The sequence below is a fragment of the Stomoxys calcitrans genome, chromosome 2 (assembly GCF_963082655.1).
Source record: "Stomoxys calcitrans chromosome 2, idStoCalc2.1, whole genome shotgun sequence".
Classification (NCBI taxonomy): Eukaryota; Metazoa; Arthropoda; class Insecta; order Diptera; family Muscidae; genus Stomoxys; species Stomoxys calcitrans.
The window spans coordinates 9411892-9523929 of NC_081553.1; the positions used below are offsets into that span (position 1 = coordinate 9411892).

At 37.7% G+C, this 112038-nt stretch overlaps 2 protein-coding genes across 2 annotated transcripts; one reads left to right on the forward strand and one right to left on the reverse strand.

The window, feature by feature from the left end:
* Positions 1-246: 246 nt before the first annotated feature.
* On the forward strand, positions 247-59479 carry LOC106083963 (allatostatin-A). Its single transcript, XM_013247305.2, has 3 exons — positions 247-619; positions 55312-55781; positions 58034-59479. Exons 2-3 carry the CDS (start codon positions 55370-55372, stop codon positions 58123-58125), a joined length of 504 nt encoding a protein of 167 aa, XP_013102759.2. The 5' UTR covers positions 247-619; positions 55312-55369; the 3' UTR covers positions 58126-59479.
* Positions 59480-67181: 7702 nt separating this feature from the next.
* LOC106083915 (dorsal-ventral patterning protein tolloid) lies at positions 67182-93206 on the reverse strand. Its single transcript, XM_013247233.2, has 12 exons — positions 93105-93206; positions 92684-93030; positions 87281-87448; positions 86213-86491; positions 85515-86148; positions 83866-84070; positions 72977-73238; positions 72680-72885; positions 72253-72615; positions 68048-68515; positions 67739-67992; positions 67182-67675 (listed from the first exon to the last, which is right to left on the reverse strand). Exons 1-12 carry the CDS (start codon positions 93204-93206, stop codon positions 67373-67375), a joined length of 3591 nt encoding a protein of 1196 aa, XP_013102687.2. The 3' UTR covers positions 67182-67372.
* Positions 93207-112038: the final 18832 nt, after the last annotated feature.

Consider the following 112038-nt stretch of genomic DNA (forward strand, 5'->3'; position numbering starts at 1 on the left):
AAATACTAATGCATGAAAAACCTAACCTCAAAAAAATCACTCTTTATATGGCATGTCTTCCGCCCATTAATGAGGCTTTTGAAAGGTAGCTTTCATTCCTGATGTTTCCCGTTGGGTACAAGCACACACATACACACACACACACACTTTCTGGTGTTTACACGCACAGTCTTTGGCACTAAACAAGGCAAGCGAAGCATTTCGATAGGATGGTGCTTAACGCCATCGTCCACATATAAGAGCCAAGGATGTCAGCGAATATTCTGCAAAAGTTAAACGACATTTGACCTGTGAACAACAGAAAGCCAAAAAAAGAATTGAAAATAAGAATCGCAATAGTAACACCAGCAACAGCATAAGCAACCATTCCGACAGCAACCACATTGGCTAGAAACGCTGTTCACAGCAAATCTACATCCTTGTGCTACCAAAAAACTGTTACATTTTCGGTTGGTTCAAATTGAAAGATAAGTGCTTGTTAAAATCAAATTGTTCGATTTGAAGTTTGATAGTTTGTGACAAAAGGAAACTTCTCAAAGATTATTCTTTTTGTGTGTGTGCGTGTGGTAAAAGCAGCAGCTAGTTTTTTTGCAATTCGCAATTTTCAATTGCAACAAATGTAAGTGGAATTTTATTAGTTAAGTTGAGTTGAGAAATTTAGTTACGCCGACGGTCACTTGGATGTTTTTTGAAAAAGTCCTCGCAGCATCAAAATTGAAAAGTGAAAAAGAATAATGGGAGACTATCAATGTAACTTTTAACTCTGGAAATTAAGATCAAAATTTTTAATAATTTTAGTTTGAGAAGTAATCAGAGTTGATTTAGATTTAGAGCGTATAGGCGCTAAGTGGAATGTTCCTTAGTGGAATGTTCATGGGCAAAATTTCTAATTTGCAATAGGCGCAGTTAAGAACATGCATAGATTTTTTGATGTTTTTTGTTTTTGGTCTTTTTTATATAAGCATATATATACATAGGATTTTGTTTAAATTTTATAGGAAACATTTAAGTTTAAATTAATTCTGATATTATTTTTTAAGAAATTTAAAAGAGTCACTTCAACTAACCTAGAGAAATTTGCCAAGTAGAAACAGCAAAAAAGTTTGCTGGTTCAATAGAAAATCTGCTGAAAATGGGACAGCAGTAATATATGCTATATAATATACAGCCAAAATTTTTTCTGTTTTCAGATGGTCATAAGTTGAAAGTGGGCAAAAGCTTTCACAAATGCACCACAAATTTATATATTTCATTTTATTTTCTAATTTTTAAGGCTTATAGCATAACAGTTTTCGTTTTTTGTTTTTTTATAGTTGTTTTTTTATACCTACCACCAAAAGTTGGAGGAATATTTATTTTGTCAATCCGTTTGCAACACATCGAAATACCCATTTCCGAACCTATAAAGTATATATATTCTTGATCGGCGTAAAAATTTAAGACGATGTAGCCATGTCCGTCCGTCTGTCTGTTGAAATCATGCTATAGTCTTTACATGTAGAGATATTGAACTGAAACTATGCACAAATTCTTTTTTTTTGTCCGTAAGTAGGTTAAGTTCGAAGATGGGCTATATCAGACTATATCTTGACCATATTTAGGGTCTTAGGCTTATAAAAGCCACATTTATTATCTGATTTTGCTGAAATTTGGGACAGTGAGTTGTGTAAGTCCCTCGACATCCTTCTTCAATTTGGCCTAGAACTGTTCCGATTTGGATATAGCTGCCATATAGACCGTTCTGGGCCCATAAAAGGCGCACTTATTATCCGATTTCAAAATTTGGGACGGTGTGTTAAAATAAGCCCTTCGACATATTTCTGCATCGGTCCACATTTTGATGTAGCTGCCATATAGACCGATTTCTCTATATAATCTTTTGGGCCCATTAAAGGCGCATATATTGTCCGATTTAACCGAAATTTGGGACCATGAGTTGTGTTCAGCTCTTCGACATTTTTCTGCAACATGACCCATATCGGTCCAGAGTTGGATATAGCTGCCATAAAGACCGATATCTCGATTTAAGGTCTTGCGGCCATAAAAGGCGCACTTATTGTCCGATGCCGCCGAAATTTGGGACAATGAGTTGTGTTAAGCTCTTCTACATATTTCTGCAATTTGGCCTAGATTGAACAAGATTTGCATATAGCTGCCATATAGACCGATCTCTTCATTTAAGGTTTTGGGCCTATAAAAGGTGCTTTTATTGTCCGATTTAACCGAAATTTGGGATAATGAGTTGTGTTAAGCTCTTCGATATTTTTCTGCAACATAACCCATATCGGTTCAGATTTGGATATAGATCTCGATTTAAAGTCTTGGCCCCATAAAATTCCCATTTATAATCCGATTTCACTGAAATTTAACATGGTGTCTTATGTTAGGCTTTTCGACATCCGTGTTGTATATGGTTCAGATCGGTTTATTTTTATATATTGCTACTAAAAATACCAATATTTTGTTATCCACAATTGAACAATGACTTGTACTTATTAGTATTTGATCTAAATCGGAACATATTTCCATATAGCTGCTATGGTGCATAAGGTATGCATTTTTTATCGGATTTTGACGAAAGGTGGTTTAGATATATACCCGAGGTAGGGGGTATCCAAAGTTCAGTCCGGCCGAACTTGACGCCTTTTTACATGTTTTTGCCAAGTCTGGTATATCCATGCCATTGTTCTTATATGATAGAGCCTTACAGCTGATTACAGGGACAGATGTCAAAAGAGGCCAGTTAAATACGTCCTCATTTGTATTTTCTCTGCTGCTCTGCTGCGCGCATAATTCTTCCTAAAGTTTTTAAAATTTTCTTTCCCTAAAGCTTTGCTTCTTCTGAATTGTACACCGAACATTCGTTGGATTCATTAAAAATTTCATACTGTTCGTTAATATGGGCGTAACGATGACACAAGATCATGTTGTGCCTTACGGGCCACTTGGCTTGTTGAAACATGTGAGAAGTTATGAAATATCTGATTCGGGTTATTTGTATCATTTTTCGTAACGTCCCGAAATATTCTTGATTATCCAAATATTCTAAGTCAAGCTAGCCATGGGACTCGGTCAGTGGAAATCGAATATCAAAATGCTCAAATCAGTTCATCGGTCTAAATGGAGATAAGACACAATGGATGGTTTAAACTCCCAGTCAGTCAGCAACTATATCTACCTCGGCACCGCCGTAACCGAAACGAATGACACCAGTTTTGAGATTAAGCGAAGAATAATACTGGCAAACAGATGCTAATTTGGACTAAGTAAGCAGTTTAGAAACAAGGCCACCTCTCGGCAGACGAAGATTACACTATACAAGACACTGATACTACCCGTGCTGTTATATGGTTCTGAAGCATGGGTACTTGTGATAGCAGATGAGGCAGTGCTTGAAGTATTTGAGAGGAAGATTCTTCGTAAAATATATATGGACCAGTTTGCGTTCACGGAGGATATAGGCGACATATGAACCACGAGCTGCATGAGCGGTATGACGACGAAAATACAACGGCTGCGTTGGCTGGGTCTTGTTGTCAGAATGGATGAAGAAGCTCCAGCAAAGAAGTCTTTTAAAGGCAAACACGGTGGTACACGCAAACCGGGAAGACCAAAAGCCCGATGAAAAGATCAAGTTGTGAGAGACACCTCGAAACTTGGTTTTGCGCTCATTCGGGGATTTTAGAATGAGCGCAGAAGATCGGGGCACTTGGAACGCTATTCTGCGTTCGGCTAGTGGAACAAATATTCTGTCATAGCCAATTAAAGTAAAGTAAGTAAGTAATCAGTTCATACTTGGGATTTGAAATATGTTTATGCCCCACAACACACACACATACTCATAGTCTCGCCAGATATGTCTCATTATATATATACATATATATATAACCCTCAAATAAACCAAATATGCGGTTTGTTTTCTCAATGCTTTAAAAGCTAAAATCATATTGTGATCTGATGATAAAATCATAATACGATAACCAATTTTTCATATTCTTCAGTCTTAAGATGCATATGCTATCAGCCATTCAAAGAGTTAATAAACACATATCTTATCTTTAGTTTGAAATCACCTTTATTGGGAACATGTCTTACCATGAGTGTTATGGCATAGGAAATCTCAAATCTAATCTTAAGAGTAGTTTATTCCAAATTTCCTCTTAAAACACAAATAACAAGTAAAAAGGCGTTAAGTTCAGCCGGGCCGAACTTTGGATACCCACCACCTCGGGTTTATATGTGAACCACCTTTCATCAAAATTCGGTGAAAATTTCATACCTTATACTCATATACCTCATACGGATCTGAACTATATACGACACGATGTCGAAAAGCCGAACATAAGTCAAATTTCAGTGAAATCGGATTATAAATGCGCCTTTTATGGGGCCAAGACTTTAAATCGAGATATCGGTGTACATGGCAGCCATATCCAAATCTGAACCGATTTGGGCCAAGTTGCATAAACATGTCGAAAAGCCTAACACAAGGCACTGTCCAAAATTTCGGCGTAATCGGACAATAAATGCCTCTTTTATGGGCCCTAAACTAAACCTCTTTTATGGGCCCTAAACCTATGGCAGCTATATGCAAATCTGGACTGATCTGGGCAAAAATTTAAGAGGGACGTCGAATAGCCTAACCAAGCTCACTGTGTCAAATTTCAGCGACATCGGACAATAAATGTGTGTTTTATGGCCCCTAAACCTAAAACCTTAATATCGGTCTATATGGCAGCTATATCCAAATCAGGACCGATCTGTGCGATATTGCAGAAGTATGTCAAGGGGTTTAACTTAACTCACTGTTCCAAATTTCGGCGACATCGGACAATAAATGAGCATTTTATGGGCCCAAAAGCATAAATCAAGAAATCGGTATATATGGCAGCTATATCTAAATCTGAACCGATCTGGACCAAATTAAAAAAATATTTCAAAGGGCCTAACACAACTCTCTGTCCCAAATTTCAGCAAAATCGGATAATGAATGTGGCTTTTATGGGCCTTACACCATAAATCGGAGGATCGATCTATATGGCAGCTATATCCAAATCTGGACCGATCTGAGCCAAATTAACGAAGGATGTCGATGGGCCTTACACAATTCACTGTCCCGAATTTCATCAAAATCGGATAGTAAATGTGGTTTTTGTGGGCCTAACACCCTTAACCGGAGGATCGGTCTATATGGCAGCTATATCCAAATCTGAACCGATCTGGGCCAATTTAACGAAGGAAGTCGAGGGGCCTAAGACAACTCACTGTCCCAAATTTTAGCAAAATCGGATAATAAATGTGGCTTTTATGGGCCTTAGACCCTAAATCGGAGGATCGGTCTATATGGCAGCTATATCCAAATCTGAACCGATCTGAGCCAAATTGACGAAGGATGTCGAAGGGCCTAACACAACTCTCTGCCCCAAATTTCAACAAAATCGGATAATAAATATGGCTTTTATGGGCCTAAGACCCTAAATCGGGGGATCGGTCTATATGGGCGCTATATCAAGATATAGTCCGATATAGCCCATCTTTGAACTTAACCTGCTTATGGACAAAAAAAGAATCTGTGCAAAATTTCAGTTCAATATCTCTATTTTTAAAGACTGTAGCGTGATTTCAACAGACAGACGGACAGACGGACGGACATGTCTAGATCGTCTTAGATTTTTACGCTGATCAAGAATATATATACTTTATAGGTTCGGAAATGGATATTTCGATGTGTTGCAAACGGAATGACAAAATGAATATAGCCCCATCCTTCGGTGGTGGGTATAAAAATAGACTGTGGTGCGTTTCGATTCAAAGAAGTTCGAGTGTTCTGAGCATATTTTGCCACGATGCACAGTGGAATAGAATCGAAAAAACTATTAAATTAATCCGATTGAAGCCTATAATAGGCACAATATTAGTCCCATTTTTACAAAATATAGCACGAATAACTTTTTTTTTGATGTTCCGATATGTTAACAAAGGTTTATCAAAATTGATGTTGATTTACAAATAACATATTAGTATGCTTGTGGAAAAAATTTTTATTTTTGATACACAGCCCCGCAAAAAAAGTCTAAAAGTCGAGCAAATTGTTTGCGAATATATAAAACGTGCCGAAAGATGAAATTACCTTTTAATGCGCGTATTCCTTAATCGTTTTTATACCCTCCACCATAGGATGAGGGTATACTAATTTTGTCATTCTGTTTGTAACACATCGCAATATGCATCTGAGAACGCATAAAGTATATATTGTATTGTATATTCTTGATCGTCATATCATATTAAGTCGATCTAGCCATGTCCGTCCGTCTGTCCGTCCCTCCGTCCGACTGCCTGTCGAAAGCACACTAACTTTCGAAGGAGTAAAGCTATCCGCTTGAAATTTTGCAAAAATACTCCTCATTAGTGTAGGTCGGTTGGGATTGTAAATGGGCCAAATCGGTTCATAACCTGGTATAGCTGCCATATAAACCGATCTTGGATCTTGACTTCTTAAGTCGGTGGAAGGTGCAATTCTCATCCGATTTGGCTGCAATTTCGCACGAGATGTTTTGTTATGATATCCAACAACTGTGCCAAGTATGGTTCAAATCGGTTTATAACCTGATATAGCTGTCATATAAGCCGATCTTGGGTCTTGATTCCTTGAGGCTCTAGAGGACGCAATTCTCGTCACAAATTTAATACAACGGCGCCTCCAATGGCCTTCAACATACGTGTGCAATATGGTCAGAATCGATCTATAGCTTGATATAGCTCCCATATAAACCGATCTCCCGATTTTGCGTCTTGAGCCCCGAATCGGACTATAACTTGATATAGCTGCTCCTCCGTCCTTATCCGTCCTCGACAGATGCGACCATGGTGGAGAGTATATAAGACTCGGCCCGGCCGAACAAAGAACAAAGCTGAATTTATTTCGTTTTTTTTTATCAACCAACACGCAGGGGTTATGCCCAGTGAATGCAGTGCATTGCGTTGCCGAATGGAAATTAGGAATTGAAGGGAGGAAAAAGGATGTAGTGTTTATTGACATTTGTCTTAAATCTCTGGATGCCATAGTGGATGGGAAAAACATTAGCTGCAAGTCGATTCCACATACGAATGATTCGGGCGATATAAGAATTCTCTTTATAATGCATTGTCCGGCCCGCTGGCCAAACTGGTGTGAGTTCCTGGAATGTCTATAATTTCTAACAAACACCCTTATATCAGAAACAAGTAAAAGCGTGCTAAGTTCGGCCGGGCCGAATCTTATATACCCTCCACCATGGATCGCATTTGTCGAGTTCTTTTCCCGGCATATCTTCTTAGGCAAAAAAGATATAAGAGAAGATTTGCTCTGCTATTAGAGCGATATTAAGATATGGTCCGGTTTGGACCACAATTAAATTATATGTTGGAGACCTGTGTAAAATGTCAGCCAATTCGAATAAGAATTGCGCCGTTTGGGGGCTCAAGAAGTAAAATAGAGAAATGGATTTATATGGGTGATGTATCGGGCTATAGACCGATTCAGACCATAATAAACACGTATGTTGATGGTCATGGGAGAATCCGTCGTACAAAATTTCAGGCAAATCGGATAAGAATTGCGCACTCTAGAGGCTCAAGAAGTTCGGTTTATATGGCAGCTATATCAGGTTATGGACCGATTTGAACCATACTTGGTACAGTTGTTGGATATCATAACGAAATACTTCGTGCAAAAATTCATTCAAATCGGATAAGAATTGTTCCCTCTAGAGGCTCAAGAAGTCAAGTCCCAAGATCGGTTTATATGGCAGCTATATCAGGTTATGAACCGATTTGAGCCATACTTGGCGCAAGTGTTGGATATCATAACAAAACACGTCGTGCAAAATTTCATTCTGATCGGATAAGATGTGCGCGCTCTAGAGGCTCAAGAAGTCAAGACCCTAGATCGGTTTATATGGCAGCTATATCAAAACATGGACCGATATGGCCCATTTACAATACCAACCGACCTACACTAATAAGAAGTATTTGTGCAAAATTTCAAGCGGCTAGCTTTACTCCTTCGGAAGTTAGCGTGCTTTCGACAGACAGACGGACGGACGGACGGACGGACGGACAGACGGACGGACATGGCTAGATCGACATAAAATGTCGCGACGATCAAGAATATATATACTTTATGGGGTCTCAGACGAATATTTCGAGTAGTTACAAACAGAATAACGAAATTAGTATACCCCCCATCTTATGGTGGAGGGTATAAAAAGAAGACGAATATCAGATGAGCATACACCATGGAACTGCCGATAGAGCAGCGCCAAACAATCCACATTACGACGATGTGTAAGGGAGGCAATAGAGTTGGATACCCTACTGTCCCCAATCAACGCCATCGCTCTCCACTGTACACGGTCCAATAGCTACAGGGATGATTTTTTACTCCATTTTCGACCTTATCAAAGTGGTATAGATGTTAAGAAGATCAGAAGGAGTGAAGTAATTCTTACACCGTTTAAGGAAGCCTAAGCACTTGAATTCCTCTTTCGACACTTCGCTCAATATTTATGCCGTTGATGGCAAAATCCGCATAGTTTGGGTGCCGGGCCATAACTGAGTAAGGGGAAATGAAAAGGCAGCCGATTTTGCGGTGAAGCCCAGAGGACTGCCGTCAATAAACTTGGTTAACCCGGAGCTTTTCGGGCCGACGCAGTCCGAGTTAAGGAAGTGGGCGAGCTATTGGTATCATAACTGGACACATAGGACTACGAGCTTACTTATGTAAAATCGGTGCGGCAAGTGATAGCTTGTGCAGGGCATGCGGGAAAGATGATGGAAAGACGTTGGAGCATTTCTTTTGTCGTTGCCCGGCTTTCGCGTCCAACAGATACCGGTACTTAAGTGGAGACACAATACCAGACATGAACCAATTTAGGGGAGTGGTATTGAAAACAATTAAGGATTTTGTAAGTAGCGAGGAATTCCTAACTTAAAATTTTCTTTTTTAGAGGTTACTTTATAGTTTTCAGAGCGCACAACAAGCCGATTACTGGCTTAGGTGTATGCCCATAGTGGCATGGGGCGGATTAATATCTGCACCCTCTTTTCCACCTAATCTATCCTAACCTACCGTTGATAGACAGAGATGATCGTAATGGGTCTGCGAATAGTTTGTGGGACAACAAACAGCATTAAGATTCATCGACCTCACTAAAAAATGGCCAGCAATTCCCGGCAATGAGTTTCGTCCATAATCTGCCCCTTGTCTTCAGTCACTCGAAGACTCAGCATATCTATATATTCACAGAAAAATATATAGATATATAAAATTGAATTTGTGTTTGTTTGTGGGTTTGTTACTCAGAACAGTCGAATTTCTTTGAATCGAAACTCACCGCAATCTATTTTTATTTGCGTTTTTAAAAGGAAATTGGAATAAATTACTTATTGATTTCAAACAAAAGATAATATATGTTTTTATTTTTTTTTGCAGATATAAGCTTGCCGAAACTTTTGTAATGGCTGATAAATGAGTTATCGCAAAAATTAAATGAAAAATGAGTTATCGCATTATGATTTCATTATCAAATCGAAATACGATTTTAGTTTTTAAAGCATTGATAAATCAAAACGCAAGTTCTTTAAATATTAACCCTGCAAACATTTTCTATCGTACGAGTCAGTAAATCTGCACACAAGGAACTATCCCGGGCGATATCATTTTTTACTCTAATTAGTGTCTCGGTACGAGAGAAATCGTGCCACTTGGCGATATATACCAATGAGTGACTAAATCGTATATATATTGGGTGCGATTTTATAGCCTCATCATTGCCGAAAGTTTTGGTATTTAAGGAGTTCTGCAAAGATCGAAATAAATGGTAGTCTGATGGTGCAAGGTCAGGGCTATATGGTGGATTCATCAAAAGTTCCCAGCCAAGCTCACTCAGTTTTTGGCGAGTGACCAAAGATGTGTGCGGTCTGGCGTTGTCCTGGTGGAATATGACATCTTTACGATTGACCAATTCTGGTCGCTTCTCCTTGATGGCTGTATTCAATTTGTCCAATTGTTGACAGTAAACATCCGAATAAATCGTTTGGTTCCTTGGAAGCAGCTCAAAATATACCACACCCTTCCAATACCATCAAACAGACAGCATAACCTTCTTTTGGTGGATATCAGCCTTTGAAGTGGTTTGAGCTGGTTCACCATGCTTGGACCATGATCGTTTTCGACTAACGTTGTTGTAAACAATCCACTTTCATCTCCAGTTATGATTCGTTTTAAAAACGGATCGAATTCATTGCGTTTAAGGTGCATATCACAAGCGTTGATTCGGTTTGTTAAATGAATTTCTTTCAATACATGTGGTACCCATATTAAATTTGACGCCAAACAAACAAATGTAAACAAAATTTCGCGCACTTTTTTTCGAAAGCAAGCTAAAAGTAACAGCTGATTACTGACAGAAGAAAGAATGCAATTACAGAGTCACAAGCCGTTGAAAAAATTTGTTAACGCCGACTATATTACTACTATATAACCGACAATTACTTTTTGGGCAATCCAATAACATATAAAAGCGAGCTAAGTTCGGCCGGGCCGAATCTTATATACCCTCCACCATAGATCGCATTTGTCGAGTTCTTTTACCGATATCTCTTTTTAGGAAAACAAAGGATAAAAGAAAAGAATTGATTTAATATTGGAGCTATATCAAGTTATGGTCCGATTGGAACAATAATTAAAGTGAATGTTGGAGACCATAGTAGAAGTCGTTGGGTAAAATTTCAGCTAATTAGAGTAAGATTTGCGCCCTATAGCGTCTCAAGAAGTAATATAGAGAGATCGGTTCATATGGAAGCTGTATTGGATAATAATTACGCCCCCTGGAGGCTCAAGAAGTCAATATTCCAGATCAGTTTAAATGGCAGCTATATCAAGTTATGGATCGATATAAACCATATTTAGCATAGTTATTAGAAGTCATAACAGAACACGTCATGCAAAATTTCAGCCAAATCGGATATGAATTGCGCCCTCTAGAGGTTCAAGAAATCAAGATTCGAGATCGATTTATATGGCAGCTATATCAGGTTATAGACCGATTTGAAACACACTCTGCACAATTGTTGAAAGTCATAACTTAACACCTCGTGCAAAATTTCAGCCAATTTGGATATGAATTGCGCCCTCTAGACGCTCAAGAAGTCAAGATCCCCGATTGGTTTATATGACGGCTATATCAGGTTATAGCTCGATTTCAACCATCCTCAGCACAGTTGTTGGAAGCCATAATAAAATACCTCGTGCAAAATTTCAGTCAAATCGGATAAGAATTACGCCCTCTAGTGGTTCAAGAAGTCAAGATCCAAGACCGGTTTGTATGGCAGCTGTATCAAAACATGGACCGATTCGGCCCATTTACAATCTCAACCGACCTATACTACTAAAAAGTATTTGTTCAAATTTCCAGCTAGCTTTACTCCTTCGGCTAGCTTTACTCCTTCGGCTAGCTTTACTCCTTCGAAAGTTTGTGTGCTTTCGACAGATAGACGGACGGACGGACATGGCTAGATCGACTTAAAATGTCATGACGATCAAGAATATATATAGTTTATGGGGTCTCAGACGAGTATTTCGAGGAGTCACAAACAGAATGACGAAATTAGTTTACCCCCATCCTATGGTGTAGGGTATAAAAACGACGAAATTTGTTAGAGACAAAATTTCAATAAAATTTTTCTAAAAACAGAATTTCAAAACAAATTTCAATAAAATATTTTCAAAAGACAAAATTTCAATGAAATTCTTTCAAGGCAAAATTGGTCCTCGAGTTTAAAGACAACATTTTAATCATCTTTTTAAAAAGAAAATTTAAATGGAGTTTTTTAAAGATACAATTTCAGGGAGTTTTTGTTAAAGACAAATTTTCAATAGAAGCAAAACTTCAATAAAATCTTTCTAAAGACAAAATCTTAATAAAGTTTCTCTAAAGAGAAAATTATAAATGAAGAAGAAAGATAAAATTTAGCACATCCCATTTCAAAATAATATTTTTAAGGGAAAATTTCATAAAATTTTTTTCTAAATGTCAATGAAATGTTTTCGATGACAATGACAAAAATTAAATGAAATTGCCTCAACTTTGCCTAGAATTGGGCCTTTCAAACTACAACATTTTAATATTTTTTTAAGGTTAAAAAACCAAAAACAAAATACATATCAAATTTTTCATAAGATAAAATTTTAATCAAATGTTTTCTCAATCAAAATTTCTGTAAAATTTCTTTTTTAAAAACTAAATTTTAAAAAATGCTTTTAAAAACTCCATTTCCATGAAGTTCATCTAATTTTTTCTTACAAAATTTTAATGAAATTCTTTCTGAAACAAAATTTTAATAAAAATTTTTCTAAAGACGAAATATTAATGAAATTTTCTTTAAAGACCACATTGCAAAATAATTTTATTTTATGAAAAAATTTATGAAATTGTTTACAAACTCAGAAAAAAGCAAGATAAAGTTAACATTTTTATAGAATTTTCTCAAAATGTGATTAAAAATGTATCGAAAGACTTACGGCTTAAGAATTAACGAATAATGGTCTTACGGTATTCGAATGATTTCTTGTTTGAAAATGCAGCCTCTAGTTATTCGATGAATCCAAAGGTTCAAAAAATCAAGCATTCTATTCAAGAGTAATAAAATTTACTTCTTAATTAAGCTACGGAAATTTGAAGCTGAGCTTTTGAAAGTCGTTCCTTTGCTGGGGAGATTCTTATACATACTAAATCGCGCAATCAAAGAGCTAACCCCTGTGATATTATCTTTGATATGATGCAAACATGTACTTCCTGCTGTTGCGCTGAATGACAAAGTCAATTGTCAAACCTAATCTCACAACCTTGATCACAAGTTAAGATTTAATAATAATATTAGGCTCATATCTGAATTCGATGTCTATGGAATAGGACCCAATGAAGGATAAACATCTATATTATTAAAAGATAAGATTTCAGTAGTGTTAATACTATGTATAGACTTTATTTGATTGAAGTTCCCAGGCAGTCTGAGCTTTGCATTCAATTCTGCCTGCTGTCTGAAATTAGCCAATCCTGGTGTATTAGTATTTACATAATCTCCATTACGATGTGTTCACCTACCATGAAGAGAGTAACTCAAGCTGTTTCCTTTGGGGATTTAGCCAAACGGAGGTGTTCTTTGTTATTTAATGGTCTTTGCCAAAAATAGCAGGACACAAATGGCATTCCAAAGCTTTTCGAGTGGGTGAAAATTCTATGTTGAATTCCTTGCATAGATTTATCTGTTACATCAGTAAATGCCCCAATACCAAATTTGGTTAGATGTGGGTGTGTGGGTATTTATTGTTCATATGTGTTGTTGCTTCCTCTCCGTTATCATGGTCATGATTGCTTAAGACCATCAGGTAATTGGTCCATTTAACTATTATCCATATGTTGTAGACCTTTTCGGAGAAAATTTTATGAGTGGTCTGTTATAGAATTTAATAAAAAAAAGTTGCCTGTGAAGTCTTTATAAATTAAATGAGCAGTGTTATGTTAAAGGGCAAATCTTGAGCAAAAAAATAAATAAGGCATATTAAATTGGAGCTTATAGAAGCGCAATGGGATTGTTGGATTGCAACAACAAAGAACAAATTGTAAAAAATTAGATTTAATTTTACACTTGTTAAGTGTTGCTCAAATGGTTACATTGAAGTAAAGGTCTTAGTATGTACTTGTTTGCTAAAATACAACGGCATTAGTATATAATATCAATCAATAACAATCAGGAAGTTGGGCATTACGGGAAAATTCGGAAGTTATGAGGTTTATCGTCCAAAATTTTATTTACAACTAGCTGGACCGGGTCAGCTCCGCTGCGCCTTCGTTAACTTTATATGGAACAAAATTTTCCTGGGAATATTTATTTTTGACAATTAAAAATCTTTTAGTGAAATGCCATGCTACGAAAATAGTGTATCGCTTGACAAACAGTTTGACAATATACATAAGTGTCTTTATCTGAATCCCATACAATCTCCATGAACTCCATTCTTAAAATACTTTATTTCAGCCCATTATTGTCATGATGTCTGATTTAGGGGTGTTTTCAGGGGTGAGGTGGCCGCCAGACATTTGGCCCATAGACGCTTTTCCCCAACATTGATAACAGATTCGTGTTTTACTTCCAAAGACCTTTCATTTTAGCCCAATATTGCAATGGTCGTAAATTTGTCTTCTTTGAGGGATGTTCTCGGGGCCGCCACTCAATCACTTGGTCCCACATCTGGATAGAAATACAAATTTTGCCCATGAACATTCCACTAAGGAACAGGGGCAAACTTCTCACATATCAGTGAGTGCAGTCCGATTTAAGGTTAAGCTCAATGATGCGGGGCCTCCTTTTTATAGCCGAGTCCGAACGGCGTGCCGCAGTGCGACACCTCTTTGGAGAGAAGATTTACGTAGCATATACCTCACAAATGTTGCCAGCATTAGGAGGGGGAAACCACCGCTGAAAATTTTTCTTCTGGTCTCGCCAGGATTCGAACCCAAGCGTTCAGCGTCATAGGCGGACATGCTAACCTCTGCGCTACGGTGGTCTCTCCACATCTGGATATCAGATTCGAATTCTACACTCAAATACCTTTTATTTAAGCCCCATATTGCCATGGTCAGTAAATAAGTCCTATTTGGGGGGTGTTTTGAGGAGGGGGTGAACCCCCAGAAAGTTGGTCCAAATTTGAATCTCAGATTTGTATATTACTCGCAAATAACTTTTATTTGAGTCCCATATTGCCATGGTCGGTAAATATGTCCGATTTAGGGGTGTTTTGGGGGTTGGTGTGGTCCCCCAAACACTTGGTCCGACAATTGGAAACCAGATACGTTTTCTAATATAAAATACCTTTCATTTGAGTCCCATATTGTCGTGACTGGTGTATATATATATTTGTTAAGTTTTGGGGGTGGGACGGCCTCCTTAGGTTCCCCATCCAAAATTTGGATATCAAATTTTTGTTTGTAGGTTACCATAAGAGAGCACACAAAATTTTGCTTAAATCGCACCACCCATCTCAGAAATCTGGCGTTTCTGAAAATTAGGGTTAGGGGGAGGGTCCGCTCCCCCTTCAGATATCTACAAATTTAGTACCTTATTTTCGCCACGGGATCATTATGCACCATCAGTGAAAATTTCAAGAGAATCAGTTCAGCCGTTTCCGAGTCTATAGGGAACACACAAACAAACAAACAAGCAAACCTACCAACAACCACAAACTGATTTTTATATAGAAGAAGATATATTTTAATTTAAAAAGATCAAAAAATATATTTTAATTTTTATACTCTCCGCCATAGAATGGGGGTATAATAATTTCGTCATTCTGTTTGTAACTCCTCGAAATATTCGTTTCAGACCCCATAAAGTATATATATTCTTGATCGTCATGACATTTTATGCCGTCCCGTCCGTCCGTCTGTCTGTCGAAACCACGCTTTCGAAGTAGTAAAGCTAGCCACTTGAAATTTTGCACAAATATTTCTTATATGTGTAGGTTGGTTGAGTTTGTAAATGGATCATATCGGTCCATGTTTTGACAAAGCTGCCATATAAACCCATCTTGGATTTTGACTTCTTGAGCCTCTAGAGGGCGCAATTTTTATCCGATTTGGTTGAGATTTTGCATGAGGTGCTTTGTTATGATTTCCAAGAACTGAGTATGGCTGAAATAGGTCCATAACCCGATATAGCCGTCATATAAACCGAACTGGGGTCTTGACTTCTTGAGCCTCTAGAGAGCGCAATTCCTATTTGACTGAAGTTTTGCACGACGTATTTTGTCGCAACTTCCCACAACTGTGCCAAGTATGGTTCAAATCGGTCCATAACCCTATATAGCAGCCATATAAACCGATCTTGGATCTTGACTTGAGCCACTACAGGGCGCAATTTTTATCCGATTTGGCTGAAATTTTGCACGAGGTGTTTTTTTATGACTTTCAATAAGTGTGCCAAATATGTTTGAAATGGATGCATAACCTGATATAGCTGTCATATAAACCGATCTGGGATCTTGACTTCTTGAGCCTTTAGAGGGAGCAAAACCTATCCGATTTCGCTGAAATGTTTCGTTATGATTTTCAACAACTGTGCCAAGCATGGATCAAATCGGTCCATAACCCTATATAGCAGCCATATAAACCGATCTTGGATCTTGACTTGAGCCACTACAGGGCGCAATTTTTATCCGATTTGGCTGAAATTTTGCAAGAGGTGTTTTTTTATGACTTTCAATAACTGTACTGAGTATGGCTGAAATCGATGCATAACCTGGTAAAGCTGTCATATAAACCGATCTTGATTTCTTGAGCCTTTAGAGAGAGCAAAACCTATCCGATTTCGCTGAAATTTAGCACGCCAAGTTTCGTTATGATTTTCAACAACTGTGCAAATTATGTATCTTAAGCCACTAGAGGACACAATTCTTATCCGATTTGGCTGAAATTTTGTAAGAGGTGTTTTGTTATGATTTTTAACAACTGTGCCAAGTACGGGTGACATCGAGGCATAACCTGATATAGCTGTCATATAAACCGATCTAGAATCTTGACTTCTTGAGCTTTTAGAGGGAGCAGAACCTATCCGATTTCGATGAAATTTAGCACGACATGTTTCGTTATGATTTTCAACAACTGTGCAAAGTATGGTCCAAATCAAGCCATAACCTGATATAGCTGTCACATAAACCGAACTGGGATCTTGACTTCTTGAGCCTCTGTAGGGCGCAATTGTTATCTAATTTACGTGAAATCTTGTAAAACGGCTTCTCCCATAACCTTCAACATACGTATCAAATATGGTTTGAAACGATCTATAACCTAATACAGCTCACCTATAAAACGATCTCCCTATTTTACTTTTTAGTCCCCTAAATGGCTAAATCCTTATTCGATTTGGCTGAAATTTTACACAATGACTTCTACTGTGATCTGCAGTTATTAATCCATTATGGTCCGAATCGGATCATAGCAGTTCTTTTCTTGTATACTTTCCTTTGTTTGTCTAAAAAGAGTCACCGAGAAAAGAACTCGACAAATGCGACCCATGGAGGAGGGTACATAAGATTCGGCCCGGCCGCCTTTACTTTTTTTTTTGTTTTTTTGGAACAAACATTTTCATTAGGAACTTTCTTCAATTTTTGGAATTTAAAATTTTATTGGATATTTTCACACAGAATTTGTTTTTACAAATACATATATCCCCTAGAATGACAAAATTGCGAATAATTTGCAAATAGATTACCACAATGTCTATAAGAAAATTAAAAAATAATAAAACCATCTCAAAAGGGCCAAGACGCAAATTGAAATATGCTACCATAAAAGGATTTAATTGGATCTAGCGTCAGTAAATAATTGATTTCGTATTGTCCTTAAGCTAGGACACATAATTTGTTTTAACCCCTGCCAACAATTCTTATAGGCATCAGAAAAATTATTTTCAAACAAAAGCAACACACAAGATGATGTCCCGCCACACAAAACTTTAAGGTCGTCACAAAAAGCCACAGGGAAAAATACTAGCCACAGAGAAGAAAAAAATCTCTATGAAAATGAAAAAATATGCGAAAACGCGCAACATATGAAAATGACCTAAGGTTATAAACAAAATAGAACAATAACACCATGCAAGCGCTCCATAAGAGACCTGACCATCATCTAAGCAAACATACTCTGTGTCCCGATGCCCGGGAGTTGTATGGGAATGGGGAACGAAATAATATGCCCGTCCAACATCCTGGAAGAGAAATATGAAATAATAACACCCAATGACCATACCAAGGGCTAAACAAAAACGGATGACAACTTTAATAATTCCAAATTGCATGTAAGCCGGCTTGCTTTGTTGCTGGCTGCCCACATTTTTTGAATACAATTTGAAGCAGGGTATCCTTTGAGGGACATCTACTTAACAACATCGTGTTGTTGTAGAGAAACTTAAGTGATTTTCCTATGAATTTCTCCCATGTTTACATATACGTTGCTAAATGACAAGCAATTCACATATGGGCCGGTGAAGACAATTTTAATAGGAATTCATGGAAAACGTGAGCGTGATATAATGAGTAGCACAAACATTAAGGATAAATTTGACAAGTGGAGTCTATCTTTCTCGTTTACATTGAATTATTAAAAATGAAGAAAATAAGCTAAAATACAATAATAAGGAAATTTAGAAAAATATGGAATGACATACGAGGTCAAGGCTTTGGGGGTAGAAGAATACGTTGAGGAGAAATAAGACATTTGGTCCACAACTACTTATTTGAGTTGGTATTGGATCTTAAATGGAAATAGAAATTAGATTTAGGATATGTGATCATGGACATACGTGGTCGGTCCCAAAAGTAGTCAATGGTGGAAATAGTGTAAATATAACTATTTTCGTGAAAAGTGACAACCTTCTAAATCATATGTTTTAATTTCAAGGGGCCACGGTGTTTATTTTTTGTTTATTGGCACACGCAAAAGTAAAAGATCTCAGTGAATTTTTAAATATGGAAAATATTGGCCAACGATATGGAGTACAAAAATGCAAAATGCAAATTTTGCCCATGAACATTCCACTAAGAAACAGGGTCAATTTTTTCACATCAATGAGTGCATCCGATTCAAGATTAAGCTCAATGATAAGGGGCCTCCTTTTTATAGTCGAGTCCGAACGGCGTGCCGCACTGCGACACCTCTTTTTTTACATGGCACAGTACCTCACAAATGTTGCCAGCATTAGGAGAGGAAAACCACCGCTGAAAATTTTATTCTGATGGTTTCGCCAGGATTCGACCCCAGACGTTCAGCGTCATAGGCGGACATGCTAACCTCTGCGCTACGGTGGCGTCCTCCCATATTGATATGAACTTCGAATATATCCGTTTAGAAGAGTTTTAAGGTTGGGGAGGTCCGCTGGGTACTTGGACTCAAATTTTATTCGTTTTCTGGTCTCCAATTATTTCCATTGGATTGCTGTGCCCATCGGACCTCTTTCGGATAGGGTTGGCGGTTTTGGGGTAAGGGTGAGGGTCCGCCTCTACCTGATATCTAAAAATTATAAAGCCTATGTTTCCTTCCAGACAAACGTACACAATCTATGAAAATTTTAAGAAAATCGGTTCAGCCAAGTATCATATAGTCATAATAGGTCAAATGGCGTTTTTGAGGGTTGGCATGACCCCCTTTACTTCGATCTGATTTTGTATGTCAGATTCGAAATCTACTCCCGAATACCTTTCATTTAAGCCCCATATTGAAATTAACGTCCAATATGTCTGTTTGAGGGAGTTTTGGGGTTGTGTCGACCCGATGGGTACTTAGACTCATATTTTAATGTCATATTCGTATTCTAATCTCCAATAACATTCATTTGATACCTATATTGTTCCGATCGGTCCACTTTTGATTTTGGGTTGCGTTTTTGGCATAAGGTGGAGGGTCCGTCCCCCGTCCGATATTGAAAAAATATATAACCTATGTTTCCTTCCAGACCAAACTTCACAATATGCGAAAATATCGGGAAAATCTGTTCTGCCTTTTTCAGTCTATACGGAACAAACAAACCAAATCCCATATATCCGTGATTGGCTAATGTGCCCATTTTAGGCGTTTTTTTTAGGGTGGGGTGATCCCCTACTTCGACATGAGTTTGTATGAGAGATTCGTTATCCACTCCCGCATACTTTTCATTTGATACCTATATTGTTCTTATCGGTCCACTTTTGATTTTGGGTGGTGTTTTTGGGGTAATGGTGGAGGGTTCGCTCCCTTCCGTTATCAACAAATTATAAAGCTTATTCATAATCTACTCCGGAATACCTTTCAATTGGGTCCCATATTATCATGATCGTCAAATAAACCTATTTTAAGTGGTTTTGGGGCTGGGGCGGTCCCCCAGGTGCTTGGACCCAACTTTTATTATGAAATTCGTACTCTACTCTTCAATATCTTTTATTTGAATCATATATTGTCCCAATCGGTCCACTTTTATTTTTTGGGTAGTACTTTTGGGGTAAAGGGGAGGGTCCGCCCCCCTCCCGTTATCAAAAAAGTAAATAGCCTATGTTTCCTTCCAGACCAACCTACACAACCTGTGAAAATTTCAAGATAATCAGTTCAGCCGTGTTTTAGTCAATACGGAACAAACCGATAAACAAACACAAATTGAATTTTATATACAATATAAGGTATTTATTTCAAGGTGTTACAAAACGAAATACAAAATAATACAATCTATGTTAGAGTGTATGATTATAATTATTTTGAATGCATTCTTTAAAAAGAAATTTGCACCACAATCATTCTAATAAATTTAAGAATAAAATGGTTTCTCTTTTGTTCCTTAAAATTTTCTCTTTGATGATTTTAAATCATCGGATGAGAATTGTCATCTTATCTCGCATACTTCCATGCTTCATTGGCTATTGTTGACACAATGAAAATTAAAGAATAACCGACTGACAATGAAGAAAATGTGCGAAAAAGAAATTGTAATTAGTGTAAACACATTATATGGTTTTTTTTCTTATTGGGTCTTAGTATAAGCGGTTAATTGGGTAAAATAGTGAGTTTGCAATTGTTACCAACATGGTGTCGGCTAGCCTGCCTCCCTTAAGTAGATTGAGCAATTTTCTTTTCCTCTGTGACACTTTTTCCCTTTTGTTCTGTATTTTTTTTTAAGATTTTCATTATACTGTTAGGACTAGTTTAACCACAAGTTTGCCAGTGAGTTTAGTTGCTGGTTACAATTTTTCGCTTAGTGATAACAAGTCCCGGCTATTAACGACGTCTTAGCATTTGTTGTATGCTTTTATACATGGACTATATTAAGTTGGAAATAATGGTCTTTAACTTTAGTTAACTCGATATATGTTTGTCGGCCATTCCAGCTTTTCTTGTTACCCTATTTTATCTATGATTGTTTAACAATGGCTACAAGTTTTGAAACTATAACCGAAAGTTGCCACTTTGAAGTTCAGTTGTTCTAGAGCCAAAATCCAAAATTTCCTTTACTTATCTTGAAGCTGGCTACTATACATGACAAACATATGCTATTTCTCTGGAATAGTGCGGAGCCATACAGATTGATTTCCCGATTTGAATCTTAATCCCATGTAAAAAACCATGTATAACCTTTTTTTCCCAAAATTTTAAGTAAAGCATTGTGTTGTACATTTTGTTATCCGTGCCGAATATGGTCCAGATCGGAAAAATTTTTTAAAATATTTTCTTCTACCACTGTGACTAGGTTTGGATAAAATTAGATCAGAATAAATAAATTATATTATACTATGTAAGTGTGCAATTTTGATGTAAGCGACACAATGCGATCACCCAAAAATGTAATAAAATCGATATTTGAGGAGGAGACGTAATTCGATGTCCTCTGTCGATATCCGTAATTTTCGTGGGAAGGGCTCGATATATTCTTGAAATTCTAAGTCAATCAAGCCATATCATCCATCTGTCTGTCAGCCGAAATCATAATAGTCTTCGAACGAATCCGCTTGAAATTTTGCACAGCCACTTCTTCTTGATGGTAGTCGTTGGGGATTGCAAATGGGCAACATTGGTTCAGATTTGGGCACTATTCCCATATAAAAACGCCTTTACTTGACTTCGTGTGTGCCTAAAAGCCACAATTATTGTCCGATGAGACTAAAATTTGGCCTGTAGTGTATTTTCACGGTTTATAATATCAATATGGCCCAGATCGGTCTATAACCTGATATTGCAAATTTGACCATGAACATTCCACTAAGGAACAGGGGCAAATAACCTGAAATAGCTGACATATAGATCGATCTCGCTATTTGAGATTTTGGGCCCCTGGAAGTTGAAATTTTTATCCGATTTGGCTGAAATTCTCTCTCTTCATCATCTCGTTGGTTCATCTTTTAGTGACTGACATTTAGATTATCTTCAAAGTATTTTCAGGCATCTGGATTGTATAAAAAACTATTTCATTAAAGTTTTCATTCCAACCGACATACATCGTTTTTATATTCTTGGGGCAGTACTTAGATTAGGTTAGGTTAGGTTGAAAAGAGGGTGGATATATTAATTCGCTGCCTGACACTATGGACATACACCTATGTCAGTAGTCGGCCAATTTGTGTTTGTTTGTTTGTCGGTTTGTTTGTTTGTTCCGTATAGACTCAAACACGGCTGAACCAATTACCTTGAATTTTTCACAGATTGTAATGGTTGGTCTGGAAGGAAACAAAGGCTATATAATTTTTGAATGTCGGGAGGGGGCAGATCCTCCCCCTTACCACAAAAGTACTACCCAAAAATGACGATTCTGCCAAAAAAACGGCGGAATCGATTTTCTCGAAATTTTCACATATTGTGTACGTTGGGCAGGAAAGAAACATGGGCTATATAATTTTTCGGTATCGGAATGGGGATATAATTTTTGGTAACGGAAAGTGGACCGATCGGGACAATATAGTTATCAATTGAAAGGTATTGGAGAGTAGAAGACATATGCATTAAAATTTGAGTCTAAGTACCCATCGGGCCGCCTCAACCCCAAAACTCCTCTAATCAGGCATATTGGTTGTTCATTTCAATATGAGGCTCAAATGAAAGGTATTCGGGAGTAGATTTCGAATCTGACATACAAAATCAGATCGAAGTAAAACGCCATTAGACCTATTATGACTATATGATACTTGGCTGAACCGATTTTCTTAAAATTTTCATAGATTGTGTACGTTTGTCTGGAAGGAAACATAGGCTACATAATTTTTAGATATCGTTTGGAGGCGGACCCTCCCCCTAATCCCAAAAACGCCACCCATATCCGAAAGTGGTCCGATGGGTATCAAATGAAAGGTATTAGAGACCAGAAAACGAATATGGTATTAAAATTTGGGTCCAAGTACCCAGCGGGCCCCCCAACCCCAAAACTCCTCTAGACAAATGTACTCGAAGTTAGCGTTAGGCAGTAGATTACAAATATGGTATAAAACATTAGGTCCAAGCAATGGGAGGTCGCCCACCCCAAATAGCCCCAAATGGTCATATTAGCCGACCATGGCTTTATGGGACTCAAATGATAGGTATTAGGGAGTAGATTATGAATATGACATTAAAATTAGCTTTCAAGTTTAGATGGCACTTTTCCTCCTAAAGATACGTCCAATGGGTTATTTGACCCATTATGACAATATGAGACTCGAATGAAAGGTATTTGAGATTAGAAAGCGAATTTGATATCCAATTTTGGAGCCAAGTGTTTTGGGATACACCCTAAAGCACCCCTAAACTGAACTTCATTTCCTTTGGGAATAAAAAACGAATTTTATATCCATATTTGAGTCGAAATGTCAGAGGTGCCATCTCTCCCCTAATGCGAACATTACTCTAAGGAAAAACATTACCACCAGGATCCGAGAAAGGCCAAATTCTCACACAGCAATCAGTGCTTTCCGATTCAATTTTAAACTCAATGTTAAGGGACCTTTTTTTATAGCCGAGTCCGAACGGCGTCCCGCAGTGCGACACCTCTTTGGGGAACTTTGCAAATGTCGCCAACATTAAGAGGGGATAAGCATCGCTTCGTCCGATGCCAAGATTCGAATGCGTTCAGCTTCATAGGCCACAATGGCACGAATTCGATATCCGCATTGTGGACGAAGTGTCCCCACCCTAGAAGATATAAGAGAGTTAAAGAAGGCGCAGCGGAGCGGGACCGGTTTGGCTAGTGCTTAATAAAATAGGTTTTACTATTCTCAGCAAAAAGATCTTGCTATCCTTATCATTTTCCCACATTAACTTTCACCAAACATCGTTGGTATTTCGTTTCTTCAAGCCTTCAAATGGCCAAAAGCATTTGAAAGGCCATTGGGTAAATGAAATGGCAACGTAAAGACAAAACATTAAAAAAGTCATTGCTTAAGCGGATATGAGAAATTAGAAACAAGAAATAAGCATTTTCACCATCCTTCGAAGTTGAACTATTTACAAGCAAAAGTAGCTTCAACAATGAGAGGCAAGTAGGTTTTTGGCAAATGGTTTTCCACTAGACAACGTAACGGACATTGATAAGCTCAGGGCAAAAGTGGTTTAAAACAGGAACTAAACACTAACTAAATAACTTCATCATCATCATCATTGGTAGCTTCGTCGCATTGTTTAAGATCTTCTTTACTACGATTTTTCTTCACAATGCCTTGGTCATTTGGTCTTGGACGAGCTGTGCTTTGTTTTACACCTCAGTCTCTTCTCTCTCTCATACCGGCTTCTTGACTTTCTTTGCTAATTGTATTGTATTTCAATCCTTTTCTTCTACCACCGCGCCAAGACACACGTAATTATGTTTATGATATTTTATGCCCAGGATTTATTGTTATGTTGTATAGTGTCCGTGGCTTCACAGAGCAAAGTCAAGACAAGTCATTCCTTAAGTATGGCACCAAGAGCAAAAGTTCACATTTGTTGTGTTCAGTAAGTGACAGTGTCAGGATAATAGAGATTTCTTGAAAGTGTTTAAGGTGAACAATCGAAAAGTAGCGTAAGCTTTTAAAGCACATATAAGTCATAATACACACCTTTGCAGTTTTAGATCATTAATAGTGGGCCGCCTATATAATGGTGAATGTAAAGGACGCACAGAGTATATTGTGGCTGACAATGCAAATAAATAGTCTGGCCCATAATTTACAAGAGCAATATTAGTCACACATTTAAAATGAAAACTTAAAGAAGCTCAAACTAATTATATTCTTGAGGTAAAACTTGGAACTTAGCATAAAAAAATCAGAGTTAACTATAGGCAAATTTTTGATTTTGCATAATAATTTTCTGTATACGCTCAGAATACGCCCAAGAACTGATGAGGAGTTCTTGGTCGGCATGTCTCCCAGCTTTTTTAAGACGTGTTTCAGTATATGCTAATGTTAGTTTTTAAACCGACTAGGGTTTAAAGCTATATTGGTAGCGAGCTCGGCCGAGCGAACCGGGGTCATGGATTCAACTTTCAGTTGGTCTGCCGCTACTCCAGTATCTCATATAAAACAAAATATCTATGTGAGTGAGTGTTTAGACTGCTACTATTGTCTGCGGCTTCGTGGTTTAAATTGCATTCTGATTAATTTTTATACCCTCCACCATAGGATGGGGGTATACTAATTTCGTCATTCGGTTTGTAACACCTCGAAATATGCGTCTAAGAAGATAAAGTATATATTTATATTCTTCATCGTCATTTTAAGTCGATCTAACCATGTCCGTCCGTCTATCGAGAGCACTCCGTCTATCAGTCCGTCTGTTTATCGAAAGCACTCTAACTTTCGAAGGAGTAAAGCAAGTCGCTTGAAATTTTGCACAAAAACTTTTTATTAGTGTAGGTTGGTTGGAATTGTAAATGGGCTAAATCGGTCCATGTTTTGATATAGCTGTCTTGACTTCTTAAGCCTCTATAGGGCGCAATTCTTATCCGATTTGACTGAAATTTTGAACGTGGTGTTTTGGTATCACTTCAAAATAACTGTGCTAAGTACGATTCAAATCGGTTCATAACCTGGTATAGCTGCCAAATAAACCGATCTTGGGTCTTGACTTCTTGACTGAAATTTTGAACGTGTTCTTTTGGTATCACTTCAAACAATTGTGCTTTGTATGGTTTAAATCGGTTTATAACCTGGTATAGCTGCCATATAAACCGTTTTTGGATCTTGATTTCTTGAGCCGCTGGAGGGCGTAATTCTCATCTGATTTTGCTGAAATTTTGCATGAGGTGTTTTGTTATGACTGTGCTAATTATGACGCAAATCTGTATATAACTTGATAAAAAATATCTTCATGAGCCTCCAGAGGGCGCAATTCTCATCTGATTTTGCTGAAATTTTGCATGAGGTGTTTTGTTATGACTTTCAATAACTGTGGTATGTGTGGCGCAAATCGGTACATAACCTGATATAATAGATGCCATATAAACCGATCTTGAATCTTGATTTCTTGAGGCTCTAGTGGGCGCAAATCTTGTCCGAATTGACTGAAATTTTGATCGTAGTGTTTTGGTATCACTTCAAACAACTGTGCTATGTATGGCGCAAATCGGTTCATAACCTGATATAGCTGCCATATGAACCGATCTTGGGTCTTGACTTCTTGAGCCTCTAGAGGGCGCAATTCTCGTTTGATTTGACCGAAATTTTGAACGTGGTGTTTTGGTATCACTTTAAAGCACTGAGCTATGTATGGTTTAAATCGTTTTATAACCTGGTATAGCTGCCATATAAATCGGTTTTTGGATCTTGACTTCTTGAGCCGCTGAAGGGCGCAATTCTCATCTGATTTTGCTGAAATGCATGAGGTGTTTTATTATGACTTCCAATAACTGTGCTATGTATGGCGCAAATCGGTACATAACCTGATACAGCTGCCTTATAAACTTATCTGGGACCGCAGTACAACGGCTTCTCCCATGATCTTCAACATATTTGTCCAGTATGGTCTGAACCGATCTATAGCTTGATACAGCTCACATATAAACCGATCTCCCGATTTTACTTCTTGCGCCCCTACAAGGCGCAATCATCCGAATGAACTGAAATATTATACAATGACTTTTACAAAGTTTTGCATTCACTAATTTATGGTCCGAATCGGACTATAACTTGTTCGTATTAACAAAATGAAGTTTAGTACATAAAGTATGTAGATTCGCCACATATCATATCCTTATTTAAGTTAAAACACCTTAAATATTAAAGAAAAAAATCTCTTCTTATATTCCTTTCCTACCAAATCACATGCAAATTTTGATTTACTTTTTGTTTCGTTTAAACGCCGTTTGGGTTTTCTGCCCGATATTTTCTGTTGTTAGCACAAAAAAAAATATTGGTTATAAAATCCAGTCATGCAACAGGTCACAAATCATACAACCCAAAAGATAACGGGTTGGTGCTCATATGGCATGTAAGTTTCAGTTTTTGTATTGAGGCTGGAACATCATCATCACCACCATAGCTATCGCCAAAGCGATGTGGTTGAAAAGCAGCCATGCAGCCACAGTAACCATTGTAGACATTGCACATTGGGTTAAGGTGCTAAAATACTTAACCAAAAAATTCAACTTTTGGAAATCGTCGTTAACAGAGTCTATGGCAATAGGTTAGGTTCGGTTTAAGTGGCAGTCTGCCATCAGACTCACTTAGACGTTTTCGTTCATAGTGATACCACAGGAACAGAAGAAGGAAGATGCCTTCTAGTTCCTACCGTTGAACCATCCAGATCGCTTTAAAAATCCCAAGAACTTGCGAATGTTCTTATCTGCTAAATCAGACAGATTCTCAAAGAAATGAGTGTGGGACACACAAACAGGTGTTCTATAGTCTGTTCCTCGTCGATGTCCTCACAGCTTCTGCAAAAGTCGTTCACAATGACTGAGACGTCTGTTCTAGCCAGTGACAACAAAGCAGTAGAACTCTTCAAGTCTAGATGAGGCCACATAGTTTTGGAATGCGCACAGCCCCCTCTTTGTGACTATCTATTATTTGTTGCCCTTCGGGCCTGGGCCTGAAAACTTAGCTTAAATGTCGCAAGACGAATACCCACAGATTCCAGTTTCCCTGGAATGTATAAGGTACCTCCTAGTTAAGCTCGTACGCTTTACAATTCCCTGGGATATCTCTATGACCCGGCACCCAGAACAGATGAATTTTGGACTGTTTAGTCATCTCGTTGAGAGATCTGCGACATTCGAGGGCGGTTTTTGTGTTCAGAAATACGTTCTCCAGGGATTTAATGGCTACCTGGCTGTCTAAGAAGATATTTGTGCCAATCGTCGTTATGACATTATATCTTAGCCATTCCACCACTTTCTTAATTGCAAGGCTCTTCGCTTGAAACACACTGCAGGGATCGGGTAACCTTTCCGATATGACCAGTAAAGGATCTTTAGAGTACACTCCAAAGTCCACTTGGTCGTCTAGTGTGAAGCCATCCGAATAGAAGTCCTTGTAACTTCTATTACTAGGGATATCGTAGTTCCAATCGGTTCTATCAGGAATAGTAGCACAGTACTTTTTTTTATCAAAAAGCGGCACAGGTAGGCTGTAATCCATACTGCCAGGAACATCGGATATTGTATTAAAGTTAACACAATGTCCCTAGCCGCCATATGAACAAAGAGAAATTTCCTTAGCCTCACGGCAGTTCATTAGATTCAGTGCATCAGATAGTGTCATTATGTACAAACAAGCCATCCTTTCGATCCGGTTGGCTAGTGAACAGTAGGTGGACTTTTGAGGCGCCGTCCACCAGACTACAACACCATATAGCATTAAAGGTCTGACAATTGCAGTGTATAACTAGTCCTTGGTAATGCAAAACTCACAAATGTGTGAATAAAAACAGCAACAAAATTTGCAGAAAGAACAAATATTTTGCGGGAAATGGGACAGAAATAATTTTTTGCTAAGACAGCAAGCATATTCTGCTGGTTTCAGAGTGCTTTGAAAACTTGTTTTTGCATACTACCTTCTAGTGCCGAAGAGTTTTAGAAAAAAATTTTACCAAACTTCCTACTGTTTAATAATTTCCAATAACAACAGAAGAAGTATTTAGTAAAATCATATTTATGTTTTTTTAACAAAAATTTTAAATAAATTTTATCAAAAAATAGCCAAAATTGTACATTAATATAAAGGAAATGCCGTAACGATCGGTTAGATGTTTAAAAATTTGCAAATTTATACTTAAAAAAAGGGCTGCTGATTATAGCAAACACTGTCTGCTGACTGTTAGTAGTCAAATATATTGCTATTACAGTATACGTTCTGCTATTATAGCAAAATGATTGCAATTTCGGAACAGCAAGCTGACTGCTGAAAAGTCTGTTGTTTGCTGAAAATGACTTCTGCTCAATTTATGATGTTGTAACAAACAGAAATGAATTAATATAAAACAAGTGAAAACGCAATACCCAAACGGATACCCATCACCTCGATTAAATATATCCACTATGTCAAGTCCGTTGGAAAATATTTAATATATGAAACTTTAGCAGCTATATCGAAATATTTTCCGATCTGGAGCATACTCGCCAGGAATGTTGAGCGGTCTGGTATAGTCCAATCTACACCACCTAGAGGAGGCCACCGTAGCGCAGAGGTTAGAATGTCCGTCTATGACGCTGAACGCCTGGGTTCGAATCCTAGCGAGACCATCAGAAAAAATTTTCAGTGATGGTTTTCCCCTCCCAATGCTGGCAACATTTGTGAGGTACTATGCCATGTAAAACTTCTCTCCAAAGAGTGTCGGTCTGCGGGACGCCGTTCGGACTCGGCTATAAATAGGAGGCCCCTTATAATTGAGCTTAAACTTGAATCGGACTGCACTCATTGGTATGTGAGAAGTTTGCCCCTGTTCTTGGTGGAATGTTCATGGGCAAAATTTGCATTTACACCACCTATAGGATGTTTAGGGGTCTATTATAACTGATTGTACTAAAGAAATAAAGGTAAAGGTAATAAATCTGCCTTTTATGGCCTCTAGAATTTAAATCGGGAGATTGGTATATATGACAGATTTATCCAAGTATATACCGATTTGAACCATATAAGACCTTAATGGCAAAGAGTCTAACACAACACAACGATTATGATGAAATTCTGCACACATATTGGGACGTCACAAAAAGCACTTCGTGCCAAATTTGGTAGAGATCGCACCAAAATTGTGGCTCCTACAACTTTAAAAGGTCATATCGGTTGAAAAATATATATGGGAGCTATATCTAAATCTGGACCGATTTCAATAAAATTTTGCAAACATTTTAGGTCTTAAAAAAAAACACTTCGTGCCAAATTTTGTAAAGATCGGACCAATATTGTCCCTTCTAAAGCCTTAATAGGTCAAATCGGACTAAAGTTATATATGGGAGCTATATTTAAATCTGAACCGATTAAGATGAATTTTGCACACATATTGTGACTTCACAAAAAGCACTTCGTGCCAAGTTTGGTAGAGATCGCACCAAAATTGTGGCTCCTATAACTCTAAAAGGGCATATCGGATGAAAGATATATATGGGAGCTATATCTAAATCCTTCGTGCCAAATTTTGTAAAGATCGGACCAATATTGTGCCTTCTAAAGCCTAAATAGGTCAAATCGGACGAAAGTTATATATGGGATCTTTATCTAAATCTAAACCGATTTAGATGAAATTTGGGACACATATTGTGACTTAACAAAACGCACTTCGTGCCAAGTTTGGTAGAGATCGCACCAATATTGAGGCTCCTACAGCTTTAAAAGGGCACATCGGATGAAAGATATATATGGGAGCTATATTTAAATCTGGACCGATTTTAAAATTTTGTAAGGATAGAACCAAAGTTGTGGCTTCTACAGCTTAAAAGGATACATACAATGGATACATACATGGATATATATGGGAGCTATATCTAAATCTGGACCGATTTTTTTTTTCAAAATCAATAGCGTTTATCCTTGGACCAAAAGAGACACTTATGCAAAATTTAATGAAACCGGACAACATATGCGACTTATACCTTGATTACAAGAATACATGGACAGACAGACAGACGGACATAGCTAAATCGAATCAGGAAGTGATTCTACGCCAATCCGTCTACTTATCGATGGGTCTAGCTCTTCTCCTTCTTAGCGTTGCAAACAAATGCACAAATCTGTACCACAGTGGTGGTGTAGCGTATAAAAAAACATTGGTCTAAGCTGGTTAATCCAACAACAAAATTTTTGTGACCAAACTTTAGACGAGCAAACACAAACAAAAAATTAACCTCTAAAATTTCAAAAAAGACTCTAATATGCACAAAATGCCTTAATTACCTTTTGGATGAATAACAAGTAAAAGCGTGCTAAGTTCGGCCGGGCCGAATCTTATATACCCTCCACCATGGAACGCATTTGTCGAGTTCTTTTCCCGACATCTCTTATTAGGCAAAAAAGGATGTAAGAAAATATTTGCTCTGCTATTAGAGCGATATCAAGATATGGTCCGGTTTGGACCACAATTAAATGATATATTGGAGACCTGTGTAAAATGTCAGCCAATCCGAATAAGAATTGCGCCCTTTGGGGGCTCAAGAAGTAAAAGAGATCGATTTATATGATTTATATCAGGCTATAGACCGATTCAGACCATAATAAACATGTATGTTGATGGTCATGAGAGGATCCGTCGTACAAAATTTCAGGCAACTCGGATAATTATTGCGCCCTCTAGAAGCTCAAGAAGTCAAGTCCCCAGATCTGTTTATATGACAGCTATATCAGGTTATGAACCGATTTGAACCATACTTGGCACAATTGTTGGATATCATAACAAAATACTTCGTGCAAAAATTCATTGAAATCGAATGAGAATTGCGACCTCTAGAGGCTCAAGAAGTCAAGACCCAAGATAGGTTTATATGGCAGCTATATCAGGTTATGGATCGATTTAACCCATACTTGGCACAATTGTTGCATATCATAACAAAACACGTCGTGCGAAATATTATTCCAATCGGATAAGAATTACGCCCTCTAGATGCTTAAGAAGTCAAGACCCAAGATCGGTTTATATGGCAGCTATATCAAAACATGGACCGATATGACCCATTTACAATGCCAACCGACCTACACTAATAGGACGTATTCGTGCAAAATTTCAAGAGGCTAGCTTTACTCCTTCGGAAGTTAACGTTCCTTCGACAGACAGACGGACGGACAGACGAACGGACATGGCTAGATCGACATAAAATGTCGCGACGATCAAGAATATATATACTTTATGGGGTCTCAGACGAATATTTCGAGTAGTTACAAACTGAATGACGAAATTAGTGTACCCCCCATCCTATGGTGGAGGGTATACAAATTTAAAATTTTTTCCTTTAAAGGCTACACATTTTTAGTTTTGATTCAACATACACTGTTTGCTGAAATCAACAAACTTATTATTCTGGGTGTACCCATTTCATAGATATAGTAACAGGTCCTTATATTGCTAAAACCAGCCATGCCTTTCTATCTCATTGTGCAGCAAAAGTAACGAAAAGCCATTCATATCAAACATATGACCCCATAGTATAGGAACACCACCTCTATCAGGTGGTGAATAGTACCGTTGTGCTTGCTCTTCAGTGCATCTCATGCAAGAGGCGTTTGACGCTCCAAAACATCATTCGCTTATGTGCATGTTGACACTATAAAATTTATTGTCGTACACAGTTTATGGTGAACTGAATGAAGTTTATGACTTGTAAACATCTGAGCACTCTCACTTGCACCTTCATGCGTAGCCAAGCCATTTGGCTACCAGAAAACTGTTCAGCTGTTAACTTCAGGTGCAACATTTCACGCGGCTTTTCATGGCTTAATTGTCACCCAATAATATGCAGAAAATTGTTTTGTTAATCATACTTCGCCCCTATCCGCAAAAGATAACAAAATCAAGAGAAAAAATGATTTTATTTCGCTGTGATAAGATGAGAATATGTTGGGGTCGATAATCTGTGTTCATCGTGTGTGCAATGGAGCAACACTACGACGGCAGTAAATTATTAGAATTATTACCTTTTTTATTACATCACGTGACAAAAAAGGGAAGGGGGAAAAACGTACAACCATGGTTTTTTAATACACAAAAGCTTTTTGGAAGGTCATTTAGAATTGTGGACTAGAAGGAATTTGCTGCCATGGTGTATTCTATCCCCATAACATTTATGTATATTTGCACTTCGGGGAAAGATTTACATAATGCATGCTACTTGTGTAAGATACGCCCGGGTATAGGTAGAGATGGGCATCTCACAAATAATAGCCACACATTGGGTATTTTCTGTATAAATGTTAATATAAACAGGATTGAATCGTCTATACCCTCCAAAAAGGATCGCATATGCCAAGTTCTTTTTGTAAGATTTTTCTTTGCTATGCTATTCTTTGAATAGAAAGCATTGTATATGACCTAGAGCTGGTAGATGTTCGAAAAATTACGAAAAGATTTTATAGATGAAAATAAAAGAGCACAAACAGACAGACTTCTAGAAAAAACTAAACCTTCATCCATATCGGATAAGATCTGCAACCTCCTGGCTCTCGAATTTTCCAGAAGTCAAATGAGAAAACGGTTTAAACATAGTTTTAGCTTATTTGAATAATACTTTACATCTATATTTGAAGTTGTTGTAGCAGTAATAGTAAAAGTAAATTTTCACAACATCATCGGATACATTTTGCGTCTTCTAGGGGATCAAGAGCTCAACACGGTAGATAAGTAAATAATGAAAATGGACCGATCTGGTTCATTTACAAATTTCACCGACCCACACCAAAAAAAAGTATTTCTAGCCGACAACTCTTCGTTCGAAAGTTTATGTGATTTCGACAGACTGGCAGGCTGGGCTAAAATTTTCAAGAAAATTTTGAATTTATAGGGTCGAATAGTAATTCTTCGAATTGTTAGAAACAGACTGACGATATACGAGTACGCCCATTGTATGTTAGAGGGTTCAAAATAAGTGCCTTCATATTTTGGAAGAGGAAAGGTAAAACAACTAAACCTCTCAATTGTAAAATGACAATTTGCAAATAGCACGAACATTCCCTTAAGGAACGGCGGGGTGACTTCTTTCATTAGTGTTGAATGCTATTTGATTTGAAAAGAATTGAATTATTTCTTTATAACTAAAATGTATTCCGCTCTAAATTAACTATCTGGCAACTCATTATCCAGAAACTACTTACTTAAAACATAGATGTACAAAATGATCGCTAAATCAGATAAAGAAGTTGATATTTCTTAGCAGATTTTTAAAACTTGTTTAACTTTCTCGGCCACTCAAGTGTTACGGAGCGATCTTCAAAAATAAGAATATCTAAAATCTGACCGATTGCCTTTTATTATTCTCTCCCGGACTTACGGAAACTATCTATATCCATATAGTCCAGATTGAAGCTAAAAGACACTGAATTATTTTATAGCAGATCTCAGATGACTTTAAAAATGTGTCGCAAGTTAGTGAAAGAATGACCACCACCAATAATCTTATTTTCTTATCTGGATACGAAGGGACTCACGGAGATACAGGAATCTTGGAGTAATGACGTTGATCGAAGGTTTAAAATAATAGAATTTATGGTGAATGAAGCCTTGAGGAGCTTCAAACCATTTAAGTCACCCGGACCTGATGGAATATTTCCGGCGTTACTACAGAAAGAAAGGCAGACTATCTGGCGCCTCGTCTGGCCAACACTTTCACAGCGTGCCTAGGGCTTGCATATACCCCGAAAGCCTGACAGGAGGCAAGGATGGTGTTTATACCCAGGCCCGGCAAGGCAAGTTATGCGACACCAAAGGCCTATAAACCCATAAGCCTTACGTCTTTTCTACTCAAAACCGTGGAACGTATTGTGGACACCATGATAAAGAGTAGGACATCCAGCGAACTGCTCAAGCAGCATGCCTATGTCAGAGGAGGGTCGGTGGAGACTGCCCTGCACGGGGTTGTGTATAAATAGAAGAATCCTTCGATGCGAAAACGTACACACTGGCGTTATGCATTGACATCGAGGGGGCTTTTAACAATGTGCGGACCGACACACTGATCCAATCCTTAGACCAGTACCGGGTGGACCCGCTCCTTAGAGACTGGATAAACCATATGCTAAGAAACAGGTGGATAAATTGTGTGTTAGGGGAGAAAGTGGCACAGGACACGCCACAGGCGGCATTTTATCGCCACTCCTATGGGTTGACCATAATATATGACCTATTACGGATGCTGACTGAGGAGGGATTTGAACCCGTCTGATGATGTTATAATAGTTCTGAGGGGTAAGGATCCGAACGAGCTATGCAGAAGGGCCGAAAGGGAAGAGAAGAAAGAGAAGACTGAAATATGCCTGTTCCCGAGGAAGGTGGGCCAATTTAACGCACCACGTTTCCTCAATAAGACGATTTCGATATCTTGTATGTAGCACGGAACTCCAAACTTAAAATTTTCTTTTTAGAGGTTACTTTATAGTGATAATGATATTGAAAGTCAGAACAGAAGTCCTTGTCCAAATTTCAGCCAAATCGGATGGAAACTGAGGCTTCTAGGGGCTCAAGGAGTCAAATCCGGGTATCGGTTTGTATGAGGGCTATATCAGTTTATAGAGGTGGATGCGGATCACAATTGGCACTGATGGTGGATGTCAGTATCAAGTCTTTGTGTCAAATTTCAACCAAATCAGGTGCTATATGACTTTATTGACCGATGCGGTTTATACTTGACACGGATACTGGAAGTCATGGCACAAGTCTTTGTGGCAAATTTCAACCAAATTAGGAGCTCAAGAAGTCAAATCCGGGAATCGGTTTATATGGAGGATATAACAGTGTATACACCGATTTTGGTCATACTCGGTAATAATATTGGAAAATAGAACAGAAGTCCTTTTGCAACAGTTCAGGCAAATCGCTTGAAAATTGAGGCTTTTAGGGGTTCAAGAATCAAATCCGAGCATCGGTTTGTATGGAGGCTGTATCAGTTTATAGACCGATTCGGAACATACTCGGCTCTGAATTTGGAAGTGAGAAACGAAATCCTTCTGCTAAGTTTCAAACCAAAACGAATGAAAACAAAGTCTTCTAGGGGCTCAAGAAGTCAAATTCGGGGATTGGTTTATATGGAGAATATATCAGTATATAAAGCGATACTCGGCAATGATTGGAAGTCCGAACAGAAGTCTTTGTGCTAAATGCCAGCCAAATGGATGAACATTGAGTTCTCTAGGAGCTCAAAAAGTCAAAACTGGGGATCGGTTTGTATGGGGGGTATGTCCGTCCATCCATACGTCTGCCAATCTGTTGGTCAAAAGCTCGCTAACTTTCGAAGGAATTAAGCTAGGTGATTGAAATTTTGCACAAATAATTCCCATTAGTGTAGGTCCGTTGAGATTGTAAATAGGCCATATCGGTCATGTTTTGATATATCTGCTAGATAACCAAGCTGATATAACCAAGCCCATATAAACCGATCTCCCATTTTACTTGGTGAGCCCCTATAGGACGCAATTCCTATCCGATTTTGCTGAAATCACTTCTACTATGATTTCAAACAGCCAAGTATGACTAGAATCATTCTATAGTATAATATAACTCCAATAGCATGGTAATTCTTAACCATTATCCTGTGTTTGTCTATAGAAGAATACTATGCAAAGAACTTGACAAATGCGCTTCAGGGTGGAGGCTAGGTGCTTGAAATTTTGCACACATACTTCCTATTAGTGTAGGCTGGTTGAGATTATAAATTGGCCACTTCTGTCCATCTTTTGGTATAGCTGTCATATAAACTGATCTTTCGATTATAGTTTTTTGAGTTTATAGTGAGTGCAATTTTGAAAGTGTGGACTATGGAATTTTCTCAGATTTGGCACGGCCGAAATAAGGACGCTTTTACTTGTTATTAATTATTTTATTACACTTTCGATTAAACACTTCTGCTGGTTTGAATTTAACAGTAAATGCTTCTTCAAATTTCATAACTAATATACTTTAACAACTAAACCTTCTCTCAGTTGTAACACTCTGCGTTTAAAACTTAACTTAAAGCTAATGAGTTTTCTTTAAGAAATGTCAACCATGAACTAAGAGTGCTGAGATTTGCATTTTTCTCACCCGAACATCGTAAACTTAATGAGGTGAATGGTCATAAAACTTGAGCAACTAAATCACCATCATCATCACAGCCATCTCCATCAGGCAGGGTGATGAGGAGCAACAGTTCCCAACAGCCAAGGTCCTGCGAAGCCAGACAAAATAACACTCCCCAACGTTGGTAGGTGTTTCTTGGTGATGGTGCATGCGAATAAAGAAATCTTTGTAAACACAGATTAGCCATTTGAGACAGCCAATTCTTCTTCTTTTTTGTTAATTTAAAATTATAATACCTAGAGATGACTTAATTTGGCATACCAGTAAGTTCCATGCCACATGGTGGCCTGATATTCGTACTATGCAAAGTTAAATTGCACTTCGTTGCAGACATTTTTGGCACCTGCGCTTAGATGTTGTCTTCATAAACTATGAACAGTCGGGGGAATACGCGTATTAAATAAATAAACAAGTTTTTTATAACTAAAATATTTTAACTTTTTTTTCAATCGTTGTCTTATATGAAAAAATTTACTAGAGTTTGCAACTATTTGTTTTAGTTTTTGTAATTCGTTGTTCTGTTTGTTGTAATAGATGGATGTTTTTATTTGGTAGAAGTATATGAGGTGGAATAATTATACCCTGCACCACCGCTGTGGTACAGGGTATTATAGATTTGTGCATTTGTTTGCAACGCTAAGAAGGAGAAGAGCTAGACCCATTGATAAGCCTACCGATCGACTCAGAATCACTTTCTGATTCGATTTAGCCATGTCCGCCTGTGAGTCCATGTATTTTTGTAATCAAAATGCAGGTAGTATTTGTTGTCCGATTGTCACGAAATTTAGCACATGCCACTTTTTTGGCCCAAGGACAAACGCTATTGATTTTGGTTCAGATTAAGATATAGCTCCCATATATATCTTTCATCCGATATGGGTTTTTAAGGCTGTAGAAGTCACAATTTTCGTCCGATCTTCACAAAATTTGGCATTGGGTAATTTAAGTTGAGGCCTACATATGTGTGCAAAATTTCATAAAAATCGGTTCAGATTAAAATATAGCTCCCATATATATCTTTCATCCGATAAGGCCGTTTAAGGCTGTAGAAGCCAAAATTTTTCCCCGATCTTTACAAAATTTGCCATGGGGTATTTTATTTGACGTCTCCATATGTGTGCAAATTTTTTTAAAAATCGGTCCAGATTAAGATATAGCTCCCATATATATGTATCGCCCGATTTGCACTTAAATGGCCGTAGTAGCTACAATTTTCAACCAATCTGCACAAAATTTGGCTCGGACTGTTTTGATACTTCACTTAATATATCTTTATTGCTGCGCTACAAAAAGAAAATACTCCTAAACGCCTGGTTATGCTCTCGTAACCATACAGTAAATGTAGGAAAACGTGTCAGCTGTTTTTTTTTTACTTTTTGCAAACACATGCAAGCGATTATCGAACGTCTGTCGACCGCAAACGGAAAGTAGAATTCAGTAAAAACAAAATTTTACGTTCCGTTTTCGTGTCAGCTGATAATATTTGAAGTTTGAAGAAATGTCAAAACCAAAAATGTATGTTAAGAAACTGCTATTCTCCTATTCTATGATTTCTCTAGGAAAAGGCGATCTATTGGCGTCTTTAAATAATCAATGACCGTAGCGTTCCCGCGTCTATCGGTCCTATGAACGGAAACGAGCTTGTTCACTTTTGAAGCTTGACGAGGATCGCTACCTCCATATATAAATGTGGCTACAACAACAGCAACAACTACTGACTTAGCAAAACTTTCAATTCCTTCCCAGAATTTCTTTTGCATGAAGCGTTATGTCACATAGCTCTACGTGAAATGTTGTGTGTGTCGTAGTATAACCCTAATCCAGTCCCTGTCTCCCGAAACTCTCGTCAGTCTACCCACCGCATCCACAGTGTCCAGAAGCGAACCTTGGCCGTATTTTGTTTCTCCGTGTGGCTCAGTGCGGTGGCTGTCGACCAATCTCCTCGTTGTTAAATGCCATTTCAAGGAAGGCCGCCATAGCGCACTCTTTCAGTTGGAGAAACATCTCAACATCTTGCATCACTGCATGGAGGGCGATCTTTTTCTACCTACACTTATGCCTTAAGTTCTCTGACGTCAGACCCTCCCCCAACTTCGAGTCTTTTTTTATTAAAACAAATAAAAGCGTTCGGCCGGGCCGAATATTTTTTACCCTCCACCATGCATGGCATTTGTCAAGTTCTTTAAATGACTTTTTCGAATAGAAAAAACACCAGTCATATAAAAACACCACCTCCAAAATTTCCGGCAAATCAAATACAATAATAATTGCGCCCTCCAGAAGGTAGATCGGTTTATATGGCAGCTATATCAGGTCATATACCGATTTAGACCATACTTAGAACAGTTGTTGGAAGCCATACCAAAACGATATACGCAACATTTCAACCACATTGGTTTAGAATTGCGCCCTCTAGATGATCAAGAAGTCTATTCGGGAGATCGTTTTATATGGCGGCTAGATTAGGTTACGGAATGATATAGACTATACTTGACACAAATGTTGAAAGTCATACCAGAACATTTCATGCAAAATTTCAGCCAAATCGGATAAGATAATTGCGCCCTCTAGAAGCTCTAGAAGTCAAGACCCAAGGTCGGTTTATATGGCAGCTATATCAGGTTATAAACCGATTTAGACCATATTTGACACAGTTGTTGGATGAGATACCAAAATATCACGTCCAAAATTTCAGCCAAATCGGATAAGAATTGCGTCCTCTAGTTCAAGATGTCAAGGCCCAAGATTGGTTTATATGGAAGCTACATCAAAACATGGACCGATTTCTCCCATTTACAATCCCAACAGACCTACACAAATAAGAAGTATTTGTGCAAAATTTCAGGCGGCTAGCTTTACTCCTTCGAAAGTTAGCGTGTTCTCGACAGACAGACGGACGGACGGACATGGCTAGATCGACTTAAAATGTCATAACAATCAAGAATGTGTATACTTTATTGTAAGCATAATTGTTGGCATAATTACCTCTTTAGATTTACGATACATGTGTTCTAAATTTATACTACATTTACGAGAGCATAACCAGGCCTTAAGAGCATAGTTTCAACGTAGAAGATAATATCCGATTGCATGAATTACTTCAAGACCGAATAAATTTAGCGCATAACGTGTATTTGTTTCAATTTTAAGAAAGGGGAGAATTAAACGCCACAGTACATTCCCTTCCGATTGGTACGTGCCATTCCTTTAATCCCAAGCCGCTCTATCACCTCATTAAAGGATACTTTTCGCTGTTGATTAATTAAATAACGAGCCAATATCCGCCCTGGCAGTGCTTTGTTTGGCAACGATTTGTTTAATGTCATAGTGCAGACGTTAGCGCCATGAACTTTATTTATATAAAAGTGACCTTGGGGGTTTGATTTTCTTAATCCAATAACGCGAAAAAAATCAATCAATTAATTTAAGAAGAATACAATTGCTATTACAGGTGAATTAGAGGTTAATTATTACAAAACAAAAATTAGTGAATGCTGTTAAATTTCTCACCAATAGTTTTCTTGCAAGAGAGAGAGAGAATATAAGTTTCATTTTGAATATTTCGAAAACATTTTCTTTACGAAGAGTTTGGTGAAAGAGTGGTAATGGGGTCAGAAAGAAGTTCAAAAATTCTACCAAAGAATTAACTAACCAATCCGATGGCCTTGGTACAGGCACAATCACAGGCTTTCTGCAGGGGAAACCAGTAAGAAAAGGCAAAAGTCGGGCGGTGCCGACTTTATAATACCCTACATCTAATCTATAGGTACAAAGTGCGAGCTATGTCTAATTCTTAAACAATTTTTAATGGACCTCGCAGGATGCTTTCAGATGGGTTGTTAAACAATCCGTATCACACTACAAAATGAACGAACATATACAGGGTGATTTTTTTGAGGTTAGGATTTTCATGCATTAGTATTTGACAGATCACGTGGGATTTCAGACATGGTGTCAAAGAGAAAGATGCTCAGTATGCTTTGACATTTCATCATGAATAGACTTACTAACGAGCAACGCTTGCAAATCATTGAATTTTATTACCAAAATCAGTGTTCGGTTCGAAATGTGTTTCGCGCTTTACGTCCGATTTATGGTCTACATAATCGACCAAGTGAGCAAACAATTAATGCGATTGTGACCAAGTTTCGCACTCAGTTTACTTTATTGGACATTAAACCTACCACACGAATGCGTACAGTGCGTACAGAAGAGAATATTGCGTCTGTTTCTGAGAGTGTTGCTGAAGACCGTGAAATGTCGGTTCGTCGCCGTTCGCAGCAATTGGGTTTGTGTTATTCGACCACATGGAAGATTTTACGCAAAGATCTTGGTGTAAAACCGTATAAAATACAGCTCGTGCAAGAACTGAAGCCGAACGATCTGCCACAACGTCGAATTTTCAGTGAATGGGCCCTAGAAAAGTTGGCAGAAAATCCGCTTTTTTATCGACAAATTTTGTTCAGCGATGAGGCTCATTTCTGGTTGAATGGCTACGTAAATAAGCAAAATTGCCGCATTTGGAGTGAAGAGCAACCAGAAGCCGTTCAAGAACTGCCCATGCATCCCGAAAACTGCACTGTTTGGTGTGGTTTGTACGCTGGTGGAATCATTGGACCGTATTTTTTCAAAGATGCTGTTGGACGCAACGTTACGGTGAATGGCGATCGCTATCGTTCGATGCTAACAAACTTTTTGTTGCCAAAAATGGAAGAACTGAACTTGGTTGACATGTGGTTTCAACAAGATGGCGCTACATGCCACACAGCTCGCGATTCTATGGCCATTTTGAGGGAAAACTTCGGAGAACAATTCATCTCAAGAAATGGACCGGTAAGTTGGCCACCAAGATCATGCGATTTGACGCCTTTAGACTATTTTTTGTGGGGCTACGTCAAGTCTAAAGTCTACAGAAATAAGCCAGCAACTATTCCAGCTTTGGAAGACAACATTTCCGAAGAAATTCGGGCTATTCCGGCCGTAATGCTCGAAAAAGTTGCCCAAAATTGGACTTTCCGAATGGACCACCTAAGACGCAGCCGCGGTCAACATTTAAATGAAATTATCTTCAAAAAGTAAATGTCATGGACCAATCTAACGTTTCAAATAAAGAACCGATGAGATTTTGCAAATTTTATGCGTTTTTTTAAAAAAAAAAAGTTATCAAGCTCTTAACAAATCACTCTTTATATAGGAGCTACAATATGTCTAAATCTGAACCGATTTTGAGCAAACTTAATACACATTGTGGATGTCGTCGAGAAAAGCGTTGTACAAAATTGTGGGTGGATTGGTCAATAAATGCGCTTGCAGTGGCTCTAGGAGTGAAAATCGGGCAATACATATATATAGATATGAGAGCTGTATATAAATCTGAACCGATTTTCATGAAATTCACCAGGAATATCGGGAGTCAACCGATTCAAGAGAATCGGTTAAAAAATTTTATTGCATTATTACTGCAAATCAGACGAACATATATATGGGAGCTATATCCAAATCTGAACCGATTTCTATGAAATTCGCTGGTAATGTCGTGAGTCATAAAAAAATTCTTTCTGCCAAATTTCGAGAGATTCGATTTATAAATGACCATTTTATTGCAGTATTACTCCGAATCGGGCAAACATATATATGGGAGCTATATCCAAATCTGAACCGATTTTTTCCAATTCCAATAGGCTTTGTATCTAGGCCGAAAAACTTGCCCGTACCAAATTTGAAGACGATCGGATGAAAATTGCGAGCTGAAGTTTGTATATGTAATTTAACATGGACAGACGGACAAACAGACAGACAGACGGACATAGCTTAATTGAAGCAGAAAGTGATTCTGAGTCGAGCGGTATACTTATCAATCTATCTCTCGTCCTTTTGGGTGTTACAAACTAATTCACTAAGTTATAAAACCCTGTACCAGAGTAGAGGTGTAGGGTATACAAATCTGGTTACATACACAGATAGTGTTCAACGGATATAGAAAGAATCTTCTTCCAGCTGCTGGTATCGAAAATTGTGGGGACGAGGAAACCGTGGAATCAATCCCTGAAGACAGTATAAAATGTATACCCCATAGCCAGAATGACACAAACCTGGCTGAAGAACAACAAAGCAGCAGGTGACGACGGTTTAATATTTAAGACCAAAGGCGATTAGCTAATAAGATATATGTATGCTCTGCCTGTGATTGCAAACTCAGCACACTTTCTCCCGTGCACCAGAAAGGAGACATGAGAATATGTTCTAATTATAGACGATTAAGTTTTTTCCCTTAGCTTATTTGTTCTTTTCTTGCTTGCTCCATCCCCCTCTCCTTCGGGTTTTTCTCTGTCGGTGATCTAGGGGAGTTTTGAACTCCTGATGTCATGTTTGGTAGACATTCACCCATCCTCTAGCCTACCGATATCGTTTTTATACCCTACACCACCACTGTGGTATAGGTTATTTTAAGTTTTTGCATTTTTGTGCAACGCTAAGAAGGAGAAGAGGTAGACCCATTGTTAAGTATACCGATCGACTTAGATTCACTTCGTGATTCGATTTAGCTATGTCCGTCTGTCTGTCTGTCTGTACATGATTTTTGTGATCAAGGTACAGGTCGCATTTATACTCCGATTGTCGTGAAATTTTGCACATGTCAATTCTTTGGCCCAAGGACCAACGCTGTTGATTAAAAAAAAATCGGTTCAGATTCAGATATAGCTCCCATATATATCTTTCATCCGATATGGAATTGTAAGGCTTTAGCAGCCACAATTTTGGTCCGACCTTTACAAAATTTGGCCATATATATCTTTCATTCGATATGGAATTTTAAGGCGTAAGCAGCCACAATTTTGGTCCAATCTTTATCAAATTTAGCACGAAGTGTTTCATTTGCCGACTACATATGTGTACATCAGTTTCATCGAAATCGATTCAGATTTAGATATAGATCCCATATATATCTTTCATCCGATATGGCCTTTTAAGGTTGTAGAAGCCACACTTTTGGTCCGATCTTTACATATGTGTGCAAAATTTCGTCGAAATCGGTCTAGATTAAGATATAGCTCCCATATATATCATTCATCCATTATCGCCTTTTTGTTAATCGATTCTCAGGAAATTTGGCACAAGGGTTTCTCTTATGAATCTCGGCTTTACTGGTGAATTTGATAGAAATCGGTTCAGACTTAAATATAACTTCCATATATGTGTGTTGCCCTATTATCACTTCCATAGTCCCTTGCAAGCGCATATATCAACCGATCTTCTCAAAACTTAGCACTACGTTTTCTTCTACGCCTACCACAAAACAAGTTTTGGTCAAAATAGGTTTAGATTTGGATATGGCTCTCATACATTTGTTTGTCACTAATGATTTGGACTAATATCGCTATGATGTGATTATTTGTAAAACGAGTTGGTACTAAGGATTCTCTTATGGCTCTTCTGATCACAAAAAATTAACGCCTGAAATCACCAACAATTTTTATAACCTACAACTCTACTGTGCTACAGGGTATTCCAGAGGGAAGAGAGATAGACCCATTGATAGATCAATTTCTGATTCGATTTAGCGATGTCCGTCTGTCTGTTTGTCTATCTGTGTCCGTCTATCTGTCTATTGGAGCTATATCATGTTATAATCCGATTCGGACCATAAATGAATGCCGAACATTGCAGAAGTCATGGTGTAATATTGGGTTGCCTAAAAAGTAATTGCGAATTTTTTAAAAGAAAGTAAATGCATTTTTAATAAAACTTAGAATGAACTTTAATCAAATATATAATTGCCATTTTGTTCGATAACCTTTTGCCATCTTCCTGGCAAATTTTGTATTCCACGCTCATAGAACTTCTGCAAAAAACTGAACCAAGTGCGATTTTATAGCCTCATCATAGCCGAAAGTTTTACCATTTAAGGAGTTGATTCGGTTTGTTAAATGAATTTCTTTCAATACATGTGGTACCCATATTAAAATTGACGCCAAACAAACAAATGTAAACAAAATTTCGCGCACTTTTTTTCTAAAGCAAGCTAAAAGTAACAGATGATAACTGACTGAAGAAAGAATGCAATTCCAGAGTCACAAGCCGTTGAAAAAATTTGTCAACGCCGACTATTATACTATATTACCGACAATTACTTTTTGGGCAACCCAATATTTCAGTTCATTCAAATAAGAATTACGCCTTATAGGGGCTCAAGAAGCTAAATCGGGAGATAAGTTTATATTGGGGCTGAATCAAGCTATTGATCGATTCAGACCATATGAGACACGTATGTTGAGGGTCATGAGAGAAGCCGTTAAACAAAATTTTTGCCAAATCGGACGAGAATTGCGTCCTCTAGAGGCTCAACAATTCTAGATCCCAGATCGGTTTATATGGCAGCTATATCAGGTTATATATCGATTTGTGTAATTATTGCAGTTATTGGAAGTCATAAAAACACTTCAAACAAAAAACTCCTTCGAAAGCTAGCGTGCTTTCGACAGACAGACGGACGGACATGGCTAGATCGACTTAAAATGACATAATGATCAAGAATATATATACTTTATGGGGTCTCAGACGCATATTTCGAGGTGTTACAAATAGAATGACGATTTTAGTATACCCCCATCCTATAGTGGAGGGTAAAAAATAATGATAATTTGTTAACCGATTCTCTCTAAATTTGGAATGAAGGAGTTTTTTTTGACTCTCGACATTACTGCTGAATTTCATGGAAATCGGTTCAGATTTAGATATAGCTCTCATATATATAAATATCGACTGATTTGAACTTCTAGAGTCATAGCAAGCGCATTTATTGATCCATCTTGCCAAATTTTAGCACAACTCTTTCCTCTACGACTACCACAATACCTGAGAAGTTTGCTCGAAATAGATTTACCAATACCAATGAGTGCAGTCCCATTCAATGAAAAAGGACCTCCTTTTTATAGCCGAGTACGAAAGACATGTCGCATTAATGATAAGGGACCTCCTTTTTATAGCCGAGTCCGAACGGCGAACCGCAGTGCGACACCTCTTTGGAGAGAAGATTTACATGGCATAGTACCTCACAAATGTTGCCAGCATAGGAGGGGAAAACCACCGCTGAAAATTTTTTTCTGATGGTCTAGCCAAGATTTGAACCCAGGCGTTCAGCGTCATTGGCGGACATGCTAACTTCTGCGCTACGGTGTAAGAAATTTGGCAAACCTTTAACTGTTGATGAATATTCAACCTAGTGGTTTATAAACGGAGTCCATAAACATAGCACAGAGGTTACCATGTCTGCCTATGATGCTGAACGCCTGGGTTCGAGTCCTGGCGAGAATATCAAAAAAAAAATTATTTTTTAAGCGGTGGTTATCCCCTCCTAATAATAGCGACATTTGCAAGGAACTACGCCTTGTAAGAACTTCTCCCCAAAGAGGTGTCGCACTGCGGCTCGACTGTATAAGGAGGTAGGTTATTATTGAAGTTAAACTTAAATCGGATAGCACCCAATGATATAGGAAAGGTTTGTTGCTTGCATTGCATAGAGCAAAGATCCAAACTTCCATACAGCTTACATGATATTAGTTGGTTGGGAAACCAAGAACCTTTTCCAACTTCTCCCCTCACTTGTGGCTAATTTTTACAAATTTGTTTTCATATTGTTTTTACTCAAAATACCAGTAGTAAAATACCAGTAGTATTTAGGATGTGTCAATGTGGTAGCATTTTTAAAGACTTGATGACATTTTGCAAAAAGCAAAAAAAAAAAAAGAATTCAGCGTAGAATATCGAGCGTTGTCTTATTTTTTGACAAGGATAAGCGAAAGGAGCTTTTTTTGCACTGCAATTCCTGCATGTTTCAACTGGTGGCACATAAATTAGACAAGCCAAAAGAAGGCAACTGGTGGTTGGGGTAATGCCTTTGGTGTTGGTAATATATGCAATGGAAATAGCATAAATTCCAATGTGCTCGCAAATACTTTAACTTGTCAGCGCGTCAGCTTAGAGCATATTATCCCTGCTTGAAAGTAGCAAGACAAAAACCTCTTTGGAAAAACAAAGAAACAACTTTTGTTTCCCCTAGTTAAAGGGAACATTGCAAAAACAAAATACAACACACAAATGAAAAATGTAGAAGAAAGTAACCATCTTGGGGGTAGCCAACAAAAGAAGACAATAGCAAAAAGCAACAGACAGACTTACAAACGGGCGTTCCTAGAAATTTGTTAATAGTGACACTTTACTGGTATCTGTAGCAGCGTTAAAATATGTCACAGCATTCAAGGAATGGGTATTTTTAAGATATTTTTTTACGCTTTTTCCTTCTGTTTGAGTCTGGCGGTAGCATCAATGAACAGCGCATCATATCTTTTGCAAAAACAATACAAGGTGTTGATAACTTTTTGACAATGGATGGAAAACCCCACCAAGCTTTAGCAAAGATGATAAGAGTTGCTTAAAGAGCTAATACGTCTTTTAGCCTTGCACAATGGGACGGTGACCAAAATATTAAATTCATGTTTCACAATGCATTTGTTATGTTAATAAAAGTTTCGCTAGAGCTGCGTACCGGGCTTAATCCCGGAGTCAAGTAAAAGTAGCTTGACTTAAAATTTGTACAAATGTGATAAACTCGGCTGGGGCGAACCTTGTGAATCGACCAACTTGAAGACGTACACTAATCGGGAGATCGGTTCAGATGTGAGCTATATCGAGTTATAGACCGATTTGGATATTACTTACCATGTGTATTGGAAGTCGTAAAAAAAAACACAAAGTACAAAATTTTAAGCAAATCGGCCAACAATTGCATCATCTAGGGGCTACAGATGCCAAATCGGGAGATCAGTTTATAAGTGAGCAGCCTTCGTCTTTGGAACAATTTATCCTTTAATATACAAACTATAAGCAATGCTACTTAAAAACAAATAAAAGAGTACTAAGTTCGGCCGGGCCGAATTTTATATCGCATTTTTCGAGTTTTTTTCCCGGCATCTATTATTAGGCAAAACAAGTAAAAACGTGCCAAGTTCGGCTGGACCGAATCTTATATCAGGTCATGAACCGATTTGAACCATACTTGGCACAGTTGTTGGATATCATAACAAAATACTACGTGCAAAATTTCAAAAATTTCCAATCGGATAAGAATTGCGCACTTCAGAAGCTCAAGAAGTCAAGACGCAAGATCGGTTTATATGGCAGCTATATCAAAACATGGACCGATATGGCCCATTTACAATACCAACCGACCTACACTAATAAGAAGTATTTGTGCAAAATTTCAAGCGGCTAGCTTTACTCCTTCGGAGGTTAGCGTGCTTTCGACAGACAGACGGACGGACAGACGGACGGACATGGCTAGATCGACATAAAATGTCACGACGATCAAGAATATATATAAAGGGTGATTTGATCTGTCAAATACTAATGCATGAAAATCCTAACCTCAAAAAAATCACCCTTTACTTTATAGGGTCTCAGACGAATATTTCGAGCAGTTACAAACAGAATGACGAAATTAGTATACCCCCCATCCTATGGTGGAGGGTATAAAAATTTTAAACACTTTAGTTAAAACAAGTAAAAAGACATTAACTTCGATCGGATCGAACTTTGGATACCCATGTAAGCCACCTTTCTTCAAAATCCGGTGAAAAATGCATACCTTATGCCCAATAGCAGCTATATCGAAATATGTTCCGATTTGCACCAAATACTAATATGTACAACTCATTGTTCAATAAACCGATCTGAACCATATACGACACGGATGTCGAAAAGCCTAACATAAGTCACAGTATCAAATTTCAGTGAAATCGGATTATAAATGCGCCTTTAATGGAGCCAAGACTTTATATCGAGGTATCGGTCTATACGGCGGCTACATCCAAATCTGGACCGCTTTGGGCAAAGTTGCAGAAAAATGTCGAGGAGCCTTACACAACTCACTGTCCCAAATTTCAGTGTAATTGGATTATAACTGCGCCTTTTATGGTCCCAAAACCTTAACTGGAGAGATCGGTCTATATGGCAGTTATATCCAAATCTGGAGCGATCTAAGCCAAATTGAAGAAGGATGTCGTAGAACCCAACACAGCTCATTGTCCCACATGTCGGCGACATCGGACAATAAATGCGTCTTTTATGGGCTCAAAACTTAAAATCGAGAGATCGGTCTATATGGCAGCTATATCCGAATCTGGACCTATCTGGGCCAAAGTGACCAAGGATGTCGAAGGGCATAACACAACTCCCTGTCCCAAATTTTGGCAAATCGGACAATAAATGCGCCTTTTATTGGTCCAAAACCTTAAATCGAGAGATCCTGGCCAAATTAAAGAAGTATGTCGAGGGGCTTAACCTAGTTCACTGTCCCAAATTTCGACGATATCGGACAATAAATGCGCTTTTTATGGGCCCCAAGCCTTAAATCGAGAGATCGGTCTATATGGCAGCTATATCCAAATCTGGACCGATCTGGGCCAAATTGCGGAAGGATATCGAAGGTCCTAACACAACTCACTGTCCCGAATTTCATCGAAATCGGATAATAAATGTGGTTTAATGGGCCTAAGACCCCAAATCGGCGGATCGGTCTAAATGGGGGCTTTATCAAGATATAGTCCGATATAGCCCATCTTCGAACTAAACCTGCTTATAGACAAAAAAAAAAGAATCTGTGCAAAGTTTCAGCCCCATATCTCTATTTTTAAAGACTGTAGCGTGATTTTAATAGACAGACGGACGGACATGGCTGGATCGTCTTAAATTTTTACGCTGATTAAGTATATACATACTTTATAGGGTCGGAAATGGATATTTCGATGTGTTGCAAACGGAACGACAAAATGAATATACCCCCATCCTTCGGTGTTTATAAAGACCAAACTTTAATGAAATTTTGCGAAAAAGAGAATGTTTAGTAAAATTTCCACAAAATTTCACAGAATTTTCTCTTAAGATAAAATTTTTTTACAACTCTCTCCGTAGACGACATCTCCATTAAATGTTGCCCAAACCAAGTTTCAGTGAAACATTTCTCCAAAAATGAAATGAAATGTTTAGTAAAGACTTCAGTGATATTTTCCAGATTTTCAACCATGAAAATAGAGTTTTATAAATCAAAATTTTAACCACACGCAGCCCACTATTGAGACATCATAAGGCTTATTTTATTTTTAACAACCTAAATCTATAATAAAACAAAAGAAAACTGAACACACACAAAAAAACTGGAACACAAAAACTCCCCAAGGCAAACATCAACACGTTCTGCTTTTGTCCTTATCGATTGTTTTTTGCTTGGCCAAAAGAAGAGCTTAAGATGTTATCTTAACAAAAAGCTTAAATACTTGAGAAAACTTTCAACCATCTTAAGTGGAGCATTCATTCAATCCCTCGACATGACTGCAATTCATTCTCCATATCCCACCACGTCTGGCCACCATTAAAAGGGGAGATATTTCTACATTCTTTTTTAAATTGTCAATTAATTTATAGACCGTAGCTTTCCAGAGCAGATCTTCGGCAATAGGGCAATGTTGTTTGAGGATGTAATCTATCAGCCAAAGGACATTATAAACAAGATTAGGAACTTCTATTTCTTTATTGTCTTTAAATTTGTGCGGTGGATAGAGGAAGAATGAATGAATGACCTTTTTTGCTCTTCTGTATGGCATTAAATTTTGATATATTTATAAGAGCTGGAACACTCACGCACTTACCATGATTTGAGGGATGGTTCCGGCTGTTGGCGATTCTTAGCCTTTTGTATTTGTTTTGGATGTATTTGTGCCAATGTTGACATAAAGATTGATTTGCCAGTGTTTTCATTAAATATTTGCTAAAATGTTATATTAACGTCCTATAAGGGAACGTTCACAGACACATGTACATGTGTTCAGTGCTAGTATTTAGGATTATAGGTCGAAATGTAACATGGTCTGTTGACATATCCCTACTACATGACATAGACTTTATAATTTTTTGTTTTGGGTTAACTTTTAAGATTGTTATGGTTGTGTTCTAATTACATTTTTGTCAAATCACAATTCGATTAACTTTGATATCAAACAAAATACATTTGTCGATTTGTTGCGCTATTTTGGCAATTATGTGCCACGTATCTCAAGAAATTCGTTAACAAAAAATCTGTGCTACGACCTAAATGTTTCTTTTCTTTTACTGTTTGGCTTTTTCGTTATGTTCACTTGAAATGAATATTTAAGAATATTAAGTAAACGGGTGTCATATGGGTGCATGGGGACGTATACTTTCACTAATTGGATTTTTACACAGTACGTATACGCCACAATATGAATAATGAAAAATAAAATAAAATTTAATTTCAAATTAACAAAATTTGTCTCGCACCCATTACTTTTTTCCATTATGTAGAACAATGTGATGTAGAAAAAGCTCCACGCCTAATATTCAAAAAATTAAAACTATCGACTATTCCCAAATAGGGTCCAAGTCCATCCATAATCTGATAAAGCTTCCATATAAACCTATCTCCAATTTATCATCTTGAACCCCTGGAAGCCGTAATTGTTATACGATTTGGCTTAAATTTTGCATGCAGTGGGTTTTTGGGACTTTCAACTTCCATAGTAGGTATTGTCCAATAGGGAAATGAAAATATGACAAATATGTGCTTTATGGTCTCCAGACCCAAAATCGAAAGATCGGTCAGCACGATAGCTATATCCGAATATGGTCCGATTTTGATCATATTATGTACCGGCTTTGAAAAGTTTAATATAACTCACCGATCCCAATTTCAGCACAATCGGTTGAAAAATAGTTTTTTTAAGTTCAAAACCATTAATCGGGAGATCGGTCTATATGACAGCTATATAAGATAACTATCCGATTTGGCCCATTTCATGGGTGGGGAGAGGCTCAAAACAAGTTTTCGTTTTAAATTTAAGGGAAATCGGATAGAAAATGAACATTATGTAGTCTCGGGAAATAAAATCCGAAGTTCGATCTATATGAGACCTATTCAAAAACGTGGACCTATATAGTCCTAAGTCTTATATATTGAAAGCAAATGTCTGTGCCAAGTTTCATCTACCTAGGTTAAAATCTTCTATTTATCGCGAACTTTACTATGTACTCACAACACTGTGTGACACACCCCAAAATGCCCCCAATCGACATATTTATCGACCATAGCAATATGGAGCTCATATAAAATCTATTTGGAAGTAGAGGACCAACTTCCGAAACCAAGTATCTTAGGTTCACCCCGCCATGGAAATATGGGACTGAAGTAAAAGGTATTTGATAGTAGAGCATGAATCTTATATCATCTTTTAGTGTCAAATGTTTGGGTGTCCACCTCACCCCCAAAATACCCATAAAAACCACGATTTAAACCGACTATGGCAAAATAAAGCTCAAAAGAGAGGTATTTGGAATTTAATTTTCGCATTTGGGTTGATATTATGAGGGGTAATTCAACCTCTAAAACATCCTCAAACAGGACTTATTTACTGACCATGGCAATATTGGTTTCAAACAAAAGGCATAAGAAAGATGGTGTAGTGGAGCGGATCCAGTTCAGCCAGTTCCCTATCAAACAAGATTTGAAAGAAATTTCACCAAAGGATTAACTCAACAGGCAACATTTCATGAGATGAACGAATTGGTGAAATTTGATTTTTAAATAAAACTTCCAAATATTAAATTTTAAAGATTATTTTGAATGAAACTTTTTTCTAAAATCAAAATTTTATTTTATTTTCCCACAAGAACTTCTAAAGAACTTAGTTCTAACAAGTAAAAGAAAAGAATCCTATATACCCTCCACCATGGAACGCATCTGTCTAGTTCTTTTCCCCGTATCTCTTTTTAAGCAAACATGCTATGATATTGGAGCTCAATCAATTTATGGTCAGGACCATAATTAAACTGAATGTGGAAGTCGTTTTGTAAAATTTCAGCCCATTCGAATAAAAATTGCGCCCTTTAGGGGCTCAGGAAGTAAACAAAGGATGATCGGTTTATATGGGAGCTGTATCAGGCTAAAGACCGATTCAGACCATATTTGACACGTATGTTGAAGGTCTTGGGAGAAGCCATTGTACAAAATTTCAGCCCAATCGGATTATAATTGCAACCTCTAGAGTCTCAAAAAGTCAAGATCCCAGATCGGTTTATATGGCAGCTATATCAGGTTATGTACCAATTAAAACCATATTTGGCAGAACTGTTGGAAGTCATAACAAAACACTTAAGAATTGAGCTCTGTAGTGGCTCAAGAAGTCAAGATGCTAGATCGGTTTATATGGCAGCTATATCAGATTATGGATTGGAGGCCACCGTAGCGCAGAGGTAAGCATGTCCGCCTATGACGCTGAACGCCTGGGTTCGAATCCTGGCGAGACCACCAGAAAAAAATTTCAGCGGTGGTTTTCCCCTCCCAATGCTGGCAACATTTGTGAAGTATGCCATGTAAAACTTTTCTCCAAAGAGGTGTCGTACTGCGGCACGCCATTCGGACTCGGCTGTAAAAAGGAGGCCCCTTATCATTGAGATTAAAACTTGAATCGGACTGCACTCTTTGCTATGGTTTCAGTCAAATCGGATAGGAATTGCGCCCTCTAGAGACTCAAGAAGTCAAAACCCCAGATCGGTTTATATGACAGCTATATGAGGTTATGGACTGATATGAACCACACTTAGCACAGTCATTGGAAATGATAACAAAACACTTCATGCTAAATTTCAGCCAATTCGGGTGAGAATTGCGTCCTCTAACGGCTCAGGTCGTCAAGACCCAAAATCGGTTTATAAGGCAGCTATATCAAAACCTGAACCGATATGCCCCATTTACAATCCCAACCGACCTACACTAATAAGATGTACTTGTGAAAAATTTCAAGCGGCTAGCTTTACTCCTTCGGAAGTTAGCGTGTTTTCGATAGACAGACGGACGGAGAGATGGACGGACGGACGGGTGGAACGACGGACATACCTATATCGACTTAAAATGTCATGATGATCAAGAATATATATACTTTATGGGGTCTCAGAGGAATATTTCGAGGAGTTACAAACAGGATGACGAAATTAGTATTCCGCCATCCTATGGTGGAGGGTATACTTGTTTTTTGAACAGAATATTTTTTTTGAAGCTGTTATTTCAATGCAATTTCCCCTTGTTTCATGATTTTAATAAAATTTTGCTTAAAATAAAACTTTAATAAAATTGTTTCATTGAAATCAACTTCCACAAAAACGAGCCTTTAATGAAATTTTCTATAAAGCCATGTTTTTAAAAGGATTACACCTAAAGTAAAGAGTATCAAGAAAAGTTTCTTAAAGACTAAGTTTCTAAAAAAAAAAAATTTCCATCGAGATCTTTTAAATTCCTGTATGTTAAAATTGGTTTTGATTCGTGATTAGCTCTACAGTTTTTCAGCGTTTCATTGAAAGATTATTTAGTGTTACATATATGTGGAATGTTGGGTCAATTTTGTAATCGACAAAACAGTTATCGAAATCTTAAACTTCGAAGAATTCTTTGAAAATTTGGGTCTGAAATCAAAATCGAGCTTCCAGTTGTCAACGATAAAGTCCGTCCGTCGGGTGGTATCATTATATGGGAGATATAAATAAATATGAATCGATTTTGACGAAATTTAGCAGAGGCTTTCAGTTGAGTAATGGCATATTCCATACCAAATTTCATGCAAAATAATGTCCTTAATGTGTGTAAATCGGGATATATATAAATATGGGAGATCTTTATAAATCTGCATCAATTTTTAGTAAAGTTCATTGCATTTTCCTTTAGGCTAAAAAGCTGATGTGTGCATAATGTTCTGATGATTGGATAACAAATACGACATCCACCTTGATTACAAAATAGGACAGACAGACAAATGATACGAAAAGTAAATTTGAAACGAAGCCAAGGATCCTACAAACGTACGAGCGTAAAAGATAAATTAATAACGTACGGACTATATCATAAAAAACCGGAAGCTCGATTGTGACTTTTGATCAAGGCTGTGAAGTCGGAATCGTTTAGTATTGCTGCAGTCAAAGTCGAAAACATTTGCTCGACTCTGATTTCGCCCAACAAACCGGTTTTTAGACAAAAAAAAAAATATTTTTAAATATGTATCACCACCATATAATAGGGCGTATTTCGTTTGCAACAAATCGAATTATCCATTTCCAACACTACAAAGTAAATAAATTCGTGAGGGTCTTATTCGATTTCACCCAAATTTAAAAAATGAGTTGTACTAATTGCCGCAACCCTGCTTTAGACCCATGATTTCTCTTTTTTGGACAAGCTTCTCAGAATTCGTCGCAGAATTCTATTTTGATAACCGCTTGGAGGGGTTTTTCTGGTCCACCCTCATATATGTATTTGAGATCTTACAAGTGTTAAATTCCTCATTCCCATCAGAAATCAATTTTGGTATAGATTGTTCAAGTGTGAATGTGAAATAACAAAATGTCGAGGAAGAAAGTTCAACACCTTTAAGTGACCGTCAAGCATCATTAAACACATTTATCTCAAAAACATTTTTCCTCTCACCTCTGTGGGTTTTCGTTTCAGATTGTGCATAGAACATCCTCATCGCAAGGGCAATACCTATCCCCCAAAACAAAACAAAATGAACAAATTTTTCGTTAGCCTTTTGATGTTGGCCTGTTGCCTGAGTGTGGCCTACAGTGAGCACAGCTACAACGATGACTCATCTGATGCAGCAGCTTCCGACAATGTGAATTCGCTCTTCAATACGAATGTGGATACGGCCAATGGCGAGGGTGATGCGGCCAAGGACAACTTGGACAAACGAGTGGAACGTTATGCCTTTGGCCTGGGAAGACGGGCCTATACCTACACAAATGGCGGCAATGGCATCAAACGCTTGCCGGTCTATAATTTCGGTTTGGGCAAAAGAGCACGTCCCTATTCATTCGGTTTGGGTAAACGTTTCGATTATGACGATTATGAGCAAATGGCCGATAATTCCAACCTAATGGCGGCCCGAGGCATGTTGGCCGGTTATGGAAGTATGAGTGGTAAGTGAAGACTATCATCTTGAGATAACAATAATCAGCCAAAGTTCCTTTATCTTTTGGCGCAAGGTTTCCATTAGAAATTATGCTTTATTTATTACAATTTTTATACCCTACACCTCTACTGTGGTACAGAGTATTATAACTTAGTGAATTTGTTTGTAACACCCAAAAGGATGAGAGATAGACTAATAGACCCGATCGACTCAGAATCACTTTCTGATTCGATTTAGCTATGTCCGTCTGTCTGTCCTTCTGTCCATGTTAATTTGTGTACAAACTACACCTCGCAACTACACCTTCATCCGAACGTCTTCAAATTTGGTACGGGCATGTTTTTCGGCCTAGAGACGAAACCTACTGAAATTGGAAAAAATCGGTTCAGATTCGGATATAGCTCCCATATATATGTTCGTCCGAATTGCAGTAATACTGCAATAAAATGGTCATTTATAAACCGATTCTCTCCAAATTTGGCAGGAAGGATTTTCATAAACTTTTTTTCTAAAGCAAGCTAAAAGTAACAGCTGATAACTGACAGAAGAAAGAATGCAATTACAGAGTGAAAAAATTTGTCAACGCCGACTATATGAAAAATCCGCAATTACTTTTTGGGCAACCCAATAGTTCCCATATATATGTTCGTCTGATTTGCAGTAATAATGCAATAAAATGGTCATTTGTCACCCGATTCTCTTGAAATTTGGTAGGAAGGATTTTCTCTGGACTCTCGATGTTACTAGTGAATTTCGTGGAAGTTGGTTCCGATATATATATAGCTCTCATATATATATATTGCCCGATTTTCACTCCTAGAGTCATCGCAAGCGCATTTATTGACCAAAATTTTGTTCAACGCTTTCCTCGACGACATCCACAATGTCTATAAAGTTTGCTCGAAATCGGTTCAGATTTAGACATAGCTCCCATATATGTGTTCGTCCGATTTGCAGTAATATTGCCATAAAATGATCATTTGTCACCCGATTCTCTTGAAATTTGTTAGGAGAGATTTTCTCTTGACTCTTGACATTACTGGAAAATTTCATTGGAAATCGGTTCAGATTTAAATATAGCTGTCATATATGTACATCGCCCGATTTTTAATCCAATCAATCTTGCCAACATTTTGCACAAAGCTTTTCTCGAAGAGTACCACATTATCTGATAAGTTTGCTCGAAATCGTTTTAGAATTAGATCCCATATATGTTCGTAAAATTTAGGGGAATTTGCAATAATGTTGTCATTTGTGCACTATATATATTACAGTTTGAACATATTTGCTCGAAATGTGATAGGGATTGTTTAATATTGTTTAAGAATTAGGCATAGCTCGCACTTTGTACCTATAGGATAGGTGTAGGGTATAATAAAGTTGGCACCGTCCGACTTTTGCCATTCCTTACTGTTTTTTATACCCACCACCAAAGGATGAGGGTTTATTCATATTGTCATTCCGTCGAAATATCCATTTCCGATCCAATAAAGTATATATATTTTTGATCAGCGCAAAAATCTAGACATGTCCGTCCGTCTGTCTGTTGAAATAACGCTAGTCTTTAAAAATAGAGATATTGAGCTGAAACTTTACACAGATTCTTTTTTTGTCCTTAAGCAGGTTAAGTTCGAAGATGGACCATATCGGACTATATCTTGATATAGCCATATAGACCGATCCTCCGATTTTGCTGGAATTTGGGACAGTGAGTTGTGTTAGGCCCTTCGAAATCTTTTTTTAATTTGGCCCTGATCGGTCCAGATTTGGATATAGCAGCCATATAGACCGATCCTCCGATTTTGGGTCTTAGGCCCATAAAAGCAACATTTATTATGCGATTTTGGTGAAATTTGGGACAGTGAGTTTAGTTAGGCTCTTCGACGTCTTGCTTCAATTTGGCCCAAATCGGTCCAGATGGATAAATCTGCAATGTAGACCGATATCTCGATTCAATATCTTGGCCCCATAAAAAACACATTTATAATCCGATTTCACTGAAATTTTACGCAGTGTTGTATATGGTTCAGATCAGTTTATTTTAAGATGTAGCTACTGTACTTATTAATATTTGGTTCAAATCGGAACATATTTCGATATAACTGCTATGGGATATAAGGTATGCAATTTCCACTGGATTTTGATGAAAGGTAGTTTACATATATAAACGAGGTGGTGGGTACCCAAAGTTCGGCCCGGCCGAATTTAACGCCTTTTTACTTGTTTTTATTACATATTTCCTTTTCTGTTTTATTGCAGATGACAAACGCAACCGACCCTACAGTTTTGGTTTGGGAAAACGCTCGGATGGTGGCCAAAGACCCTATGGTTTTGGTCTTGGACGCCGTTAAATTTAAATAATGGAACCCCAAAATATATATTTATAAAAATAGACTTTTATGTCATGGCGAAAAGGAATTAAAAAGAAATTTCCCCAAATTAGGGTTAAATGTATTTTGAAATTCAACCTTATATCCAGCCAAAATTTCTTTTTCGAACAAATTTGACACTAAAGTCAATTTAAATTTCAAGCCACAGAGAACAAAACAAAAACTCCTTTATTCACAAAACTCCATGCAGCTTTAAAGTAGGTTTATTTCACATATATCCGTAATATAATGTCAAATAAACTAACTTTAAAGTTGCATTCAGTTTGTGAATACCGGTGTAAGAGAGCAACATTTTTGAACATTCTATCAGAAATTGTTTCATTTGAAGGGATAACAAACAATAACATATAAATAAACAAACATTTTAGAAAGCATTAACGCCCCAACTAACAAATATATGCGTTCGACATTTAATTTAGAAATTTAAAAAAAAAAATGGGTATATATATGTAGTTTTATTTTTAATTTTTTCCATTAAGTAAATGCCATTATTTTGAAGCTAAACTTTGATGCAACAAATTACAAACGCTAAAATACATACGTCAATGTTTCAAAAACAACTATTTCAAAGAAGCGAAAATAACATTTAATCAAATCAAACTGTAGCATTATAACCACACACCAACAAAACAACCAGTTTAACCTAGTCTTAAGTTCCCTTGCAAAATTACTTAAAAAAATCGAAAAAGAGAGAAAAAAATTATAAAAAAAGTAAACAATTATATATACTACCGATTAGTAAGAAATTTCAATGTCTTATCAATGTCATACTAATACAAAAAGACGAATAATAAATGCAAACAAAGTCTCTATTGTAATAAGCCGTTTCCGAAGGAACCAAGCCGAACAGACCCAAGGAACTGACATCAATTTTGTGCATTCGCTGTTTTATGTCAACAACAACAACAACGCCAAACAAAATCTACAACAAATCAAGAAAAAATGCAAATTTCGAAAAAAAAAATATTAAAAAAAATATTCAAACAATTGTAATCTAGTCAATGTAATTTCACTGCAACATTAACAGCCCCCACACCTATGTTTTTTTTCCTCTCTACTGTCACTCGCTCGCTGTTTCCTTTAGACATCAAATGAAGCAAATGTTAAAGAAAATTAAAATTAATCAATATTTTGTAAATAATATGTTTAAAATAAACTAATATTTAAAACAAAAGGAATACATATTCAAAGGGAAAAAATTGTAAAATTAAACCAAATATACATACATATAAACAAGAAATCAAAATCAATAAAATATATATCGTATCAATGTCTATCAATGCTAAGTCTGAAAAAACGGCAATCTGAAGCTAAACTAAGGTTTTTTTGTAGCTGAAAGGTGGTATAATTTCCAAAAGCAACAACAATACCGAATATTGCCATGGGTATGTTATGTCCCAACTGTATCGCATATATAACACATGGTTATAAATAGAGTTGTATAAAACACTATATGTGTCATTGAAATGAGGAGAAAGATTAACAACAACTCTGCATTCCAAAAAGAAATATTAAAAGTAGCATCAGTAATAAGTTCTTTGTTCCCTAGGGAGTAATATTGATTAATCAATCTATAAGGCAGTTATTTAACAAGGGTGGTCCCAAAAGTAACCGACCTGATATATAAATGGCGATAGTAGCATGAGAATAAAAAACAATTAAAAGAGTACCAAGTTCGGCCGGGCCGAATCTTATATACCCTCCACCATAGATCGCATATGTCGAGTTCATAGCAAAAGGAAAGAATTGCTATGCTATTAAACCTATATCAAGTTATTGTCCGCTTCGGACCATAATTGAATTGAATGTTGGAGACCATAGTAGAAGTCATGGTAAAATTTCAGCTAATTCGAGTAAGAATTGGTCCCTTTAGCGGGCTCAAGAAGTAAAATAAAGAGATCCGTTTATATGGGCGCTTTATCAGTATATAGACCTATTCGGACCATATTTAACGCGTATGTTGAAGGTCATGGGAGAAACCGTTGTACAGAATTTCAACCAAAACGCATAATAATTACCCTTTCTGGAGGCTCAAGGAGTCAATATCCCCGATCGGTTCAAATGGCGGCTTTATCAGGTTATACATCGATTTGAACCATATTTGGCGCAGTTGTTGGAAATCATAACGTAGCACGTCGTGCAACGTTATGATTGCGCCCTCTAGACGCTGAAGAAGTCAAGACCGCAGATAGGTTTATATGACAGCTACATCAGGTTATGGACCGATGTCAGCCGTTCTCAGCACAATTGTTGGAAGTCATAATAAAACACCTCATGAAAAATTTGAACCAAACAAGATAAGAATTGTGCACTCTAGTGGCTCAAGAAGTCAAGATCTAAGATCGGTTTATATGGCAGCTATATCAAAACGTGGACCGATATAGCCCATTTACAGTCCCAACCAACCTACACTTATAAGAAGTATTTGTGCAAAATTTCAAGCGGCTAGCTTTACTCCTTCGAAAGTAAGCGTGCTTTCGACAGACAGACCGACAGACAGACGGACGGACGGAGAGACGGACAGTCGGACAGTCGGACGGACGGACGGACAGACGGATGGACAGACGGACGGATAGACGGACGGACGGACAGACGGACGAACAGACGGACGGACAGACGGACGGACAGATGGACGGACAGATGGACGGACAGACGGACGGAAGGAGATTTTATTAAATTTTATAGAACCAAATATTGGTCTTCTTGGTAGCCATATCCAAATATAGACCGATCTGAACCATATACGATAGGGATGTCGAAAAGCCAAACGTAAGTCACTGTCCCAAATTTCAGCGAAATCCGACAATAAATGCGGATAATAAATGTGGCTTTTATGGACCTAAGACCCTAAATCGGTGGATCTGTCTATGTGGAGGCTATATCAAGATATAGTCCGATATAGCCCATACTTGAACTTAACCCGATTATATACAAAAAAAAAAAGAAGAAGAAGTTTCAGCTCAATATCTCTATTTTTAAAGACTGTAGCGTGATTTCAACAGACAGAGGGACAGACGAACGAACGGACATGACTAGATCGTAATAGATTTTTAAGCTGATCAAGAATATATGGGTTGCCCAAAAAGTAATTGTGGATTTTTTAAAAGAAAGTAAATGCAATTTTAACTTTAATAAAATGAACTTTAATCAAATATACTTTTTTTACACTTTTTTTCTAAAGCAAGCTAAAAGTAACAGCTGAAAACTGACAGAAGAAAGAATGCAATTACAGAGTCACAAGCTGTGAAAAAATTTGTCAACGCCGACTATATGAAAAATCCGCAATTACTTTTTGGGCAACCCAATATTTACTTTATAGGGTCGGAAATAAATATTTCGATGTGTTGCAAACGGAATGACATAATGAATATACCCCCATCCTTCGGTGGTGGTTATAAAAATATGCCATTTGAGAACGCATAGAGATAACTCTTTCAAATGGTTAAAGCTGAGGTGTTATCGATTTTCACCCACCGTGCGATCTGCCGATTTAGGGTCTTAAGCCCATGACAGCCACATTTATAATCCGATTTCTCCAAAATTTGGAACAATGAGTTGCAATATTCGGATCGAATATGGTCAATATCTGACTATATAAAGCGACCTGCTGATTTGAGATTTTCAACCCAAGATGGCTTGAGTTGCATTAGGATCCTTGGTACCTGTTCCGAGTATGTTCAAGATCGAATTGTATTTGGATTTATATTAGACCCTAATATGGCCATGGGCACATAAGAGTCTCTGTTATTTCCGAAGTTGAAAAAATTGAGAATGGTAAGTTGTTTTGGCTCCCTCAACATCATTACCCGATAGAGACCAATATCCAGCATAAAAAGTCTTTTGTTCACATAAGTTAATAAAATTCGGATAAAATGTGGGTATCCAAAGCTCGGCGCGGCCGAACGCGTTGTTCCTGCTTTTATGTTTTATTATAAATCGTTAAATAAATAATAACTCTTACAAAAAAATTAGTTTATTTTGATTTATTTTACAATTTTGTTCGGCTGGCAGGAAATTTGGTAGCTTTTTGCAAAATTTTGGTCAACAAATATTTTTCTTAGTGGCAACGCTATTATGGTTCGGCTTTGGCGTGTGTGGCATTTCCATTTTTTTTTTGTTTGCATATCTACTGCGACCCTGCCCAACAAGACAACAAATCTTATGACAGCAGCATCCAAAGTGTAGTGAGTGGGTGGGTGGCAATTATTGGATTTAAACAGAAGTGAAATTTATAAAAATTCTGCTCAGTCAAAGTAACTAATTGTGTGGCTATACTATGTACGCAATGAATGAAATAATTGGTGAACAGTTTAAAAAGTAAAGGAGAAGATGCAGTACTTCGCAATAAGTGATAGGCTCATATCTTTATTATCTAAAAAATCAATTCGTTTGTAGATTCAGAAAAGACATAACTGATTTTCTTGAAATGTTCGCCGTGAAGAATTATTCTGTGATGAAAAATCGCCTTTTCCTAAACAAGTTCAAAGAGTATATGTCCGCTACGGGGTTGTTAGGGGTAATGCGATGAAAGGTTTGATCATGACAATGTGGTGTCTTAAATTGAGATGTAGAGAATCTGACATAGAAATATGGCGTCAAGTGCCAAATGCCTGGGGATCATCCTAACCTCAAAAACTTCTGATCATGTGAAGGTGACACAGCCAGTTTATGTATAAAAGGTTTTTAAGAGTAGAGTAAAAACCTGCTTTTAAAACACGAAACAAGATCATGAAAATGAAAATGAAAATGTTTGTTATTTTCCGTTATAGCCCTCATATAAATCGATCTCCCTAATATACTTCTTGAGCCTCTAGAGGGCGTTATTTTTATCCGATTTGGCTGAAATTTGGCACAACATTTTCTCCTATAACCTTCAACCTGCTTGCCAAATATGGTCTGCAACGGTCTTTAATCTGATATAGCCCTCATATAAATCGATCTCCCGATTATATATCTTGAGCCTCTAGAGGGCGCAATTTTTATGCGATTTGACTTAAATTTTGCAAAGTGATTTCTCCTAGGATATCCAACATACATTGCAGGTATGGTTTAAAGCGGTCTAAGATCTGATACAACTCCCTTATTAACCGATCTCCCGATTTTACTTCTAAAGCCTATAGAGGACGTAATTTTTATTCGATTTGGCACAAAATTTTCTCCTATGACCTTCAACGTGCTTACCAAATGTGGTCTGAATCGATCTATAATCTGATGTAGCTCCCATATAAACCGATCTCCCGATATTAGTTCTTGAGTCCCTATTGGGCGCAATTCTTATCGGATTTGGCTGACATTTTGCACAATGACTCCTACTATGGTCCATAATGTACAAACCAAGAATGGTCCAAAACGGTCCATAACCTAATATAGCTCCAATAGCAGAGCAATTTTTATTATCATTATCCTTTGTTTGCATATTAGGAGATATTGGGCAAAGAACTTGAGAAATGCGATCCATGGTGGAGGGCACATAAGATTCGGCCCGGCCGAACTTAGCTTGCTTTTACTTGTTATTATTACCTCCAATATCTGCTGTAGCGCAAAGGTAACCATGTCCGCCTATGACGCTGAGCGCCTGGGTTCGAATCCTGGCAAGAGCATCAGAAAAAATGTCATTGGTGGTTATCCCCTCTTAATGCTGGCGACACTTGTGAGGTACTATGCCATGTAAAAAATTTCTCCCCAAAGAAGTGTCGCACTGCGGCACGGCGTTCGGACTAGGCTATTTAAAGGAGGCCTCTTAAACTTTAATCGGACAGCCCTCATTGATATGTAACAAGTTTGCCCCTGTTCCTAAGTGGAATGTTCATGGGCAAATTTGCAATATCTGTGGTAAGTATGTATTGGGTAACTATTAAAAGTAATGTTCTATTACGACTGCGAACACCCATGGTAAGTATGGTCCAAATCGACGTATAACCATATAAAACGTTCTTACACTTTGACTTCTAGAGCCCCTGAAGCTGAAATTTTTCAAAAATGTGGTTTGTTATAACTTCCAACAAATATGACAAGTTTTGTCCAAATTAGTCTATAACCTAAAATGCAACCTGATTTAACCATTCCTCTTCTACGGAACCCGTTTTTGCCTGATTTGGCATATATTTGATACGTAAAGTGCAGGAGGCCACCGTAGGGCAGAGGTTAGCATGTCCGCCTATGACGCTGAACGACTGGGTTCGAATTCTGGCTAGACCATCAGAAAAATTTTCAGCGGTAGATTTCCCATACTAATGCTGGCAACATTTGTGAGCTACTATGCCATGTAAAACTTCTCTCCAAAGAGGTGTCGCACTGCGGCACGCCGTTCGAGATCGTCTATAAAAAGGAGGCCCCTTGTCATTGAGCTTAAACTTGAATCGGACTACACTCATTGATATGTGAGAAGTTTGCCCCTGTTCCTTAGTCGAACATTCGTGGGCAAAATTTTGCAATTTGCAAAGTACACATATGCTTTCTTTTGATGCCAATAAGAGAAATATGAAATATCTTGACGATCATATAAAGATTACCCGACGCTGAAAATTTAATGGTATTTTATAATAGGTTAATTTTAGGACTCAAAATACACCTTTATATGGTTAAAACTTGAATTATTCCCTGCACCATTATAGTTGATTAAGCCACGTCCGTTCATTTGTTATCAAGCTGCAGGTCCCAGTTTTTATCCAAACCTCACGAAATTTTGCACATTTGACATTTTTTGGTGAATTGGTGAACTTCAAACAATCACTCAGGCTCACTAATGACCTTTTCATGTTCACCCATGTGTGCTTCTCAAATCATGCGAATGTTAACGTAGCAATGAATACATTCTGACCCTATTGGGAGAGTATGGAAAAAATTTAAACATTTTTTTCTTTATGCATCTATACATAATAACAAAAAAAGTTAAAAGGCATTAAGTTCGGCCGGGCCGAACTTTGGATACCCACCACTTCGGGTATATATGTAAACCCCATGTCGTTACAATCCGGTGAAAATTGGATATCTTAAGCACCCAAATTCGGAACAGACATTGAGTGGTCTATATATATGTCACTATTCAATTTTGTAGAACAAAATATTAGTCTTTTTGGCAGATATATCCAATTATAAACCGATCTGAACCATATTAAGGTCGAATATCGTGAGGCTAAGAAAACTCACTGTTTCAAATTTGAGCAAAATCGGATGAAAAATAAAGTTTTATGGCCTTCAGACCCTTTATCGGGAGATCGGTCTATATGACAGTTATATCTAAATATAGTCCGATCTGTACCATATTTCGGTCGGATATTAGGAGGCTTAAAATAACCAACTGTTGCAAATTTCAGCGAAATCAGGTAATAAATAAAGCTTTTATGGCCTTCAGACCCTTTATCGGGAGATCGTTATATATGACAGCTATATCTAAATATAGCCTGATCTGAACCATATTTACGTCAGATGTCGGGAGGCTTAAAATAGCCCACTGTTTTAAATTTCAGCGAAATCGGGTAATAAATAAAGCGTTTATGGGCTTCAGACCCCTTATAGGGAGATCGATCTATATGACAGCTATATCAAAAATAGTCCGATCTGTACCATATTTACGTCAGATATCGGGAGGCTTAAAATAACCCACTGTTTTAAATTTCAGTAAAATCGGGTAATAAATAAAGCTTTTATGGCCTTCAGACCCTTTATCGGGAGATCGGTCTATATGGCGGCTATGTCTTATTATGGATCGATCAAACCCATGTATAGGTCAGATGTCGGGAGGCTTCAAATAACCCACTGTTTTAAATTTCAGTGAAATCGGGTAATAAATAAAGCTTCTATGGCCTTCAGACCCTTTATCGAGAGATCGGTCTATATGGCGGCTATATCGGAATATCGATCGATCGGTCTATATGACAGCTATATATAAATATAGTCCGATCTGAACTATATTTACGTCAGATGTCGGGAGGCTTAAAATAGCTCACTGTTTTAAATTTCAGCGGAATCGGGTAATAAATAATGCTTTTATGGGCTTCAGACCCTTTATCGGAAAATCGTCCTATATAGCAGCTATATCCAAATATGATCCTATTTGGCCCGTTCAAAACTTAACCAGCATGCATCAAAAAGACGTATCTGTGTCAAATCTCTCAATTTTTAAAGGCTGTTGAGTGATTACAACAGACGGACGGACAGGCGGATAGACGGACAGACACACGGACTTCGTTAAATCGTCTTAGAATTTTACGGCAATCCAATATATATATATACTTTATAAGGTCGGAAATAGATATTTCGATGTGTTGCAAACGGAATGACAAAATGAACATACCCCCATCCTTAGGTGGTGGGTATAAAAAACAAGTGTTTATACAGGTGCAATACATTCACACTTGTACATTACAATACTGTATGATTTTAAACGCAAAAAATTATTCGTTTCAGGGATAAATATATTTTCAACTGTCAGATTTTCTTGAGTTGTTATAGTCGTGATCTTCCCGTGAGTGGTAATTTCACACACTCACTCAGAAATATTTTTATATTTCCAACAATGATCACGTGAATGGGTTTGAATCTCGCTACCAATCACGTGTGACACGACAGCTAACGCGCACACCTCAAGCTTGGATCACGTTACCGAATCACTTGTTTCGCCTTGTTTCATGCTCTTTAGTTTAAGGGGAGGACTGCATGCACCACCTAGTGGCTAATAGGTGAAACATAAAGGGTTTGTGTCTAGGATATTGTTTACTAACTATGTCAATAATGCAGTACTATTCAAACTTATATTGCGCGTTCCGAAACATTTAAAACTGTAAAGGTTTTGGATTAGCGAATATAGTAAAACAATTAATGTTTTCGCACTGTGGGAATTGCCAACATCGGCAATGAATTGAAACCAAAAAATGTCTTTGTTACTTATCAAAACTATTTATTTAAATCATTCAACATTTTCTTAGTACACAAGGAATAGAACAACCATAAAAATCGAATTTATGGATCTGTGAACTTTAAACATTTCATGTAGGAGACATCTTACCAGGCAAATATTTACACAGGACTTTAATTATACAAAATAATAATAAACAACAACTATTTAGTAAAATTAAATTTTAGGATTTTTTACGAACGTATTATGAACAAAACAATGAACACTCACTCCTTTGCAGAGCTGTCGGCATTTGAAAGATAATATCTCAAGCAAACATTTTCCTTCAACGAGAAAATGATGGAAATAATTTCAAAACAGACGCAGCCTTTGTTGGGGTGTTCGATAGGGTGTAAAATTGCGTACACCTCGAAAGTCATCCTGTTCATCTTCGTCAGCATCATGGCCATCATCATTTGTATGAGAATCGGAGACATAGTAGACTGATTTCATATAACCAGGAAAGGGTGTGACGGACATAAAATCATCGGCCACATCATCGTCTGGGGGTTCGACTGCCACAAACGAGAGGGCGAATCCCCGAAGTGAAGTGCTGTCATCCGATTGGAAACGCACAAGTAGGGTATCCGAATAGGAAATAATTATGGGAGGTTTCTGCAAAACAAAAATGAGTTTTTCTTTAATATGTTAGAATTTCAAGAAATATTCAAAACTTACCCGATTGCCACAGTAACGTCCATGATTGGTATTTCTTTGGAAACTCTGCTCTTCGGAAATATCCACCGAATCATAGTCACAACGATCCGAGTATTCCACTTCGAATTGTAGAAATCTTATTTTGACACTGCTCTCAGGATCCGCTTGCAATCTCCAAACACAATACATGTTGCGTTTGTAGTTGTGAGTGCCAAAACGGGGATGTGAATAGAAGACCTGAGTGCGATTAGTGGCTCGCAAATAACCGCCACATTCTGGAAATACAAATAATAAAAAAAAAACATTCCAAATTGTAAAACAAATATTTACCTGTTGAATATGTGGCTATGAAGCCCTTCCTCTGCAATCCTGCATCAGTTTTCATAACCATAAACATATGATTGGAGGAAGCTACCACGGCATAGGGTTCGCGGCCTCCACAATAGACACCCAACGTGGAACTATTCTCTGACTTGCCATCGTGTATGCCCACCGAGTCATAAATGCATTCTTGATGATTTTCCATTTGAAATTCATGGAATGTCAACTGAACTCTGTGACCCAACACGGTATGAAAATGCCAATAACAGTAAATGTTACGTGGATATTCTTCAGGGTAATGGGGACTGGAGACCACACCGTAGGGATTGGTGATCTCAAATTTACAGGTGGTTTCCGTGCAGTTGTGTTGATTCTCATGCAACGTATAGCCATTGCGACAACTGCAGATGTAGGAACCATAAGTATTGCGGCAATGATGTTGGCAACCTCCGTTGTTAATGCTGCACTCATCGCGATCTGGAAAAGAGGAAGAATTTAATTTAAATAATTTCACCATATAATTTAGATAATTTTTCGTGCTAATTTTGAAATGACATAAGTATGCAGTTTTATTTCCTTATTGCTTGAGTGGGAACAATCACGGCCCAAACTGTTTTAGGGCTTTAAGTTCTCTTTTATGAGGTCCTTCATAAAAAAGAATCTAAAGGCTCCAATTTTTTCTTAAGTTGTCTGATCTTTGTAATGACGAACATAGCCAAGAAGGCCCCATTACGCGTTCAAAATCCAGTCAAAATCTGCCATTTGAGAACTGGTAGAGATAGCTCTTTGATATTTAGAATGGTTAGAGATGATGTGCATGAATTTAAGGCCCAGGCTCTCCATAGGCCTTTCTGGCAGGCCATTAAAGTTGGTTGGCAAAGTTATCAGGTCTCCATTTCGAAAATTATGATAAATTTATATTTTAGCGAAACCGAAAGTTGCATTTAAAAAATATCTAGAAAAACAACTAATATGGCGTTAAGGCAGGACCGAACTTCGGATACCCACCACCTCAGATATATATGTAAAACACCTTTCGTTAAAATCCGATGAAAAATGCATACCTAATGCCCCATAGCAGCTATATCGAAATATGTTCCGATTTGGATCAAATATTAATAAGAACAAGTCATTGTTCAATTGTGTATAACAAAATATTGGTCTTTTTAGTAGCTATAACTAAAATAGACCGATCTGAACCATACGAAATGGATGTCGCAAAGCCTAACATAAGCCACTGTGTCAAATTTCAGTGAAATCGGATTATAAATGCACATTTTATGGGGCCAAGAATTTAAATCGAGATATCGGTCTATATGTCAGCTATATCCAAATCTGGACCGATTTGGGCTTGGTTGCAGAAAAATGTCGAAGAGCATAACATAACTCACTGTCTCAAACTTGGTCGAAATCGAATTATAAATGCGCTTTTTATGGCCTCAAAACCTTAAATAGAGATATCGGTCCATATGGCAGCTATATCCAAATTTGAACCGATCTGTACCATATTGCAGAAATATGTCGAGGGCTAAACTTAACTCACTGTTCCAAATTTCGGCGAAATCGGACAACAAATGCGAATTTTATGAACCCAAAACCTTAAATCGAGAGATCGGTCTATATGGCAGCTATATCCAAATCTTGATCGATCTAGGCCCAATTGCAGAAATATATCGAGGGGCTTAATTTAACTCACTGTCCCAAATTTTGGCGACATCGGACAATAAATGCGCCTTTTATGGGTTCAAAACCTTAAATCGAGAGATCGTTCCATATGGCAGCTATATCCAAATCTAGACCAAGTTGGGTCAAGTTGCAGAAAAATGTCCAAGTGCCTAACACAACTCACTGTCCCAAGTTTTGGTGACATCGGAAAATAAATGCGCCTTTTATGGGCCCAAAAATGTAAATCGAGAGATCGGTCTATATGGTAGCTATATGCAAATCTTGATCGATCAAGGCCAAATTGCAGAAGTTTATTGAGGGCTTAACTTAACTCGCAGTCACAATTTTCGGCGACATCGGATAATATATGCGCTCTTTATGGCACCAAAACCTTAAATCGAGAGATCGGTCTATATGGCAGCTATATCCAAATCTGGGCCGATCTGTGCCATATTACAGAAGTATTTCGACGGGCTTAACGTAACTCACTGCCCCGAATTTCAGCAAAATCGGATAATAAATGTGGCTTTTATGGGCCCAAAACCTTAAATCGAGAGATGGGTCTATATAGCAGCTATATCAAAATCTGTACCGATCTAGGCCAAATTGATGATGAATGTCGAAGGGGCTAACGCAACTGACTGTCCCGAATTTCAGCAAAATCGAATAATAAATGTGACTTTTATGGGCCTAAGACCCTTAATCGGCGGATCGGGCTATATCAAGATATGTTCCGATGTAGTCCATCTTCGAACTTAACCTGCTAATGGACAAAAAAAAGAATTTGTACAAAGTTTCAGCTCAATATCTCTATTTTTAAAGACTGTAGCGCGATTTCAACAGGCGGACGGACGGATATGGCTAGATCGTCTTAGATTTTTACGCTGATAAAGAATATATATACTTTATAGGGTCGGAAATGGATATTTCGATGTGTTGCAAACGGAGTTACAATATAAATATACCCCCATTCTTCGGTGGTGGGTATAAAAAAAACGAAAAAAAATTGTGATAAGTTCGACCGAACCGAATCTTATATACCCTCCACCATAGATTGCATTCGTCAAGTTCTTTGCCCGGTATATAGCTGTAGGCAAACAATCTTGAATCTTGAGCAACCACCACCATGGATTCAAAAAAATAGATTTAGATAAAGGACATTATTTTACTCAACGTACCAAATTTCTACCAAGCCAGACAAAAATTAAAGCCGAACAACGTTAATCGTAGGATCAGTTTAAATTGGACCTTTATCAGGTTATTTATATGGGAGCGATTCTGATGAAATTTTGCACACATATTGGGACGTCACAAAATGCACTTCGTGCCAAAAATTGGTAAAGATCGGACCAAAATTGCGCCTTCTACAGACTTAATAGGTCAAATCGGATGAAAGTTATATATGGGAGCTGTTCCAAAAAGAAAAAAATAAAATCAGTGACATTGCATTTTTTGAGAGAAAAAAGCAGAAATGCAAAATTTTGAGCATAGACTGTATTAAGTGACGATGCAATCGATTTCTCGATTTTACTTCTTGGTAAAGTTGGGCAAAAAATTGCTTTAGACCCTCTCATATAGGAGCTGAATATGGAGTATATCAGTTCACATATATCCCCCATAGACTTCTTGATTAAAGTATTTCCCATTTGATTACAGTGAAATTTCCCCTTCTACAACTGTACTAAATATGACATTCAAATTTGATATTCTTTATAAAGGGTGATTTTTTTGAGGTTAGGATTTTCATGCATTAGTATTTGACAGATCACGTGGGATTTCAGACATGGTGTCAAAGAGAAAGATGCTCAGTATGCTTTGACATTTCATCATGAATAGACTTACTAACGAGCAACGCTTGCAAATCATTGAATTTTATTACCAAAATCAGTGTTCGGTTCGAAATGTGTTCATTCACCGTTCAGCTATGAGGCTCATTTCTGGTTGAATGGCTACGTAAATAAGCAAAATTGCCGCATTTGGAGTGAAGAGCAACCAGAAGCCGTTCAAGAACTGCCCATGCATCCCGAAAAATGCACTGTTTGGTGTGGTTTGTACGCTGGTGGAATCATTGGACCGTATTTTTTCAAAGATGCTGTTGGACGCAACGTTACGGTGAATGAACACATTTCGAACCGAACACTGATTTTGGTAATAAAATTCAATGATTTGCAAGCGTTGCTCGTTAGTAAGTCTATTCATGATGAAATGTCAAAGCATACTGAGCATCTTTCTCTTTGACACCATGTCTGAAATCCCACGTGATCTGTCAAATACTAATGCATGAAAATCCTAACCTCAAAAAATCACCCTTTACATAGGTCCAGTTTGAAGATCTGGTGATTTGAGTTCTTGAGGGCGTTGAAGATATGTTTCCATTCCATAAAGATGACATTTAAAAGAAAAGGTTAGTACCTTTCAGAATTGTGCCAAGTACTCTCCATATATAGGCCGATCTCGCCATATAAGATTCTCAGAAGTTGTGTTTTCTGATTCAATTTTAACTACATTTTAAATTATACACTGAAATAACAATGTTGCCAATCACTTACCAATTTCAAATTTAGCTGCAAATCCCAAATGTTGCACCGATTTGTCCGAAAAGAATTCCAAACGCAATATGTTTTGCTCCGAATTTATAAGAGGGGGCAATTCGTGGCCACAATATACCCCAATCTTCTTCAGGCGGTTGTCTCGTAATTTCGAGTAAATGACCAAATAATCGTAATTGCATTCGGTGTATTGGAATTTAGTGCCCTCCAAATCGAAATGGGTGAAGTTTAAAAATACTGCATGATTGGGCGGTGCCACCACCTCCCACACGCACTCCTTCGAAATGGGATAAACATCGGGCCAAGAGGGTGAGGTCACGGTGCCATTGCCCACACTGGCATCAATGATACCGCCGCAAGCATCTGAAATGAAAACAAAATTAAAGTTTACTCGGAACCCATTCTCGCCATCCTGCTTCACACTTACCCTCACAGCTTCTGCCGTCGGCTTGCAATTCATAGCCAGCATAACAGCCACACTGATAGCTCCCCAATGTATTGATGCATTCATGCTCACAGCCATGATTGGCAAATTTGCATTCATCGACTTCCTCCATGAATATGGCCGAGAAGCCAACTTTTTGCACAGAGCCATCCGAAACAAATTTCAAATACATTTGATTGCCGTTCGTTCTGTTCGAATAAAGGAAGGAAATACGAAATTCATTGTTATAGGACACACTTGTTCATATGCAGTTTTCTTTGGTTCTTTGTATGCACTTACTTGATGTTCGGTGGCAGTTTGTAGCCACAGAATATGCCAATTAGCTCTGAATCGGTGCTGTTGCCATCCCTTATCTCCACATAGTCATAAATGCAATTGTCATGATTCTCCAATTCGAATGACTGGAACTTTAGGGCCACCTGATGATTTTCCGGTACAGTGATGCGCCAAATGCACTCCTTATCGGGAAAATACTCTAAAGGGTAGTTTGGCGAATCAATGCGTCGATCACTGGTGAGGTTAATGTCTCCTCCACACACAACTGAAAGTAAAAGAGAGTGGTTTTAAAGATATGATACATTTTTTTTAAGTTTAAATTATTTTTGCTTCGTCAGCGGAATTTGTCAAATGGTTTGTTTTATTAAAAAAATATATAAGTAAAAACAAAGTTTACGAAAGTGCTTCTAAAGGCAAACAATATAATCATAAATTAGACAAAATTTTGCCATCGAAATGGATTTTATGTACGAATTAAAATTTTTATTTCATAGCTTAAACGATATGCATATGTGCTTCCAAAATAAGCAAGCTAATATTGTGTTATCTTTCACACACTTGTAGGACCTGCAGAAATTTTCAATCATTAAGCTCAACGCGAAGGAAAAAAATTATCCTTATTATCCATATCATTATAAAAATTATCCTTGCCCTTACAGGCAAGCCCAGACCGTAATTTGAGTGCATGTCTTTTAGGCAGCAGTGAGAGGTTACCGTCGACTTAGCGTTCAATGCCATCAACACAATTCCCAAACGATGCACAAAAAAATATGTGTATAACCTGGAAGCAATTGTAGGTGTGTGGACAAGAAATCCATTGCTACAACAATACACTGGAAAAGAGATAGTTAGTAGCACAAAATCGCGAACTTGCTTAGTGTTGTATGCATTTCAAATAGGTACGTCCGCTATTTCTTCGAGATAAATACAACTTACCAATATAAGACCTTTGAAGCCTGCAACTCCAAGGAGTCCAAATGAATCCAAAGAGTCGTATCATGGCTCGTATGGTGTATCTCCTATAGCTTTTTTATACCCACCACGGAAGGATGGGGTATATTCATTTTGTCATTCCGTTTGCAACACATCGAAATATCCATTTCCGACCCTATAAAGTACATATATATTCTTGATCAGCGTAAAAATCAGAGACGATCTAGCCATGTCCGTCACTCCGTATGTCTGTTGAAATCACGCTACAGTCTTTAAAAAGAGAGATATGGAGATGAAATTTTGCACAGATTCTTTTTTATACCCTCCACCATAAGATGGGGGGTATACTAATTTCGTCATTCTGATTGTAACTACTCCAAATATTCGTCTGAGACCCCATAAAGTATATATATTCTTGATCGTCGTGAAATTTTATGTCGATCTAGGCATGTCCGTCCGTCTGTCCGTCCGTCCGTCTGTCTGTCGAAAGCACGCTAACTTCCGAAGGAGTAAAGCTAGCCGCATGAATTTTTGCACAAATACTTCTTATTAGTGTAGGTCGGTTGGTATTGTAAATGGGCCATATCGGTCCATGTTTTGATATAGCTGCCATATAAACCGATCTTGGGTCTTGACTTCTTGAGCCTCTAGAGTGCGCAATTCTTATCCGATTGGGATGAAATTTTGCACGACGTGTTTTGTTATGACATCCAACAACTGTGCCAAGTATGGTTCAAATCGGTCCATAACCTGATATAGCTGCCATATAAACCGATCTTGGGTCTTGACTTCTTGAGATCCTAGAGTGCGCAATTCTTATCCGATTGGAATGAAATTTTGCACGACGTGTTTCGTTATTATATCCAAAAACTGTGCCACGTATGGTTCAAATCGGTTCATAACCTGATATAGCTGCCATATAAACCGATCTTGGGTCTTGACATCTTGAGATTCTATAGTGCGCAATTCTTATCCGATTGGAATGAAATTTTGCACGACGTGTTTTGTTATGATACCCAATAACTGTGCCAAGTATGGTTTAAATCGGTCAATGTTTTGATATAGCTGCCATATAAACCGATCTGGGATCTTGACTTCTTGAGCCTCTAGAGGTCGCAATTATTATCCGATTTGCCTAAAATCTGTACGACGGATTCTCTCATGACCATTAACATACGTGTTTATTATGGTCTGAATCGGTATATAGCCCGATACAGCTCCCATATAAATCGATCTCTCTATTTTACTTCTTGAGCCCACAAAGGGCGCAATTCTTATTCGAATTGGCTGACAATTTACACAGGTCTCCAACATATAACTTAATTGTGGTCCAAACCGGACCATATCTTAATATCGCTCTAATAGCAGAGCAAATCTTTTCTTATATCCTTTTTTTGCCTAAGAAGAGATGCCGGGAAAAGAACTCGACAAATGCGATCAATGGTGGAGGGTATATAAGATTCGGCTCGGCCGAACTTAGCACGCTTTTACTTGTTTTTTTTTGTCCATAAGCAGGTTAAGTTCGAAGATGGGCTATATCGGACTATATCTTGACATTTTTCTTTAATTTGGCCCAGATCGGTCCAGATTTGGATATAGCTGCCATATAGACCGATCCGTCGATTTAGGGTCATAGCCCATAAAAGCCACATTTATTATCCGATTTTGCTGAAATTTGGGACAGTGAGTTGCGTTAGACCCCTTGACATCTTTCTGCAATTTGGCTCAGATGGGTCCAGATTTGGATATAGCTACCATATAAACCAATCTCTCGATTTAAGGTCTTGGCCCATAAAAAAAGCATTTATTGTCCGATGTCGCCGAATTTTGGGACAGTGAGTTACGTTAAGCCCCTCGACATATTTTTGTAATTTGGCCTAGATCGATCATGATTTACATAAAGCTGCCACATAGACCAATCTCTCCATTTAAGGTTTTAGGCCCATAAAAGACGCATTTATTGTCCGATGTCGCCGAAATTTGGGACAGTGAGTTGTGTTAGGCCCTTTGATATTCTTCTTCAATTTGACTTAAATCGATTCAGATTTGGATATAGCTACCATATAGACCAATCTCTCGATTTAAGGTCTTGGGCCCATAAAAAAAGCATTTATTGTCCGATGTCGCCGAATTTTGAGACAGTGAGTTGTGTTAGGCCCTTTGACATTCTTCTTCAATTTGACTCAGATCGGTTCAGATTTGGATATAACTACCATATAGACCAATCTCTCGATTTAAGGTCTTGGGCCCATAAAAGACGCATTTATTGTCCGATGTCGCCGAATTTTGGGACAGTAAGTTGTGTTAGGCTCTTCGCCAATTTTCTAAAACTTGGCTCGAATCGGTCCAGATTTGAATATAGCTGTCATATAGACCGATATCTCGATTTAAAGTCTTGGCCCCATAAAAGGCGCATTTATAATCCGATTTCCCTGAAATTTGACACAGTGACTTATGTTAGGTTTTCGACATCCGTGTCGTATATGGTTCAGATAGGTTCCGATTTCCCTGAAATTTGACACAGTGACTTATGTTAGGTTTTTCGTCATCCGTGTCGTATATGGTTCAGATAGGTTCATTTTTAGATATAGCTACTTAAAAGACCAATATTTTGTTGTTATACATAATTAAACAATGACTTGTACTTATTAGTATTTGGTCCAAATCGGTACATATTTCGATATAGCTGCTTTGGGACATAAAGTACACATTTTTCACCGGATTTTGACGAAATGTGGTTACATATATACCCGAGGTGGTGGGTATCAGAAGTTCGGCCCGGCCGAACTTAACGCCTTTTTACTTGTTTTTGTAATTTTAATAATTTCAATGTGTAAAAAACTCAAAAATGTTTATGAGACCCCAGAAAGTGTAAATGTCCAGCCATAACCGTCTGTCTATCTATCAGTTATCTTCACTAAAATTCATGGGATATCTTGCTTAAGTTCCTATTATCTTATTGAGATTTAGTGTCAGAATATTGTCCGGCTTTAGACCATTGTTATATGCTTTCTATTCAAAGAATAACATAGCAAACTACTAAGGAAAAGCAAAAGTCGGGCGGAGCTGACTATATAATATTCTACACCATCGAATCTAAATACATACTACTTTCAATACATGAAACCCATGTTGAAATCTAGTCAGACTTTAATTTTGCATACCTATTGAAAAACTGAATAGAACCTTGTACGATTTTTTTCCATAGGACTTAAATGGTCGCTACTACAGACTGCAAGAGCCATATCGGATAAAAGATATATCTAAATCTGGGCCGACTTTGGTGATATTTATCACACGTATTGGGATGCCAAATAAAACATCTCGTGAAAAATTTTGTAGAGATTGGACTGAAATTGTGGCTTCTAAAGCCTTAATAGATCAAAAAAGATGATTATAGATTAAATTAGATTTTTAGATTAGAAAAGATTTTATTTAATTCGATCTAATTTGACATAACATCTATGTTATGTGTCCGACTGGCATACAAAAAAAAAATTAGAGTGATAAATTATCATTAATTTTTTTTTATTTTTTAAGTTGGCACTGTTTCTGATTTGCTTTGCTTCAGGTTTTGTTTTACTTTTATTATTATTATAATTTTTTTATTGATTAAATTCATTTAGAATTAACTTTCGGTAATTCAAGGAATTAACTAGATAATTCTCGAGGGGTGCATAATTATCTCCATTTAAAATTGTGTAGAACTTATTTAGAGTCAATGAGCTTTTTCCAAAACATCGTCTTCTCTTGTATCGTAAAATGGGCATACCCCTATAAAATGAGAAGTGGTTTTAGGTTACAAATAGAGCAATTACCGTTTGTATCATTCCTAAGGGCTCTGGAATTGAGGTTAAGCAGACCACCTCTGGCTCGAAAAATTAAACTTATAAATTTCTGGGAGTTGCTATCTCGAAAGTATAATATGTAGGTAAGGGTCGTAGTATTGGAAGGCCAGAGCCCTGTTCTCATTCAAGACCTTTTCGCGTCCCGTAAGGTCGCATAAAGTACTATCGTGCCTTAACACTAGATCCCGACCTCGAAGACTAAAATCAAAGTCAATGCTTAGTTCAGCACCTAAATCTAATCAGCTCTCTGTCCAGTAAACCCCGGTATCTATGGTCTCCTCAGCCAGCAGTCGGGGTAAACTATCACTAGGCATTACGAGTACCTTGCTAATATAATTAAAGTGCAGCCTGAGGGTCTCCAAAAATATACTTGGTAGCCCCGTTTCGATATGCAACATATAGTTAGGCGTATTACTTGGTAGGTATAGTAGTATAGTATAAGTAGTATTTGAATAAGGGAAGTACGATTTCATTTGTTTTCTATTGCGCTTGTGAATCAAGTCTTCTTATGGAGCCCTGTTCAAATTCAGATGCGTGCCTTAAAACCTACTCTAGTTGAGATCTAAAGCACCATGATCCATTTGACATCGTCGCTGATCATATTTCTTGGTCGAAATTGATAACGCGATACGGAAAGCCAGTCAAATGTTTCTAGCAACAACACACTTTTACTGTCTATTAAATGTTTTTAGCTATGATATTCCTTGAATAGAATGGCCGGACAGAATCCTGCAATGAAAACTCAATAAGATTTTAAGACCGAAAAAAGAAAGCGCACGCAGGCATCATATTATCTTTCAATGAAGAGAAACCCTTCAAAGAACTTAACAAATGGACTTGTTTCGTATTATACATATAATTTCTATTATTTATCTCTAATTTCACTTTGTCATCCTCTTTCATTATCGAATCATATAAAAAAAAAAATAAACTCTACCAAAAGTGATTTCATTAGTTTTAAATTTCCAAAATTTTTGTTTATGATTCTCTCATTCATCAAGGCATTTAAATTCCCATTAAACTCTTTATCGGTGAAAACATAATGAATTTCAACACTACTGCAATAATGAAAGCCATAAATTCAAACTTCATGAAGTTTCCAACGAAATAAATACAACCGCAGGAATAAATCATAATTATTTTATTCCATTTCATTTCATTTCTGCTTAATAGTCGAGACTAGCTCACACAGATTTGAAATACCGCAGAGAGATATTTACACCCGAAACGGACGAGTTTTGGGGGTAATAGCAATAAAGAAGTGTCAAAATGGCATTATTAACAGTTGCGCTTTGGGTGAGACCTCCAACCCTGCATTGGCAATAGGAATAGAAGACTATAACAGTTAAAAAGACCTTAATATCCCCGTTACTTCAGGTGGGAGCTTTTCTATTTACCAATTTGAATGCGTTTAAATGACAAACAAAAGTGTCACCTTGCATAGACATTTTTCTTTCCCTCCCTTGGGCCAATAAAAGCCACCTGCTCCATAGACATTTCTAGGTGGTGTTGAATAAAGCCATTTTCTAAATAGGCCTATATGTGGGAGCAACCCTTGCCAATATAATTTATAATTTGTGTACCCTACACCACAAAGACCGGGCGTTATAATTTACCGATGTCATAAGGAACGTCCAAAGGGTAAAAAAAAATACTCACACAAAGTTTGTGGATAAGCCAGGAATTGGGTATTGAATTAGTTGAAATATGTCGTTCTATTAGGGTGATCAGTTCGTTTTTTGAAACCGGGTTTTCGGTCTTTTGGGCCGAATTACTTATCGTTTTTTATACCCTACACAACTACTGTGGTACAGGGTATTATAACTTTGTGAATTTGTTTGTAATACCCAAAAGGAAGAGAGATAGACCCATTGATAAGTATACCGATCGGCTCAGACTCACTGTCTGATTGATTAAGCTATGTCTGTCTGTCTGTCTGTCCGTCCGTCTGTCCATGTTAATTTGTGTACAAATTACAGTTTTCATCCGATCGGGTTAAAATTTTGTACAGGCATGTTTTTCGGCCTAGAGACGAAACCTATTGAAATTGGAAAAAATCAGTTCAGATTTGGATATAGCTCCCACATAAATGTTCGTCCGATTTACAGTAATACTACAATAAAATAGTCATTTATAAACCGATTCTCTCGAAATTTGTCAGGAAGGATTTTGATACAACTCCCGACATTATGAGTGAATTTCATCGAAATCGGTTTAGATTTGGATACAGCTCCCATACATATTTTCATCCGATTTTCAGTAATAATGCAATAAAATGGTCATTTGTTAAACGATTCTCTCAAAATTTGGCCGGAATGATTTTCTCTTGACTCTCGACATTACTAGAGAATTTTATGGAAATCGGATTAGATTTATTTATAACTCTCATATATATATCCCCCGATTTTAATTTCTGGAGTCGCAGCAAGCGCATTTATTGATCCATCTTGCGAAAATTTTGCAAAACGCTTTCCTTGACGACTGCCACAGTATCTGAGAAGTTTGCTCCAAATCGGTTCAGATTTAGGTATAGCTCCCATATATATGTTCGTCGGATTTTGAGAAATATTGGAAGAAAGTGCTCATTTTTAAACGGATTCTTTCGAAATTTTGCAGCAAGGATTTTCTTAGTACTCTCTACATTACTGGTGAATTTCATAGAAATCGGCTCAGATTTAGATATAAAGGGTGATTTTTTTGAGGTTAGGATTTTCATGCATTAGTATTTGACAGATCACGTGGGATTTCAGACATGGTGTCAAAGAGAAAGATGCTCAGTATGCTTTGACATTTCATCATGAATAGACTTACTAACGAGCAACGCTTGCAAATCATTGAATTTTATTACCAAAATCAGTGTTCGGTTCGAAATGTGTTCAAATTTTGACAAATTTTGTTCAGCGATGAGGCTCATTTCTGGTTGAATGGCTACGTAAATAAGCAAAATTGCCGCATTTGGAGTGAAGAGCAACCAGAAGCCGTTCAAGAACTGCCCATGCATCCCGAAAAATGCACTGTTTGGTGTGGTTTGTACGCTGGTGGAATCATTGGACCGTATTTTTTCAAAGATGCTGTTGGACGCAACGTTACGGTGAATGAACACATTTCGAACCGAACAGTGATTTTGGTAATAAAATTCAATGATTTGCAAGCGTTGCTCGTTAGTAAGTCTATTCATGATGAAATGTCAAAGCATACTGAGCATCTTTCTCTTTGACACCATGTCTGAAATCCCACGTGATCTGTCAAATACTAATGCATGAAAATCCTAACCTCAAAAAAATCACCCTTTAGCTGTCATATATGTGTATCGCCAGATTGTCACCCCAAGAGCTACTACAAGCGCATTGTTTGACCAATCTTGCCAAAATTTTGCACAACGCTTTCCTCGACGTCTACCACATTATCTGAGAAGTTTGCTCGAAATCGGCTCAGAATTAGATATAGGTCCTATATATATGTTCGTCAGATTTTGGGCAATTTGCAATAATGTTGTCATTTGTCAACCGTAGTTATTACAGTTTGAACATATTTGCTCGCCGAAGTCCATCAAAATTGGTTCAGAATTGGATATAGCTACCATATTGTACTTAAAGGGTAGGTGTAGGGTATAATACAGTTGGCACCGCCCGACTTTTGCCATTGCTTACTGGTTTTAATTTTCATTTTTCGAATTTATGATAAATCGGTTTCTTGCAAAAGATTACCGGTTTCTTACCTATGATTTATTTCTAAACAATTTGTGATAACTTTTATTTATATTTTATTGAAAATTTGTGTTTCGATAGTAATTCCTTGGCTTTTAGAGTTAAAGTCTTAAAGTGTCTTTATTGAAGTTCTGTCTTTAACCTAGTACTGAATTCGACAGTTCGCACGCATTATAAAACAAGAGCGTGCTAGTTCGGGCAGGCCGAATCTTATATACCCTCCATCATGGATCACATTTGTCAAGTGAATAAGAGCTGTTATGGAGCTCTACCGATTTACAGTCCGATGTGCCTTTTATGGGGACAATACCTTAAATCGAGAGATCGGTCTATATGGCAGCTATATCCAAATGTCGAGAGGCCTACTATAACTCAAATGCAAATTTTGCCCATGAACATTCCACTAAGGAACGGAGGCAAACTTCTCACATATCAATGAGTGCAGTCCGATTCAAGTTTAAGCTCAATGATAAGGGACCTCCTTTTTATAGCCGAGTCCGAAAGGCGTGCCGCAGTGCGACACCTCTTTGGAGAGAAATTTTACATGGCATAGTACCTCACAAATGTTGCCAGCATTAGGAGGGGAAATCCACCGCTGAAAATTATTTCTGATGGTCTCGCCAGGAATCGAACCTAGGCGTTCAGCGTCATAGCGCCTTTCATGGGCCAAAAACTTAAAATCGAGAGATCGGTCTATATGTCCAAATCTGTACCGATTTGGGGCTAATTGAAGTGGGATGTCGACTGGCCTAACAGAACTCACTGTCCCAAATCCCAGCAAAATCGGATAATAAATGTGGCTTTTATGGGCCTAAGACCCCAAATCGGCGGATTGGTCTATATGGGGGCTGTATCAAGATATAGTCCGATATAGCCCATCTTCGCACTTAACTTGCTTATGGACAGAGAAAGAATCTGTGCAAAGTTTCAGCTCAATATTTGTATTTTTAAAGACTGTAGCGTGATTTCAACAGACAGACGGACGGGCATGGATTGATCGTCTTAGATTTTTACGCTGATCCAGAATATATATACTTTATAGGGTTGGAAATGGATATTTCGATGTGTTGCAAACGGAATGACAAAATGAATATACTCCCATCTTTCGGTGGTGGGTATAAACACTAGTTTAAAAAAATCAGTTTCTTAAAAATCTCAAAAACTTAAACTGTTTTTTAAAAAGGTCGTTTTTGAATAGTTCGAAAACCGGTTTTAACAAAACGCTGGTTTATTGGTCACCCTACGTTAAATTAATGTATTTCTGTAATGAAAGTAAACAGATGTTAGAAAGCATGATTCACGAAAATTTTTTAAAAATATGACTCAAGCGATGGTTAAAATACGCCGTACTAAGCAATCTTTGGGGTTGCAAATGCTTAATTATGATAATGTATTTTTTCAGCAGAGTAAAACTCTAAAAAGATTTGGAGCTTTCAGGCTAATCTTTTGTGAAGGACCTTTATGTAACCTTTATCTTTGACGAATGGTCCCAGATTCACAAATTATATAGCTATACCCTACACCACCACTGTGGTTGTTTTTGCATTCGTGGTTGCATTTGTTTGCAACGCTAAGAAGGAGAAGAGCTAGACCCATTCATAAGTATACCGATCGATTCAGAATCACTTTCTGTTTCGATTTATCCATGTCCGTCTGTCCGTCCGTCTGTGAGTCCATGTATTCTTGTAATCAAGAGCAGGTCGTTTTTGTTGTCCAATCATCACGAAATTTTGTACATATCACTTTTTTGGTCCAAGGACGAACGCTATTGATTTTGATAAAGATTTAGATATAGCTCCCTTATATATATATCGCCCGATTTGCACTTAAATGGCCTTAGTAGCTACAATTTTCAACCGATCTGCACAAAATTGGGCATGCAAAATTTCATCAAAATCGGTTCAGATTTAGATATAGCTCCCATATATGTGTATCGCTCGATTTGCACTTAAAATGCCGTAGTAACAAAAATGTTCAAACGATCTGTTTAATAGTCGGTTCAGATTTAGATATAGTTCTCATATACATGTATATTTATATATTGCCCGAATTTTTGAAACTGGCAAAATGACTATTCGTTGTAATAGAAATATTTGGGTGTAGAATACAAATAAGGTTTATATAAGGGGCCTAGAAAAAATATGGCCTGAGAACCTAAAAACTGTTTCTGAAGCTTTAGAGATGAAATACGTTTATTTTGATTGCCAAAAACAAAGCTATGACGATTTAATTTGAGGAAATCGTCAAGATTTAATTGTCACAAAATTTCATATTATTCTCTATGTTGTGTAGGTTAGCGTAATTTCGATTATAACCGACTTTACTCGTATTATATTTATAACTTAGCAATTAATTCTTTTTTCTGTCGCTCTATTAATAATTGTGAGAAGGGAAATCGCCTTACCTTCAAAGTCGGCTGTGAAACCGCGGTATCCTTTACTGCCACCGCCATGTCGATTGACATAACTTATGAGCATTCGACTGGAATCACTTTTTATGGTCACAGATGTGTGATTGCCACACAGTCGCTGTATAACCGGTGATTTATGCCAATAACCATCGCGTACTTCAATATAATCCTCGGAACAGTCAGTGGATGATAGTAAGTTCTAAAAAAGGGAAGGAGAGAAACGAATTGGATAAGTATAAAAAGTGTTTGTTTATAAAAAAAATTGACTTAAATTTATGGGAAATTTGAATGAAAATCAAATGCTGATTTATTTGCAAAAGGAAATTTTTTTCATATATTTTTAAACAAAATTAAAAATAAACACCGGTATACACAAAACTTGATGTATTTCCCTTAAAGAACTGTCAAATAAACATATCTTAAGGCTTCATTAGATTTTGTGAATTAGACCGAAAAAATATTAGGCGCATATATACAATATACTGGCTTATCTGAATATTATGTACCTTGCACTATGAGTCGTATATGTGAAGTTGGTGGAACGACTTCTAAAACTGAAGGAAAAACTGGAAGTCATTACAACATGTCGCCATGGGTTACCTATAGTTCAATAAGAATTGCTAGCATTAGGTGCTAAAAAAGTTTTCTTTGAAAAAATACACCTCTTTAATGAGCTCAAGAAATCTAATCGGGAAATTATTCACTATGGCAACTATATCCAAAATTTGACAGATTTAGAGATTTAGAGAGAAATGCAATTTACTGATCCAAAATTTTGCTTTTATTAGCTCAAGATTTTAAGTGGGTTTATTCAAATATGATCCGATCTGTACCATATCATAACAAAACACCTAATGCATCGGATGAGAATGGCGCCCTCTATTGGCTCAAAAAGTCAAGATCCAAGATCGGTTAATATGACAGCTATACCAGATTATGATCCGATTTGAATCATACTTAGCACAGTTGTTGAAAGTGATACCAAAATTGAAAGTGATACCAAATAAAAGTCTTCTAACCAAAGACGAAACGCGTCCTATAGTGGTTGGTGTGTTGCTATCTTTGGCTTTCCTTTTCCATTTGCATCTCCGATCATTGACTCTCGGCATTACTGGAGAATTTCATGGAAATCGGTCTAGATTTAGATATAGCTGTCATATATGTATATCGCCCGATTTTCACTTTTAGAATCGCAGCAAGCGCATTTACGGACCAATCTTGCCAAAAATTTTCACAGCGGTTTCATCGACTACTACTACAATATCTGAGAAGTTGACTCGCAATCGGTTCAGATTTAGATATAGCTCCCATATATATGTTCGTTAGATTTTGGGTAATTTGCATTAATGTTGTCATTTGTCAACCGTAGTTATTGCAGTTTGAACATATTTGCTCGAAATTTGATATGGATTGTCTAATAACCCATCCGCCGAGTTCCTTAAAAATTGGTTCAGAATTGGATATAGCTCCCACATTGTACTTATAGGGTAGTTGTAGGGTATTATACAGTCGGCACCGCCCGACTTTTGTCCTTCCTTACTGATTTCATGTGAACTATGGGCCTGTTATCACATATCGGACTACCACTATATCTTAACCTAGCCTAACTAACTTCATAAGATTGCGTATGTATATCTACTTACCACTTGATGGAGCTGTAATATAATCCTTTCACCATTTGTCGCTGTAATACGCCATTCACATGCTTCCAAAGACTTGTCGAAATCCGATTCATAATCCTCCTCATCATATACACCATTGCCGCTGCCCTCCACATCCCATTCATTGGCATTCGTCTCGGTTCCCTTATAGTCATAATGGGGAGCTATAATTTGTCCAGTATTTTGCTGAAAGGTTCGACCACAAGTGGCACATTTGTAGAGCAGATTGGCCTGGGCTATATCACCTTTACTCAAACGCACCCTTTGGCCTATGTCAATTTTTTCATTCTCACGCACCCCTATCGGTTGTATGGTATCAAGGTAAACACTTTTGGAAAAAGTATTTCGTGCATAATGCATTATGGAGTTGTAATCATAGGGCAGCCCCAAAGAGTCCACATCTTCGGGAGAGAGAACATCGAAATTATATTCCTGACCCTTCATTATATTGGCCTTGTTGATGATGATGTGATTGTCGCGATCGGTGCGGGTGTGCTCATGCCAGAAACCCACTACGTGGCCCAACTCATGGACCACAATGCCAAATTTCTCACAATTACGGCCAATAGAAATAGCTTGACGACCATTACCGCGTTTTCCCACAAAAGAGCAGCATCTAAGGGAGGTTTAAAAGGTATGTTAGCTGCCGCTATTATCAACTTGGAAGATTAACAACTTACCCACAATTTTTGATGGTGAAATATATATAGTTGGGATGCACCTTGGGATCTCGCTCCACAAATTTTATGCAAGTGAAATTTTCCCAATGACGCATAGCCTGCTTAAAAAGTGCCTTGTGGGCGCCACTGAAGATGTGATCGATTTCATAGGGTATTACCCCATAATCCCAAATACGTTCCTTTTTCGCTGTGACAGCCCTCTTGGAGCGATGTACATCATTCTGCAAGGAGCTATGATCTGGCAGCAGATATGGATGATGCATTCTGGCAATTTTAGGACTACAGACATTTGGAAGGGAAATAAAAAAGCAATTTTTAATTTGGCTGTGGGCTATAAAAAAGCAATAAATATTTATTTTTATTTTCAAATTCTGTACATTTCGTAAAATTATTAATAGCTTAACGTCTTAATTTAAATCTTATTTCTAATCTAGTTCAAGTCATGGTGTTGCATTGCATTTCTGAGATCATCCCGTGCTCCGAATCGCCGTTTAACGGATACGAGTTTCTATGCCCTGAAAGAGAAGTATATAGGCCAAATTTAGTACAGTGTTAAAGAGGAGTTTAAATTATGCAAATGCAAATGCTACTAAATTTAGGTTTGGCTATAAAGAGCTTCTCTGTCCAGGCGAACAAAAACTAATGCGGAAATGTGTGTTGCACAAGTTGCATGGTATTACAACCGAGTGCGAACGGGCTTCTGTTCGAGCCAACATGTATGGTGTCAGCCATAACAGAAAAATTTTGGGGATGTTTGTTTAATATTTGATTGCAACTAATAAGAGAACTCCATATGAAATATCGCAATGATTGGTGTATAATTCGAAATAATATCTTATGGAAAATGTGCACCAGTTTGGCAAAATCTTTGCTAGGATAATGGATAATTGGAGCAATCTATTTGGAGCACGGTATGAAATCCAGTGATATAATGATTTTTTGACCCATTGGGAAAAACCCATATGGCTTATAAGCTCAACTTATTTTTGATTATTTCTACAGTCCATCCGTATTCCGTTGTCCTATCATATCGTCCTTTTTTCCAAATTTGCTTTTACTTATATTTACCTTTCAATTTCTTTAAGTTCCTTTGCATGCATCTCATTTTCCTTGAGTTTTTGCGTTAAAAAGCGATGCTGTTGCTTTTGTACATTTCCATGACGTTTACGATGTTTCTTATTGTGGCCTACCCCGCCGGCTTTCACTTTCTTGCCCTTCAGTTGTTTAAACAAGCGCCTGCAACAAGAATGGCAACAACAAATTATGTACACAAATGCGTGAGTGTGAGATAAAGGACACATTGTATGACATGACACTTAAAATTAAATATGACAAGGATATATTTTTAAAATTGTAAACATATTTGGCATAAGAAGAAATACAGGTAGAGAGAGAGCGAGCTGGAGTACAAAACCCTGTCTACAGGTAAGGATTAAGCTTAATTGACAACTCCCTGGGATTTTCCAGGGAAATTTCGCACAAAATTATACCGAATACAATTCATAATGAGTGTTGAGTTGAGCTAGCCATGACTGTGTTTGGGTAAAACCCAAAAGGAATTGAATTGAAATCACACATAAGTATAGCACTTGTGATGAAGGTAGCAAAAGGACATGGATAAGGGGATGTTGCAAAAACATCACCGTCGCACAAAACTGAAGAGGGTACTTAAAATGGTATCATAAAACACTTGAGAGTGAGACAATAGTGTTGCTGATGACGATGGTGATGGAGGACTCAGGTAGTTTGTTGATGATGGCCCTTGATATTTTACAATAGCACGCGTTCATCCTGCTAAACAAGAGAGACGGCGATAAATAACAGCTTTGCTCTTTTTTTAGGTTGACCAAGGGAAACGTTTTAAAATTTAAGTGGTTTTTAAGTTTAAAGACTTCCCATAAGAAGGTAGTTATGACCGATTATGAGTAAGCATTAAGAGATTAACAACATATAAAACTTTAGTTGGGATCAAGATTTAGTTGAGGAATTTTCCGGGTTAAGAGTGACAAGTACATTGCTATCATTTTAATTTGGTGATTGTTATTGGTTTGTGTAGCCCTTTTTTTTAATATTTCTAAGAAAAAAAATAATATTATGAATAAACCTGCAATTTTTAAGAAAGCAAAACAAAATGATTAAAATATGAATTCTTTTCAAACCTGTTCAAGTGACATTTTATAATTATACTAGCCGAATCGGGCCCGCTCCGCTGCGCCTTCTTTAACTCTCTAATATCTCTTTATGGTGGGCACACTTCGCCCTGAACGCGGATATCGAATTCGTGGCATTGTTACCTATGACGCTGAAAGCTGAAAGCCAGAACATCGGACAAAGCGGTGTTTATCCCCTCTCAATGTTGATGACTTTTGCGAGGTACAATGCCATGCATGGTCATTTGAAAAAATTTCCCCAAAGAGGTGTCGCACTGCCTCCACTCGATATCTAAAAATTATTTAGTCTATGTTTCCTTCCAGACAAACGTTCACAATCTATGAAAATTTAAAGAAAATCGGTTCAGCCAAGTATCATATAGTCATAATGGGTCCAATGGCGTTTGTGAAAAATCTATCTGATTTTGTATACCAGATTCGAAATCTACTCCCGAATACCTTTCATTTGAGCCCATTTGAAATGAACGTCCAATATGTCTGTTTGAGGGAGTTTTGGGGTTGGATCGGCCCGATGGGTACGTAGACTCAAATCTTTATACCAAATTCGTATTCTACTCTCTAATACCTTTCATTTGATACCTATATTGTCCCGATCAGTCCACTTTTGATTTTGGGTTGTGCTTTTTGGCATAAGGGGGAGGGTCCGTCCCACTTCCAATATAGAAAAATTATATAGCCTATGTTTCCTTCCAGACCAACCTACCTAATATGCGAAAATTTCAAGAAAATTGGTTCTGCCGGTTTTCAGTCTATACGGAACAAGCAAACCGAGTCCCAATATCCGTGATTGGCTAATATGCCCTATACTTCGACATGAATTTGTATGACAGATACGTTATCTACTCCCGCATACTATTCATTTGATACCCATATTGTCCTTATCGGTCCACTTTTGATTTTGGGTGGTGTTTTGGGGTAACGGTGGAGGGTCCGCCCCCTTCCATTATGAATAATTTATAAAGCCTATTCCTACATCCTGACCATATTCCTAATCTACTCCCGAACAACTTTCATTTGAGTCCCATATTGTCATGATCGTCAAATAAACCTATTTTAAGGGGTTTTTGGGGCTGGGGTGGCCCCCCGATACTTGAACCCAACATTTATTATGAAATTCGTGCTCTAATCTTAAATACCTTTCATTTGAATCCCATATTGTCCCGATCGTCCACTTTTATATTTGGGTAGTACTTTTGGGGTAACATCCCCCTTACCCCGCTCCCTTCCGATATAAAAAATTATATAGCCTATGTTTCTTTCCAGACCAACCTACACAAAAACCAATAAGGTCGGGCGGAGCCGACTATATAATACCCTAGACCTACCCTACGGGCAATATATAAATATATATGTATATGAGAGCTATATCTAAATATGAACCGAGTTTCAAACATATCGTTTGAAAATTGTTTTTACTACGTCGATGTTAGTGCAAATCCGGCGATAAATATGTATGGGTGCTACATCCAAATTTGAACCGATTTGATGAAATCTCGCAGATATGATAAGATCAGTAACAAAACAATCCATTTCAAATTTTGTGGTATTACAGCCTTAGAAGTGTAAATCGGGCGATACATATACATGGGAGCTATATCAAAATCTGAACCGATATTGATGAAATCTTGTGAGTATGTTAAGATCAGTAACAAAACGATTAATTTTGTGCAGATTGATTGAAAATTGTAGTTACTACGGCTATTTAAGTGCAAATCCAGAGATACATGTATATGGGAGCTTTATCTAAATCTGAACCGATTTTGACAAAATCTTGCATATATGTTAGGATCAGTAACAAAACAGTTCGAGCCAACTTTTGTGCAGATCGGTTGGAAATTGTGGCTCGTACGATGATTTAAGTGCAAATCGGGCCTTACATATATATGGGAGTTATATTAAATCTGAACCGATTTTGATGAAATTTTGCACGTATGTTAAAATCAGTAACAAAACAATCTATGCCCATTTTTTATGCAGATCGTTTGAAAATTGTATTGGGCGATACATATATATGGGATCAATATCTAAATCTGAAACGATTTTAATGAATCGGTTCTAAATCCGTGCCAAATTTTGTGCAGATCGGTTGAAAATTGTTGCTACTACGGCCATTTAAGTACAAATCTGGCGACAGATATACAATATATGGAAGCTATATCTAAATCTGCACCGATTTTAATGTTATTTTGCAGATATTTTAAAATCAGTAACAAAGCTATCCGTACCAAATTTTGTGCAGATCGGTTGAAAATTGTTGCTACTACGGCGATTTTAGTGCAAATCGGGCGATACATATATATGGGATATAACTAACTCTGATCCTATAACCTGGGCTGTAACTAACTCTGATCCTATTTTTACCAAAATCAATATAGTGTGGACATATATTGTTGAAATTTAACAAAAACAGATCAGCAAATTTTTGCAATAGAAACTATAAACATACTTTTTTTTACCAAAAAATCCATTTTTTTACATCCCGAACAAGTTGTCGAAATGCCGAGGCCTTAAATTTTAGGCCAACAAATTTTCCACATAATCTCGTTATCACCTCAGCTCTAACTAGTTAATCTATACAAGTTTAACTGGTTTTTTCGATTCTATTCCACAGTGCGCCGTTTGAATCATTAAGTTACAGAGCCATGCACAGTGGGACAGAACCGAAAAAACTAGTAAAAATATGTCATTTGAGAACAGATAGAAAAAACTCTCTGAAATTAGAAATGGTTAGAGCTGAGGTGTTCTCTATACCATGTGCATGACCATTTAAAGACCCGAGGTGGTCCGTGCGCATCTTGCCAGAGCCACCTCAGCATTCCAAAAAAATTTTCGGACTGCCAAATCTTCATTTGTGGACCGGTTTCCAAAGTTCTTTTATGTTTGCTGGATAGTGCTCATATATCACTTCAAAAAAGTCTGTTTGTTTGATGGTGTCGGAGAAAACCGACTTTAAATTTTTGTTTTGTGTAATTTTGACCGATCCTGTATTTGGCGTTTTACGAAGGCATTTTTTGCACAATTTTCATTTTGACACTTTTTTTAGGGATATTGCAAGCACTATCCAGCAAAAAAAGAATTTTGGAAATCGTACCATAGCTCGTACAAGTTTTCGAAATATTGAGGTGACCGCCCGGACCACCCTGGATCTTGAAATTTCGCTGATGGCTTCGATAACACCTCAGCTCTTGGCATTTCATTAGAGTTACTTCAATCCGTTCTCAAATGGAATATTTTTTACTTGTTTTTTTTATGGTTTATCCCACTGTGCGTAGTAACTATAACTGACACTCTGATTCCCTTTCTGGCTATAGGCAATCCACCAGTTATAACAAAATTTTAATGTTAAAATTTTTACTTCTCCCGAAAATGAACCCTTCCCGATGTTATATGGAGCTACTATTGCCTTCTCTATATCAAATAGCTAACCATATGCATGTAAAAATAGGCTAAGCAGGAGAGAACCAACAAAAACTCCTTCCACTCTATAGCTCAAGCTACCAAGTTGCGATTAAAGCACCACACGATGCTTTTTAAATCTCACCACTAATCTGACTGGGGCCGAAGTCCCAGGAGCTTCGAGAATCCCAAGGTACTGCGGTGATTTCTCCTAATAGATTCTATCCGATCCACATCGGTTCAGATTTGGATATATCGAAGATAAATGTTTGCAAAAATTGTCGCATATGAAAGAAGGCCATAAAGAACTCACCAAAGCAATTTTGACTGAAGGCGGGAGAAAAGTCCCTTTGTGTCCTTATGATCAAAATAGCCAAATATTTCTATCAGAAGACTCTACCACAAATCGGACTTATGTGTACCACAATCGGCACATGGTTCAACTAAAGTTCCAGCTTTACAACAATTTCCAGGAAAACAACAGACGGCTAGCCGGAAACACGGTAAAGGCTATAAAATCGTAATTGAACAAAACAAATTCGATGGCAAAATTGGAATAGCCCCCAAACCATGTTGGTGGGTTCAGAGTTATATTGCCTATACTTTTGAAAACCTCTGCTTATTTTCTATTTTATAATCTTTTTCATACCTCTGCTCTCTTATTCTCTTCTCTTCATTTTTATGCGATTTTTTTGAATATTAGAAATGAGAATATATCCCATTTCAAAAACGGACACCTGCTGTTTCACAACTTTTTCTGGTTCAATTGTTAACTCTCAACCAATTTCATAGCTATAGAAAATTCTTTGTTTGTTCGTTGTGTTTTCGAATTAGCTCCATATCCAAAACACCTGCATAGTTTTTTTTTTGGTTTATGTCTTCTTCAACAAAGACAATTTCTTACCTTTTTAGAGATAATTGCCGCAGCTTCTCCTTGGGTATGCCTTGAGAATCATCGCCTTTATCCTTTTTGTCCGACAACAATTTCTCTGGCGGCACACTGGGCTCTGTGATGACATTGCGCTCATAGAAGAAATTGTGATTGGTATCATGCTCAATATTCTTGGCATTCGATTGTATTTTGCCCTTTTCGCCATTGTAGAGGAAAGCGGGCATATGACTCAAGGGTTTTTTACGTCCTTTTTTCGATGATGTCAGCGACTCCCTATCGGCTTCAGCCTTTGCCAGCTCCAATAAATGCTGCACATGGGCTGGCGATTTGCCAGCGGTATTGCCCTTGGTATTGGGGGCCTACAAAATAATGAATGATCCAAATGTAAGGAGAGCTTGATTTTTTCATCCTTCCTTTCTCCCTTCAAACTTACAATCTGCGTATCAACTTCCATAAATTGTTCTGGTTTTTCGATTATATCAAAATAACCATCTGGATCAATTTGCAGCTGCTCACTGCGATGGGACTTTGTCATTAGGCTTTTCGGAGAAAAGCCAAAATTAAAGCCGCTTATTAAAGGCATGAGGAGCACAGTCCAAAAATACTTCACCAACATTTTGACGCACTCCAAATCTAATGTTTCACAATTTCACTTTTCTTTGCAAATGAAATTTTTTCTTCAGCTTGGTATTGTGTTGAAAAAAAGTTAACAAAAAAAATTACTAATCCATTTTTTGTGGTTTCTTTAGAAGTAGTTTTTAAGTAGCGTTTTCTGAGATTTTGTTGGGTATGTTTGGTTTAGTTTTGAATTTTTCCACCTTCACTCTTTAAAAACAAATCTCTTACTGATGGCATAACTCACGCAATGCTCACAATATATTTGGTATTCTGTCGGTTCGAGAACATCGTATAGCCGGCCAGCCCTAAGGAGAAGAGCAGTAGGAAGAACAAGCTGCAATATCGACACACAGGGTAAAAGGTAGAAAGAAATGTGTGGCGGTGTTAGTGTTGGTGGCGGCTGCGCATTCACCATAACACAACTCAACCACACAAATAAGGCTGATCGGATCAAACAACCAAAAACCAACGGAGAAGCGGCACACACTCAAGAAATCTGGATGGGCTGGCAAACAGTCAGACAAACACATGTATAGAGGGCCGACGGACGGACGGACGGACGGACACTTATAGTATCAGCTACTCACAACCCACACACATGCACATACATATTTTCTCAGTGGACTAATAAAACTTAGGCTCATTTTTGGGATAAGCCTTGATGTTCATGACTACAATGCCAGCCAGCGTCAGAACTATCAGCCTTCTCAGATATTTTTAAGGGTATCTTGTTAAAATAATCTACTTCAAAAGATCGCGAGCTCATCGTACACCGCTACCATCACCACCACCATGAAAAGAGCCATCGCCTGGCGCAAGCGTAACAGCAGCCATAAGACATTGATACTGAAACATAGTCCATCGCTGAGTGGAGCGGTGTGTACAACACACCTTCTTCTGCTGCTTGGTCTTCATGTGTTGTCTGCCTCTAATCATCTCATATGCATGGCATGCCAAGGATCCACCTTCGCTTTATTGTGCTGGCCGGCTGGATAGCTGACTGCGGATGCAGCATAAGAAATTCTTCGCTTCGTACATCGCATCACCCCCTCCTGTGATTCTAAACAAATTGTGTGCATTCTCCCTCAATAAGGTGATATTGAAAGTAAACTTTTTTGTACAGCGCACAGTGGTTTTTGAGAACCCTCCTTAAAGCAAGAGGAAATTTGCAGCTAGGGTTACCTTTGAAAAGGTCGCACAAAAATCCAATTTGTCTAGAGAAGGTCACACAAAAAGGATCTAGCGATTCCCCTGCGACCCATATATGCATATAGCTCCCATATAAATTGGTCCTTCGACTTGACTTCTTAAACGCCTAATTTGACACATAATATTATGCAACGACTCCTGATTTGAAATCTTAAGCCGCAATTCTGTTATGACTTCCAACAACTGTACCAAATCGGTCGATAACCTGATATAGCTCCCATGTAAACTTATCTCCCGATTGGCCTTGTATGGCTGTCAGAAGGTTAAATTTTTGCCTGGTTTGTCAGTTTAAATTGTGTAGATTAAATTTATGCCCTTTAATATAGCTTATTTCGAGTCAACTTTTAGCAGAATCCATGGTGGTAGGGTTCCAAGACACGGGCCGGCCGATCTGGGACAGTGAGTTGTGTTAGGCTCACTGTCCCAAGTTTCGTTAAAATCGGACAATAAATTCGCCTTTTGTGGGCCTAAGTCCTAAATGGGCGGGTCCGTCTATATGGCGACTTTATCCAAATCTGGACCGATCGGGGCTAAATTGAAGAAAAATGTCGAGTGGCCTAACATAACTCACTGTACCAAATTTCATCAAAATCGGATAATAAATTAGGCTTTTATGGGCCTAAGACCCTAAATATATATCACGATATAGTTCGATATAGCTCATCTTCGAAGTTAACCTGCTTATGGACTAAAAAAGAAACTGTGCAAGGTTTCAGCTCAATATCTCTATTTTTAAAGACTGTAGCGTGATTTCAATAGACAGACGGACGGACATGGCTAGATCGTCTTAGATTTTTATGGTGATCAAGAATATAAAGGGTGATTTTTTTGAGGTTAGGATTTTCATGCATTAGTATTTGACAGATCACGTGGGATTTCAGACATGGTGTCAAAGAGAAAGATGCTCAGTATGCTTTGACATTTCATCATGAATAGACTTACTAACGAGCAACGCTTGCAAATCATTGAATTTTATTACCAAAATCAGTGTTCGGTTCGAAATGTGTTCAAATTTTGACAAATTTTGTTCAGCGATGAGGCTCATTTCTGGTTGAATGGCTACGTAAATAAGCAAAATTGCCGCATTTGGAGTGAAGAGCAACCAGAAGCCGTTCAAGAACTGCCCATGCATCCCGAAAAATGCACTGTTTGGTGTGGTTTGTACGCTGGTGGAATCATTGGACCGTATTTTTTCAAAGATGCTGTTGGACGCAACGTTACGGTGAATGAACACATTTCGAACCGAACACTGATTTTGGTAATAAAATTCAATGATTTGCAAGCGTTGCTCGTTAGTAAGTCTATTCATGATGAAATGTCAAAGCATACTGAGCATCTTTCTCTTTGACACCATGTCTGAAATCCCACGTGATCTGTCAAATACTAATGCATGAAAATCCTAACCTCAAAAAAATCACCCTTTATGTACTTTATAGGGTCAGAAATGGATATTTCGATGTGTTGGAAACGGAATGACAAAATTAATATACCTCCATCCTTCGGTGGTGGGTATAACAAGTCTCTGTCCAATGTCGATGATGTAGACACCATTGATTGATCAAACCAAGCAGTTAAGTTGAAAATCTTTTAAAGAGGCTCTGAGAGAACAAGGAAATAATATCAAGTTGTTAGGGATACATATAAAAGAGTCAGCGATTTCCGTTATCAAAAGAAGAAAAAAATTAAAAGAGTGCAAAGTTCGGCCGGGGCGAATCTTACATACACTCCACCATGAATAGCAAATGTCAAGTTCTTGAATAGACTTTTTCAAATATTTATGAGTTATATAAAGTTGCCAGCCGAACCGGGCCCGATCCGCTACGCCTTCTTTAACTCTCTTATATCTTTTTAGGGTCGGGACACTTCGCCCTGAATGCGGATATCGAATGCATGGCATTGTAGCCTATGACGCGGAACGCGTTCGAATCTTGGCGAGAACATCGGACAAATCGGTGTTTATCCCCTCTTAATGTTGGCGATATTTGCAAGGTACAATGCCATGCATTGTCGCACTGCGGGACACCGTTCAGACTCGGATATAAAAAAGGTCCCATATCATTGAATTTAAAATTGAATCGGAAAGCGCTCATTGATGTGTGAGAATTTGCCCCTTCTCGGTTTCTGGTGGTAATGTTTTTCCTTAGGGTAATGTTCTCATTAGGGGAGGGATGGCACCTCACACATTTCGACTCAAATAGGGATATCAAATTCGTTCTTTATTCCCAACGGAAATGACGTTTAGTTTAGGGGGTGCTTTAGGGCGTACCCCAAAACTCTTGGCTCCAAAATTGGACATCAAATTCGTTTTCTACTCTCAAATACCTTTCATTCGAGTCACATATTGTCATAATGGGTAAAATAACCCATTTGACGTATCTTTAGGAGGAAAATCCCCATCTAGACTTGAACACAAATACCTATCATTTGAGTCCCATATAGCTATGGTCGGCAAATATGATCATTTGGGGGTATTTGGGGTGGGCGATCTCCCATGGCTTGGACCTAATGTTTTATGCCATATTTGTAATCTACTGCCTAATACTAACTTCGAGTATATTCATTTAGAGGAGTTTTGGGGTTGGGAGGGCCCGCTGGGTACATGGACCCATATTTTAATACTATATTCGTTTTCTGGTCTCCAATACCTTTCATTTGATACCCTTATTGTGCCCATCGGACCACTTTCGGATATGGGTGGCGTTTTTGGGATTAGGGGGAGGGTCCGCCTCCACCCGATAACTAAAAATTATGTAGCCTATGTTTCCTTCCAGACAAACGTACACAATCTATGAAAATTTAAAGAAAATCGGTTCAGCCAAGCATAATATAGTCATAATAGGCCTAATGGCGTTTTTGAGGGTTGGCGTGACCTTCTCCACTTCGATCTGATTTTGTATGTCAGATTCGAAATCTACTCCCGAATACCTTTCATTTGAGCCCCATATTGAAATGAACGTCAAATATGTCTGTTTGCGGAAGCTTTGGGGTTGAGGCGGCCCGATGGGTACTTGACTCAAATTTAAATACCATATTCGTATTCTAATCTCCAATATCATTCATTTAATGCTTATATTGTCTCGATCGATCCACTTTTGATTTTGGGTTGTATTTATGGCATAAGGGGGAGGGCCCGTCCCCATTCTGATACCGAAAAATTATATAGCCTATGTTTCCTTCCAGACCAATCTACACAGTATGCGAAAATTCGAGAAAATCGGTTCAGCCGTTTTTTAGTCTATAGAGAACAAACAAACCAAGTCCCTTATATCCGTGATTGGCTAATGTGCCCATTTTGGGCGTTTTTGTGAGGGTGGGGTGACCCCCTATACTTCGACATGAATTTGTATACCAGATTCGTTATCGACTCCCACATACTTTTCATTTGATACCCATATTGTCCTTTTCGGTCCACTTTAGATTTTGAGTGGTGTTTTTGGGGTAACGATGGAGGGTCCGCCCCCTTCCTGACCATATTAATAATCTACTCCCGAATACCTTTCATTTGAGTCTCATATTGTCATGATGGTCAAATAAACCTATTTTAAGGGGTTTTATAGGGGTTATATAGCCTATGTTTCCTTCTAGACCAACCTACACAATCTGTGAAAAGGTAATTCGTTCAGCCGTTTTTGAGTCTATACGGAACAAACAAACAAACACAAATTGAATTTTATATATAAGATTGACCGATATGGACCGTAGTTGTCATGGCTGTTAGAAGTCGAAAATTTCAGAGTAATAATTTCGCTCTCCAGAGGCGCAGAAAGTCAAATTGGGAGTTAGTTTTATTTGGCAGCCATATCACGTTATGAAGTCATTGCAACAGTGGTTTGAAGTCATAACACAACGTCATATGCACAATTTCAGTAAAATTGGATAAGAATTACGCCCTCCAAAGGCTTAAGAAGTCAAGACCCAAGATCGGTTTATATAGCAGCTATATCAGGTTATGAACCGATTTGAATCATACCTAGCGCAGTTGATGGAAGTGATACGAAAACACTACGTGCAAAATTTCATTTAAATCGGACGAGAATTGCGCCCTCTAGAGGTTTAAGAAGTCAAGACCCAAGATCGGTTTATATGGCAGCTATATCTAAACATGTACCGATTTAAACCATACTTAGCGCGTTTGTTGAAAGTAATACCAAAACACCACTCGCAAAATTTCAGTCAAATCGGACGAGTACTGCGCCCTCTAGAGGCTCAAGAAATCAAGACCTAAGATCGGTTTATATGGTATGCTATATCAAAACATGGACCGATTTGGCCCATTAACATTACCAATCGACCTACACTAATAAAAAGTATTTGTGCAAATTTCAAGCGGCTAGCTTTACTCCTTCGAAAGTTAGCGTGCTTTCGACAGACAGACGGACGGTCGAATAGACGGACGGACGGACATGGCTAGATCGACTTAAAATGACATGACAATCAAGAATATATATACTTCATGGGGTCTCAGGCGTATATTTCGATGTGTTGCAAACAGAATGACGAAATTAGTATACCCCCATCCTATGGTGGAGGGTATAAAAAATGTCGCTTATATGATGTGATTTCGCGGGAAGTCCTCGATATATTCTTGATGGCATTTAGGTCAATCTAGCCATGTCCGTCCATATGTCCATCAGTCAGTCTGTTCTCAACCTTCTGAACCACTGTATTTATGGGGAATTCATGCCGCTGTCGAAACTTTATTTAAGGGAGTTGCAGCTTTCGTCATCCGCATCGTATAAGTATCAGGGTTCTGGTCAGTGTATCTGAGATAGACACCACTGTTAAAGGTTGGCCAACGTTTGGTCGGGTAGCCACTCAGTCCAGGGAGTGACATAAGGCAAAATATATGCATGAATGCATGTGTCCATGTTCAATGGCAGCTAGCACGATATTTATGTGTGTGTTTTTTGTTTGTGCCGAAAGTGGAATATTTACAGCACGTAAGAAATCGTAAACAAACCAATAATAATTGTTTTCACCTTTCCATTGTGTACCTTCTTGTGGTGTACTCCATTCGCTGGTATTCCGTACATTTTGCGCATGCGCCACAATGTCGGAGAAGGCTGGGGGGTTAGGTTGGCGGTTTTAAGCGCCACAGGTTTCTCAGAAGAAGTTTCATTGTTAAGTTTGCAATTTTTTTTTCATGGTTGACTAGACACGTGGAAAAAGTGCAATCGACTTTTGAAGCGATAAACCTTGAATTATACCATTTACTACTATTTACCATCAAAAATGTGTTTTAATATTAAGAACAGGCTGATTCGAACTTTTGCATCTTCGCTATATAAACCTACAAAATCCGGAAAAAAATTTGCCGTCCGTCTGTCTGTCGAAAGCACTCCAACTTTCGAAGGAGTAAATCTAGCCGATTAAAATATTGCACAAATACTTTTTATTAGTGTAGGTCGGTTGAGATTGCAAATGAGCCACATCGGTTCATGTTTTGATATAGCTGCCATATAAACCGATCTCGGGTCTTGACTTCTTGAGCCACTAGAGGGCACATTTCTTATCCTATTAAGCTGAAATTTTGCATAAGGTGTTTTATTACGACTTCCAACAACTGTACTGAGTATGGTTGAAAACGGTCCATAACCTGATATAGCTGTCATATAAACCTATCAGGAGTTTTGACTTCTTGAGCGTCTAGAGGGCGCAATTCTTATCTCATTTGGCTGAAATTTTGCATGACGTGTTTCGTTATGATTTTCAACAACTGAGCTAAGTATGGTCTAAATCGGTCCATAACCTCTTACAGCTGCCATATAAACCAATCTTGAATCTTGACTTCTTGGGCCACTAGAGGGCGCAATTATTATCCAATTTGGCTGAAATTTTGTACAACTCGACAAATGCGATCTATGGTGGAGGATATATAAGATTTGGCCCGGCCGAACTTGGCACTCTTATACTTGTTATTTCTCAATTTCGTTTGAAATATGGGTGATGGGAAGCATAACAGGCAAACATAAAAAAACATAAAATTTTATTTTTCAGCAGATTTTTGTACTTAAAACGGCAGATTTTGTTTGCTGATTTAGCTGACCAAAATGTTTGTTAATAGAACAGCCCTATGTTTGCTGAAACAGCAGTAAAGTCAACTTTCCCATTTTTAGCATACAAAAACTGCTGTTTTAGCAAAAATTTTTGCTGCTTGAATTACAAATTTGGTTGAGTGTAGCAAAATTTTCGATAGCAAAAACTTTACTTTTGTTTGACCAATCTGTCACACTTTTTTGCTGAAATAATACGCAAATTAATTTTGTATAAATAAATCCATTACATGGTGCAAATTTTTTTCCTGCAATGAAATCGAAATAATTTCCAATGTTTACAATTCACCCTATAACACAAAGCAAACCGAAAATTTCACTTAGCATAGGTCAATGCATTGCTTATGGCAACGAAAATTGTGTGAGATGTTCATGCGTAATTTAATATTTAGTAGAGGTCTTGTAAAAACATCCCAGCCGATTTTCTTGAAATGTTCACTGGCTTTATAACATATGGATATCGTAAAGGGCGTACCTTTCCTCGTGCCACAAAAACACAGTGGACAGATCGTTGACATGTAAGAATCAAATGAACGATATTTAGTATAAGGCAAGTAAAAATTCGCCCAAGTAGACTGATCGGTTTAATATGGGACTCAAACTAAATAAATAGAGCGAACTTCATGTAAATCGATCTACCAATTTGTCTTCTTTGTCTCCCGGATGTGTTCCCAAATTGATATAGTAACCATATAAACCGACTTGGCTTCTCGGAAACCTAGATGCCTCAAATTTCGAACACCTACCCTAAATGCCCCACTAATCGTTAAAAAACGATTATCTCACTAATATATCTTTCAGTGCATCAATACTTGGAAGGTTTCCGATTGTCTTTCAATGAGATCGTAACTTATTACGTTTACATTTTTTTGTTCTGAACATAAAAGGCGTTGTTTTTTGTCTTGGAGCCAGCCAGCGAACACGTGCCTTTGGCCGCCAGGGAAAAAGCAATCAAGACCGAAAAGTCCACTAACCATGTATGCCTGACCAAAAAGAGGGCTCGTTCAAAGAAACACATTAAAAATGAATAAGAGGATGAAGCTGTGCCACAAAAGAGAATCAAATTCATCTCAAGAGCAAAACAAGACACGTATAATTCCATTCCACACACTCCCATACGAGTGTGTGGGAGAAAATCTCTTGAACGACGTCATCGCCGCAGCACACCAGCAGCAACCTTGGCTAGGTAGCCCAATATCGAACAACAGGTAGATGATAAAAAAAATTCAATGAGGGTCTTCGTCGCCGTTGTCGTAGCCTGATCAAAACTCGTGTGTGGATGGAGTGATATCACATCGTATCTTATAGGCTCGTTAAGCATAATGCTTTAGCTAATTAGCGCTTTAAAGGCGCTTTAAATGATCAGCCAAATGGGAGTTTAATGCTCGACTAACTCACTCATCACGACTAACTCACCTTCATCATAAGAAGGCGCCTGGTTGAAGCTGTATTGAGGTGTATGAGCATGTGTGTGTGTGAAAGTGGTTCTGAGATGCTGCTACGATCGCCATGGATTGATTCCCGCCCGTGGCAATAAAAAATAATTAATTTACCATTAAATAGGATGCTGTAATGTAATGACTTGTCGGCTCTTTGTCGTTGTTGACTGACACCTCCTATAAAAATTAAATTAAAGTGGACATGCAGTTCATGTCAGTTAGTTGTGGTACGTTCTACCTTATGTGATGGGTAAGGTGAATTTAGAAACGATGATGTTATTGAAACCAATTGGGTTAATGAATGTTAAGGTGACCATAATATTTCTTGGCTTGCCAAGGGAATATTATGACTAATGGTAACCAGAACGTTAAGGGGGATTGATATGGTGGTCTTCCCATATGCACAAAGTTAACATTCTATAAAAAAAGTTTTGGGACCCCATAAAGTTGATATATTACTATTCTTTCAATGGGGATAGCTTAAGATTTGTTGATTTGTCATCTAAAGTTCATAGTCTTAGGAGGGATCACCAAAGTATTTTTATCGCATTTCAAATAATGATAAATAACTTTAGATTAGAGACACGTTCTTTAAATTTAACGAGCATAAATTATGTTATGTCTACCTTAAAACTCATTTGTTTCACCTTTGGATGGGGGACAAAATTGGTGTTTGATATAAGATCCTACAAATTATGCAAAGCGTAAATTTTTTAAGTTAAAATTTTCTGAAATGCAGCACAGATTGATAATTGTGTCCAGACAATATCTGTGAGAGTGAAAAGTGTTCACTATACTCTGCCATTCCATAGCGGAGAATTTCACAAATGAACTACAAATGCACATTGTCGAAATTGATTATCAAAATTCGTGCTCTGTGACAACAGCACAATTGAAATCCACTGTTGATAACTCTTTATATTTTAGCAGCTAGTAAATCTAAGGATACTGAGTTATTCATTATTTTACATGCCAAAAATAATGGCATGTACTTACCAAGTTTTTGCTGGGATAGTTGTTTATTGCGATCACAGCCTGCTGCTGAGTTTCATCGTTTAAACCGCGTTGATTCATCGCATAATCGGAGCCTGCAGGACATACTTGAGAGAGTCAGGTAAATGCCTGCTATCGAGACCAGCGAATGGGTTAGCGGCCTTCTCGTTTCCTGTCTCATCCATATGACCAGGGACCCAATATAGCGTGGTTTCGTGATGCCTGTGAATTCGCCCGGATGGTTATAAGAGCGGTACAGCATTTAAGAGGAGGCCACAGTAGCGCAGAGGTTAGCATGTCCGCTTATGACGCTGAACGCCTGGGTTTGAATCCCGGCGAGACCATCAGAAAACATTTCAGCGGTGGTTTTCCCCCCTAATGCTGGCAACATTTGTGAGGTACTATGCCATGTAAAACTTCTCTCCAAAGAGGTGTCAAACTACGGCACGCCGTTTGGACTCGGCTATAAAAGGAGGCCCCTTATCATTGAGCTTAAAACTTAAATCGGACTGCACTCATTGATATATGAGAAGTTTGCGCCTGTTCCTTAGTGGAATGCTCATGGGCAAAATTTGCATTTTTGCAGCACTCAAAAGCCTACACTGAAAATATTTTTGTCCTGATTTTTAAAATTCAAGCCAAAGATTTAAAAAATTAATTTAAAGATTATTAATTTTTTTTTAAGGAAACATTCCCTTTGGTGAAAAATATTTTCACTCATATATTAAGGATTTTTTATTTTAAATGGTAGGTAATAAAAAAATCGAACTTTGCGTCTTGTTATTAAAGACAAAAATCTAAAATGAAGGTAAAAAAGTAGTTGAAAAAGGAAACTTAGGACAAGACAAGAGAATACCGTAGTTAAAGACTCAAAATACCCTTTAAATGTTAAGTTAAAAAAATAATTTACCAAAAAAAAACAATTGGACAGTCACCTATGAAGTAAAACAAGTAAAAGAGTGCTAAGATCAGCCGGGTTGAACCTTATATACCCTCCACCATAGATCGCGTTTGTCGAGTTCTTTTCCCGGTGTCTCGTTTTAGGCAAACAAAGGAAACGAAATTAAAAAAGAAAAGAATTTCTATGGTATTGGAGTTATATCAAGTTATGGTCCGATTCGGATGTTGTAGACAATGGTAGAAGTCATTGTGTAAAATTTCAGCCAAATCGAATTGGAATTGCGCCCTTTAGGGGCTCAAAAAGTAAAACAGGGAAAACGTTTTATAGTGGGAGCTGTATAAGGCTATAGACCGATTCAGACCATATTTGACGCGTATGTTGAAAGCCATGGGAGAAGCCGTTCTACAAAATTTCACCCCTATCAACTAATAATTGCGCCCTATAGAGGCTCAAGAAGTCAAGATCCCAGATCGGTTTATATGGCAGCTATATCTGGTTATGAACCGATTTGAACCATACTTTGCACAGTTGTTGAAAGTCATATCGAAACACGCCATGCAAAATTTCAGCGTCCGTCCGTCCGTATGTCTGTCGAAAGCACGCAAACTTTCGAAAGAATAAAGCTATCCTCTTGAAATTTCGCACAACAACTTGTTATTAGTGTAGGTCGGTTGGGATTGTAAATGGGCCAAATCGATCCATGCTTTAATATAGCCGCCATATAAACCGATCGTGGGTCTTGACTTCTTGAGCCTTTAGAGGGCGCAATTCTCGTCCGCCATGACTGAAATTTTGCACGTGGTGTTTTGGTATCACTTTCAACAACTGCGCTAAGTATGGTTCAAATAGGTCCATGTTTTGATATAGCTGCCATGTATACCGATCTTGGGTCTTGACTTCTTAAGCCTTTAGAAGGCACAATTCTCGTCCGATTTTACTAAAATTTTGCACGTAGTGTTTTGGTATCACATCCAACAACTGTCTAAGTATGACTCAATTCGGTTCATAATCTGGTATAGCTGTCATAGAAAACGATCTTGGATCTTGACTTCTTGAGCCAATAGAGCGGGCAGTTCTCATCCGATTTGGCTGAAATTTTGCATGAGGTGTTTTTTATGACTTACAATAACGCGTAAATCGGTATAGAACTTCATGTAACCGCCATATAAACCGATCTGGTTTCATCACACGTGGTCAAATCAACACCTACCATCTCTTTGTTGAGTACAAAGCTGCCTACGATACTCCTTTACGTTCAAAGGTATTTCAAGGCATGTCTGAGTTTGGTATCCCTGCTACATTAATAAGACTCTGCAGGATGACACCAGCTGATACGCGTTCCTCAGTAAGAATAGGAAAAAATCTCTCCGAACCATTTAATACCAAACGAGGTTTCAGACAAGGAGACAGGCTATCGTGTGATCTCTTTATTATCCTGCTGTAGAAGATTATACGAGATGCAGATGTGAATAGATATGGCACACTAATCACAAGAGAACACATGCTACTCGCCTATGCCGACGACATCGATATCGTAGGTCGGTCACCGGAAGTAGTAACTGCAGCCTTTGAAAGACTAGAAAGAGAGTCAGTGAAAATGGGTCTGGCAGTAAATGTACATAAGACGAAATGGATGGTTTCAACTCCCAAAACACCCTGTACAACCGAGCAGATAAAGAAAATGGAGAAAGTTGGGAACCGCAACTTTGAGACAGTCAGTAACTTTATCTACCTCGGCACCGCCGTAACCGAAACGAATGACACCAGTTTTGAGATTAAGCGAAGAATAATACTGGCAAACAGATGCTACTTTGGACTATGTTAACAGTTTAGAAACAAGGCCACCTCTCGACATACGAAAATTACACTATACAAGACACTGATACTACCCGTGCTGTTATATGGTTCTGAAGCATGGGTACTTGTGGGAAGCAGATGAGGCAGTGCTTGGAGTATTTGAGAGAAAGATTCTTCGTAAAATATATGAACCAGTTTGCGTTAATGGAGAATATAGGCGACCTATGAACCACGAGCTGTACTACGACGATAGCATAGTTACACGCATCAAAATACTACGGCTGCGTTGGCTAGGTCATGTTGTCAGAATGGATGAAGAAGCTCCAGCAAAAAAGTCTTTTGAAGGCAAACACGGTGGTACACGCAAATCGGGAAGACCAAAAGCCCGATGGAAAGATCAAGTGGTGGGAGACACCTCGAAACTTGGTGACAGAGATTTTAGAATGAGCGCAGAAGATCGAGGCGCTTGGAACGCTATTCTACGCTCGGCTAGTGGAACAAATATACTGTCATAGGCAATTAAAATAAAGTAAAGTAAGCATAGCAGTTCTTATTCAATATTCTTTGTTTGCCTAAAAAGAGATACCGCGCATAGAACTCGACAAATGCTATCCATGGTGGAGGGTATACAAGATTCGGCCGGGCCGAACTTACCACTCTCTTACTTGTTTTCTTTTTTTACACTCCCCTCGTATAGTCATCGGAACGGTACATCACTTAAGAACCTTGAACGCTTCGCTTAGAAAATTCCGCAAAATACAATTTTCTAAAAATACAACAAATTTTAATTTTGATCCGCTCCTTCTTCTGCAGAATCAAGGTTGCTGTCAGCTAACTTTTAAAACTGATCAATTTGCAACAATTTGCACAATTTATGCTCCCGTTAACTACTTACTCTATGCCATACCAGTTTAAATTAAAACAGGATTAAGTTTTCTGTCGCAATAATAATTCGCAGTTTTATTTGATTCGATTGTTTGAAAATGTTCTCACTAGTTCTTCTTTATTTTTCATTTATGAAGTTTTTTGATTTTCTATAACATCTCAACTAAAAGAGAGGACTATTGTATAAATACTTATGCTGTGTTTATGTTTTTCTTCTATTCACGTCCATTTCTTAAACTTAAATCTAGTTGTATATAACATTTCTTTATCTGTGGTTACAATTTGTCGAATTGATTTTCTTTCACATTTTCAATGAAAATATTTAAGGGAGAAAAACAAACGTAATGCAATTATGTATGTATGTGTGCTTGTTTCGAATGTATTTGTGTTTGAGTGTATTTATATTGGAATATGATATTTTTTTAAAATCATTATGAAAAATGTTGCTATGTTTTGTAGGGATTTGTTATACTTAAACCTAGTTATTGTTTTCAATTGCAATTTAATATGTATGTGTAATATTGTTGTTGTTTTTTCACATATGTTCACAAATTTCTGTTCGCATTGTCCTTGATTTACATGAGTTCAGTGTTGGTTTTTTATGAATTGTATGCATTGAAATTTTTTTAATAAAATGTTGTTACTAAGGAAATGTGCCTAACGGCCATTTTTTACTAAAAGGAATAAGGTTTAACTTTTCCGTGTGATGGCAGCAAGGTTGGTATTACAGCAAAAATTATTTTCATTAAAATTCACTTAACAATTTTTTTAATGAATATTCTCTTATATCGAAGATATCTGCATATTTTAATTTTTAATTAAACTGAAACGGCTGAACCGATTACCTTGACATTTTCACAGATTGTGTACGTTGGTCTGGAAGGAAACATAGGCTATACAATTTTTTGATATCGAAAGGGGGATGGACCCTCCCCTTACCCCAAAAGTACTACCCAAAAATTAAAGTGGACTGATCGTGACAATATAGGATTCAAATAAAAGGTATTCAAGAGTAGAGTACGAATTTCATAAAAAAAGTTGGGTCCAAGTACCTGGGGGGCCGCCACAGCCCCAAAACCTCTTAAAATAGATTTTTTGGACGATCATGACAATATGGGAATCAAATGAAAGGTATTATAGACTAGATTGCGAATATGTTCAGGTTGATTGCGTTATAATAAGTTGATTTCGGAATGGGGCGGACCCTCCTCCGTTACCCAAAAACACCACCCAAAATCAAAAGTGGACCTATCGAGACAATATGGGTATCAAATGAAAGTTATTGGAAAATAGAATACGAATATGGTATGCATGCAATGCACCCATCAGCTCTTCCGGAAATATCAGTACCCATCAGTAACGCCGGAAATATTCCATCAGATCCGTATGCTTTCAATGGTTGAAAGCTCCTCAATGTTGCCTTTGCCACATATATGTAATAATAAACCTCCGATCAACATCATTATTCGAAGATTCCGGTGTATCCGTGAGTCCCTTCATATCTTCTTGAAAATGGGTTTTTATCAAAAGCTTTAACATGTCCTTCGTTGTCTCTGCCCTCACTCCCACGTCATCTACTAACGTTGCAGCTTGAACATGGGTTTTAGAGAGAAACTTTTTATCTTGGCGGGGTCATCAAGGCTATCGACCTGTTCGAAAAAAAAGCCTGCAGGAGGCACACTTTGTCTTTCTGATAATCTTGTTGTATTTCTTGAGCCTTGAGTCATCTAATAAACTGCTGCTTTTCTACGTCGAGCTCTGTTATGAAGCCAGCAGAAACTATTTCCCATTGTGACGAATCTCTCCGGTCATCCAAGGGTTTTCTTATGTTCATTTCCTTTCTCGGAGAGGAAAACTATATTAGAAAGAACCCACTATTTCAGTCGCTTGGACAATGTAAACTATTCCAAGTTTTCTTTCGTGTCTTCCGAATTTTGTCTAGTTGGTTTTCAACTTATTACGAAAAGGGTACTAAAATTAGCATTTCTTAAAGGAAAGGCTACTAAAATTATCCTTTCTAAAAGGAAAGGCTACTAAAACTACAAGTTCTCAAATGAATGGTTACTAACTTTACCCTTTCACAAAGAAGAGGGTATTTATACTACCCTTTCATTAACAGATATTCACATTGAAATTCAATCTCGACACATAAAATAATATACCTTGTGTACAAAGTATATGGCTATTGCAGGGTCAGAACTCGACCAAAAATTTTTGACAGAATTCTACCAAAATTTTTTGATGTAATTCTACCAAAATTTAACATATGTATTCCCTGATCCGTTTTATACTCTCAGATATATACGCAATATATTTATACCCTACACCACTACTGTGGTACAGAGTATTATAACTTAGTGAACTAGTTTGTAACACCCAAAAGGAAGAGAGATAGACCCATTGATAAGTATACCGGTCGACTCAGAATCACTTTCTGATTCGATTTAGCTATGTCCGTCTGTCTGTCTGTTCGTCTGTCTGTCGGTCTGTCCATGTTAAATTGTGTACAAACTACAGGTCGCAATTTTCATCTGATCGTCTTTAAATTTGGTATGGACATGTATTTAGGCCTAGAGACGAAGACTATTGAAATTGGAAACAAGTAAAAGAGTGCTAAGTTCGGCCGGGCCGAATGCCATGATCGACACGTATGTTAAAGATCATGTGAGAAGCCGTTGTACAAATCGGATAATACTTGCGCCCTTTAAATACTCACGAAGTCTAGATCCCACATCGGTTTTTACGGTAGCTATACCAGGTTATGGACCGATTTGAACTATTCTCATTGACCAATCTTGCTAAAATTTTGCACAACGCTTTTCTCGACGAGTACCACATTACCAAATTTTGGATAATTTGCAATAATGTTGTCATTTGTGAACCGTAGTTATTACAGTTTATTAACCCATCTGAAAACATCCGGCGAGGTCCAACAGAATTGGTTCAGAATTAGACATAGCTCCCACTTTATACCTATAGGGTGGGTGTAAGGTATTATAAAGTCGGCACCACCCGACTTTTGCCTTTCCTTACTGGTTTTATACAGTAGATATATAAAACATGTCGTCTGAAAGAACCTTTAGTATCGTATGGCTACGAACAACTACTCGACTTGGTGACAACCTGCTCAACTTGGTAGCACAACCTGCTCAACCACCCATCAATTCAATGCGTAGAAGAAAAAAACCATTGAATCCTAATATAAACGCAGTTCCATCTAATATTGAAATTCCAATGGATCAGCAACCATCAACCAGTTTAGTCGCCGATTACACGAGACTTAATACTCTGCCGCCTTCTGGCCTATTGACTCCATCGAACACAGCTACTTCACCAAGTGCTCCTAGTGCCTCTGCCTTACCGTCTGGAACAACAAGATATTTATTTAAAACACGGATCTCAATCCAATCAGCATTTCAGTCATCTCAACCAAGATACACATTGATTGCCCTTGGTGATTTTAATCTTCCTCAAATTAACTGGATTCATTCGTCCGAGTCAAATGATTTAACACCCTTGATATCCAATGGCATTTCTAATGAATGCATCGGCATATTGTTAAATTTTGGTCTTTTTCAAATTAATTACATAAACAATTCATTTTCTAAATTACTCGATCTTGTTTTCGTTAATCAACCATCTGAGTTATGTTTAAGTTATAATGACCCGGTTGTAAGTCCTGAGGATAGATATCATCCGACAATCAAATTGCTTATACCCTATCCCAATCTTAAAGTTAAAAGAGATGTTGCAATTGAAAAAGTGTACTGTTTTGCCAAAACTGATTACTTCAAACTGAACTCACTACTCTCATCTGTTCATTGGAATGAAATTTTCAGATCTAAAGATATCAATGCAATGATTTCAACTTTTTATACTGTGCTACTTGACTTTATTTCTCAATCTGTCCCTACAACTACTTTTTGCAATGCTTCTGGTCCTCCATGGAATACAACCAATCTTTCTAGGCTGAAGAACAAGAAGAATAAATTACATAAAAGGTTTCAACGCTCAGGGTCAACGTCTGACTTTTCGATGTATTCATTAACAAGATGCGAATATAATAAAGAAAACCAATTGGCGTATGGTAGTTATTTGAATAAAACTAGAAATCAATTGAAATCAAATCCTAAATCCTTCTACAAATTTGTGAATTCAAAGCGCCGTTGTAATAGTTTACCGATCTTTCTTAGATATAAAGATAATGTAGCTGATAACGATTCAGGCATGCCAACATCTTTGCTGACTTTTTTAGCACTACTTACTCAGATAATTATTATGATTTATGTGGAACATATCCATACACAATCAACAATTCAGCTTTTATAGACATGTCTGGGATTAGCGAAAACGTAGGACTTGAAAATTTAAGGTCACTAAAGATAACTTTTAATCCCGGTCCAGATGGAATTCCATCGAATATATTAAAGCATTGCGCTCTCGAACTTTCGTATCCCCTTTGTACACTTTTCAACAGTTCATTAAAGCATCGATATCTGTCAGAATTGTGGAAGCAATCTTATATAAGACCGTTATTTAAAGCCGGAAATCGCAATGAGATTTCTAATTACAGGGGAATTTCAATTTTGAATGCTATTCCTAAGCTATTAGAGAAAATTCTGACTGACACTATTTCACATAAAGTCTCTTCTATATTGTCTCCCTACCAACATGGGTTCCGGAAATCGAAATCGACGATAACAAATATTTTAGAGTTTACTTGTTTGGTCAACGATGGCTATACCGATTTCATATAAAGCATTTGATAAAGTCAATCACAACCTTCTGTTAAGAAAAAGAGATCTTATTGGTTTCAGTCCATCTTTACTAAAGTGTACGTCCAGTCAGATATGATCTCTCATATCTGACTGGACGTACTCAAAGAATTAAATTTGGTACTGCAGTTTCCAAATCAATTGTTGTCTCTTCAGGTGTTCCACAGGGTAGCCACCTTGGCCCTGTGCTGTTTTGTTTGTTCATAAACGATCTCCCTTTTACTTTAAAACACTCAAATATTTTGATGTATGCAGATGATGTAAAGATCTTTAGATCAACGAGAGACTCTGATGAACAGTGTTATCTTCAGTATGACCTTGATAGACTTTATTTCCAAATGCAAACACATATCATTTTCAAGAATAACCTCTCTTAAAACTAGCTACTTTTTGGGTTCCAATCAGCTTGAAGTAGTCTATAGCTTTGAAGACCTTGAATTTCTTCTAGACCAACGCTTAAACTTCCGTCAACACATCTCAATGGTTGCAAACAAAGCACGTAGTGCTCTTAGCTTCATGAAACGCTGGAGTAAAGAACTTAATGATTTCTCTGTGACGAAAAACTTATATAAGTCGCTAGTTAGAAGTAATCTCGAGTACGCTTTAGTGCTATGGGATCCGTACTACAATATTCATTTTGATTTGATAGGATCGGTTCAAAAACAATTTCTATTATTTTGTCTCCGTTGAAATGGGT

What these genes read in the sequence shown, in the direction of transcription:
- LOC106083963 (XM_013247305.2), top strand. Translation starts at nt 55,370, where the DNA reads ATGAACAAATTTTTCGTTAGCCTTTTGATGTTGGCCTGTTGCCTGAGT. An exon ending in CGGTTATGGAAGTATGAGTG is followed by an intron (nt 55,782 to 58,033) that starts GTAAGTGAAGAC and finishes GTTTTATTGCAG; the next exon opens with ATGACAAACGCAACCGACCC.
- LOC106083915 (XM_013247233.2), bottom strand. Translation starts at nt 93,206, where the DNA reads ATGACAAAGTCCCATCGCAGTGAGCAGCTGCAAATTGATCCAGATGGT. An exon ending in GAACTTAAAGAAATTGAAAG is followed by an intron (nt 86,492 to 87,280) that starts GTAAATATAAGT and finishes AAATGTCTGTAG; the next exon opens with TCCTAAAATTGCCAGAATGC. An exon ending in TTCACCATCAAAAATTGTGG is followed by an intron (nt 86,149 to 86,212) that starts GTAAGTTGTTAA and finishes AACCTCCCTTAG; the next exon opens with ATGCTGCTCTTTTGTGGGAA.